Below are 144,179 nucleotides of genomic sequence, written 5' to 3' on the forward strand. Positions count from 1 at the left end.
TCTCTCAAATAAATTTTAAAAAAAGACGTCACATTTAAGCATGATCATCATACCATTACTGCACTCACAGAAAATAACAGTTCCTTCATATGACCTCATACCCAGTGTTCCAATTTCCAATGGTCTCATTAAGTTTTGGTAAGCTTGTTTGTTTGAATCAGGATCCAGAAGAGATGGACACAGTGTGATTGTTTGATACACCTTTAAAGTCTCTTTTAATCCCTAGGTTCTCTCCTCTCTCTCTTTTTCCTTTTCAATGTATTTGTTGAAACAAGACCATTTGTCCTACAGAGTTTCCTTAATTTGGGATTTTGCTGAATGTCCCACCTGTGTATTACCTACAAATCAGTATTTAGATTCTAGGGGTGTTAGTGTGGCCTTCCATCAGGAGGCAGCTAATGTCTGTTTCTCTCTCTTTTAATCATACTCAAAGCAGTTTATGCTCACTGCCTGGGTCCATTACATCATTAGCGTTGTCAAATGGTGACTTTTAAATTCTGTAATTCTTCTTTATTCCTTAGCTGAAATACTTCTGTAAAGACAAATGTCCCCTCATCTACTATTTGGTTACCCCGAGGTATAGTTTGCATAGGAAAGACAGTATAAATGCTTGACTTTTTTTTCCTATATTAACCAGTTTTCAAAATACTGAGTTGGTTCCTTACCATTCTCCAACAGAGACCAATTAAGTGACCAAATTTACTATCACCATAAACTCATGGATTCGAACATCTTTGAGAATGTTTCAATCCATCACAGTCTTATCTCTCTTGGTGCTCACATTATCCCATCTTTAGCATGGGGCTTCGTCCTTCTGACAGGGACAGGGCCCCAGCTGTCTTCGATGGGCCTTTCTATCTGGTATTTTAAGGTGCTCGAGGATCACGTGGTGCATTTCCTGCCCCGGACCTAGGACCAGCAAACCTGGGAAATGGTATTTCAAGACCACAGTCTGGGTGCTGGGGTGATTGTTATTCCTGAGGTGGTTCAGAATAGATCTCTTGATTTTGCTCCTCCAAACCTGCCCCGTCCCAGTTCTCACCCACGTCACTGGAGGACAACTCCATTCTCTGAGTTACTCAAGCCACAAACCTTGGATCTTCTCTTGCCTACACACCCCTAACCATTCTGTTAACAAGTCTATTGACTTTATCTTCGAAACATACCCAGTGTGAGAGCTCTCGCCACCAGCACTGCTACCTGCCTGGTCTGTGATCTCTCACCTGGTTTTACAGCAATCGACTCCTAACTGGCTTTTCCGTGTCTGCCTACTCTCTGCAGGGCGGTTAATGTGCTTTTTCTGAAAACGTAACTCAGGTCTTGGCATCCCTTTGCTCAAAACCATTTCCAGTGACTTCTCATTTCACTTGGAGCAAATTCCAACAGGCTTACAATGGTGTGCAAGGCCTCACAGGACCTGGCTTCCAACTGCCTTCCTAGCTCATCCCCCCCACTCGCCCAGTCACACCGGCCCCTCTGTGGCTCCTCAGCAGCCCTTGCCTTTGCCTCAGTGTGGGCAGCCCTTCCCCCACAGAGGCTTGTGGCTCCCCCTCTATTGGAAACGCCTTCTTCTTTCCTCTGTAGAAAATAGCCACACTGCCCCCACACCATCAATCTCTATCCCCTAACCCTGCTGTATTTTTCTTCATAGCACTAACCGCGTGGGACATCATGGATGTTAGGTACTCACTCTCGCGCTATAAGGATGTAAGGTAGGAGTTGATTTATTTTGTCCACTGCTGTATCCTCAGCATCAAAACAGTGGTCCTAAACATTGTTCAACCAGTATTTGTTGAATGAGTGAATTAAGGCAAGAGAGAGGAGGGAACATCTAGGGGTGAGGTTGGGCCTCTGGGGTAATTTGCTGGTTATGGAGTTCCAGGGGCCTAGGAGAAGGGTTGAAAGCTGGAATGAACGAAGAATTAGACCAGAGAAAGAAACCGCAAACCTGCTGGAGCTACAGGCGAGGGAAGGCCTCCAAGGAGGGAACACTAGCAGCACCAGCGACCGATGAAATCTGGGATGTCACGTGAGGGGCACTTTCCCACTGACCCTAAGCGGAGAAGATGCTGGAGCTAATGGAGGGAAAATTTGGCCTGTTTGGGGGGTCTCTGCCCAGCGACAGTGAGCTTGTGCAGGGAGGGGCCTGGGGACCTCTCCTTTAGGCTTTGGTGGTGGTGGTGTCATCCTGATCTCACTCTACCTGGTGAGGTGTTGCCAGTGAGAAAAAACACACAGCTCTCAACTGTCCCAGACTCTCTGAAACGTCCCTTCATGGTCTTCCACAAAAGTATCCCTCATTCAACCTCCAGACAAGTCAGGATTCAGCCTTGAGCCGTAAGCAAGAAAATTTATTCCAGGGAACTGGAAGAAACAGTGGTAGAAAGACAAAAGAAACAGTGTAAGCCAGAGAAAAATAAGCACTCCTGCGTTTCCATAAACACAAGAGAGCAAGAGAACCCAGAAGTCTCTGTGTTGGCGACATGTCAAATGAAGCTGGCTAAGCCCTGGGAAGCAACCCAGCGAGAGGCCCAGGGCCACGTGGATGCGAAGTTCTCAGAGTGCATTTCTCCACAGCCAGCTTGCTCTCTGCTCCCACCACAGCTTTCAGGTGGGAAATTTAAAGTACTGATTTACAAGAAACCTAACTGACTTTTGATTTATTACATTGTTGATTTACAGTAAAGAACTGACTTTTCTTTTAGGCTGTCCAGGGTTGACCACTTGCCTTGGGAAGTCTGTCTCTTTAAGACAACCAGCTCTCTCTAGTCACAGCCTCGTGCTTCTGAGGCCACCTCTGCAGGGTGAGGACCTGCAAGATGGGGACCTAGGGGGACTGGGGTAATGGTGGAGCAAAGTGGGGATGGACAGTGCCCTGAATGCACACACCAGACAAAACCAGACAGTTCTACCTACACCTCACCACCCTCACCCCTGCCTCCCCGACCATCCTCTGGAGTGTTCAAGCCGTCTTAGCAACTTCTCCCTCCTCTTCCTTTTCCTTCCCCTCCTCCTTTGAAATATTGTCAATAAGGAAACAAAGGAACACGCACTATTTTAAAATAATCTGCTTGTTTGGGGGGAATATAAATGAAAAAAACCCATCCAGTGTCTGAGGCTGGAGCAGCCTCCAGTCTTTAAGGGGAATCGCAGACCCAAAGAGGAGTTTGGGGACCAGGAGAAGCAGGACGCCGACGCTGGGGCGGGCCCTGCTGGGGAGAAGGCTGGCGTCGTTCCCACGCGTGACCACACGAGGGCGCCTCGGAGGCGGAGCTGCTGACAGCGCAGGGACGGGCATTTGCCAAACGGGATGGCGGCCGCCTCCAGAGGCGCCATCTCCTCGGCAGGGTCTGGGCCAGCGTCCGGGGCCAAGTGAGGTGGCTACTTGCTCAGGGGCCCCGGCAGGCTGCCAGGTCACCCGGGCTCGGAAAGCGGGGGTCCCCCATGTGCTCCAAACTGAAGGCCCTTTCTCAGGTGCTTCTGGGACCGTGTTCTCCCCAGGGACTGGGGAGGGGAAGGGCACCCCAATAATACCCGATATTGGCCATATCACCCTCTTGGTGAGGGAGGGCTCAGAGCTCATTTCTGCGCTGTGACATTTCTTGCATCCAAGCGTCGTGAAGCAAATTCATAACTCGCTTCATGTATAATGTATGTAAACTGAATAATACACACGCGCTTCTCCCCCGCACGTTCAGTCTCTGGAGCATGGGGAAATGGCCTTGGGGCAGCACCTGGGGCTTGGAGATGTGCAGAAATTTGCCCAGGAAAGGGTCACTTGGCTTTGCCAAAAGAACGCGCTGGTCCCGTGGGGCGATTCTGGAATCCCAAGGTGAGGACATTCCTGGCATGACTGAGTAAAACAAAAAATAGAAGCTCAGGGGCCTGCTGGTACGCCCTCCCCAGTCCCCAGCATCAGCAGACGGCTGCGGACCGTTCTGGCATCTCCCACTGCTTATTCAGAAGGAAAACATTTAATAAAACAGAGAGCACACGTTTGTCCCTCAGCAGGCCTGAAGCCCTGGGCCTGCCAAGGTACGGATACCTGTTTATTTCAGCGTCCCGAGCGGCGCCCTTCATGTCTGCTTTCCCTGGAAATGGGCTTGCAGCCTGGAAAACGGTGAACATGATGCAGAAAGAAATACGTTTATCGCTAAGTGAAAGAAGGGAAAAGGCCACATCATCTGCTGATATTGCAGTAAGGAAGGCCTCATCCCCCGCACATGGTTGGGAGCATGCGCTCCCTCGAGGGCCGGGTTTCTGAGGCTTCCAGCCAGGCTGGCATCCGAGCCTGGACCGCGGTGCCAGGCTGGTCAGGTAACCACGCCAGCAGCAGATGGAGCTTACAAAGAACAGCACATAAACATTCAAGCGGGGTGGGAGCTTAAATCCCCTCGTTTTACAGAGCAAGATGGTGGGCCAGGAAGGAGGAGTGAGTTACCCACAGGACCTGTGGTGACAAATGTCACCCTCTGTCCAGACCAGTGCCCTCACCCGCCGGGGAAGAGAGGGGCGCATGTGAAACCTTGGCCAATTTCAAGAACATCTGGAAACACAAACAAAAACAACTGTTGTCTAAGAAGAAGAAAATAGAGGTCACCTGGGCTTCCCCTGTCAGGAAGCTCCGAAAGGCTATAGAATATGTCCAGTCACTCTGCCTCTGTGTTTGCCTTTCCCTTTCTCGCTGTCTAATTCTGTGTCCAACGCCAGAGAAGACACTTTTCAGACACATCTAGGAGGGTTACAGCGTTGCCCGTGTCGTATGCCACAAAGGATGAGTTAATAATTCTCAAGATTCAGTATCAAACAGACCATATTTTCAGACCATCATGCCAAAAAATCAGAAACGAATAACAGAGTGATAGAGCCAAAAACATATTACTGGGAACTAAGAGAATATTTAATTTTTGAAAAGGGAATAAAAGAAAACTTTTGCCAAATTACTAATTACTTAGAATTCCAATGCAGTGTATCAAAATGTGTGGGACTTACCACAGTGGACAGAGGGAAACGTAACTTCAAAGACAAGCTACCCAACTCCCTGAAAAAGCTGGAACAGGTGCAATAAAGCAAGCTCAAGAAACAAGAAGGAAGAAGCACATCAGGGCAAACATTAATGAAGGTGGGAAGAAAAAAGAAAAAAAATTAACAGAACTCATAAGCTAATTCTTTAAAAAGATTAGTGAAATAAAATTCTGGCAAGACTGATCAAGAACAGGGGTGAGAAAGAGAGATTGTACATTGAAATATACAAATATACAATGGAGGGGAGGGACAAGCACAAACACAACAAAAATAAAAAATGCAATGACCCCTTTGAAGTCATCTTGCCAAAATATCAAATGTACGGGGCGCCTGGGCGGCTCCGTCAGTTAAGCACCCCACTCTTGATCTTGGCTCAAGTCACTATCTCAGGGTCATCATGGAGTCTGCTCAAGTTCCCTTTCTCTCTCTCCCTCTGCCCTTTCCCCGACTTGCACTCTCTCTCTAAATAAATAAATATAATCTTTTAAAAAAATATCAGATGTACTTCTGATCAAGAGTTGAGATTACACAGGGGTGCCTGGGTGGCTCAGTCAGTTAAGCGTCTGCCTGCGGCTCAGGTCATGATTCCAGGGTCCTGGGATCGAGCCCCACATCAGGCTCCCTGCTCAGCGGGAAGCCTGCTTCTCCCACTGCCTGCTGCTCTCCCTGCTTGTGCTCTCTCTCTCTCAAATAAATAAAAAAAATATTTAAAAAAAAAGAGAGTTGCGATTACACCACCAATTTACAAGGAATACGGAGGACAGGAGAACATGACAGACTAGAGATTCGATCATGGGAAACTAGACAAATAACATGATTCCTTCAGATGAGAGGAAAACAGAGTGGAGGGAGCAGAAGGTTGTGGAGAGATTAGAAAACAGGTCACCTGAGCACAAGGCATAGACTTTGCTTTGATTCTGATTTAAATTTTTTAAATGATATTTATGAGACAACTGGAAGTTTAAACACTGGTGGTTTCTCAATGTTGAGGAATTACTAGTTTCTGGGAGGAGGTGATGGCATTGTGGATAGTTGAAAAAAAGAGTCTTTGTCTTTTGAAGATTTATACGGGAGCATCTGCAGTTGTGACGATACAGTGTCAGAGGTTTGCTTCACGTTAATATGAGGGGCTGAGCAGGGGCAACAGGTGAAACAAGGCTGGCCAGGATTCGATAGCTACTGAAGCACAGGGGAGCCAGTAATCCTGTCTACTTTAGGATATGCTTGAAATTTTCTAAAATAAAAGTTTTAAAGTGTTACGGACAGGGGCACCTGGGTGGCTCAGTCAGTAAAGCGTCTGCCCTACAGCTCAGGTCATGATCCCAGGGTCCCGGGATGGAACCCCGCATTGGGCTCCCTGCTCAGCCGGGAATCTGCTTCTCCCTCTTCCCCTCCATCCACTTGTGCTCACTCTCTCTCCCTCAAATAAATAAAATCTTAAAAAAAAACACAAAGTACTATGGACAAGTGTACATAAGCGATGTAACAATCTAGATATTATTGATGAATTTCTTGGGAAATATGAAGATACAGAATACTTCACTAGACCAATAAGCATCAAAGGAATTGAAGTGGTTATCTCCAAAGCCCCAGCCAGCCCCAGTAGGCTTCCCAGATGTGTTCCACCCAACTTCCCAGAGACAGATAATCTTTATCTCATCACAGATTGTTTCAGTAAATGAAATAAAGAGAGAAAACTGCCCAGCCTTCTTTGTGAAATTAATGTAATCTTGATTCAAAACCAGATCAGGACAATACGAAGGGGAAAAAATGACGGGCCTATTTCACTTATGAAAGAGAATGCAGAAAATAAGATAACTGAGCTAATCCAACAATGATATAAAAAGATAGACTTTATCCCAGCAATAAAAGATTTGCCAGCGAATGCATTGATGTTATTCATCACAGTAGAGACCAAAGGAGAAAAACCATGCATCTTTCTCAACAGATGCAGAAAAAGCATTTAACATAATAGAACAGCTATTTAAGATTTTATAATTAAAAATCTTAGCAAAGTAGGAATAGAAAAAAAAGTTCCTTAAATTGGTACCCAAAACCTACAGCCAACACTTTTCTTAACAGAGAAAATTTAGGCACATTCCTTTTAAGATTGGGAATGAGACAAACATGTACTATGACCACTACTGTGTAATAGTGCTGGAGATCCTAACCCATGTGGCAAGAAAAGGGGAAAAAGGAGGTAGAGCAAATTGAAGGGAAAGATAAAACTTCAATTATTTATAAAATATATGATCTACATAGAAAAACCAACAGAATAAAGCCTATCATAATTAATAATAAAACTGAGCGAGGTTATCAGAAACAAGATCAACTTAGCCAAATTTCCAATGTTTCTCTATACCAGTAGTTCTCAACTAGGAGCAATTATACCTCCCAGGTAGTGTTGATAAATTTAACAAATAAAATTTAAAAGGACCATCCGTTAAATCTGAATTTCAGATAAGCAGTAAATATTTATTTGGTCAAACATGTCCCATGCAATATTGGGGAAAAAATATTAGGTCAGTGTTTTATGTGACAACCCCACCCCCAGAGGACATTTGGCAATGTCTGAAGACATTTTGTCACAACTGGGGAAGGGGATGCTACTGGTGTCTGATGGTGTCCTACAGTGCACAGGACAGCCCTCACAATGAAGGATCATCCAGCCCCAAATGTCAGTCGTGCCCAGGCTGAAACACTGGGATAACCAACCAGAAAATACAGTAAAAATCAAGGACCATGCACAGCAAGTATAAACTGTCTGAGGATTAATTTAACAAAAGAATTCACAAAATTTCTATAGAGAAAACTTTGAAACTCTGAGAAAACGCAGAAAAGGTTACATGAATACACAGAGACATTCTATGCTCTTGTGAACATGTAAAATGTCGATTCTACTCTGAAAATAGCTACATTCATTGTAACTCTAATCAAACTTTAAGCTGATTTTTCTTCAGAGATTTGGTAAACTTTTTCTAAAAATTTACAGAGTAATAAGGGACCATGACTAGCACAGTCAAATCTGAAAAAGAAAAGAGGAGATACTTGCTTTGCTAGATATTAAGGCATCCTAGAAAGTCGTGGTGTTAGAAAGTCAGTTACTGGCTCAAGAACAAACAAGAGATCAACCGGGCAGAAAGGAGCAGAGCCAGACCCTTGGGAACTTTATGTTTCAGAAACGCTGCCACAAATCAGTGGGGAAGGGCAGACTAACTCACTTAAAGACACGAGAAACCAAACCCAAACAAAACTGGACCCTACCTATTATATGGAAGATGCACACCCAGAGGGTTTTACATTAACCCTTTTAAGTGAAAAGTAAAACTATGCATAACATTAACAGAAGACAATGTCAGTGGGCTAAGGATGAGAAAGGTCAGAAGTACAAGCCATAGGGGTGGATTTGCTTACACCAAAAGAAAGGACTCCTAGTCAACAAAGGATGCCATGGGCACAAATAACAGACTGGGAGAAGACAGTCCTACCTAAGGCAACAACAGACTGATATCTACATCAAACAAGGGACTCTGGTAAATCAGCAAGAAAAAAGAACCCTGGTTAAAAAGTCAGCAAAGGAGGGCGCCTGGGTGGCTCAGTTGGTTAAGCGACTGCCTTCGGCTCAGGTCGTGATCCTGGAGTCCCTGGATCGAGTCCTGCATCGGGCTCCCTGCCCGGCAGGGAGTCTGCTTCTCCTTCTGACCCTCCCCCCTCTCATGTGCTTGCTCTCTCTCATTCTCTCTCTCTCAAATAAATAAATAAAATCTTAAAAAAAAAAAAAGTCAGCAAAGAATATCAACAGGCAGTGACCTGAAGACCTTAAAGGCTAAGAAACATATAAAGAGATGCTCACACTTCTTGTAGAGAAATGTAAATTGGAACAACCATACAGTCTCACTTTACACTCAGCACATTAATAAAAATTAGGAAGCTGGATAATGCCAAGAAGTGCCAGAGATTCGCCTTTGGGGGTCTGGGGGCAGCCTTTCTTCAGAAGAAGAGCCTGGCTATACCGGATCAGATTAGGCAAACGCACCGTCTGCGATCCCGCTATCCTGCTCCTCCGTACGTGCCCCGAGAGACCATCCGAAAACGATTAAGGGGACATGTGCAAAGATGCTCGCCCCAGCGACGTTTGCGCAGCCAGAGCGGGCCGAGCCGCAACGCCTGCGCATCACTGGAGGCGCGGGTGGGAACACGGCGCATGCGCACACGGGAGGTTGTGCAGTACCGGGAAGGAATGGATTAGAGGGATGCACGGCGGCATCAATGGGTCTTTAAAAGCGTGATACTTAATAGAAAAAAACCTTTAAATTAAAAACCATGCCCACTAAGCAATATATGCTTAAGACACACAAATAAGTTGCATGTCACAACACAACATGATTGCTGATCGTGAGTGGAGAATGGGAAAGAGACATGAAGACAAAGGGGAATAAGAAGATAAAAGAGCAAGAAAGATCCGTGCAAAGATAGAAAATAGATGCGCTGAACTGAGGAGTATGAGTAATTTAGCCTCTTGCACCTGAGGCCTAAAGAAAAGTTAACAAGGCGGGGGTAAAGGCGCAATGGGCTTGACAGAAGCTGGAAAAGCTATTTCCCAGCTGCAGGTAACTTGGGTGCAGACTGTCCAATTGTTTGAAGGAAATGGTTTTCCTAGTGGTCAGGGGTCCCTCCCACCCCCCACTCCGGAGGAGGCGTCAGGAGCTGGGCTGAGGCCCTGGGAGGGGAACCGGTGAGCGCGGGGGCGGGGGGCTGCTGAAAGTCTCCCAGTGGCGGTGCCCGAATCCCGGGGCAGGGGGTGGGGGCGGCTCAGCTGAGGGGGTGCTGAGGCTGTTACCACAGGTGGAGGCCTCGTTCGTGCTCACGGTCCAGCAAGGCGGAGGGGACATTCAGGGAAACACGGTAATCCTCGTATGTCGTATATAATTTCTTAACCAAAACCAGATGATAGATATGTTGTGTAACATACTTTCAGCATGAAGCAGCAGGCTGTCAACACTTCCAATGATATTAAATGTTCTTCTAGAACACTCTCATGGTTTTATGGGGTCCGTGCAAGTTACTTATTGCTCAGGTCCAGGCCCCACCCTCCTCTGCTCTGTTCAGTCTCCCTCTCCAGCTGGTTCCCTGCCAGGTTCCACCAACGGAGACACTGCAGAAAACTAGATGGGAGGGTTACTTCTAACCACCCTTCCTCCCTGCATATGTGGTTCCAGCTCCTGCACCCCTTCCCCAGCTTTTGGACTCTGGTCCAGCCAGTGGGATAGAAAGGTTGTTTTTTGGCATTGCTAATCTCTGGATTGCATCTCCACACACTGGCTTCTCAGCTCTTTTATCACCTGTAATAACCAAGCCCCTGTCCTAAAATCTGAAATAACTGGCATGGATTGTCTTCCTGACCGGACTCTGGTACAGGACCGGCAGACTCATTGGATGGGGTGCTCCTTTTTTGTTATTATAAATCATGTAATAGTCAATACCCTCAAAGCTGAATCTTGGTCTCCAACCATCTGTGTTTGCTCTGCACAAATTTCTAGAAAATTACACAAAACATGCTTTTGATGCATATTGCCTGTTCCCCACCCCCAAATGGTTGTACCAGCTTGCACTCCCAATAGTGTAGGAGATGCTTCTATAATTTCATTGTCAAACGGGGCTCTGTCCGTGGGGGTCAGTAAGGTCTAGTGAGGAAGGGATTGCCCAGGTTTGTATTTTGTTTATTGGAGAGAGGGGAAAGGCAAGGAGAAAACAGAGGTACATGCTTTTTAGATGTTCACATAAGTAGGGGCTTTCCATCCTAAATGTGAATCACATGCCTACGGAGACCAGCCAGAGCCCCTGAGGCCTCTGCTAACAGCTCAGCCAAACTCCTTAAACTCCTTAGCCAGCCAGGCTTCTTCACTGATGCTTGAAAGCTAGGGGCTCAAAAATGGCCTAGGAAAGGTCATCTATCCTCCAGTTCCATTGGAACTGAGTTTCTGGGAAGAGAAATAACATCTGGGGTCAAGACCAAGTCTTGGCCACATTCCTGACAGGCAAGTAAGTACATACAGTCAAAATCGAGATACTCATTAATTATTCAGACCAGCCAGGAAGTACTAATATGCCCCAAAGACTGCACTCTTAAAAAAAAATCCTCATGAAGCACACATTGGATATTTTGAAAAATGTTAAAATTTATTAATAGTTAACATCACATAGTTAATTCAACTAGCTCTTTATTATACATGACAACATCTTTACTAGACTGAGTGCTCAAAGATTTGAGAATCAACACATCCCAGTCAAAGATTGAGATTCACTGTATTTACATCAGGCAAAGCAGCATCAACAAGGAACTGTCACCTAACTGTGGGAACACAGACATTCAAAATGCATTTTCCTTTTTGGAAACCAACAACATATCTTGAATAGCCGCACACACAGCTCTACCTTTAAAAAAAAAAAAAAGGTGCAATTTCACAGACAGTGCCTAATTTTCAAGTTTAAAAGTGAAAATTCATCTCTACTTCTTGGGCATTCTTTAGTGATCTGTAGATCTAGACGTTGTCCTCAGTACAAGTGTGATCAGTGTGCCAAGTTGGGTGCTATCGAGTCCCGTCTTTCCTTCCTTGTGAGCCTCAATTTCCCACTCAATAGTGTTCTAGGGTCATTAGTTGCAGGGTGTGGGTGTGCATATTTTAGGGAGGAAGTGGTGTTCAGATTCAGAATTAACTGCACTCCTGAAAGGTAGAGCGTGGAAGATTTTATGCCACCCTACTCCCCCCATCCCCACCAACAGTTTGAAATAAATACTGTGTATAAAAACAGCTCAGCCTCAAGAAGCCCTCGGACAACGCTTCTTGGAAAAACATTTACAAAACAGACCAATTTGGCTAGGAGGGCACAAATCTGCCTTTAAAAGTGTTGTCCCTGAGGTTTTCTTCATTTTGATTGTTTCATTGTTTGGTTTTGGTTTGCTGTTAACAGTGAGACAGAATTTTTAAAGAAGTGCTCTTGGTGGCTTCCTTTATCTTCTTAGCTTAAAAATACTACTGACTACCCTAAGAATGATCATTCTTAAGCAATGAATCTGTCTGGAAGGATTCCTGTTTGCTTTGGTTAAGAGCCCGTGTACTGTTGCCCCAGGAAGGTCTAGACAGAGCAGCCTGTTTCTGTGGTTTCTTCGATCCACAGACCCAGCTTCCCTCACTGTGCCCTGCTTTCCATGTTTCCCAGTCTGCAGGTTAAAAAGGGGCCAGGAAGGAGCTACTTAGCCATTCACTCACCCTGAAGAGGCTTCCCTTCTCTTCCCGCAGGCGAATGAGGTATTTCTAGTAACCTGTCAGTATCTTCACCTTCCATCCTGTAACTACACAAATCTACTACAGAGGCCAAGTCTGAAAAGACCCTGTGTATTTATGTACATAACACATTGACATATAAATACATTACATACAACCAATCATTACATACAGTATCAAGGTAAAGGAGCGGATGTACTTCATGAACTAAATAAATTTCAAACATAAATTAAAATGAAAATAGAGTTGTTTCCACTTCTGCAGGAAAAATCTTAAAAACAGACCAAGAAGTCTCCCCTGCCCCAGAGGTCCATTGCTCATGGATGACTCAGGAACCCACTCATGGCCTTGGTTTTGCTTTCTCGGATTCGGGATGCTTTAATTCCAGGACAAGCCTCCGCTGGAACCCACCAGGCTTGTAAAGGAGGTTAAAGAGGGGCTGCCACGTGGCTATCCACGGACTCCTACCCACCCCCCCCAACAATGCTGCCTCTCCTCCCGCCCCTGCCCCTCTGCCTGTGGGAGAATCAGGCTCAAGTTAGTGGAGATCCCTCCAGATTCAGAGGAGACACAGTATCAGCCTCCGTGCTGGGGAATGCTCTTCACCTTAGAAATACCATGTTCAGGGTCCATGGGGAAGCCACTGTATCTTTTCATTAGTGTCCCCATCCTGTAGGATTATGCAGGGACATGGAATTTGGCCAGAGGGGTGACTAAAGGTTAAAATTTGTCTTGAGTTTTAAAAGAACCAGTAGGAATAGTTGGACAAGTATGACCAAGTCCTTACTTCAAAACATATGTATCTCGGGAGGGCCAAGGCTTGGGCACTGGGCTCAACAGTGAGAATCCAGAGACCACACCCAGTCCCACAGGCTCCTCTCTGCCAGGGAAAAGCCCAGGGGCCTGTCTCTGACACAGAGGATGATATCTTATAATTTAAAGCAGGGAAGAAGGGGAATGAGAGGAAGTCCCTTCCGGATTTCAGGGACTCTATCGCTGGCCAGCCTCGCGGATGCGGCAGGCCACAGCAGTGATGAGAGCCGCCCCCTTCCCGCTGCCGTCCTCTGACTCCAGGAAGGACACGTCACATTTCGGAGCCAGGTCCTTCACCGTCTCGTGCATGACTTTGGCAAAGCTGCAAGTGTTGGGAGGAAGACACAGGGGGAGAAAACACCTTAGTCATGATTGATTTGTGTCCCCCGAGGTGAGATCCTAGGAAGTGATGCTGGAAGCCCAGGAATTATTAAGATGAGCAAGAGGATGACAGCTACTGTGTATTAAACACTCACTATGTACTATGTATCAAGGCTTCGAGAGGCTAGCAACATGCCCAAAGTCTATGTCACAGCAGGCAAGTGCGGAGCTGAGAGCCACTGGGAGTCAACTGTCTGAGATTCTGAAGGTTGTGTTCCGAAAACTCATCAGTGGAGGAGAGAGTCAAGGGTCACGGGCACCACAGGTGTGCACTGCGGAAGTGCACAGCCTGTCCACGAACTCTGGAAGGAAGACCAAGCCCCGTGCACGTGACACTTCATTTTCCAGGGGTATGGACTCATGTAGACCCACATCTAATCCAAAATGTCATTAAAGATACAAGGAGCAGGCTCGGGGGGTTACTGTTGGCACATTATGGTGATTGTAGAGCCTTTCAGTATGGGATCAGAGAAACAGATAGGCACCATGTCCCCCAACATAACAGGGTCAGGATGTCCTCCTCATCTATGAAACAAGCCGCAGTGCCAGGGGCTTGACTTCTGTCCCCCTCCCCACTCTCATCTGGGACCAAGATTCCCACTTATGAGGCACTGATCATCAAGAGAGGTAACTGCAAGTTTCTCTCTTTCCAGTAACTGTATAAACTTTGGGCAAGTGTCTCAACTCCTCGAGACGGTCATGGTGAGAGCAGGCAACATTTCAATTGAGGAGTCTCTCTATCCTCACTGTCCCACCTATTGCCCAGACCAGGGTAATAGCTCTATTCTTTTAACTTTGAGCTGAGAAGCTTCCAGGGGAAGGGATTGGGGCACTTCCTGAATTCAAAATGATTTACTCAAAACATATGCAAATGAGTAACGAAGGGAGAGGAACAACGGCTGATGAGAGAAAAGAGATGGAGAGACAGGGAAAAGTGTAGAAAGAATAGGGAATTCAGTGCTTCCACACTGGGGGGGGGCGGGTTCGAGAGACACGCTTTCTATAAAGAGCCAGACAGTAGATAGGCTTTCAGCTCTGTGGGCAACACACTGCCATTGTAGAGTGAAAGCAGCCAGAGACAACACATAACATCAGTGGGCATGGCCGCATTCCAGTAAAACTTTATTTACAAAAACAGTCGTGGCTCTAAGTCCGCCAGCCCCCGCGCCGGACTGCAGAAAATACCCCACTCCGGAGTTCCAGCATACATTCCAAGAATGTTCGCAGGAGCACTGTTTGTAACAGACAAAATCTAGAAATAAGCTAATATCCATTAGCAGTACAATGAACTATAGTATACTCATTCAGAGGTATGCTCCGCAGCCCTGAAAATTCACAAACTACAATCCCATACTCCAGTGTGGATGCATCTCAAAACTGTACGTGCTGTGTGGGAAAAGCCAGTCCCCAAAGGAGAGATGCCAGAGGATTCCCCTGACAGCAGTTTCAAATCTAAGGAAAACCAAACAGTAGCGATACAAACACAGATACACAGGGAGAGACAGCTAGGGACCGAGTCACCAGAGTACCTGTCCCTGGCAGGGGGCAGGGGTGCAACCCTGAGTCCTCCAAGCTGGGTGGTAAACACAGCCCTACTTCTGGTTTTTAACCTCTAAACTAAAGCGTCTACGTTATATACACTCATTCGGAATGCCGGGTGGTTTGCTATAAAATAAAAAGAGAGAAAGAGAAGGCAAGGAAAGAACAGATGGAGAGAGAAAGATGGGCAGGGAGAGTGGAGGTCAGGCACTCACTGAGGGTGTAGCTTGTAGAGGGTCCCATCCACGCCCACGGTCACTTTGAGGGTGTCCAGCCCCCGGTTCTCTCGGATCTTGTCCACCACGGCGGCCATGCCCGCACCACAGAGCTGGGCTGCCCGCCGCGCCACCACGGTGCATACCTCTTTGACAATGATGCTATCGTCACACGTGCTCTCGAGCCCCAGGTGGTGCAGGATGGCGCGGACCTGCAGCAGGGCCAGGCAGTCACTGCGGGGGGGACACACAACAGCGAGGGGTCAGTCACATACACGAGGAGCTGGCAGCAGCCCCCGCCAGGTGGCTCCTGTTCTTGACCTCAGTCCAGGAAGCAGTGCTCATCCCACTGGACCCCGTAGTGCCCTCCTGAGTGTGACAGGCAAAGAAACAGCTCCTGTTTCCACCTGGCCGGGTTGTGGGGGGGTACTGCTACCCCACAAGCGGTATTCAAGAGAACAAGACAGCCACTGTCTAGCTTTCCACTCATTTGGAAAGAACAAAGGCAGTGAGGATGCCTGTAGTTGGCGTTTTCGGCTGCAAAGCTCTTTGCTACCCGTTTCCTCCGTGTTGTTCCCGGGTCAATGGGACAGGCTTCCGCTGCCTCCCAGCATAGACCCTGCTCTATTTCTACCCCCTCCCAGGGTGGTCTGATGGCGGCTGGTGCAGTCTTTATGAAACAAATGTGAATCGAATTGTAAGAAGAATATAAATCTTATCATATCAAGGGAACTGTCTTAGGACTCCGGAATCGGCTTCCTGCACGCAAACGGACACGCAAACTCGAACATCTTCTTGCGTCGCTGGTGCAGATGCCCTAGCGCCCCCGCTCTGGCGCTCAGCCGCCTCCTGTCCTCCCACACACCTGACAGGGACGCACAGAAGCCACTTGTCAAGGGCTCTGGAAGTCCCTGTTCTAATCTGGAGCCGGCTTCGCTGCCATTATTAGATGGGAGGAGGGAGGTTTTGCTTTAACGGATTTCTGACTGCCTGGCATGCCCGCCTTCACTCGATCCTGCTTCTCCTCTCACCGCGGCCGCAGTTCGAAGCGCCCTCCTGCCCGGCGCAAGGGCTTTAATAGGCTACACCCTCCGTGCGTTCCAATTTACATCCTGTGAACAGGTTACCTTCCCACCTTTGATAACTGGCCTAAAACCCAACAATATTACTTTGCATGGGCTCCTGGCAGCTCAGCAGGACTTTTCATGCTTAAAATGCCAACTATCCATGAGTTACTTTTTTTATTTAAACAGTAGAGCTATGTCTCTGTGACCAAACTGACCTGTATATAAGCCATACCCTGATCTTACTTGAGCTCTGGAAATCCTTCAGCTTGTCTGTCCATGAGAGGGAGGACGCGGTCCCACCCGACCCCAGACCCAAATTCTCACCTCTCAATCTGAGACAGGAACTTGGTTTCAAAGATTCCCCTTGTCTTGAGCCGCTCTGAGATGCGGCCACGGAAGAGCAGCCCACGCTTGGTGAAATCGATGAGGATGTTACGGACAATCTCCCCCAAGTACATGCCGCTGATCATTTTCTCGAACCTGCAATGCAGATGACGTTCATGGAGGACGCATGTAGGAAGGGGTGATGCCCAGAGCATTAGCAAGGAGACGGCATGCAGATTCCCCTGGGTGGGAAAGGAAGTGCTACTTGATTCACTTGGGCAGGATGCCTGGTATCTGCACGCACAGACCCACGGCCTTCAGTGAAACTGACCACAGCGCCCGCCTGAGGACCATGGGGTTCCTGGGGTCATCCCCATCTTCCGGGCTCATTACCTTCCAATGCTTACTCCCACCTCCTCAAGGAGGAAAACACACCCAAAGCCCACTTCTAAGAAGAGGGCAGAATGCTGAGTCTTAACCGTGAACTTCACCAGGCATTCAGCAGGCTTTCTCTCTAAACCACGACATCATTATCACACAAGTAACTAGTGCAACTGGAGAACCCGTCTTGTCCACTAGGATTGAATGTGATTACTCAGTGGCGAAAATGCCAGATTACTTCTGGCCCTGCATAGTGCCTTTAAAGAAGTTTGAGACCCCCAAGTTTCAACCAAGACCCCCAGCACCACTCCATCTTGTCTCACCCTTTGTTTCATTAATGACACCTGTCCGGCCCCTAGAAGCATTTTAGTCTGTGACCTCTACTCTCGACAAAAGTGTATTATTCTGCAGAACTATGGTCCCTGACCATATCCAGTTAGGAAACACTACACACATCTTCCCAGTGGCAAGTGTGCTGGATCTTACACTATCGTCGCGCAGCTCAGAGCCCCTCCCCACCATCCTGGGGGCTTTGTGAGGCTGGGGCTGACCCCTGTCCAGGCCGGACAACAGAGGATGCTACATAATGGATGGATGGAGGAAGAGATGCATTCCTGTCTGCTTCCTGTTCCTCTCTCTGCCACACCAGCTTCTTTACCGTACGATCAGCAGATGTCTGCTTTTCCTCACCGTCCCAGACCTAGGTTTGAACACCCTCTCTCCCATTCTCACAGGCAGGGGTGGGCAGGCTGCTTCTTGAATTTTCTAGCTCTGTGCTCCTCAGTGTCCCCTGTTCGTCTAAAACCTATGTGACCGAATCCCTATAGGAAATGCTCCTCAGAACGAATATTGTGACCTGTTTTCCCAAATGAACTTTGAAGGCATCACAGTCCAGCAGGGAGAACTTTCCAAATGTATTTGACAAGAAGCCCTTTCCAAGGACATTTCCTCTCTTCACATCTCAAAAATGAGGGTCCTGGGATTTGTTGTTGTAGAGGATCTGACCGCTCGTCACCATGCAGTTTTGGGGTACCCGTACCAGGACCCACCCGCAATGGGGTACCTACCTCTGTCTGCCAGGGTTGAGGGAAAGCTCATCCACAGCCACATCAAATTCCGTGCGGAAGTCGTCGAGGCATCCGTTGTCCCCGAAGGCCCCCCACTCCATGTTGACACACATCCGGCCCTCCTCCCCCTCTACCAGCTCCACGTTCCGCATCTCCTCCATGTAGCAGGCGTTGCTGCCCGTGCCTGCCAGTCACAAACACGTCAGCGCCTTGCCGCGGACCGTCCTCCCTCCACCCGAGCCTCTGGGGCACGGCGCAGGAATGGCAGCCGGGGCCTTACCAACGATGAGGCCGACTTCACAGTGAGGGTCTTCATAGCCACAGGTCATCATAGTCCCGACTGTGTCATTCACCACAGCGACCACGTCCAGGTCAAACTCCTGAGAGGGCAAAAGCAGATCCCCAGTCCACCAATGAACCCCAACATTTTTCTTTCAGACACTTATAAGGGAGATTTGTATGTTTGTAATTTATGTAAGTGTTTTTTATACAGCATGGCTCATTCTCTCTTTTCATTCAGGTCCCTGCTCAAATGTCACCTCCTCAGGGAGGTTCCCTGGTTGGGCTATTTAAAAGTGCCCTTCTCTAGCCCACTCATCCTGTCCTCACCCGACTTCCTTTTTCTTCCCAGTGTGGCAGCACCTGACACTAGCTCATGAGTTTGTTTATAGCACCAGAGTTTGTTGTGGTCATTCCTGAATCCTCAGTGCCAAGAGCAGAGCTTGACACACAGGGGACACTCAATCATCGCCGAAGGATCACGTTAATTCTCTCCCTGACCCATGCACCTGCACCCAGCATTTCCCCACTTTGTGACCACGGGTCATCCCAGGCCTCGTGGCGCGCCTGTCCCACCTCTCGCCGGTGGATGGCCTCCTTCAGCAGCGTGACCACGTCCTCTCCCTCACAGCCCGATGCCTTGAAGCCTTTAGTCCACTTGAGGAGGATGCTCTAAAAAAAAATCAGAAGAGGATATCAGAGGAGGGCTCCTGTGTCATCCCCGTGGCCCTGCTGTGCCTCCAGTCCCCAACCTCACCACCAAGTCGTACAGCCCCCTTCAATAACCAACCATCTCTCCCACACGTGATGGAGCATCATTTGAGACCTTGAGACCCCCAAGTTCGTTAGGTGTCTGTTCCATCATTTAATCCTCACAGCAAACTGGTGAAATGTCGTTATAATGCCCCTTTTCACTAACTGCAGCTCTGGGATAATCTGCTCAAGGCCTGAAGCTTGGAGGAGAGGAGCAGGACTTCCCCGCCCCCACCCCCACCCCCCAGGCCCGCCGACTCCATGGGCCCCTAAGCACCACACCAGTGCCCCTGCCATGGAGTGAAGTGTGTCATTCACTGGGAAAAGCAGTTTGCTCTGTCCTCTCCTCAATTTACATCAGAAGTCAGAGTGTGTCTCTTAATTGTCAAACTCTAGTCGGGCATGAACAAGTGCGCTGACCATAGGTGGGTGACACTAGGCTTCACACCACCCCAGTGAGGGAAGTGTTCTCGTCTCCTCACAGACCGCCCTAAGCCACTCATCTTTAATGTGGCCGGCTGCCGGGTCACGGGGCCCTCTGGGGAACAGACAGATACGTGGTGGTTTTACATGTGGGAGAACTGATTCATGTACTGTCCCCAGTCCCTCTCTGCTGCTGCGGCCCAGCAGGAAACCAGCACCAAGGGCTCATGGGCCCCTTCCTGCAAGGCCAGAATCCATAAATGGGCTGTATGCTCACTATCCACCCACATCCATGGTCTCTCCAGGCCTTGCCTGGCCTCGCCACGAGCTTGGCATTTTATGGCCCAGGTGAGTTTGGAACCACAAGTCAACCTGGATGTGTCACACTGTGCTCAGATCCCAGGAGATTTGGAAAAACAAGATACAATCCCAGCCGCATCCGGCTTTACATACCTACATCCTAACAATGGCATGCTCATCTCCACCTAACGGTCTTGCCTACAGATTAGCTTCACACCTCTAACGAAATTTTGTATTTGGCACTTTCAAGTTTACAGAATGATCAAATGACATTATTTCAGGTGGTCCTTAATAATGACACATGCAGAGGCCGCCCCTGCTGCTGGGGAGACGTGCCCCAGGCCGCCAGGTGGTCGAGGCAGCTTGGGGTCTCTGGGCCTTGGCACCTGCTGATTTTCCACACAACAGGATGATCTTAGCAAAGCAGAATCCAGCTTACAGACAGATGGAATGACAGAACCCAGCTTCTGCTTCATCTGCTCTTAATTTATTTTTCAAAGATTTTATTTATTTATTTGACAGAGAGACACAGCGAGAGAGGGAACACAAGCAGGGAGAGTGGGAGAGGGAGAAGCAGGCTTTCTGCTGTGCAGGGAGCCCGATGTGGGGTTCGATCCCAGGACCCTGGGATCATGACCTGAGCTGAAGGCAGACACTTAATGACTGAGCCACCCAGGTGCCCTGCATCTGCTCTTAATTTTTACAATGCTAGACTATATGTGTGCTCCCTGCAGAAACTTAGAACATACAGAATGAAATCTAATACAATGAACCTGGAATCTCATCATTCAGGTAGAAATAGTGAAGGTGTTCTTGGGCCACCGGATAAATAATTCACGATATATACGTGTTGGCATGAAAAGTGAGGTGTGTCTATTGAAAAATATTTCAGTAGGAAAAGCCTGGAAGCATGTGTACTGGAGTGCTATGTTCCATCTTCTTATGAACTGTGTTTTTTTCGGGTTTCTATACTGCAGAGACTATCTTTTTCTTAAAAAATGTTTGAGTCTTACCATCGGTTTTTTTCCCCATCATTGAAATTTCTTCCAGGTTGCTCAGGGTGCTCAGAATTTTATCCATATTTTACGAGGCAGCAGGTTGCTCAGAATTTATTAACTATTTCCCAAGTGTTGAACAATGGGTTTGTTCCTGATGTTTTCATTATAATAAGCAATGTCTCATTAAGTATCACATAAATATGGATCTTCATGTTCCCTTTGGTGAACTGATGCAAATGGAGAAGGCTTTGAAAACCCAGTGCATTGAAAATCATGAGAAAAAACATGTGTCGAGACAAAGGAATGAGAAAGGCTGGGGAGAGGGAATCAGAGGAAGGTGGTCAAACGTACCAACTTCCAGTGATAAGGTAAGTTAAGTACTCAGGACGGGATGAACACAGCGAACACTACTGTACAGTGTATTCGAAAATCATGAAAGAGTAAATCCTAAGAGTTCTCATTACAAGGAAAAAAACACTTTTTTATTCTTTTTCTTGTTTTGTCTCTATAGGAGATGACAAATGTTAACTAAACTTTTGGCGATCAGTTCACAATATATGTAAGTCAAACATGGTGCTGGGCTCCTTCAGCTTCTACGGCGTGCATGTTACCATCTCAATAAAATTGGAAAAGAACAGAAAAGCGAGACGCAACACTGCCCTAGTAACAGCGGACACACAGTGACAGGTGTTGGGAAATACTGCATTAGGCAAGGGTTTTCATTGCAGGACACCCCAAAACCTCCGCTGAACTGGTGCGCATGATGGATTCAGCTCCAAGGGGAAGAGGAGGAAACATCTACAAAACTCAGCTGAGCAACATGCAGGCTACTGTTCCGGGACCCTGTGGCAAATGCTGGCCTTTCTTCCCCGCTGGACCGAGCTCCCCGTACCTGGGACGTTTCCCGCCTCCGTGCTCCCCCATACACAGCCAGGCCTGCCTGCCTGCCCTTCTTCCCCGTCCACTCCTTCTTTGGACTTGGAAGCCGATCCAAGTCTCGCTCAGGTTAACATCACTCTGGTACCCCACTGGTGCCCCGTTCCCACCGGCAACTCATGCCTTCCTGCGCTTGCTTCCTTGCCATTGGCACAGTTCGTGTGTGAGACCCCAAAGCAGGAGCCACGACTTGTGTACCCTGGCCACTCTGTCCACCGCACACTGTCCATTTGTAAACGTGCGTGTACGCTTCTAGAGGACCGATGGAGACCGAGAACAACTGCTTAGACAATAGTATCCTAACATCTGGTATGCCGACTGTCAACCCAGAACAAGCCCAAGCACGGTACTCCGCTCTCCTCCGTTCTCAACACACCATGTCCGGAATAGCTGAGCACACCAGCTCTCAGCCCACCTGCTTCACTCACGCAAGGCAAATTGAAAAGGAATGAAAAGCAAAGCTAAGACTAGAGAAGCACTGGGGCACCTAAATAACAGGAGGTGAATGAAAATGTCCTGCAGGAGCTGGTGAGCATCCCTGAGAACATGGGCTCAGGTATCAGGAAACCAGAATTCAGTTCTTGGCTTGCCACTTCCAAGCCTTCTGATCTGACACAAGATACTTGGCATCTCTACAGACTTTGTTTTCCTTTCTGCAAAATGGGCATACAAACACCTACCTACCTTCTATGGTCACTGTGAGGGTTAAATGAGATAACACACATAGGAAGCCTACCACTGTGCCTGGCATAAAGTACTATAAAAATGTTCACTGGGGCGCCTGGGTGGCTCAGTTGGTTAAGCGACTGCCTTCAGCTCAGGTCATGATCCTGGAGTCCCTGGATCAAGTCCCGCATCGGGCTCCCTGCTCGGCAGGGAGTCTGCTTCTCCCTCTGACCCCCCACCCCCATGTGCTCTCTCTCATTCTCTCTCTCTCAAATAAATAAATAAAATCTTTAAAAAAAAAAATGTTCACTGTTAGTATTTTGATAAGCGTCATCATCATCTTCCCAAAGATTGTGATCTTCTTAACCTCTACCAGCTCCAACTGAATCACGCCCATCAACAGGCCCCTTGTCACGACTGCTTACTCATGCCCTTTTCCTTCTCTCAACTCAACTTTCTCCCTTGCTCCAAACCCTGGCTGGGGTAGGGTCAATAAAGCCCAGAGGCAAAGCCCCCCAGGGAGTCTGTTACCTCATCCAGGCTGTTCTGCTGGCAGGGGAAGGAGAAGGTGAAACCCAGAGGCAGGGACACGCCCTTCATGCCCATGTACTCAAGGAAGTCGGCGATGCACTGGACGATGTGGTCAAAGAGCTGCAGGGAGAAGTTAGGCTCTGAGGAAGGGGCCCCGGCCCAGGGCAGGGTGCCCCCCCAGCAGGATCTGGCCACAAGCTCGGGGGCTGCACTCGGGAGAAATGCACGCTCAGGCACAAACCTGGGGGAAGACCAGGCCAGGGCCCCAGCCCACCTGGCCTTCCCTGGGACCTTGGCTGAGCAGAGAAAGCACTGTCCTCCCGGGCGAGACTCGGGTATCTACTGGGGTCCCCTCCCAGAGGCGCCACCCTGCCTTACCTCGTCCCCCGTGCCGTGCATGACCTCCTGCGGGATAGAGTAGATCTTGTTGTGCATCTCTACTCCACGCCGCTTTCCATTCCTCACTCGCACCAGCAGGACCCGGAAGTTGGTACCCCCAAGGTCCAAGGCCAGGAAGTCACCTTTCTCTGAAAAATAAACCCGGGAAGGTGATGGACTGGAGCGTCACCACGTCAGCACCGCAGAGAGTGATGGTCTATAAAGTCCTTTCTCCTAAGGGAGACCTCTTCTGGCAGCCCTCAGCACCCTCAGGGGAGATGGACTGTGTGCTCCACTGAATAGGAAAGAAAATAAGATCCCTGGGACCAGAGCCTTGCTACCTCCCTAGTGGTCCTCAGATGAGTTCACGTGGGCCAGAAGTCACAATGAGCTCTGCGTGACACCGGAAACTGTGATACGTGATACAGTACACTCAAATATCTAGGGGCGCTGGTGGGGGGGCTCAGTCAGTTAAGCGTCTGCCTTCGGCTCAGGTCATGATCCCAGAGTCCTGGGATCGGCTCCCTGCTCAGCAGGGAGTCTGCTTCTGCTTCTCCCTCTCCCTCTGCCCCTCCTTCCTGCTTGTGCTCTCTCACACGTACACGCGCTCTCTCTCTCTCTGTGTCAAATAAATAAATAAAATCTTAAAAAAAAATCTAAATGTATCATTCGTGCTGAATCAAAGGCCACCTTATCTTAGCTTCTAGAATAGAGAAGAAACAGCAGAGTTCAACTCTTTAAAGGAAATCGAAGGGAAACCTTTTTACGTGAGAAAAGCCTCCTCTGTTGGGCAATCGTAATACTGTGCTACGTGCCTCAAACACACTCCTCACGCAGCCACGAGGAGGAGGCACTGCCTTTCCCTCTGATGAGGAAGGGGACCTGGCTGAGCCAGGCGGAGTCACTCCCTCGGGCCCACAGGTCAGGGGCGGGTAGAGCAGGCACCACGGCCCAGGCTCCTGTGCCAACCGGACAGCGCCGGCCTGCTCCATGTTAGTTCTCTCTGCATTGGGGAAAGACCACCATTTCTTAATGTGCAAGACCCAGACCGTGGTCAGCAATCTTCTCCCAGGAAGGGTCGGGCAGGAAACTTTTGAGGTCTTGTGAGCCAGTCCCTGCTATAACCACACCACTCTGTCATGGTAGCACCAAGTGGCCACAAACAAGGCGTAGACAAAGGGGCGTGGCTGCGTATTAGTCAAACTTTATTTAAAAAAAACAGGCAGCGGGCCAGGTCGAGCTCGTGGGCCTTCGTGTGCCAACTCCCTGACCCAGGGCTTATAAGAACTGGCCCTGGAACCAAAATTCCTGGGTTCGAATCCCAGCTCTGCCGTTTTCCAGCCGTGGGAACTTGGGCAGGTTTCTTCATTTCTCTGTGCCTCAATTTTATGACAAACATATTAGTTTGTTAACAAAATTAAGTACTAATCTCTGTTAATAGTTCAAGATTAAATGAATTAAATTTTGTGTAAAATGCTTACAGAAGCGTTTGACCCATTGTAGGCATTCAGTAAGTGTTTATCATTATTATCACTCAATTTACAGCAGAAGGGGGCGCCTGGGTGGCTCAGTTGGTTAGGCAAACTGCCTTTGGCTCAGGTCATGATCCCGGAGTCCCTGGATGAGTCCCGCATCAGGCTCCCTGCCGAGCAGGGAGTCTGCTTCTCCCTCGGACCCTCCCCCCTCTCATGCTCTCTGTCTCTCATTCTCTCTCTCGCAAATAAATACAATCTTAAAAAAAAAAAAAAAAAAATACTGATGTTTAGGGATGCCTGGGTGGCTCAGTCGGTTAAGCGACTGCCTTCGGCTCAGGTCATGGTCCTGGAGTCCCGGGATCGAGTCCCGCATTGGGCTCCCTGCTCAGTGGGGGGTCTGCTTCTCCCTCTGACCCTCCCCTCTCTCCTGCTCTCTGTCTCTCGTTCTCTCTCTCTCAAATAAATAAATAAAATCTTAAAAAAAAATTATAGCAGAGGAATGGCTGGGTTGAACTTTTTTTTTTTTTTTAAGATTTTATTTATTTATTTATTTGAGAGAGACAGAATGAGAGAGAGCACATGAGAGGGAGGAGGGTCAGAGGGAGAAGCAGACTCCCTGCCGAGCAGGTAGCCTGATGCGGGACTCGATCCCGGGACTCCAGGATCATGACCTGAGCCGAAAGCAGTCGCTTAACCGACTGAGCCACCCAGGCGCCCCTGGGTTGAACTTCTTGAACGCTAGCATTTTCTAGTACTGGTCCCAATACCCAATGCTAAGGCGGAGGGAGTCCTGCCGGGGCATCGACAGCAGGACAAAGGCCCACCGCGGTGAGCTGAGTGGCAGCCCTGTCGCCTACCTGTGCCATCAGGCGTGGCACACACGTAGGTGGGCAGCATCTTGACGGGGGCAATGGCGTGAGTCTCCTTGCTCAGACCTCGCTCCATCTCCACGTTCATCCTCCTCTTGACCTCCAGCAGCTGCTCGCGGCTCAGCTTCAGAGACTCCAGGGTGTTCTGGCGGGCTCGGTGTTGGTCAGCTAGCCGGTAGGCCACCGCCGTCACCATGGCTGCCCCCTTGCCGCTGCCATCCTCAGAACGCAGGAAGCGGACGTCACAGTCGGGCACCAGGCGCCGTACCGTCTTGTGAAGACGCTTGGCAAAGCTGCAGCCGCCGTGAGAGGGGAAGAGACGGGGGTCCACGGTGAGGGTCAAGGGTGCGAAGGGCTCGCTGCCTCAGCCGCAAGGCCGGGAGGCACCCCCAGGTTCTCGGTCAACACTGTTCAAGCTCGGAGAGTCATCTGTGACCACCCCAGCAGAGGGAAGGGAAAAGGGCCGCTGTAGGAGGCCCCTACCCTCGCACACAGTCACATTAAGACCTCCCCATCCCACAGCCGAGGCTCCTCCACCCAATACATCAGCCTCGGAATCGGGGGATTCGGACACCAGCAGTGCCCCTTTCATTAGACGCTGCCTGCGGAAAACCCAGAACAGGAAAAGGAGAAATGCTCTTCTGGACTTTGGTCTCTTTGGCCAATTTCTGCCCAAAATGCCAAGGCCGTCTGAACAGCTCAAGACCACAGGTGTGTTCAACAAGAACTCCTCGGGTGGTGGCTGTGCTGAGCCACGGTCTCCGGGGCCTCACTGTCCCTGGTGCGGTCTGTGGGCAACAAGCACCCCTGGGGGCCCAGAGACAAGGTCTCGGCCTGGACCCCCCGAATCAGACTCTGCCTCTTAACAAGATCCCCCGGTGATTCACGTGCACTTTCGTGTTTCTGAAGCCCTGGACTAGAAGACCAAGGCGGAGACCTTGATTCAGTTAATGAAGGCACACGGAACTGGCGCTCGAATCCAGCAAAAATGAAATAGGAAGTGGGCACAAGAGAGAGATCGGCCAGGTGCCAACTGAAATTTGAATATTTTGGCACTTAGGACCCAAAGGACCAACCATGGAGGGAAGTGCAGGATCAGTTCAATGCCCTGGTCAGCCAGAGAGGCTGTGCCAGGGTGTCCTCTGTCAGAACACACACCACCTGAACAGACCATCCACAAACATGAGCGTCAAGGAAACAAGTACAGAGAAACCCGAACTCCTCAACAAGAGGGTGGCAGACAGAGCCCCGTGGCCAGGAGAGCCCTGGCTAGAGCTCCAGGCATCAGGAGCCCTCAGGAATCACCTCCACCCCTGCCAAGGATGCCACCCTCCCGACCCCCACATGCCCAGCTGGGAGCTTATCCTACAAAGTCCCTCAAGCTACGGTCCACCTCCACCGCCCCAGAAGGCAAAACAGAGCTGGCCGTGGAGTCACTAGGGTCTCTCGCAGGCCTGTCAGGGGTCCTTGAGTGCTCTGGGGGCCATGGCGCTGGGGGGTCTGGGCACGCTGACTCACTGTGGGTGCTTCTTGTAGACAGAGCCGTCCACCCCAATGGTGGAGCGCAGCCGCTCCTCGCCCTTGTTCTCCTTGATGCGCCGCAGCACGGCCGCCAGGGTGGCCGCACACAGGCTGGCTGAGCGCGTAGACACGATCTGGCAGATCCGGTGAGTGGCCACGCAGTCCTCCTGTGTCGGGTCTATGCCCAGCCGCACCAGCACCTCACGGGCCTTCCAGGTGCCGTCCTTCTCCCTGGGAAAGAAAAAGACAGCATGTGGGCGCGTGCCCAACCCAGGGGGGCCAGCGCCATCTCCCAGTGAGGACAGACACGCCCTCCATGGCTCTGCCCATTGATGGGAAGGTAGAATAAGGGGAAAACACAACAGAGCCAACAGGAGGCTCCTCGCCCAGACACACACAGGGTTCATGTGCTTCTTTTTCCAATGGGAAAAGCAGTACTTTTTATGCACATACTAAGTAAGGACAAGACACTGTTCTTATGGCTTTACACACCAAGCTGTGTGTGTCAGTGTGTGTGTGTGTGAGAGAGAGAGAGAGAGAGAGAGAATGAGCTATGCTTGCTTATCTGGGGGTAGAGGGAACAGTGTCCCTGCCACCAACCACCCAGCGGCGGAGCCCACCCCATTCCCTCTCTGTGAAGCAGCCAGCTCGCTGCCTTTCACAACGGCACGGGCACTGCTTTAACCCATGCTAGAGGCTGTGCTTAGTGTGTGCTGCCGTGAACTTCACAGTCTTCTCAGCGGAGCTAAGCACCTCACAAGTACGCACTCTTCCATCCCCTGGGGGTTTAACAAGCAGGCACAATTCCCTCAAGAGTTTCCACTTGAGGTCACTGGAACGGTTTCACTGCTCCCTTTAGCACCCAATTCCCCTCCTCTCCACCATCTGGTCCCTGAAACAACAGGGCCTCCTCAAGCGACAAGTGGAACTCTCAAGAACGGGAAACTGGGCCCAACTCTTTGGATACTGTTAACTGAAAAACAAGATTCAGGCCATCCTCACTCCCATCCATGCCACTCTGTGAAATGCAGGCCTCAGCTATACGTACTGGAACTAAATGGGTAAATCTCAGGGCCAGCCGAAGACCTATTCTTCTGTTAGGGAAGCAGGGGTCAGGACAGAGCCCTTTTGGAGAATCACCAACTGAGAAAGAAATGTCAGAGCTTCAGGAAAAGGGAAAGAAAGTAAATGCATGAGTCCCCAAGGGGCCCACTGGAGCCTCGGGCATTAAGCCAAGCTCCACCCCCACCCATGCAGCACCAGGAGCCACTTGGGACAAGGGTGGAGACTCTCTGAAAAGTTCAAGTCAAGACAGAGGCCTGCCATGGCCCACGTTGCACAAGACCATCTTGCTGTCCAAATCTGAAGGGTCAAGGGCTGGTTCCCGTTCCTCATTCCCCAATGGCCTGTCCACCCTTCCGGAGACCCGGTGAACAGAGAGGGACCCGGAAGCTTACCCTTCGATATCTGAAACATCTTTGGTCTCAAACTGGCCAGTGGCAAGGAGCCCTGGGCTGAGCTTCCCCCCGAAAAGCAGCTCTTCCTTGGCCATCTTCACCAGGATAAGCCTCACCAGTTCTCCCATGTACATCCCACTGATCATCTTCTCGAATCTGCAGGGATACAGACCAGACAATAAAGAACAGTCCTGGCTGTCAGTGAACTCACAACTTCCCCGCGGACGTGGAGGCAACATGCACGCAAGGCAAGCTGGTGCACAACAGAGTGCTAACTTGGGTGGCATTGCTGGGAATAAGATGTGCAGAGAGGAGACAGCTCAGGGGAGGCTGTAGGGTGTGGGCGTCTGCTCCATCTCTGCAGGCAGGCTGGGCTTCAACTGTGGAGGGAAAGGGCATATGGAACATTGTGGAACAGCCTGGATTTTAGGGAAAGTAAGTTACATGTAGGGTAGTGACTTTTAAATTTTTTTCTCTAGCAAGGAAATACTTTTTTAAAATGAAACCTTTTGAGGAGCCTCAATATTTATATACAAGAGAAGAAGGCCAATCTGATCCAATTAGTGGCATGGGCCCAGCAACATCTCACACTGCCCTCCCCTTGGAAGGTCATTTGTGGATTTCTAGGAAAGAGGGTGAAAAGAACCCCGGGGCTGGGGGTGGGGTAATGGGCAGGATTAGAAGGGCAGGCTGGGACAGATGCGGAGAAGAAGCTCTAAACGTCAGATTGCCGTGGGAATCTGGGAGTGCGACACCTTGGAAGTTTCTGAGCAGGCAGGTGACGAGATAAAGGCATGTTCTATAAAGGCAGAGGGCTGCCCCCAAGCTGAGAGCAATCAGCTGATTTATTTTTTCAACACTAGGTGATGCTGTTTTCTTTGGAAGCCAGTCTTTCTGGCTCAAATGGTGTGATAGGAGAAACCGAACCTTCACCATTGTTTGCAGTTATTTGCAGCCAGAAGGCCCTTTCTGGGTATCTAAGCATCTGGGGTCTAGAGAGGAGGTCCCCCAGGGCCAGCGGACACTACCTAGGCTGGGCTTCAGCGAAGAAACCCAGAGCGAGGCGGGGGGGGGGGGGGGGGGGGGGGGGGGCGGTTTACGGGATTATGACGTCAACTGGTACAATCTACAAGACAGGAAAGCCAGGCCCTCAGGAAGTGACTCACCCGAGACCCAGGGCCAGGTATGGTGGAACTGGAGCTCAGGGCAGAGCTGGCAAAATTGCCTGAACAGAGGGTGCATGTAAATTGTTCAAGCACCAGCACAGGTACACTGTGTGGGAGGCTGCCTGGCTTTATCTTTAAGCAACTCATGTCGGCCTCTCCACCTTCTCCAAAATAGCTAGTTCGACGGCAGACAGCGGACAGGTCCAGTGGGGCTCTGAAGTGTGGGTGACTTATAAAAGCTTTTATTCCAGTTTTTTTTTTAATTCAAAATTTGTTTCAGTCAACATTTAGGAAAATATTTAGAAATACATCAAGAGTGGGAAAAAGTTCCTCCTGGGGCCTAGTAATGACTTCTGGGCTACCATGGCTGACACTTTGTAGTCGATATCCTCCCAGCCTTTGATTTGTCTCAGGCTGAGCCAGTGGTGTGTTGCCAAGGCCGGGCTGGCAATTCTGTCATCGGACACTTTGAAGGGCATACAGCTCCTCTGAATGGCTTGGGTGTGCCTCATTCTTGGAGGCAGACATTGATTGAGTGACTTTTCAGTCCATAAATTCTCATCAGCCATGGCAGACACAGCCAGTGCGTTCCTATGAAAGTTACAAGTGGACTCATGCTTCAATATGTGGGAGAAGCCTGTGACTTAAATAACCATGCCTTGAGAAAGCAAGGACTCTCCCTGTACAGAAAAAGACAGCCCATTGCTAAGCTGGCTTATAGAGTCGGGTTTTCCTCTCTGAACAGAGATCTATGCCAGAAGCTTTCCTGCAACAGTCATAGCAACAAGAAGACCAGAGGGGGCCTGAATTGCTCAAAACATTTTGTAATTGCCTTCAGAGCTTAGAGCAATCCCTGTTTCAATATCTTTCATAGGGACATTGGGTCAATGTTGGTGTAATAATGACAGTGAAATAATGTTTTGTAACCGTCAAAAGTACCTAAAAACCGAGTTTAGCCAGGCTGGAGAATATAACATTCAAGGTGCAAAACATTGGAGACCCTCGTGGTCCTGGGCCACAGGTCCAGGGAAGTGGCCAAGGAGGCTCCTAAACCAGCTTTTCCAGAGGCCCCGGGTCTGCCTACAGCCGGCTCCAGCTCAGCTCGCAGGCAGCTCTACCAGAGGTCAGAGTCGGGGCCTCAGCCAGTGTGCAGGAGGCAAGTGTCATAAGCCTCATCCCCTGAGCAGTGGCAGGGGTGGGACCTACGAAGACAGCTTTCAGGGACCCTAAGCTTGGCCATGTCAAGATGACTCTTCTGTGTCTCACAAACTGTTTCTATGGACAGCTTACACATTGAAGGTGGAAGAAAGAGCAGGGCCAACACTCAGGAAATGACGTTCTAAAATGATGCCTCTGAAGGACAAAGCCAAATTACCTATAATCTGGTTTGTCCACTTGTTTATTCGTTTTCAGAGCCCTCTCAGCAATTTATAGTCATGATGCATGTGATGAGCACACCACCCCCATAACCAACCTTTCGGGTATATAACACTATAACGCAAAAGTGAGAACCACCCCCCAGCTCTGGTCAACCCCCAGCTCAGCTCCTGAGTCCACCCCCACGAGCCCACCGCACAAAGGCTTGCTGCTCACAGTTGTTTCCCGGGGTTCAGGGAGCCCATGTCGATCTCCTGATCAAACTCAGTGCGGAAGTCATCGAGTATGCCATCGTCCCCGAAGGCCCCCCACTCCATGTTGATACACATCCGCCCCTCGTCGCCCTCCACCATGTCAATGTGGCGCATCTCTTCCATGTAGCAGGCGTTGCTGCCCGTGCCTGGCCAAAACAAGGGACTGCTCAACACCCACCTGCACCAACCAGCCTCTCCCCAGCCCCCATCTCCCTCTTACTCCAGCATCCTGAGACCAGCTAGAGAGGCTGGGATTGCTCAGTGCAGGCTCCTGGAGTATCCCAACATGATCCAATCCACAACCCCCAACCTGTAAGTTCTGGCTCAGCCCTCCAAAGTGACTGTACCATCATCTTCTAATATGAAGTACAAAGAATTATCCAGGCCAGGGAGCCCTCCTCCCTTTCCAGCCCACATACCCCATCCATTAGCCAGCACCAGCCCCCCACACCCAGTGTTCACTCACCTACAATGAGACCAATCTCGCAATTCTGGTCATCATAACCACAGGTCATCATGGTCCCAACTGTGTCGTTCACCACGGCCACGATATCAATATCAAAGTCCTGCAGGGATAAAAGTGGGGCTCTGATCTTCACCATCACACAAAGGTTATGATTGTGAAGGTGGAGAGAAAGAGCAGCAAGACCCACAGCTCAGGTACATTAGGGCTGCCCCCTTACTAATCCTACTTGGAGCCAAAGAAGGTTAGAGCTAGGAATTGGGTCCAGATCCAGTCTGACAGCAGTGACTCACTCCCCACCCTGCCTGTCCTCTCCATGGAGGCCACCAGCCCTGCAATCTAGTTTATAGACATCACTGCATTCACAAGAGCCCATCTTGTCATCGCTGTCCCCTTCTGCTTCTCTTTCTTCTTTTCTTTTTCTCTCCCTCTTTCCCTATAACTCCTATGACCAGACCTTTATCTTGTACTCTCTCTACCCTATTCCATCCTGATGCCAACATCATCCCAACCTTCTTACTTGAAAATGATAATCAAGTCTTCTTCAGGTTAGAGACTGAAGGGTTTTTCTTATACCAAGGCTAAGATTATTTATCCATTATGCTAATCTGAAGACCCAAGAGGCACCTGCTTATTATGTAAGATTATCAGTGTGGCAAACATTTCACAGTAAATGGATGCCAAGTCAGTATGAAGCATGCCTTAAACTTAGCTGTATGTCAATTATATCTCAATAAAACTAGAAAAAAATTTAATATTATTGGGTATACCTAGCAGGGAAGGAAAAGAAAATCTCTCCTTAAGAACTACAAAAAGGTTCTCATGCTGATTTGAAGACAGACTGGGAAAGATTTCAGCGTAGACCCTAAAGAATGTAAAGAGCCTCCAGACCCCACCTCCCTTCTCCCCATCCCTGCCTCCCCTACTCACCCCTCTCCTCTGGATGGCCTTCCGGATCAGAGTAACCACGTCTTTCCCTTCTACACCACTGGACTTGAACCCCTTGGTCCAGGAGACCAGGAAACTCTGAAAAAATGACCAAGGAATGAACACTGATTCCTCACAAAATCCAGACCACACTACTCAAACAACCATTAGTAAGTGGAGACCTCTGCCACGGAGCTAAGCTAAACTCCAACCGTGCTTAAATATTCATACTGCTTCCTGATTAGCCTAGGAAAGAGAAATTGGGACCCATTCGAAGCCCCAGAAAGAAGATTAAATGAATGATTCCTTCATGATCTACTGCCCCCAAGAAGTGGAAAGAACAGGCTTTAGAAATGCCAAAATAAGAGACTCTCATCATTAACTCCCCAGACATCTTTCTTCCAAGGAGCTTTATCATGATAACGCTACATCAAAGGAGTTCCTAATTTCCCATTCCTGGTTCCCTACAAGGGATGAGGATAATGTACAACATATGGGGGGTTGCATATTGTCCTTTGAGGGATGAGTGATAAAGACCCTCCCCCCACTTCTGATACTTCTTCACCATCCCCCCACACCTACGCACACCCATCCACCCACAAGGACAGAACTCTCAATACTCCAGCCTCATTCATATAACCATCAGAGCTGCCTCTAAAACCACAGAAGCAGCTGGCTCAAAGTTCATCCCGGACCTCCCAGCCCTAAGAATGAACAACAAAAGTGTCTATAAAGACCTCATCTTACCTCATCTAGTTTTGTTTGGACGCAGGGGAATGAGAAAGTAAAACCCAAGGGGAGCTTCTTGTCTTTGATTTGTAGCTTATCCATGAAGTTAGCCAGGCATTCTGCAATGTGGTCAAACAGCTAAGAGCACACAACACAAGAAGATGAGTGAGGAGGGAGAAGAGCATGGAAATTAAGAACATACCTAGACTTTAAGCTCAGAAAGGAACTAGCTGAACGTGTACAAGATGTGTATCCCCTCTGAAGTCTTAATTTGCTCATCTATAAAATGGGGGTGAAAACTATACCTGCCCTCAGAGTTACCAAAAGGATTAAATGAGTCAATACATAGAAGGGCTTAACACCAACTAGTTAGTGCTTATTAAATACTATCTTCCACCAAACCACTTATCCAAACCACTGTCAAAACCCTGTGAGAGGCAGGGGAAATCATAGGTAAAGCTGATCAGAAAGTCATCACATATCCTGGGAACAGAACATCCCTTGGTGGCTCTGTCAGAACCCCCCTTGACATGGGTGCACAGCTGACTGTCTTGCCGGGGCGGGGCAGCCCATCTCACTGCCAAGAAGTATTCTAGCATCCCTGTCTCTTGTGATTAGGGAGGGAATGGGACATTCTCTGTTAGCATTCTATGAATGAACTTAACAAAAATAAGTAACTCTTATATTTTTCTTCCATTCTGGAAAAGTCATTTCCCAGGAACATTTCAAAGAAGTTACCTTTGTTTTCTAACTTCAAAATGAAACACCAAGTGAATCCATGAAGAGCACTGAAGAATAAATAGGGTTTTGTGGATGGGCAGCCTTACAACTATGACCATGCCAAGCAGGACCCACAGCTCCTAAGAAAAAGCTGTATTTACAATTATCCAGGTTTTCAATCAGTCCCAAGGCCCACAGGCCCATGGCTTCCTTCTTTCCCACTCAGCATTCCCAAAGAGAGGCAGTGACCCCCTCCAGATGTTTACAAGCTGAGGCCAGGGGCATTCTGGTACAAAAAGTAAGCAGAGGCCAAAGAGACCAAGTAGATGCCAAGAGCCAGGTTGACCAGATGGCAAAATTTAAAAGCCAAGGGGGGTAGATGAGAATATACCTTTTCCTCTCCGGACAGAAGCAAGGAAGATTCCACTAAACCAGGGGTTCCCAGGGGTTGCTGGTCCTGGACCAGCAACATCACCACCATCATGTTATAAATGTAAATTCTAGGGTCCAAACCCAAACCTGCTGAATCAGAAACTGTAGGGGTGGGGCCCTCCAGGTGATCCTGAAGCACTGCTTTGAGAACCACTGCACTAACAAAAAGTATTTGCATTTACAAAGGAACTGAAAGGCTGGGGGTGGCAGAGTAGGCTGACAGGCCCACTGGCTCCCCAGACGTCTGCTGTATGCTTCCTGGGAGCAATCCAGGAAGACAAGGCCACCCCCATCTAGAAGGGGGCCAGCTCTAACAACTTCCTGCATTGATCCTGTCCCAGTCTGGTCACATGCAAAATTAACCTCAGCTGATGCTGAAACCCTCAATCTCCAAAACAAAACATTCTCAAGAGCAAAGACTAGGCAACGACAAGGCTCTGTTGCAAAGAGGATCACCAACACATAAGTGCCAACTACCATGAGAAGAAGCCAAGTATTTTAATATGTACATAAGGTTTCTAGATAGATACTCAACAAGTTCTGTTCTTCGGTTGGGAAGCTGACCAGAGACAAAATTTACAGTATGACCAAATTCCCAGCAACTTCTTCCTGGTAGTCTAGTCAAAATGATGTTCAGTAAAAATAGTCTTTATCCAAAAAAGGGAAGTTGCAGAAGCTGTGTAAAGAGAGAAGGCCAATCATCAGAGATGAAGGAAGGGGGAGCTTAGGAAGGGGGAAAAGCAAAACGGTTTCCCTCATCCAGCCCCGATCCACCGCTCCCTTTCCAATTGTGCCGCCAACAAGAAGAGGCAGTGAAGGGGTACTCACTTATACAGTAGCCACTGGCCATCTGTGGTTATCTTAATCACTTGGAATCTTAAAAAATGTAACAGTCACTTCCTCAATCACACGAGCCATATTTCAAGTGTTCAATGCCACTGGTAGGTAGCTAGCAGCTAACATATTTGGAAGGGGCAGATACATTGGGAAAAGTTCTACTGGACAGTGCTCAGGAGAACCTACGCCTCTTTAAAAGCAGGGAAGAGGTGACCATCTGCTCCCTTAATTGGAAGACTATCTCCTCTTCTATTAGCTGATGATCTAAGGATAAGATACTGGGAGAAAGAGCTAACACCTTCCTGCCATAAAAAGGCTCAAAGGGCACCATTTCATGAGGTTAGAAAAGGATTCCTTTTCCTTATTGGTCTGAGACTGCTCACTCCCCTTCCCACAAGATACACTTTAAACATCTAAATAGGCTGCTATTACAATCTGTAATTCACTGCTCAAGTGGAAGTTCGTGTGCTAGAAGACAGATTTTATCCAGGGATCCATACTGCCCAAGTTCACAGATCTTCAGAAATCTTTGCAAGCTTAGGGCTTGGTGATTTGGTCTTGATCTTAACTAAATTTTATGTTTAAAATCCATTTTTTTTCCTCCAATTAAAAGATTGACACCTATGATCCAAAAGAAAAGGAAAATATAGGGAAAAAGTAATTCCACCACTAAAAGAGCCACTATAGGGGCACCTGGGTGGTTCGGTCGGTTGAGCATCTGCCTTCAGCTCAGGTCAGGATCTCCGGGTCCTGGGATCAAGCCCCATGTCAGGCTCCCTGCTCAGCACAGAGTCTGCTTCTCCCTCTCCCTCTGCCCCTCCACCCCACTCATGCTCACTCTCTCTCTCAATAAGTAAATAAAATCTTTAAAAAAAAAAAAAATCTTTAAAAGGGCTACTGTGAATTTCCTTCCAGTCTTTTGACCAATTGCTTTCTGCTTTTAAGCACAGTATTCTTTCCCTTCCTTAGGGTGAAATAAACACCTATACTTTCTTCTAGTTTTCTTTATGTTTCATTTCTATATAGCAATTTTCCATTTATTCAAAACTTGTAAAATATCACAATAGCTTTATAGTTTCTTCCAAGTGGGTCTCACTTTTTTTTTTTTAATTTGGACTAACACATTGTTTATGTATACTGGAGCTATGTGACCACCCCCATAGAGCTAAAATCCCACAGTCTCAGGGACTTCACCTCCCTTGTTCAACCCCAGCATGAAAACAAGGAAAGCAGGCTTACCCTCAGAGCTGTCCCCAGGGACAAATAAAGACTCTAATGGCAGTCTCTCCCCCACATGTTCTCCTCTTGGTCTGAAATTCCCTTTTGAAGAGGGGGCCCAGTATGGTGAGAAGAACAGTGCACCAGGAGTAAGAAGGCTCCACCCTTCTAAACCCTAAGGCCTAAAAGGTGACCACTTTGGCACGGCATCTTACTGGATTTCATGTCCTCTATTCGCTCTTTTATTGAGTACATGCTGGAGAGAAAATCAGCAAGGCTAGCCAGCACACAAGCTGGGAATCATCCCTACAGAAGTGCCATCATCCAGGAAAGTCTTCAGTGATTCCAACCCATGGACGGATAAGCAGCTGAAGAAGGAACCGGAAGAACATCCCAAGGAAGGTTTTTGCAGAGCAGCCGAAAGGGGAGACCAGTCTCCCTGGACACCCAAGAGCAGAGAATCATGCCAGACCGGTGGCTGTCACCCACCAACTGGCCAGATACTTCTGGAGTGGTGGCAGGAAGAGTCCCCTCTGTAGGAGGGCTCTGCTGGGGGAACTCTTGAGAGAGCGAGAGCCCCCGAAGGGCCTGCGCCACAGGACTTCATGTGTGTAGGGGCACAGTGCCTTCGGGGAGGGCCTACTACTCTGGAAGCAGGGGCAGGGAGTTGGGATCCGGGACCACCGTGTTGCCTAATTCCAGGACGTACCACTCACATGGACCACATCACACAGCCTACCTAGTGGACGGAGACCCAGGGAATTGTGCAAACACATCAATCTGGCTTCGTGTTGTGACTCTGACCCTTCCCACCCCTATGATCTAAGGCCAAGTCACTCAGTCTTTGAAAACCCAATTCGACATCTATAAAGTGAGATAACAGAGGCACTCAGCCTCATAGGGCCAGTGTGACGATAAAAAGAAGAAATGCAGGCAAAAAGCCTTTGCTCAGCCTTTCACACAACAGGTCATCGTGTGTCAGCACCTCCTGAGGGTCACTCATCCACTTCAACACGTTATTACTTTCTGCGTGTTCTGGTGGTCCAGCTGTGCGGTAAGCCCGGGAGGGGACAGGCCGGGAATCTTTGATTCCCAGCAAGAGTCACTGCCCCACGCACAGGAGAAGCTCAATACATGTTTGGAGATTACCACAGTGCAATTCCCTCCTTTCTCCTTTTTTCCTGGCTATTACAGACAGGATTCTTACTTGGATTTCATATTTCTTCTCTATCCACTCCTTTTATTGTCTAGATGCTCTATTGGCCACAGACATATGGGGATGACTAAGCAGGATTCAGGGCAATGTGGAAGCACACGGTGCCAGATCCCCAAAGCTGGATTTTGATGTTTTCTCAATAAGCTTCCACCCCTGTGAGCAATGCCTCTTCTGTTTTAGATAGGCAAGAAGAGAAAGAGCAAATAACCACAAAGCTAAAGGGCCAAGTTCCATCTTCCTACGATGCTATGGTAACAAGTGTGAGACAGAGGGCTGCAGAACGACCACAGCCCCAGGCGGAAATATCAGACCACAACCGTGTGTTCTGACCTGCCGTTTGATGGCACCACTAAATTGCTATATAGAAATGAAACATAAAGAAAGGTGTCCAGCAGGGTGGGTCCGCCCTCCCGACAGCAGGCTTTCGTCACTAATCAGCCTGTGCAAGCAGACCTCCAAAGACACGGCAAACCAAAACACCACCCGCTGCGGCCCATCCAGACCCTGGGGTCTCACACACATGCTCCCCGCTCTCTGGTCCGTGTGCACCTCTCCTGATGGAGGTGCCTCACTCAACCTCCAGGCATAGAAAGGGATCACCAGGCAGGGAGAGGACAGAAAATCTGAGCCTCAGTCAGGGTCTCCCCGCTCCAGACCAGAGAAAGGGCCGCATCTGCGCCTGTGGGGCCCAGAGCCCCAGTGGCCACTCTGAGGAGGGTCCTACCTGGGTGCCACTGCCTCTCATGAGGTCCTCGGGGATGGCATAGATCTGGTTCTCCATCTCGACCTTCTGGAGCCCATTGTCTGTTACTCTTACTCGAAGCACACGGAAGTTTGTCCCTCCGAGGTCCAGAGCCAGGAACTCTCCATGTTCTGCAGAGACAAGGGACTGCTATGAGTTCAGGAAAGAGAAGATCCTCCCAGAGGCCAAGACTTAAAACCCATGAGTCCCTCCATAAACACCAGTCACCTCCCAGTGATGGGGTGGCCGGTGTTTCTTACTTTTTACCACAGACATTTATGTATGGTCTGATTCTGTTTCTTCATGCTGAGCACTTTTATATTACTTTTAGAATTCACACAAACAATGACACAGTCCTACACCCAATTATGAAGTGCCCGCCCCCTCACAAGAGCTAAGAATTTCAGGGCTTTCAGCCAAGTCCCCATCAAGCTCAAGGGGCCCTTCAGGCCCTATCCCAGGAGTCCACACCTCAATTTTGTTCTTCATGCCCCCAGGGACACCCAGCGCATGGCTATAGGCCTGTGGGCCCCTGGGCTTTCAGCCAAATAGTGGTCCCCATACAGAATTTACTTTTTAATAATGTCTGCATACAATGATGGCAATGTCTTGTGGCAGGATAAGAGGGTCATGTGATGAAGTGAACGAGGTCCAAATAGCTATAAATTAAGAGGCCTAGCAAACCAGCCAATCAGGTGCCCCCCAAAAAGATCCCAGGCTTATTATAATGTGAGAGAATGCTGACCCAAAGGTATCCACTCAGCTGTTCCACTCAGACAGGCCCCAGAGCTGGGGTAGAGGGGGGACAGGGAGAGTCCACAAACACAAGGGGGTGAAGATCTTCAGGTGTCACCAGGAAGGCACTGTCCCTTCTCCCCAGGAAACAAGCAGTGTAGACAAGAAACATCCAGCTTCTAGACAATACAGCTGGCTGCAGGGACATGCTCCATTGTATGGCATGGAATAGAAGTGCTGAAGAGGCACAGGGGCCAGGCCAGGGCTGGGGGCTGGCGGGGCTGGCAAGAGCTCGGGGAGGTGGACTCACCCTCTCAGCAGTCTTCCCCTACCAGCAAAGCTCCACCAGTTTTCCACGGCCCTGCCCACAATGTCTCGGAAGGATACGGTGTTATTTCCTGGGGAATTCACTTACTGGCACGTTCGTCAGCACTCAGCCCGTTTCCCACTGGGTGACCGGCCACTGAAGCTAAGGTGGCATGGACCAGCGGGGCAGGGAAACGCTCTGACCGAATGAGCCAACAAGGGTCCATTCTGCGCCCAGGCCCTCTGAGCAGCAGTAGCTGTTTGGCCCTGAGAAAAGCTACTTGCGCCCAGCTCCCTGAGGGCACTACCCACAGCCTCTACAGTCCGAAGGGGCAACTTGGGGGAGAGGGCTGTCGTCCAGCCAAGATTCTGTGGGACTTGCCTCCACACACCGTGGTCTGGTGGTGGTGACATACACAGCCTGGCTCTGGAGCCCACGTGACCTTTGTCAGATATCTGGCCACATTTTGGCCGTGGCCAGTTCCTGAGGCTCAGCCGCCTCACCTCTGAAATGGGAACATCATTAACTCAGGTGGTTGTTGTGAGGTGAAAAACTAGATAATGTGCCTCAACTACCCAACACAGTGCCAAGAACTTAGGACACACTCCGTAAGTACTAGAAACGATCCATCCAGGCACCCACTCATGGCCCAGTCCCCACACTGGAGTCCTCTGGGCTCAGAGTTAGGGCCGCCTCTCAGACTGAAAAGCAAAATCACCCTCACCAGCGGGGACTGAAGGAACCTGTCCAAGAAAAGTCATTGGCATCTGCCCCCGTGACTTCAGTGTTCTTTCTCAAGGGCGCTAATTCCCTGTCCCCTCCCTGACATCTGGAGAGCCTCCCAACCCCACTAGCTACAGGTGCTCGATAGTTGGAGTAACCTCAACCCCACGGGGCATGCCTCGGCCCTTCTCGTGGCCATGGGCAACTTTTCCAGGCACTCCAGTTCTGAGCCTCTCCTGGTAGTGGGAACCCAGCCAGACCGCAGGAAAAGCTATGTGGTGGTTGTCATGGGGGATGAAAAGGAAAATCAAAGACGAACTGCCTGCCTCAGCACTCTGCAGCCTAGGACACACGCAATGCGCTGAATCGGCGACCACAGGGGTCATGATTCAAGGCCAGCCCGGTCTCCGTTCCCGGGAAGGAATATCATCCCTTGCTTTCTTTTCAGACTCCACCGGAACAGACATTTCTCTCGGCATCCCTCCTGCCCGGCACCCCCATCTGCAAACACACAAGATCACAATTACCACAGCCTAGGACTGGATGCTTTCCAGGGTCTAGTATCTCTGGGGCAGGCCCAGCACCATGACTCCTAGAGCTAAATCCTAAGGTGACCCTCCATGGGACAGTGGACAGACCCTTCTCCTGGTGCCCAGCTCCACATCGTGCATGAGAGGCCCCTGTAGAGCAGGGGTGAAGAGCTGGGCCTTCAGTGATGGGCAAACAGGCTTTGATTTGAATTCCAGCTCAGCTGCTTCACTACCTATGTGGCCTCTGAACATGTCACCTCCCCTGTAGAACAGGGCCCATAATACTGACTTCTCCCAGGGGTCATGAAGCTGACACGAAATACAGAACATATTATGTGTGAATATGTAGGCTCATAGTAAGCCGTCAATAAACGCCTACTGTCCACTCTTTCCCCTTTGGTTGTTATGTAGTTCTTCTCAGACCCTCCAATCCCCACCTACACCTACTCGTTGTGCAAGTCCCACCTCTACTGTGAACCTTCCAGGACATTCCAGAAGCCCAGGGCAGACAGCGTGGGAGTGTGTGATGGGGCGTGAAGGAGCATCACATCTATGGGCCTGGGACTATCAAACTGGACTGGTGGGAGAAAGGCTCTGGGGCAGGAAAACGTGCTTACGGTAGGTTCCCTAAGGAAGTCCACAGCCATGTGACAGAGGACCCAGTAAGGTCCAGAGAGATCATTCTGCTGAATTATGGCTGCTATCTGAGGCAACATTTTAAGAAAACACCTCCTATTGCATTTGCTCATTGATGGTTCATTTGTTACAATGTTTGAGTACCAACCAATTTATAATATGAGACCATCAGATCAGAGGTAAGGTCTCTTTCATTGTTGAGTATGCTGTTATGTCTGGAACACAATTTAACTTTCTAAAAGTAGTAAAATATAAACATCAGATTCCTTAAAATGCTCAAACAATACAAAAGTGGGAAAAATTAAAAGCAAATCTCTCTTTTCTTCTCCACACACCAAAAGTAATCATTATTAATGTTTCTTGTGTGTCCTTAGGCACATTTATTTTATAAAGACAGCAGAGGCTCTTAACAGACACATCCAGAGAAAGGAGTTGGAATTGCTGGTTCCTAGGATGTATGCTTTTAATTTGGAAGACATTGCCTAAAAGTTCATGCCTAAAAGTTCTCAACGATTTCCCCACAAACCAACAGCTGAGTTTTGTTCTCACCAAGGTCTCATGTTATGTGGCAATTAATCTTTGCCAACCCCCTTGCTCAAAGTGGTATCTCATTTTTTAAACTGGGTTTCCTTCTATTGTGTAAGGTTACACATTTTGAATTGTTGACTGGCCTTTTGAATTCCTTGTTCTGTGAACTTCCTATTCACATCTTTTGCCTTTTTAAATAATACATTTAGGGACACCTGGGTGGTTCAGTCGGTTAAGCTTCTGCCTTCAGCTCAGCAGGGAGCCTGCTTCTCCCTCTGCCTCTGCCGCTCCCCCTGCTTGTGCTCTGACAGATAAATAAAATCTTTTTTAAAAAAACACACATTCATTACTTTAATTACCTAAAAGAGCTCTTTGCATATTAGAGAAAATAGTCTTATTGGTTATATATTTACTATCATTTTTTCCAGTTGAATGTCTGTCTTTTTACTTCGTGGTACTTTTGCCATGCAGAAACATTTAATTTTTATGTTGTCAAAATATTTATGGTTTCTGGATTTTATGTTGTATCTGTACAAATTCTAAAGATTACATGAGTTTGCCACCTTTCCTAACTCTCCCCAATTCCTCCTGAATGTGGCCACCACCACTGCTAAAATGAAGGAAGCAAAGTTTCAAAGTGTAATGGAAAGACCAAATTCATCTATTTTCTTTTTTGTTGTTGTTGTTTAAGGCCCCACCCCCACCCGCCTCTCCCTTGGGGAAGGCACCCCACTAAGGGCACCCAGCTACTCACTGCACGGCCGCCATTTCGGGGTAAACTGGCCCAGATGGGCGGGCCCCTCCCTGCATAAAATTCAGCTGTGGAGAATGCAGGCATCGATCCCACTAGCTCTCACATGCTAAGCAAGAGCTCTACCATTTGAGCTAATTCCCCAGCTCCCATTTTCTAGATTTTTTAATGGGACTTTTTTTGGAAAACGAAGCCCAAAACCCTGTCTTCATCTCTCTCGTCCCTGGGACAGAGTTCCGACTTCATCACTGGCATCTGGATTACTGTGGTAATAAAACAATGGAAAGAGGCAGGTGTGGGGAGGTTTAGTTTTTGAGGGCCCAACACGTAGGTGTTTTTATTGGAAGAAAAGCATTTGTTAAGTGATGGTCACTTTGTTCATAAGCATTATCTCATCAATCTTCAGCAACCGTATGGGGCATCATAATACCAATTTTCCAGATGAAAAAATCCAAGACTCAGGTCAAGTAATTGAAACCAAGATTCAAATTCAGGTCTGGTTCTCCAGCAAAGTTTTCTACTGTGATGAGCAAGGAGGCTCCTCATGGGAAAGTTATAAATCCTCAAATAAGGAATTCTTCATTAACAATGCCAAGAGCATAAAGCGCAGAGGTCACCAGCAGGCTCCAAGCTGGCCTGGGTGGCAGAGGAAGTGACACTGTGGTTTAGAAGTTCAGTCATCTGGTTTAAGGTCACACAGGGGTAAATGACTGCTGGGTTTGAACCAAGTACATCTGACCCCAAAGCCCATGCCTATCCCACAGCACCACGCCCATGTCTCTTGTTCCTGGAAGCTAAGGAGGGCCTGGCACAGAATCTAGAATGAGGCAAATAAGGCATAAAGTGGTGAAAAAGAAAGCAAAGACGCCCTAATCTTTATCAGTAACTGCAGTCCGTCCCTCCCTCCCCCAGGCCTACTGGATGGCCAAGCGCTCTGAGACATGAGTGGGTGGTGGCAGACACACATCCACTGGATGGAGGTGACATGCCCTCCTCCCCCAGGAGCCCAGGACCTTTAAAGCTTGTTGATAGTCTTTTTTGGTAGCCACGAATCGCTGCCATCTCCCACAATCACATGGAACCTCTGTTCCCACCAAGCCCTCTCTGCCAAAGGTCCTCCTCATTAAAAGCATCCCCCCCCAAAACCAGACAAGAGAAGGGGTACCAACCCTCTTCTACAAGAAAGCAATGACTCAACCCAGCACTGCTGGCCCACAGTTAAGAGGAACAGGCAAGAGGTGCATTAGGTCATGCTACCTTCCATCAAATTGCCCAACAGTTAAGATCCAAGTTGTTCTGTCTGGTGGAGTGTGTTTGCTGACTCATTTCCCATCCTGGACTACCATTCTGCCCACTTTTGGTGAGGCTCTTATCAAATACATAAGGTCAGCAAGATAAAAGGGTTTCAATTGCTTCTGGGAATTCACCTGTCTCAGGGAAAGGCTGAGGAGGACTAGAATGGCATTAGACGGGCCGCCTGAACATGACAGTCACCATCAGTAATGGGTCTGAGCAGGCCGTAACTTCAGCATTGTTAATAACGCAGAAGTAAGTGGCCTGCACCTGGCAAGGTCCACGCAATTTTTGAGGAAGGAGAGGCAAGGGCCAGTTGGATTTTCTAGCAGGATCTATTTTCAATCATTAGGTACTTGCCACTAATTAAAATAGCTCACCACCTGTTCCTTCCATCCGGTACTTGGAGCTCAAAGAGTGACTTACAAACAGGTTGGGTCTGGTTTTGTGTGTTGAGGCAGCAGTGCCCTTCGTCAAAGGCAACTACTTTCAAAAGGGGCAGCGCCCTGCCTGTTCAAGGTTGGAGCCAGGGCCCGGCCCCCCCGCCCCAGAACTTTTTCAGAACAGGCTCTAGGAGCCTCTTTTTGAACAAGAGGCTTTTATTCAGCGTTCCCGGAGTTCTGGGGATCCTTGCAGGTGGCAAGGTCTGCTATTCTTGAGTTAAGGAAGGCCAGTTAAGGCACAACCTCACCTCCCACCTCCTCACTTCCAATTTTATATCTTTCCCTTACCGTTACTGTCTTAGATAATGGGGTTCTACATAAGATTTCATTCTGTTTAAAGTTGGGAATGGGGTCCACTACTAAAGAAAATGTTTTTTAAAAAAATCACTATTTTAAAGAGTCAAACACAGAATCTATTCTAGGACCTGCCAACAAAATATTTCGCATTCTGCAATCAGCTATTTCAACACTGAGCACCGAACATAGTACTAAGAGCTTCTCGGCTAACTGCTGCTGTATGCAAACCCAGTCCCTGACCAGACGGTGAGAAAGGGAGCACTTAGATGCACAGTGGCGAGCCCATGATAGAAGGAATGACTGGTTTTGCTCGGACAAGGAAGAGTTCTAGCCAGGTCTGAATGCTGGTATGAAGTTGCCAGACAGGGAGAAGGGGACATATATACGGGTATGGAGGTTCATGGCGTGTTCAGGAGTGGCTGCAACGTAGGGCTCCTACAACACGCTACCTGCATGTAGCAAATGTCCATGCCAAGGACTCTGGATTTTAAGCACAGGGTCAGCTTTGTTTTCAAGAGGGCTTTAGTAGCACTGTGGATGATGAGTCTAGTGCCAGGGGCGCTGGTGAGGAGAACGCTGCGAGATAGTCGGGCCAAGCAGTGACGAAGCCCTGGGCTCTAGGGCCATGTATGGTGGTCAGCCACCCCAGTTTGCCCAAGACCAACATGGGACTCTCAGTGCTTTAAAGTTAGAGAGTTCCAGGCACACCAGGATGGCTGGTCACCCCAGGGCCATGTTAGATCCAACCATAAGGACATCACCGCTCATCACCTAATGCCAGAGGCATGGAGCCTCGAACTTTGAGGTAGGTCAAAGACACATACCCTACTATCCCATCCAGTTCCTAAGTGGCCCTTTAATAATTCAGTGCCCCCAAAGGGACTAGCTCCTGCCTGCCCTGCCACAACAGGGACATTTCCAGGGGCCCCAGATGACTGCACCGAACATTCCAGTCTTCCTCCCCAGAGTAGCTCTGGGTTGGAGACCTTGTTTATCCTTTAGTTTTCCAATGCGTGCTAGCTAGCACACTGCAAGAGACTGCTCTAAGATTGTATGGCATGGACTCCAAATAAGAGGACTCAAAAGAGAAATCTGCAGGTCCTGGATAGGTAATCCAGCAAAACTACCTTTGGCAGACACAGGCTTTGAGGCACGTATTTCCCGTGTACTTGGGATCGCTCGCCACCGCCACGTCTGGTGGCCTCTTTTTAAGCTCCAAGATCCCAGCTACTCCATTAGAATACAATGCTGGTCTCCACTCAGTAGCTCAGAAATAAAGTAACTCCATGTCATTAAAGGTATCAAATCACAGTTAATGCTAGTATCTAATACAGTCAAGGAACGGGGTAATCGGATCTTCTACGACGTTGGCCTTCTAATCATTTTAAGCAATAGGATGCCAAATGCCAAAATATAAAACTAGAGAAAAACAGAGCTGCTCCCACTGAAAGAAGGGGGCTGGAGCACAATTAACACATTGTTAAGTGCCCCCAAAGCTCCCAGAACACCATCGGAAAGCACCATCCCAGTGTTTTGATACTCAAGAAGTGTTTAAGCTCAAAATATGTGCCAATCACAGAAGTGTTTACATTCGCTCCACAGATGTGAAACCACTCTTCAGAGGATTAAAACATGTTTCAATCCATTGGGTGTGTTCAGATTTTCAGGCAGGCCTACCGGGAGTTCAAATCCTGTTTCAGTATGAATTGGCCGTACCATTTCAGGTAAGTTACTAGAAATGTCCAGTTTCATCATCTGTTAAAAGGGAATAGTAATGACCTCTCTAGCCAGCACCTCCCCTCCACTCCCCACGGCTCGGGGACACAAACACGAGTGTTCACGCGCACGCACACACACACACACACACACACACAGTGTCCCGCCAAGATTCAATGCAATGAATGTGTAAGGTGTTTGGCACAATGCCGGGTACATGTAAATGTTTAATAAACTCTAGCTACTACTATAAGGAAGCCACTTATCAATACAATCTTTGGTTTATACTGTCGGTGTCATATAAATCCACTAACTTGCTTGTGTGCTGGTTATTGATCTATCTCCACTGCACGCCTGTTAACAGATAGAATGCTGAGCAACCAAAATAAGGGCTCCTTTTGGGTTTTACTAGCCTCTGCGCAACCCTAGCAGCCCAGTCTCTCTTTACATTGTGTGCTTACATGATATGACTGGGTACCATTCTGTAATCATTTGATCTGTGTAAAGCCTTATCTCCCCCAGGACAATTTTCATTCTTCCAAGGTGGGGCACAAGGCATTTTTAAGCATACTGCTTCCCCACAGAGGACCAGCCTTGGTGGGGACTCTGTGGAACCAAACCGAAGAGACAGGCCTGAGTTACTAGCCAAAGAATGAATGCACTGTGCTAACAGGGGGCAGAGGGGCTGAGCGGGTGGCAGAGAAACCCAAAATGCACCTTTCGTGGTATGGCTAAGCACCCAGGCATTGACAGCCAGCAGGTGGGCTTAAAATCAAGCACTTCCATTGGCTCACCATGTGACTTCGGGCAAGATGCCTAATCAAACAAATCTAGTTTTTCTATAAAATGGGGTTCAGAGTGCCTACCACTGGGTCACTGTCAGAATTAATGACATTGCTCAAAGACAGTGCTCAGCACGGCAGTTGGCATTTAATAAACCTACAGTTTGTCATTATCACCATCATCATCATCATCATCATCATCATCATCATCATCCCCTGCTCTCTTGGGAGTTCAGCCTGCCTAGATGGTAGAGATATACTCACCTGTGAAAATAATCCACAATTCAAGAGAAGTGGGGAAGTATCAAATGATCAATACAGCAAAGCCTTCAACTCACTGGGCCTTACAATAGGCATCTTTATATCTAAACAATCTTGTTGAGATAAAGACACCACAAAGATACTTTATTTGTAAAGTGGAAATTGCAACTGGAATATTAGTAGATTCTCAGTTGGGTTGTACTTGAGCTTCTTATTTTAATGGTACCAGGCAAACCCCTATCTGTGATATATTTAAAAGGTGATAATCCAATTTGCTCTAGAAACTTTCGTTCAGCAACACGAGTGGATGTAAATTACGAATGTTATAGCCATGGAGTTAGGACTCCCTCTGCTTAAATCCTTAAACTTTTCAACTCTTCACCTCTGCCATTCACTGGCCTTGTGTGACCTTGGCAATCACCCACTTCCTTTGGCCTCAGCTGCCTTACTTTTACACTGGAAGGTCTCAAAGAGTTTGGGGGGGGGGGCGCGCCTAGGTGGCTCAGTCATTAAGCGTCTGCCTTCGGCTCAGGTCATAACCCCTGGGTCCTGGGATCGAGCCCCGCATCGGGCTCCCTGCTCAGCAGGAAGCCTGCTTCTCCCTCTCCCACTCTCCCTGCTTGTGTTCCTGCTCTCACTATCTCTCTCTCTGTCAAATAAATAAATAAAATCTTTAAAAAAAAAAAAAGTTTGCGTGGGGAAAAAGCAGATTATTTATGTAAATCGCCTAGCATAGACATCGTGGGTGCTCATTAAATAGTGCCAATTATTCCTGCGTTTACTCTTCGGATAGAACTGTTCTGTCCTCTGAGAGCCGGATGGGTCCCTGTGACATATGTGGTAGGCCCGCTGATGGGGCTGCGGCTGGAGCGGGCACCACGATCAGACACACAGCCATGCCTTAGGGCAGGGCTGCCTACGGAGAGGTCAGAGAAGGAGGGGTTCCTGGCAGATAGAAACAAATGCTTTCTTTATTCAACTCTGCACCGCAAAAACCCAGACGAAGGTAGAGGAAGGGTACAGACAAAAATATCGGTGAGGATAAGGGGCAAGCGGCACTCTCACACTGTTGGTGGGAGTGTAAAATATAAAACGGAATGGTTCAATCACTTTGGAAAAAAGTCTGGCAGTTTCTTATAATAAAATACACACCAAACTTTATGACCTAGAAATTCCACTCCTAGTTTTTACCCAAGAAAATGAATGCATGAGTCCATGAAGAGGCTTGTGCAAAAATGTCTAAAGCAGCTTTAGTCCTAATGGGTGAAAACTGGAAACAGCCCAGGTGTCCATCAATATGCACCTCATATAGGCTTCCAAACATACCATGAAATCAGCAACCAAAAGGAGCGAACTACCGATATACACAACCTGGATAAAGCTCACAGTATAATGGATAGATGAAGCCTTGCATAAAGAGTAAATACCCTATGACTAGATTTGCGGAACGTTGTTCAACAGGCAAAACTCATACACATGGAAAATTTAAAAGTGATTGCTTCTGGCGGTCAGGGATTGCCTGGGAAGGGGCACAAGGGAACTTTCTGGGCTGGAGGTAATGCGTTCTCTCTTGATGGGGGTTGTATTAAATATATACACTGTATTAAAACTGTATGTTATTTGTCAACTCATCGGATGATACTTATAATTTGTCATCTCACTGTATGTCAATTTTATATTAAAAAGAAAACAAATATTGAAATCTAGTTAGTAATGTGCATACTGAAATTTTGGGGTTGAAATAAACTGATTTCTGTAATTTACTTTGCAAATGCATCAAATAAAACAAGATGCACTGATGGGTAGAAGGATGGAGGAGTGTGGTAAAGCAAATTTAGTAACATATCAATGTAGAAGAATCTGGATAGTCTGTATGTGGATGTCCGTTATACAATTCTTTCAACTTTTTGAAACTGAGGGGGTGGGGGAGGCAGAGAAAGGGAGAAGATTTTTTTTATATACCCCGAATGACAGCCATCTGATATGCTTAATGGTATATTTTTTAAGATGTTATTTATTTGAGGGGGGGAGAGCAACAGAGCACCAGCAGGTGGGGGAGAGGGAGAAGCAGACTCCCCGCCGAGCAAGGAGCCCGACGCAGGGCTCGATCCCAGGACCCTGAGATCACCACCCGAGCCAAAGGCAGACGCTCAACTGACGGAGCCAGGCAGGCACCCCAGCCGTCTGAAATTCTTGGCCCATCTACATATATTTCATTTTTATCTGTGCCGACTACATTTCTGTGCACAGATGGTCCACACAATCTATGAAGTGTGGCTATTTTAGAATCAGCGGCCATGGGCTCTGTGTCCACTGACATTCCCTTCCTGCTCACAGACTGCAAACCAAGATTTGAAGGTTCATTTTCCTTGAGTGTAATGGAGGCCTCCGTCATAAATGGACGGCCTGAAGCTTCCTGAAGTCCCTCCCACACTTTCTACCAGGATTTTCATTACCATTAGACAGCTGGAACCCATCGAAACAAGAGTTGGAACCTGGTCCTCGCTCCAAAACGCAGGGCCTCTGGGGATGGGGATGAACCCTCACAGCCACTCCCTCCAAAAGGAAGGACCTGGAAGGCTTACTCGTCCTCTCTCAGTGAACTTGGTGCTGGCCGTGGCTCTTGCCGAGGTGACTTGTGGTTATCACAGGACTGTGTTTACAGAACACATGAGAAGGGCACATATTTGCTCTTCCCTTAATTCTTGGGCCTCCAGCCCCTTAATGGTTCCTCTTTTTACAAATGAGGAAACTGAGGATCAGGGTGTACATGAACTGCTCCTAAGCACACAGTTTGAATTCAACCCCATTTAACCTAGCATTCTGATCCTCACCCCTCCCGACACTGCCCTGAAACCACCTCCCATCCCCACCAAGAAGAAGCCGATTTTACAAATGCCCATCTAGGACAAAACTGGGTGAGGAGCTTTTAAGGCAGCAGCGTTCACAGGGCAAGCTGGAAAAAAACTCAGTGGCTCTTGACCAGCAGCTTCTGAAAATGAACAGACAGCAATATATCTGACTGAACCACATGCAAGAATAGACATTGGTCCCTGAAACTTGTTTCAGCTGTATATAAATATTTATACATGGGTGTTTCTTGGTGTAAGCATGCAGTCCAGAAAAGTTAGAAAGCCACTGATTTAAAGATTAAGTCACTCTATATCAGAGATTTAGATCCGAGATTTAATTTCCCAGATTCAAGAAGAAATGCTGGAAAGGAATGGGCTGAGGAAGGTACTCGTGGAAAAGGCATCACTTGAGCAAAGACCCCTAGCCTTCTGTGGGAGAGACACATAACCCCCAGTAGCAGCAAAGAACCCAGGCTAACAACTAACAAAATATAAAATTGAAAGCCTTGATATTGACCATTTTAAATTACATCCCCTCATACTCCCCTCCCCAAGTTCAGTTTCCTTTCTTAATTTTCCAAGAGCAATTCCTATCATTCATCTTGGATATATATTCCAGTTTAGATCCTAATAAATTTTACGATGTGTGTATGCCCATAAGCAATGCACAGCATTGTTTGAGTGATTTTAAGTTACATCCAGCTACTAGGAGGTACCAGTCCTTCCCCAATGTTTCACACATTGTTTTTAAGATGTATCCATATTAATATACACACATTCATGTAACACGCTGCATAGTATCCCTCCACAGGGATAGTCCATAAACGGTTTCCAATATTCTGTCATTATAAGCAACAATGTTATGAACATTCTTGAACAGGCCTCCTTGGTTCATAAGGGAATCTGCTCTAGTTACAATATAGCCCGAGGTAGTATTACTGAGTTGCCATATACGTATACCTTCCACTTTACTAGTCATTGCCAACCTCATGTACCAGGAAAACCACTACTAATAGTTCAGTGTGTGTCCTTGAGACTTTATATACCTGTAGCTACATATATATACATGAGTTTACAGCGTATGAATGTAGGTAAATCTATCTCGTGCTTTATAATGGGTTGCAGAGGACCGTTTTCTGCATGAATTGACCGGTGCCCAACTGATGGACATTAAGGACTATGCCTCCATCACAGTATTTCAAAGAATTTTTTTTGTGCATAAATAAGCAGCACACTGGTTCTAGTACACATGCAGAACAGATTGGGACTCCCAGACCCACCTCTTCATTGTACAAAGGAGAACACACTGCATCCCAGAGAGCTAGGGTGAGTTGCTGGCCCAAGGACCCCAGCAACGGAGAAATGAAGGGGCTGAGGGCTGGGGTTCCTACACTTGGGGCACTTGCTCTGCTTAAGGGAATAAAGCATTCCAGTACACATTATTCCTTTCACATACCATCCCCAGTTACCCTCTAGGATTTGACATTATAAAGAGGTACTCTGTGTATCACCAACGTCATGCAAAATCTCCCTGTGTCTGTGTGCAAAGGAGATCAAGCAAAAAGTCTTGCCCCAGACCCCTCTGCCCCAGAAGGCTGCAGGAGTGGGCCTCCGGCTCCCACCTCAGTCCAGGCAACTCACATTCACAGAGGCTAAGTGCTCCTTGTGGTTCCACCCTGGGACGCAGACAGGATCCCAGGACCCCAGCCTGAGGTCACAGAAGAAAATTCAATGACCACACAGCACAGTAATCAGTGCAAACTCTAAGAGGCAAAGGGGGGCGTCCAGGGCTCCAATCTCAGGAAGGCAGTGAGAATGTGAAAAGCTGGCCCCATGCCTAGTTCTCAACAAATGTATTCACCTACTGAAGCCAGACACCCAGCCCCACATTTCAAACGCTTGCAGCTGCGCTCAGACCATGTGCTCTGATGCTGAGGGCACAGGCTCACGCGTGCACGCACACACATAATGGGTCGGGTGCGGTCTTGATGCCTGACCTTTGGCATACATGAGTTTGAATCCTGACTCAGCCTCTCATTAGCCGTGTGACCTTAGGCAAGAATTTGACCATCCAAGCTTCAAATTCCTCCCCTTAAAAAAAAATTCTTTTTTTTAAATGTAGATAAAATTGGTACTTCCCTTATCAGGTTTTATGAAAAGTAAATGAGTTACTGCACATAGGTGCTCAGAAAAGCTCTTAGACCATAAAAATGTAGTAGACACTTGGGGTACTTGCCTGGTGCTGATGCCTGAAATAAAACAATGTCCCTGGCCTTAAGGAGCTAGTAAATTTATGAGAATGTCAAATAAAAACAGTAGAAGCGGGTGTGGCCGCCAGTCAGAGGGAGTGGTAGGTACAGTAAACAGTGCCAATGTGGAGGGCATATGAGGGATACCCAGCGATCGGAGGCGGCCGCTCGCCTCAGGGAACTCACTGCAGGGCTGAGACACACACTCAGAGCAATCCTGAACCAGGCCACACGCTCGGTGCTGGGTCCAGGCTGAGTCCCAGGGCAAACATACTTATGTTCCAAATTGTAGGAAGGTCCAAAGTCTCATTAGACAAAGCAGGTCCCCGGAGGCTCTCAGGCGGGTTAGCCTCAAGGAGCCAGATGTGATGGGACCTCTGAAGGCACAGGGCGCATGAAAAAGCCCTCGCCCTGTGCCCTCCCCAGCGGTATCTTGGTGCTCTCTCCTCCCTCGGGTCGGGAAGTCTGTGTTTGCTGGCTCCTCCCCTGCCTGGGCGGCTGCCCCTGGGGCTCTTGCCCCACCATCCACATGCGGGTGGCTGACCCACACTGCTCGCCCCTCCCGGCCCCAACAGGTACCTCACGTCTACCAGTGAACAGTAACTGCAAGGGTTAAATGACACAAGGATGACCAAGGATGTGAATGTGCTGACACAATTGTGTTCCGTCCCTTCTTGGAGGATGCCGCCACCCCTCGGCATCAGGGCTCAACATCCTAGCATCCCCTCTGACTCCTGTCACTGCCCAGCACATCCCACTGGGCCTCACCCTGTCTCTACCAGCCGCCCCATCACTCTGTCCCACAGGGCAGACACTGCTGCTGATGTGCGTTACCCAGACAGTTCTGCCCACACCCCTTGAAAACTCTGTTACTCCCCTGCGCTTACTGAAGACAGACCCACTGTTCTGGGTGTGCGTGCAAGGCCCTCCAGCCCAACCTACCTTCCCACTTCCATCTCCACCACCACCCTTTACTCTGGTTTGATTAAATCACCTGCTGGGTGGTGCATCGTGAAATACAGGGTCTGTATCCAAGTAAGGGGATGAAACAAAGCGTGACAGGTTCTTGTGTGCACCCTCAGAGCCTTTAATCCCTAGACATGCACTGCGGCTCTTCACGTTCTCCCAAGCGTATGTGGACTTCAAGTGCTCTTTTTTTCACGGAGTTCCAGAAACACACAGGACAATCTGTACCATGCTGTTTCCAGCAAGGCTGTGGAATGTGCCACGTAGAGTGACTGCCCGGCCTCCGCCTGTGACCATCTCAAACACAGTTGTTCTTCATCACCATGTCTGTGTGCAATCTCGGTGGGACTGGGAGCTCCCAAACTCAGCCGATCAGCCTGCCTCAGCACACACATAATGGGTCGGATAACAAATAGCCGGCAGCAATGCCTTGGTAGGGCTGGCAAACACTTGCTTCAACCTTGATTGCCACGGCTGCCTGCCTCCCAGTTTTCCTGTGTACCCCTCCCTGTCGACTTTGTTAAATTTCCCGTGTGCTTCACCTAGCCAGGGCTGGTTTCTGAGGCGTGAAACCAGAGAACCTTTGCTGATACATTGTTCTTACAGTCCCTGAACAAAAAGCCACCCAAATCTCCCCCCGGCAATGGGGCACCCTGAGCCGCACCACCCCCCCAGCCCAGGGCAGCACCTGTCCCATCCGGAGTAGACCTCACGAAGGTGGGCAGCATTTTCACTGAAGCAGTGGGGTGGGTGGTGACTCCAAGCCCCTTCTCCATCTCCTTGCGGAACCGCTTAGAGATCTCCAGAAGGTTCTCATCAGAAAGACGCATGTGGTAGAGATACTGGTCAACCTGCAAAAGGGTAAAAGGGTGGGGGGGAAACAAGAGTTAGAGACCGGCAGTAAATCAGTGTGGTACACATCTATGTCATGGAACATCCCTGAGCCCTTCAAAAGAATAAAACCTGTTATGTACAGAAGGTTGTTATTAAGGGCCATGTAACTGGAATCTATTTGACAAGATATTAAAAAAAAAAAAAAAAAAAAGAACTAAACTGCCAGATAAAACGAGGAAAATAGGTTTAACTATTTCTGAAGAGTGGTAAAGATGAGGGGAAAGGCACATTAGGGAAGAGGAAGAGTTCTTTCCAGAAAGGTTGAGTTTAAGGGTCTCTGACAACATTCTGGGAACTGGCATTCATTACTGACCCTCCTTGTTCCCCACACACCTTGAGGCCAGTCATGGCAATCCTATTATCCCCCACCCTGGGCCAAGCAGCCAGCACCTCTTGCCTCACTTACACAATCCCCAATTCTGCCTTTATCTGTTCCATCCATTTTCTACCCCCAGCCAGACTCTAACCATTCCCCTGCTTAAAGAAACCTTTCAGTGGCTTCCCATTAGAACCAAACCTAAAATACATCCAAGGCCCCACAAAATCTGGCCTCTCCCCACCTCCTAGGCTCACTGGACGCCTCTGGACTCCCTCGCGCAAACCCTAACCTTGGTTCGGTCCTTCCCTGCCCTGGAACCCATACATGGGTCCTACAGCCTTTATCCCATCTGCCCATCTCTTCAGCCCTCTCCAGACCTCTCAGCCTTCTATTGAAACAGTCCGGCCTCCCATTATTCCAAGAACTCAAACTTTTCCCTTCCCAACACCACCCACAATATGTATCTCTTAGTGTCCAAATTATAATAAGCACCGAGGGCAAGAAGAACCGTGTGTATCTGTTCACCCCTGCATCCCTGGCACGTGCTGCCACAGAAGAGGGCCTCCACGTAAACCGCATGCAAGCTCGCCTCTCCTCAGAGGCAGAGCCAGCTCTCCCTAGTTAGTTCACTGACCTTGTTTCCAACATAAATTTACACGAACTTTCCCCAGATTCACCACCAAAGAAGCACCAGGAGTCCCTCTCACACAGTTTCCTTCTTGGAAGCCCCCGTCTGCCGTGGCTGTGGATATTCCCAGTTTTCTCCTCTCAGGAGGAGGCCTGACAGAAATCCCTCCCAGGAGGCACACGAGTTTCCACAACATCCCCGTTCTCGGCAGCGCTGTCCAGGACAGGTGACGCTGCTGGCCACGGAAGGGCAGGGGTGGAGACAGAATCAGGAATGTCGGGCCAGGCCCCAGCTATCCCCTCAAGGGGTGAGAGTCACGGTCCTCGCAGCTGCGGGACTTCAAGCAGCCCTGCTCTTCCCAGCGCTGCAATGGCCGGGTCCCCAGGGCCAAAGCCTGGCTGATGACCACCGCCCCTCCTATTCCTGTGGGAAACAAGGAAGTTCCTGCCTGCCCCCTGCCCTTGCTCAACTTTGACAAAGAAGCACATGTTTTTTAATAATTAGAGTTCCCAGACAAATGTGCTCGTTAGTAGTATAGCCTGTTATATTTTCCAGCCTTTTTTGACAGGGCTTCTTGAATTTTTTTTTTTTTTTTAACCAGAGGAAGGGCACAAGGTGCTTAATTCTTTAAGAAAAGAACAAACCCAGTTTGGTCAACAGAGACGGTCCCCTCACTCACGTTTTCCTCTATTCCAGGCTGTAGCCTACCTCCCTTTGGGATCTAGGGCACATCCTCCTCTTTGGGTCTCTTTCTGCCCCTGTAGAATAAGGAGATTGGCCTTCCTTGGGTCATTTCAAATATCCTGCTCAGGACTCATCTTTGATCATTCTTCTAGATTCCCCAAAGGTCAAAGATCGGAGTCTGGAGTAAAATGCTGAAAACAGCTGCAAAGGAGGCAAAGGAGAGTCCCTGGTGAGTCAGCCCACCCGACTCCACAACTGCCATGTGGTTCAAACACAACACTGAGACGCGACCCTCGCACGCACAGCGTGGGAAAGAACAGGGTGGGCGTGGAGAATGGTAAAGGCCTTTGGCCACTTCTCCTGTCCGGACCCAGCCAACAAAGGGACCCGGTTTGTCATGCAGGCTTTCAAATTTGCGTAAGTGACGGTTTCCCAGAACTCATCTGTGGCCAGCGTTTACTAAAAACAAATCAGGAAGAACCCAGTCCATTCTGTTTCCTGACCTCGGGCCGCGGGCAGCTCACCTGCCTTGAGCGCATCATCTGCCCCAGCCTCTCAGGGCTGTGTGGACACCAGCCCCCACCACAAGCTGGGTCTCCTAGAATACTGGAGAGCCGGAGTGCTCCTGAGGAGGCCTGGCCTCCCTCACAATGAGGTTTGAGGCTCCCCGGGGGTAAAAGGGTACAGCTTCAGCCCAACACCAGACAAGGCTCCTCCCTATTGGTGGGAGGCCAATCTCTGGCAACCCTGAGCCCAGGGCAACTTTAATCACCCCAGAAGCCTCTTGGCTCCCGATCCAGTGACACCTGGGTTGGCCCAGGAACACTGCCTCATGGCTTATGATGCTAATGTACAAAATCCAGGGCCCCCAGAACAGAGACCAAGGCCAGGCCATGTCCGAGAACAGCCTGAGATGCCCTGGTGGGCAACGGTAATAACAGTAAGCCCTTACGTGGCACGGACACTGTTCTCAAGGTCTTACATCCATTAATTCATTGAATCCTCACAACAATCCTATGAGGCAGGTAGTGTTATCCCCATTCTACTGAGAGGGGGAAGGCAACATGCCAGTCAGAGATGTAACGGGCCAAGCTGGGACTGGACTGGATTGGGCAGCAGTCCCGGCTCGTCCACTCTGCTAGATGAATGCCCCTCTTCTGCTCGACAACAGGCCAAATGGCCCCGCAGTGCACTCAGGCTGCCTATGCCCACTAAAAAGCCATCTTCTATTCCAGTCATCCCCCGATGTCGACACGAAGGGCCAAGAACAGAGCGTGTGGCCCTTGGGGCTTGTCTGGCAGATCAGAGGGCGGCAGGGGCAGCAGACACGTCTCTGAACGTTGTCATGAGTTCGACACATGAGCAAGTTGGAGCTCCCATATTACTACTTTCCCAAAGAGAGAAGTCGAGTGCCAGAAGCCTCCTGGCCACCCACTCCCGGCCCCCCCCCACCACCACCACCACCACGGATGGCTCTGGGTGTTGTTACAAAGAAGGCCAGGAGAACAGCGCCTGCACTGCGTTATTAACAGGACGCCTGGCCACTTCTTGGACTGTGAGGTCATGTACACCAAGGAGCAAAGGCGCACTGGCCACAATTCCACGGCGGCCATTCCTAGTTCAACTCTGATGCTTAAGCTTCAACAGGCTGGTTAGAATTCCAGTCGATACTTCTCATCCTTAACCCGCAGAGACTCTGACAAGTACACAGCCTTATTTCAAGTCATGTCGCCTTTTCCCCAATAGAGTACAATCATCTTTTAGTGTTCAGTGACAGATGAAAACAATCATGGTGATTGTTACAGTAGCTAAATATTTCTTACCTGCCAGACGCCATCCTATGACTTTATTGACTTCATCTCCATTGTCCTTTTGTAAAACTTCTAGATCCCTGCTTTACAAGCCACTTGATGGGGAGGGGCAGAGCTGGGATTCCAACTGGGCGCTTGGGACCACAACCTTCCCTCCACCTGTCCCGTGGGCCCTCCTGGTGTGGGTGGGCACTCTCTGCCCTATGGTTTCTTGGATGAATACTCAGCGCCTTGATTTCCTCTCTAACACATGAGACTAAGAGAAAGGATATGGGACAGCTTTGAAAAATGCAACCAGAGCACCTTGGCCCAAACTTCCCTTCTTTCACAGTATGATGTGGCCACCCTGAGTTTATTAGGGAAGGACTGTTTTTTTTTTTCTTATGTTAATCCCCATATATTACATCATTAGTTTTAGATGTAGTGTTCCATGATTCATTGTTTGTGCATAACACCCAGTGCTCCATGCAGAATGTGCCCTCCTCAATACCCACCACCAGGCTAACCCATCCTCCCACCCCCCTCCCCTCTAGAACCCTCAGTTTGTTTTTCAGAGTCCATCGTCTCTCATGGTTCGTCTACCCCTCCGATTTCCCCTGCTTCATTCTTCCCCTCCCGCTACCTTCTTCTTCTTCTTCTTCTTTTTTTTTTTCTTAACATATATTGCATTATTTGTTTCAGAGGTACAGATCTGAGGGAAGGACTGTTTAATCGCCTAATGTCACGGCTTCCTAAACACACCGCAGGGCCCACCCAGCCTTGGCTGGCACTGCTGTGTTGGGTGAAGGGTGGCCAAGGGAAGCAGAAGCCAGAAACAAGAAGCAGCCTCTGTACAAAGACGATTTTCCTAGACTGGGAAGGAAGTGAATGCACTTCGCATAATCCTGCCAACTTTCACCCATGGTGCAGCCAGAGGGAGGGAGCGCCAGACCCAAAGTCATGGGACAAAGTCATTTAAGAGATAAATGTAGGCAAGGGAGTACGACTGCAACTAATAAATACCCTTAAAAATGCCCTTGGAATATCACGTTCAAAATCCCACTGCAGATAGCATTCGAGTATGTCCAGTTTGCCTCTCTCACCCCAATGGTCCATCAGCCCTAGGTCTGAATGCTTCTAACCATGACATGCTCAGTACTCTTTTTTTTTTTTTAAGATTTTATTTATTTGAGAGAGAGAGAGAGCATGAGAGGGGAGAGGGTCGGAGGGAGAAGCAGACTCCCCACTGAGCGGGGAGTCCGATGTGGGACTCGATCCTGGGACTCCAGGATCATGACCTGAGCTGAAGGCAGTCGCTTAACCTACTGAGCCACCCAGGCACCCACGCTCAGTACTCTGAAGTTGCTTAGTTAGCTATCACCATTGGTCAGCTCTAGTTGTTAGAAAATTTGTCCTCAATCTGAGATAAATCTACTTTCTGGTAACTTCCGTCTAGTCTCCATTCTGCCACTTGGGATAAGAGTTCCCAAACTTGGCTGCACATCAGCATGACTGACATGAGGAGCTTTTTAAAAAAAACACGAAGAATCCCAAAGAGCCATTCCAGACTGACCAACTTGATACCTTTAGCCCTGGGTGCTCAAACATCTTCCCCTCTCCTGGACCTAGTATCCCCCATGCCAGTAAATGGGATAATGGTGGGCTAGGCTCTGGTCAACATTGCCTAAGGTCACTTTTACCACTTTTCTACCTGGAGTCTCTGAAAGTCAGCAGTTAGGACATTAGGCTAAGTGTGAAATAATCCTGTGTTGATCCAGGGGGCTGGGAATTAAAAAGATTAAACCCTGTCCTTGTTGGGAACATTTAGGTCATTGGAAACTATCAAAGCAGGTTCAGACCAACCCTCGTTTTACAGCTAGTGACAGTCCGGCGCAGACTGTGGCGTCAGGAAATCGGTATCGGAATCCTGGCTGTAACACCTACACAGGTGTGTGACCACCACACTGAGTGACTCTGACTGAGATCCAGTCTCCTCGCTGTAAAACGGGACAGATAGCCCCACACAGCAGTCACCGGCATAACTGGGGAACATAAAGCTCTCTCGACCCCTTCTCTTTGTCTCCTAGCGGCACCCTCAGAGGGTCAAGGACATTTCTTAATCCTATTCTAGTCACATCCAGGGTTAACAAAACAGAGGCGGTTTCCCCAAATTGCTCCTTCTCTTTCTGTGGTGGGTGTGTGGCCTATCATACTGGGATGTTTCTCTTTAAAACCCCATCAGGGAGAAAGGGGGGGCACTTTCCAAGCTGGGAAACAGGCAGGCTGGAAGCAAAGCCGGGCTGAGGTATTAGAAGTCCACTTGCCTGCCTGGAGGCAAGCATGTGTATGAAAGAGAAAGAGATAGCAGTTTTAAATGACATCTCTTTAGCAATCTCGAGATTAGAACTTCCTCATTGGGCAATTTTGGTCAGTTTCTTTCTTCCCCTAACACACCAGCCCAACAAGCCTGTTTCCTCTACAGAACTGTGAGTACAAGCAGGAGAAGTTTGAAAGAGAAATCAACCCCATCCTCTTTGTGGAATAAAATGAGAAGTCCATGCCCACATCTAAATGTCCACATTTTCCCCCAGACTAGCATTAGAAGGAGGGAAGTTATGCAAAGAATGGAGACAGCAGGTCACCCTCAGAGGATCCACCTCAAAGTGTGCAGTGGCCTGGGGTGGGGCAGACACAGCCCCAGCCAGGTATGGATGGGGAAGCCCTGAAAACAAAGGCCTGGAAGTAACCAGAAAGGGACCTCAGAAAAACCGAGGCCAGGGTACAGCCTAAACCAAGGTCACACAGTTGAGGCTACAATCTGGATCCCCCAGACACCTTCCCATACTGTCAAAAACAAGAAAGGACAGTCCTCCTGCTGGTCCACAAGGACCCATGTCATCTTACAGGCCAATCCCAACTGAATGGCTCGTGGCCACTGCCTAGATCCTAAGGCCACCCTGTCCGGTCCGAGAGGGAAAATGGTCCTGATCAAACTATTCAGATCCAGAAGAGAACAATGTTCCAGTTTTGACAGTTGGTTATATAAAGTACTACAAATCCTACCTTGAATATTTTAAGGGGTTTCAAAGAAAAGTGTGGAGGAAACTTCAAATTTCAACACCTGTAAGATTTGTAGCATTCAACCCTAGAATCTCGGCCATTGCTGCAACCCCAGCTTCTCCCATTGTAGAGCCTTCATTGAAAACCAATTATATGCAAAGCACTACAGTGAACAGGAACATGATTTTAAAAGAAATCAATTCTGGGGGCTCCTGGGTGGCTCAATCAGTTAAGCACCTGACTCTTCATTTCAGCTCACGTCATGGTCTCAGGGTCGTGAGATTGAGCCCCTTGTCAGGCTCCGCACTGTGCATGGAGCCTGCTTAAGAGTCTCTCTCTCTCTCTGCTCCTCTCCCACTCCCCGTTCGTGCTTTGCGTTTGCTCTTGCTCTCTTGCTCTCAAATAAATAATAAATAAATCACTTCTAGAAATGGATAGTAATGATGGTTGTACAACAATGTAAACGTACTTAACACCACTGAATTGTACATTATACACACACACACAGAAATAATTTTTTTAAGAACAAGATTCTTGTTCTCTAGGACTTTACAAGATAGCACATAACTCAACTCATATTATAGACCCAATGAATGTCTCTAAATTGAATGGAGGGATGGATCTCAGTAGATAACAAAGGCAAACACAATGCGAGGTGGTCCATGGAAGAGTTACAGGGGTACATGGCCCATGAGACTGGCAGGCAGGGGAGACTGTGTTCTGGGCTAAGAACATATACATCCAACATACATGTCAGTGGATACATGGTGACCTAAAGAGTAGGGGTATTGTGTGAAAGGGCTCAGAAGATGTGGGCCGAGATCTTGGAAAGACATTATGAATTCCAGGACCAGAATTCAGAAGACTGTAATGTCTTCAGATTCGTCTGATTTCAACTGACCACTTATCATCACGGGATCATGGGAAGGAAGGATCATCAAGATCACCTCACTATGTAAAGTTGCTGTGTTGTTTACTGACCCGTTAATTCCCTGTAGGGTTTGGCGCCAGGAGAGAGTCTGGCTGCCCAGAGTCACTGTTTCCTGCTACAGGCCAATCAAAGTCAAACCCCTGACTCTAGGACAGCTGTCCTTTTTGCCTGGACTGTCAGGGAGCTCAGAGCTTGGCTCTCAGCTCCAGTGAACTATCCTTAGTCTAAGTGTGTTCGTGCCTGTCCCTTTCACTGAAAGGGGAGCTCTATCACCTAATCCTTTTAGTAAGGTGACAAAAGAACTAATACAGGATCAAGCAAATGCTCATCAGTCATCCCTACAGGACACATCATCCTGAACAGAAGATGGAATTCAAGCGAACAAATCGGGTAAGAAAGCAACTCCACAAGCATGTAAGTGTCAGGGCCAAGGACACAGGGACACCCTGAAGCGCTGCTGGACTCTTTCCCCAGGCTTTGTGTATTTCTTATCAAAGACCCAGAACCTTCTCTCCAGAAGTAGCTAATTCCTACCTTTTAGCTTCTTCCCGGCCCTGAGCAGACCAACTGACTGAATTTCAGCTTTCCTAGAGCTTGGGTCCTTGTCCCAAAGATATAATCAGGTCATGTATACAGACATTAGGCAAAGGCTCCAGGGCTCCAACCTAACTTCCTCAAAAGAAATTTTAGGAAAGACCATACCCTCTTGAAGGGCTTTGACTGGTCTCGTGTGCTTTAATCCGACCAGTCAAAACAGGGTTGGGGTACAGGGGCAGGGATACTCTCCACAGCAATTAAGAAGGCACCACCTAGGGATGCCTGGGTGGCTCAGTCGGTTAAGTGTCTGCTTTCCACTCAGGTCATGATCCCAGGGTCCTGGGATGGAGCCCGACATCGGTCTCCTTGCTCAGCGGGGAGCTGCTTCTCCCTCTACCACTCCCCCTGCTGCTCCCCCTGCTTGTGTCTCTCACTCTCTCTCTCACAAATAAATAAAATCTTTAAAAAAAGAAGGAAGGAGGAAGGCACCACCTACCACCACATACAGCCATTCATACATAGATGAATCTCACAAAATAAAGTTGGGCAAAAGAAGCCAGACACAAAAGGGGACATACCTTATGAGTCCATTCATATGAAGCACAGAAACAGATCTCTACTGACAGAAGGTGGGATAGGGATTACACTTTGTGTTGCTAATGATCTGTTACTGGATCTGGGTGCTGGTTACCGGGTGTTTTCCGTTTCCTGTGTATATTATACTTCCATTTGAAAACATAGGAAGAAAAAAGGGCAAGGCCCTAACTAGGCCCTGGTCTACCCACTACACATGATCAGAGGGCCCAAGAAGCTCAAAGAAGTCTGTAAGAGGTCAAACCAGAGGGAAGAGCCATCATCTAAATGTAGCCACACGCACAACCTTCCAGTGGCCCTAGATGCTGACACAGGCTTACAACTTCGTCTCAAAAGAATTTATTTTTGCATTATTCCTTTGCCAGTGTCACCTCAAGTCTTCGATGAGGAAATCAAGCCTTGGAGAAGCTTCCCCAAACCACAGGCTGAGTCCCTGGCAGGACCCACTATATATGGTGGTCAGCTGAGTGCCCTAACCTGGGGCACAGGTGTGCCCGTCCTGGGAAAGCCAGGTAACTACCATCAGTGACCTCATTAATAATAATGCCTTCACAGACTTCTCCTGGGAGGACCACGGCTGTGCAAAGAGCAGCAAGTTTATCCTGTAATGGTGCCAAGCCAAGGCCAGATGTTTCTGATGAAAGAAAGGAAAGAAGAAAGAAAGAAAGGAAAGAAAAAGAAAGAAAGAAAGAAAGAAAGAAAGAAAGAAAGAAAGAAAGAAAGAAAGAAAGAAAGAAAGAAAGAAAGAAAGAAAGAAAAAAGGATAAACTGAGGAGGGAAAGACGCAGCAGATCCTCGATGCTTTTAAGGCTCCTTCCTCTAAAAGGCAGCTACCCAAAAGTAACAGATCTGCCACAACACTTTCTTCAGATGGGACCAGGCAGAACCTTGCTGGGGCCACCAGGGGCACTCACAAGTCTGGGGCACCTGAGTAAGTGTGAAGCTGACCTAGCAGGCTTATAGGCCACTCCCCCAGGATCCTGTTGCACCTTGTGAGTCACAGGCTTTCCAGTTCTTCCAGTTCTTGCCTCAGCTGCCTGGAGTTATAGCCAGACTGACCTCAGGCAGTGGCACCCATCTGGGGTCCAGGAGATGGGCACTTGGGACACGGGTGTTGGGAGCCTCCTGTCCTCAGACATTCTGGGCCAGCTGCGGGGGCAGCTGTGCAATAATATGTCCCAGATATACATGACCCCAGCACAGTTCATTTACACAAAACTGACTGAGTCCTAAATGGAGTGGGCCCGGGCCAGGGGCTGAGGGCACCAGGGGAAAGGAGAGCCCAGGCTCCACCTGCAAGGGGCTCAGTCTATTGGTGGGAGGCAAATATGTCAAAAGTAATTACAAACTGAGAGGAAGGGCAGAGAGTAGGCAGTTTCTCTCCCTGTAATAAAATACAGATTTAGAATCACTGAAATCATGCACGCATCAATACAATTCTAAGGAGTGTCTCAGGAAGGTGAGAAATGTGTATATGTTGACCCCACACCTAGAATGTTCTCCTCCTCTGGCCTAACAAAAAACTCCCACTTTGCCTTTCAGGGCCCAGCACAAATGGCCTCTCCCCAAATTCCCAGCCGCCAATACACTTTTGATACCTTGTGTCTCCTGCCCTCACTGGTCCCAGAGGACTAAAGGCACCAACTACATGCTCCCAACTTCACATCTGTGATGTCAGCAGCTACCTCAGTACTGAGACAGAGCGGGTACTCACGTCATAGGCCATGGTCATGCACAAGGGGCTATGCGGGTGCCGAAGGGGTGGGTGGGAGAATAACCTGGGTGAAGGGGAGAGCTGGTCATTCCAGAATGCCCAGGAGCTCAGAGCCTGACCCTGTTCTTCAGGCCTGAGCCCTCACTGCACGTGACCCTGGTTCTTTCTCCAGCTACCTGGCTGCCCTGTTCAGTCGCCCAGGTCCCCTAAGGGCCAGACTCTGCCTCCCCTGGACAGCCCCATACCAGGGGACCGGAGTCTACCCCTGAGCCTCTTGCCTCACAGGGACATCTGAACTCCCCACTCCAAGTGTTCCCCTGCTGCACAAACGCCTGTGGATCTGGCCCTCTGTACCACATCCAGCCCCAGACCTTCCCAGTCGGCCCCACCCACCCCACAATCACCCCCACCAAAGGCAGGGCAACCCATACATCCCAGTTTGCCCAGGACAATCTCAGTTTACACTGAGGTAGCAGCCTAAGTATTAACAGTGTCCCCTTTTATTCTCAAAAGTGGCCCGGTTACTCTAGGTACAGGCCACAAAGCAAATCCTGCCTTTGTTCTTGGGGAGCCCACACCTGACTGATGAGAAGAGCTCATGCTGCACATTGGTGCCAAAAAGGAAATAGGGACCTAGGAACTGGGTTCCTGCTCTGGGGCTTGTCCTATATAAACTTGGGCTGGTCACTTAGTACACCGCACCTGGTTTCCTCATCGATAAAATGAAGGACCGGAACTAGATGATCCAAAGGTCCCTCCCCAACTGACACCTGACTCATAGCCCCATGAAAATGAAACACAAGTGGCCTATCTCCAGTTGTCCCAGGCAGCCCCATGCCGGGGTTAGGGGCCTAGGTTCTGGGGTCAGACTGAATTCAGGCTTTCCCTTGAGCAAGGTACTGTCCCTTTCTGTGCCTTGGTGTCTTCATCTGAATAATAGCTAATAATGTCTACCAAGGAGGGCTGCTTAAGGATGACCTGAGTTAGAGTGCATAGACAGAGCCTAGCACTTACAGTAGTATTTGTTATTTTAAGAGCTTTAGAAATTGGGGGTGCGGGGGGAGGGAACTGATGAGACATGGCTAAAAGGCTCATTGCAAGGGGTTGAGACAGAAAAATGTGGAAGGAAGCAGGAAGCAGGAGAAGGAAGTCTCTCAAATGGGAAAAAGGAGAAGCGGCAGCTTCGCATGCCCTCATTTAACCCTGATGGCTTATCTGGCTTCATTCCTTTATCAGACAATATGGAGATACCAGAAGGAAGAGGGTAGGAATAAGGCCTTTCAAGAACATGGACCACACCTCCAGGGTAGAACCACTGAGCTAAGGGTGAGGAGAGTCAGGAAGGCTGGCTGGGTGAGCACCAGGGGCCAGGTTCTCAGCCCTGACTCACTCTCTTAGTTAACTCCAAGGTAAGTTTTAACCAAGGTCCCTCCAAGTGAGGAACATCAGGGAAATGCTCAGAGACCCACAGACAAAAGCGCAAAAAGCATGGCCACCCCTAAAAGAGGGCAGCATTTCAGGGAAACAAGGCCTCCCAACTGGATTTGGACAAGACATAGCCTGTACAGGGATGGGGGGAGGAGAATGTGCGTTCCACACAGAGGGTTGCCTTGGGCTTTGTCAAGAGCCCTGGGCACCTAAGTGTCAGGAGGGGCCACACTGGACAGCCCAGAGTCTGTATGAGGGGCAAAGAGCTCTCTGCTGACACCCAAGACAGCCAGGGATCCTCCTCCTGATCTGCCAAAAGACTGTGGGAATGATGGTTCCCTTCAGTGAAACTCCAGGGGTCAGTGGGACCAAAACCTACACCTGGTCCTATGACTCAACAGCCCAGGGCACCCCCCGCCCCAAGCAGCTTTCCGAATGGAAAGCCAGAATCTGGGGCAGATGTGAGGAAGGCTAAGAAAGCATCTCACTGGCCAACTGCAGCATAAGCGGGCTCAGCAACTGCCCTTTGGGGGAGGGACCGAGGGCGGGGGTACTAGGTTTCTACAGTCACAAGGGTGGAATGAACGCTGTGATCAGTCATGCCTTCCACTGAGGATGCTTCAACCTGCGGTACAATGATCACGGCATCCCAGAGACACCAACCCCCCTCCCCCCGCCCCTCGCCCCCAGTGGGGAGGCTACTTCCCAGGGGACCCAAAGGAAAGCAAGTTAGAGGAAGAACTCAAGGATGGTTCTCCTATGCCTATGAAAGAGAGTGTTTTAGAAGGCAGAGAGGGCAGTGAGGATGCTTCCTTATTCCTCAGCTTCAGGAACTTCCCATCCTTCTGCCCTCCCTGTCTTCTACTCTAATCCGATATCAGGCAGACAGCAACAATGTTCCAGAACCCATATGTCCCACAAGCCCTTGGGAAAAGAGAAGCAGGGCCTCTTTTGCTCCTGCCAGATGGATAGCACAGTAGGTATCTAAGGGCGTAGTACTATACATATGTAGTTCTCTATGTACCATATTTAACACAAAGAGTTGACTATGTGTCAGGCACAGCTCTAAGAGCTTCACGTATATTAACTCTCTTTAATCCCTACAGTAACCCTATTAAGGTGTTATCCAAAAACTCTCCAAGGGCTAGAAAGGTTAAATGAACTGACCCACGTTCACAGAGCTGGTTACATAAACCAGGATTCAATCCTGGGAGACTGGCTCTATCACTCACCGTACAGCCTCTCCCAGTAGGACTGTGGGACTGGCCCTCAGTGGGTTATCACTAGCCCCTCTCCTCTGGTCCCAGCTACAGAAGCTCCTGGGCTCATGATCTGCCAGCTCACCCTCCTGCTTTGTTCAGAAGTCTGACGGATGCCTGGCCTCCCTGGAAATCCCAGCAACAACCAGGGGAAGATTCTCCTGCGGACAACTGAGCAGACTTCTGTCCCACTTGCTTCCCGCCGTGCTGACACCGCAGGCATTTTTCTGACTGAGACAGAAGAACAGTAACCCAGGTAACCCACCCTTCAGCCAGGAAGGCACGGACATCTGCTGACTGCTGTGGCCTGCAGACTTCACCTCAAATTCATCTTTTGTAAAAGACCACTTGCCACCATGACCGTCCCAGGACCTGGCACACTGCAAGCTGGGAACCAAGGTCCTATTAATTAACAAGCTGTGTGATCGTGAACAATGCGCTATAAAACTGAAGGAGGGGACGAACTATGCTCTTCCTTCCAACACGGTTTCTCAACAAAGGTCTTTGTTGCGAGGGGGCTGTCCTGGGCACTGTAAGATGGCGTATCTCCTTAGCCTCCACCTTCTAGATGCAGCACATCCTCACCCGCTAGCTGGCGACAGACAAAAATGTCTCCAGACATTACCGAAGCCTACTGGAGGGCAAAATTGCTAGCAGCTGAAAACTACGGCTCAAAAGAAGTGGTAACAAAAACAAAACAAAACAAACAGAATACAGGCTTTGCCCCTACAAACTTCGGGTAGGGTGGGAATTCCTGCTCTTTATTATACGTTGGGATACAGACAGCCCCTCACAAAAGATTGCGTGGCCCAAAATGCCAACGGCGCTGAGGTTGAAAGACCTGCTTTAGGAGTAAGCAGAAACAGCCCCTCCAGTGCAAGGAAGCATGGCCTATGATCCATGGCGTGCAATAGTAAGACTCAGGCAATGAACTCTGGGATCTGATCTGCTCAACCCCTCCCCACTCACCCCCAGCCCCCCACTGCTTTGGAAAGGGAAAGACAGACAACACAGTGTTGGAAAACAAACCAAACTTGCTGACTTCAAAATTCAACAATGATAATGAGAAACCCATTATCAAGAGGTGTCTTTTAAAGAAATATCTGAACAAAGGAAGTCAGTTTTCTGGGGTTCCTGAGGTCTTTCAGTACATCAGATCTCCTTACTCCAGCTGCCAGGCTTTGAGAAAACTGTTGTGGTTTGCGTTGTTTTGATTTCCCCTGAAAAAGGGCCCCTAGCTGCCCTCAAATTCCTCAGGGTGCTGGAAACATTCATCTTTGAAAAGTGATGTTTAAAAAAAAAAAAATAGTTGGCTTTGTCTGAGGAGCCTCAGAGGGAATTTTAATTAATTCAGTGGTAAAGAAAAGTGCTTCCTAGCACACTCTGAAATAGAAATTTGGTGATACAAAAAATGGATGATTAGCAAAAGCTACTACCATCAACTCCTTCTGAGCAGGGAAGGGACAGTATTAGGATGCTAAGTATCATGTACACATTGAACAAATGAGAAACTGTACCTGCCAATGTCAGTTAAGTCAATCAAAAATAATCTTAGTAAGGTTGTCATCAGTAGTTGACTCCTGGTACTTTAACCCCTTGTCAGAAGATATAATGGCACATAGTAGGTACTCAAGGCATACCAATCAAGGCTCCCTTGAGGTCTCCAACTCCTCACCCCGTGGTAAGGCACCCTCTCTTGACTGCTGCCTTATCTCACCAGACGACTGAAAGGTATCTTAGTTTCAGTTTCCCACATCATAGCCAGAGGAACTGGTACCCACAATAAGTTCTCAAAAAACATTAAAACTCTTGTCTTTCTTGACTCTTGGGGGCTCTGCTGAATTTTCTGCTTCCAAAGATACTCCCTCCTCTCATAAGTCCAGAGTTGAAAGCCACTCCTCACTCACACAGAAAAGAGCCCAAGCGAGCTATCTATATTCCATAATAGGAGTGAAAATACGTCACCAGTCAACGCATGTTAAAAAAAAATTCGGCCAGTGGCTAAAGGAAGGCATGCATACTCATTTCACTTCTATGGTTAAAACTGATTCTCCTTAAGCAGCAAAAATCCTCTATCTTGAATGTTAATTTTACCTCAATCAATAAAAAGACTCTACTATCTCTCCACCCAGAGGACATAGAGCCTTGATTGCTGGAAGACAGGAAACTCCCTCACCCTCCCTATCTCCCTCCCTGTGTCCCTGACCCCCTCCCTTTCTCCTCAGAATCAGCCTCAGGATCAGGATCAGCCTCAGGCCTTGATGAAAGAAGAGTCCACCGCCTTTCTCAATGTCCCCCTTTCCACCCATCCCCTTCAGCCCCATCCTAGCCATCCCCCAATCTGCCTTTCACCCTCCTCCCCTTCCTGCAGCCCTTGCTCAGCTTCTGTCTCCAGGAAGGGCTCCTCTCTCATCCTCACACTCACTGAGTACCTCATCAGTGGCCAGAAACCGTGGCTACAAAGGTGAGCAGCCAGGATTCTCCCTGCCCCAAGGAAGGAACCGGAACTGAAAACTACAAAGTCCGACACATGGTGGAATGATAAAAATGCCATGATAGGGTGCCTGGGTGGCTCAGTCGGTTAAGCACTTGCCTTCGGCTTAGGTCATGATCCCAGGGTCCTGGGATCCAGCCCAGCATGGGGCTCCCTGTTCAGCGGGGAATCTGCTTCTCCCTCTCTCTGCCCTTCCCCCACTCGTGCTCTCTGCTTCTCTCTCTCTCAAATAAATAAAATCTTAAAAACAAAACAAAACAAAACAAAAAACCATTGGTCATGAGAACTCCCATTAAAAAAAAAAGTGCCATGATAGGGCAAAGGTGCCTAGTGTGAAGAGCATGGCATTCAAAGAAATGGTGATGCAAGTCCTTGGGGAGTGAAGGTAGAGAACATGCAGGGGCCAAGGGGCATTCAGAATGCAGTGTTAAAAGGCTTCTGAAATGTGCCAGTCTCACTCCAGAAACAGATTGGAAACAGAGAAAACCTAGGAGCCCTCTGAAATAAGCCAGAGACAGGTTGACAAATGCGTAGCGATCGGAAAGGAAAGTCAATGAAAGGAGTCCAGAGCTCCCAGCCAGAATGGCCAGAGGGTACCGGTGCCATTAATGTAACCAAGAGAAGAGCTAGTTGCATTTCTGGGCATGCTGGGTGATGGTGCTGCCAGCATCCCAGAGTGGATGCAGACGGGGGCCAGGATGGAGTCCACTATTGTTCCCAGAATCAGGTGAGTGTGGTCAAGAGCATGCAGCTCTGGAGCCCAACTGCATGGCTTTAATTCCCAGCTCTTACAAAAATGCTAGTGACCTTGGACAAGTTACTGTGCCTTTGTTCCTTGCCAGTAAAAGGGGGATGCTGATAATAACTGCATCTGCTTTGTGAGACTGTTGCGAACGTTAATGAGCTAACATACGTAAAGAGCTTAAACCAGTTTCTGGTACACAGTAAATGCCACATTTGTTTGCTCTCCAGTTTCAAAGTGTCAGTCTCCTCCTAATGGTACAAAACACTGGACTTGTCCATCAGGAGATGGCGGAGGGTGGAGGGCTAGTTCTGGGTAGGTGAATCCAAGTTTTCCATGCCTCAGACTACAACCCAGAATATATAAGATAATGGGGATTTCAGAAGAGTCCAAATCAAGACCTTTTCAAAAGACTCTCTAAAATTAAACTCAAACTTCATCCTTCTCCCCGAATTCATCCTTGTAGCAGCAACTGGAAAACAGGCTTCTAGGGACACCTGGGTGGCTCACTAGGTTAAGTGTCTTCATCTCAGGGTCATGAGTTCAAGCCCCACATTGGGCTCCACACTGGGTGTGCAGTGGAGTCTACTTAAAAAGAAAAGCTGCTTCCAGGGCGCCTGGGTGGCTCAGATGGTTAAGCGTCTGCCTTTGGCTCAGGTCATGATCTCAGGGTCCTGGGATCGAGTCCCGCATCGGGCTCCCTGCTCCTTGGGAGCCTGCTTCTCCCTCTGCCTCTCTCTCTCTGTCATGAATAAATAAATTAAAAAAAAAAATAAAGAAAAGCTGCTTCCAAAAATTCTGAGTCTCCTCCTACTTCCTATCGAATGGCAGCTGGAATCAAACAGCTTTGTTCACCTAAGCCTGGAGGCCAAGTCCCAGGTTCCGGCACCTGGTAAATTAAAGGCCTGACTCTATTCTGCCCCCATTGGTAATTTCGAGGAAATACACCCAGTGTCCACCCAGACACTTCACAGGCTAAAAGGAAGCTGCGTGTGTAGGAAGAGTCACCTACAAAAAAGACATGTCTACATTACTGTGTTGAATCATCACAACTCCCTAAAGTGGGCAAGGCGGCTGCTATGACTCCTGTTTTACAAGAAGAAACCAACAGTCCAAAGAGGCAAAGTGACTTGCTCAGGGTCCTGTGGTTAATAAATCACAAAACAAAGATTAGAACTGGCTTAGTCTCTCTCCGCTCTGGGACCAAAGAGAGGACTCGGAATCCATACCAAGACAGTTTGAGTCTTAGCCTCCTCCCTCTGGATTAAGGGAGAGTAAACTGGTAAAGGAATTACAATGCTCTGGAGTGACATTCACACAACTGAGACCTCCCCTGGATTAAGGATCCTCCAGTTTCCTACTTTAGGATTTGCCAAGGGATGAGTCTTCCCCAAGGGTTAACTCACTTCTTGGGCAGAGAAGCCCATAGAAGTTGCCAAGATCCTGCCGGCTCACAGACACATTCTTAAACTGAATTCAGGGCAGAGAGAGCCACATCCCAGGAAGGAGAGGGCAACAGTCGTCCATTCAGCCAGCCGCACTCTCCTCCCTACTCCAGTCTGAGGCTAAGTATTGCCATGTTTTATTTGGGGGTTCATCTGCCCCGGCTCTGAAAACACCACGAGGGTAACCCACCATCCTCTCCTTTGCTCTCAGAATCCCCAGAATGGGAGTACAATACGAGCAGGTCGCGGCACCGAACAATTATGTCAAGACACTATCCCAAATGTGTTCCCTCTGAGACACAGAAATTTCAAGTATGTAATTAAGCAACGCTGTCACTGCCTCACAGCTCTGGACACCCCCCACCACCCATCCCTTCTTCTCAAGACCGCTAGTGAGGTCCAGGGTCAGGTGCCAATCCTGAAATCCCGAGTATTTCAGAAACTCAATGCTACCGAGAGTGAGAGCGCCTCGGGCCCAGCCCCACCCCCAACCCCATACCCGGAGGCACCTAGAGCTTGGCTCCCGGCGGGGCCAGAAGCTCTTTCTTATGTAAATGACCTAGCCCGAGAGCTCGGAGGGCTGCCGACCCCGAAGTGGGCAGACCTGTCGGAGTCTCGGGCAGGAAAAAGCTCGTTTACCTAACGAAAACTTTTCAAAGAAGACAGGAAAGCTGGGGGGGGGGGGGGGGGGACACACAGTTCGTGCAACTTTTAGTAGCACTAGAAATATCAACCAAAGTTCGCCCCCTACTTGGAGGCGGGGGCCGCGGACTCAAGGCCCGGCCGTCCCGAGGCACATCTGTGGGGGAATGTACGCCCCTCGCGGGGCCTCAGTTCCGGGCGCCTCAGTTCCGGGGAGGGGGCGCGGCGGGCGGAGTTTCTCGGCTCCTTCCCGGATCGGCCTCTCCCCAAGCGCACCTCCGCGAGGCCCTGAGGAACGCCGAGGGGAACCGCATGTCCCCAGAACGCGATCCTTTGGCACCGGAGTCCCCCAGCAGTCCCACGTGGCAGCGGAGCCTCCCCGGACCAGCCACGATTCTCCCCCCACGTGCTCTCGCCGGAACTCCGGCTGCGAGCGGGGGGCTCCTCCCACGTGGGCCCCACAGTCTCAGACTACGTGCCGGGTGACCCGCCCCTCCAGCGGGAAGGAAAAAAAAAAGCGCGAGCGCGCGCCGGGTGGCAGGAAGGCAGAGAGCCGCGCGGTGCGCGAGCCCAGGCGCCTCGCACGCGCGCACACGCCTGCCCGTGCCTAGCGGACGTGGCTCCTCGCGCCCAGGAGTTTCCCGGCAGCCCTGACTTTTTCCGCGTCCTCGACCCCGAATGAGGAGGAAGTGGTTCCCCGCAGGGTCAAGGAGGAGAGTCCCGGCCCGCCGGGACTCCAAAGTGAGGGCCGGGACCACACAACTTTGTCAAAGGCGAGCCAGCCGCCCCTGCACGCGCTTACTTACCTTCTGCACTTGGTCATGGTTGAGCTCCGTGAAGAAATAGGCGAGCAGATGCGAGGCGATCATCCTGCCGCGGCCCGACGGCGCCGAGTTGGGAAACCGAGGTTGGAGCGCGTGCGGGGGAGGAGGACAGCGCGGTCCGACCGCTTTGTATCGGGGCTTGGCGGCCCGGCCGGGAGCAGTGAATCCGGACGGCACAAAAAGAAGGTGATGGCACGCTCAGCTTGAGAGTGTAGGGTCTCTGGAAACAGGTCTTGGGAGTCCCGATTGCTAGAAGGCGCCCAAAAATCACTGCTGGCGACGTGTCGGGTTGCCCCACCGCCAACGTGCTAACTTCACCACAGGATCACTAAAGGCTCAACTTGGGAAGAATCTCGGTCCGGTCTCACTTGGGCGAGCGGACCTCTGCGGCTCACACGCGCGCTGCCTTGCCCACGGATCTCCTCCGCTTGATGACACGGCGGCCCTAGCGGCGGCTCGGGACTCCTGCTCTGGAGTTTCGTGCAACAATGTGGCTTATTGAGGGGCTGCCGGCTCGCGGGCCTCCCGGTCAGTGACGCGCGCACGCCCATTGGCTGCACGGGGAGGGTGTGTGCGCCCACGGGCCGCCCGCCGCCGCGGCGCAGCCAATCCGTGCGCACGGCCCGCGGGCGCGGCCCCTCCGACACCCGAGCCGGGAAACTGGAGGGGCGCGCCCGGGGCAGGGGGCGGGGCCGGGCGGCAGGGATGGGACGTGTGGTCCGTGGCTAGAGGCTGGGGCGGAAAGGCGCATGAGCCACCGCCGCGTCAGGCTCAGCTATGGGTGGGGGGCGCGTGATCACAGACCCAGCGTGTGGGACGACTGGAAAGACGGGTCACCCGACCAGCATGTGCCTTGTGCGGGGAGAGGGACACCGTCTGGTATCTCGGGGTCATGTGAGGGGCCCCCACTGCTGGGTCACATTTCTGAAACATCTTAGTCCTCACCTGTTGTGGCTCAACAGGGCGCTACGCTGAAGCAAAACTGAGGCGCCGCCTTAGCTGCTGCTTACTTTATGCCAGGCATCACAAAACGGATAGGGTGTGGGTTTTGCTAACCTCGTTTTACAGATGAGGAACCTGAGGCACGGGCCGTTAAGAGACTTGTCCAGAGTCACACAGCTATGTGGCAGATGGAGGAAAGAACCCACGCCCGTCTGACTTGGAGGCCCAATTCTTTTCCCTATTTTCCTATCCTATTGGTCTACGAGCCCAGGGGAGTAAAGGGCAGGAAAGGAGCTATATCTGCAGCTGCGGGACGGACGCACGCGTGGGTGAAACTGGTGGGTGCTTAGTGTGTACCCGAATGATCCTGGACGTGTGTGGGGTGGGGTGGCTTGGGGATGCTGAGAGGAGTGGGAGGCCCAGCCACAGCTAATGCCTGGCGCCAGACTCTGAGTTTACATATGCGGTGGCAGCCGGCAAGAATGAAATGCAGACTGATGCAGACAGGGGACGGATGCTTGTGGAGAAGAGCGAGCCTGGGGTTGGAGAGGTCGCTGAAGGGCTGCTGTGTTCTACTGAGGAGTTTCTCCTCTCATAAACAGTTGGGTGCTATCTGCAATGTGTACATTATTATAGCATTATGTAAGTAACAAATGTTCATGGTTGGAATATACAGACAGAAATAAAAACATCCATGATCCATCCTCTCTGCAAAACTTCTTGCCAATTATACATTCACACCTCTCCTTCCCCATACTCCAGTCAGGCCTGGGTCCCAAACTGCTTTTGTCACAGTCACCATAATGACTAACCTGTTGTCAAATCCTGTGTTCTTATCCCTTTTCCACCCTTGTCTTCTTGTGATACCCGCACACAGTTGACCGCATCGTGCATCTGGACACACCTTCCTCTGTGGGAGCTGGGGCAGCTCCACCCTTCTGCTGTCCCTCAGGCTCCTCAGACCCTGTTTTCTCTACCAGTGAATGCTGGAGTATTCCAGAGGCTGTCTTCCACCCTCTGATCTGGTTATGCTCTCTCCCTGGGTGATCCCTCCCAACCTCATGACTGTGGTATCATCTACGTGCTGGTAACTCGCAGATGTAAATCTACACCAAGGACCTCTCTAGGAGCTCCAGACTTACTTCTCCAAGCAACCATTTGTCATCTCCAGTGAATGACTATCATCTCACACTCAACATGTCCAAAGCCAAATGTAACTTTTCTTCCCTAATCTATTCCTTTCCCAGTTGTCTCAGCAAATGACATCACCATCCACCCTAAGTCATCCATAATTCCTTCCTGCCACTCACCCTCATATCCAGTAAATCCATCAGCAAGCAGTCTATTTGACCCATAAAATAAATCCTGTAACCGACCACTTCTCTTCATGTCCTTGGACACCTTGGACACAAGCCGCCAACAACTCGGCCAGAGCCAATACCACCTCAACATACCCTGTCCCTGCTTCCATTCATGCTTGCCTCCCTCCTGACCCCTGCACGGTCTTCTCCCTCAGGGACCACAGTGACCTGTTGAAAAGAAAAACCATTCTATGTCTCTCCCTCCTTCATTCCAAGCCATCTGTCTAATGATTTCTAATCCTAGAATAAAATTCAAAATCCTTCTGTCTGGAATATCCTTCTCCAGCTCTTTGTCCAGCTGACTCTTGTTCGTCATTGAGGCTCAGCTTAAATATCAACTCTTCTTCAGAGGACTTTCTTCTGATCAGTTTATCTCAAGTGGTTCCCCCAGTCACTCTCATCTGGCCCTGATTGATTCCCTACTGATTTTCCCATTGTTCTTTCTCTCCTTGCTAGACTGTGAGCTCTAAGAAGGCAGGATCTGCATCTGTTTTGTTCCCTCATATCTGCGGTGCTTAGAATGGTGCCCAGCACACGGTAGGCACACAATAAATATCTGTTGAATATCTAAATGAGTAGAAGAAATTTTAGAAATAACTATTGTTCAGGATGCCTGGGTGACTCAGTTGGTTAAGTGTCTGCCTTTGGCTCAGGTCATGATCCCAGGGTCCTGGGATCGAGCCCCACATCGGGCTCCCTGCTCAGCGGGGAGTCTGCTTCTCCCTCTACCTGCCACTCCCCCCTGTTTGTGCTCTCTCTCTCTGACAAATAAATACATAAAATCTAAAAAAAAAAAAAAAAGAAAGAACTATTGTTCATGTTTTGTATAACAATACACACACATACAGAGCTTATAGTTTTATATATTATTTCTCTAATCTTTTCCACCTCTAGATCTTTCCTAGTTCACACACCCAACATCTCTCACATGACTGAAACAGCCTCATAACTGGGCTTCCCTCTTTAGATAAGATACATAGGTTTAGATATCCAACAGAGCTTCTTAGAGAAGGGATGTGATCAGATTTGTTTTTTTAGGTCAATAGCTGCCCTGGGGTTGGAGAGTGGGGGGAGGGGGATTAGAGACCAGAGGCAGAAAGAGGCCTAAGCTGTAAGGTAGGACCAAAGCCTGAACCAAGGTTGGGGAGAGACAAGGTGTCAGGCTACAGGTTTAGAGGTTTTTAAAGTCTGAGGTAGAATTGACGCCTTGGGCTAGGAGTGGGGGATAAAGAGGAGGATGCCTGCTACCTGGAAATACTTGGAAGTCCAGTGCTATAAAACCTGTTGGCCCCACAGCTCAGTCGGCTCAGGTCACGATCCCGAGGTCCTGGGATCGAGTCCCACATCGGGCTCCTTGCTCGGCGGGGAGCCTGCTTCTCCCTCTGCCTGCCACTCCCCCTGCTTGTGTGCTTGCTCTCTCTCTCTCCCCCTGCCCCCGACAAATAAATAAATGAAATCTTAAAAAAAAAAAAAACCAAAAACCTGTTGGCCCCAGGCAGGTGGGACCAAACCCCATAGGTCCTGTCGGCTATGATCCCTTCTCTGTACACTGACTTTAGAGCCTCTTCTCCACTCCTCTCTCTGGTCCCATTTCATATGGACTGGATAATAATCACAAGGCACCTTAAGTACACATAATCTCTTCTGAAGGCCCCAGTCCCAGGAAGTAGTTAGAGTAGGTATTGTTATAAGCCCCAATTTATACATAAAAAACTAAGGGTAGTCTCACAAGGCTGAGACTTGTGTCTTGTGTCTTTGACTTTTCTAGCTCTAAATTCCATGCCTGGAGTATATGATTTATTGACTCTCCGATCTCTCTCTCACACACACACACGTTGAAGAATAATGAGACACCCGCGTAATTTATACTTAACAGCCCCAAGAGAAAAATTAATCAGCAAATATTTATTAAACAGACCCTTACAATGTTCATGACAGTCTGTTCAGTGCTGTAAAAATTATAAAAGAAACAAGATGTGGTTCTTGCCCCCTGAGGGATTAATTGTTTAATCAGAGCTACAAAGCCAACACATAAAACAATTATGGCAGAATGGAAAAGTCTATCACTGAGAGCCAAACGTGTGTGTGTTTCTATGTGATGGAGTTTCAGAGGAGGAAGAGACAGAGCCGCAGGCCAGAGTCAGCCAAGGGTGGTCTGATGAATACAATTGTCAGCTTTTACACCAGGCTGGCTCTGGCCTTACATAGGACTGACCTGAACCTGGCCATCAGCTTTTAGGGAGTTGTCCTGGGAAGAGACCACTTGACCAAAAGACATATTCCTTTTTCTAAATAAGATTTATCAAGTTTGAAGCGAGTTATAAGTGATGGGATTATGTAGATGTTAAGACGGAGGGTGGGCCTTCCCTGAATATAATAAATACTTAAGACTCCTTGCACTGTGTTATCTTTAACACTGAGCCCTAATGATCTCCGTGATCTCTTGTGTTTCACAGTTCAATTATAATGTATGAATTTGGGAAATTGGGAGGGGGAGGTATTGAAAGTAGTTAAAATAGAAAAATGGAAGCCACAAGATACACAACAACCTCATTTTATTTGTCAGATTTGCAAAAAGAACCTATTCAAGCTAGTTTAAGCAGAAAAAGAGTTAATGGAGGAATATTTAGTCTCTTTCAAGATCTTCAGGAGGGCCAGAGAATCAGGCTGACAGGCTTGCCCTGTGTGATGCCCAAGTTATCCTATCAGACTCCGCCAGTGGAGATGCTATTGCTCTGGCCACTGGGCTCAGGTATCTCTGCCCACACTCCTGATGCTGGACACAAGATTAGCCAGGACAGGCCACAGCCACCTTTGACAACTGGATATCTGTCTCTCAGGATCCTTCCTAGAAGGAATCCTGCACAGCACCTCCTTTATGGTGCTTGCATCCAAACTGACATCTTGCACCTGGTTGCCGGAGCTTAAGCCACATGCCCATGCCCTAGCTGCAAGGGAAGCTGGGAAAGCAGCCCCAGGAGTCAGGAGTTGTAACTTGGAGAAAGGGGCTAGATGAGCCCAAAGCTTGATAAACACCCACCACACCCAGCAGTCACTGAATATGCTACCTTGTAAAGTTTAAAGGGCCCTTAGACAAATTGGCTTCCTAAAAATCCAAAATATATCAAAAGCATTAAAAAGAGCATGGTGGCACGCTGAGGCTCACATAAGAACACCATGTGGTTTGGGCCTCCGTGAGCTCCAGTTTCCTCATCTGCAAAGTGGAAATCATGAGATGGAGTATTCAAAGACTCTAGTTCAGAACCTGGTACATAGTAGATCCCCAATACCAGTTTCCTAAACACATCACTCATAATATCAAGTCTTCTATGCAATAGGAACTCAGTGATTTTTAAAAATTCCAGATGTCAGGAATAGTGAATGCAGAGTCTCAGGGACGTGGGAGGGATTAGTTTGTTCCACATGACATGCAGTTCTCTGGTCTAGAGAGCCAATGTCAGTGGGGAATGGCAGGAGGAAGGTTGGACAGGTAGGCAAGAGGGTTCAACAAAAAGGGAAGTATTAGCATCCCGTCAGCACCCGGGCTAGAAGAAGCAGTGTGGAGGACAGATTGGGGGGCGGGGGGGAGGGGAGGTTGAGACCAGAGTCCTGGGGAAAGATTCTACGGGGCAAAAGGTCAGAGAAGTGAAAGAAGTGAGAAAAGTAAGAGGTAGCTCAAACAGAACATGATAGATGATTAAATGTGGGGACGCCGGGGTGGCTCAGTTGGTTAAGCAGCTCCCTTCGGCTCAGGTCATGATCTCAGGGTCCTGGATCAAGTCTCGCATCGGGCTCCCTGCTCAGCGGGGAGTCTGCTTCTCCCTCTGCCTTTGCCACTCCCCCTGCTTGTGCGCGCTCACTCTCTCTCTTTCTCTGACAAATAAATAAATAAAATCTTAAAAAAAAAAAAAAGATGATTAAATGTGAGGGGTGGGGACAGGAAAGACTCTAAGACGATGATTCTCACCCTTGGCAGCTCTTTGGAAGAGTGGTATGCTGAGGCGTGGAGGCTATTGGCCCTGGGTACAGACAACAAGGGGTACCTTGCCATAGAGAATGTATAAATAATAGTAAAACCTTTAGTCAGTCTGGGTTTTTATTATCATCATGGGCTGGCAATTCTAAATAATGCTGGTGACAAAGTATGCTTTCCTGGATTACAGCTAAGGGCCCTCCCTGCATCCCCACTTCCTGCCCTGCTATAGCCACCCCATTCGAATCATCTGGAGAAGGTGCCTGGGTGGCTCAGCTAGTTAAGCATCTGCCTTCGGCTCAGGTCATGACCCCAGGGTCCTGGGATTGGCTCAGGTCATGACCCCAGGGTCCTGGGATTGAGTCCCACAATCAGGCTCCCTGCTCCGCAGGGAGTCTGCCTCTCCCTTCCCCTCTGCTGTTCCCCCTGCTTGTGCTCTCTCTCTGTGTCAAATAAATAAATAAAATCTTAAAAAAAAAATCATCTGGAGAGCTTTTACAAATCCTGATGCCATATAAACAATCAACAGATGTTAATGGCATCTTTTCTTCCATTGTAATAGTGAACAAAAAGACAAAATGTCTAGGAATTTAAATAAACGTACAAGGAACTCAGGATGCCAACTAGAACAAGTAGGGAGGCTTACCATTGCTTCACTGAACTTCATTTCCTCTTATTTAAACTTGTTAACTTTAAATGTGATCCAACTGAAAATAAGGTTTTTTTTTTAAAAATAAACAGGCTGATTGTAACATTCATATGGAAATGTAAACAAGACTTTCCTCCCAAATTCTGGAAACCACAGGAAGAAGCTTGTTCATTTGCTTTTTTTAATGTCAGAGTGGTGAAGTCTTTTCTGAGAGAGACTAAAAATCTAAATGTCATAAAAGACCCATACATCCCTGCTCAGCGGGGAGTCTGCTTCTCCCTCTGCCCCTCCTCCCCCATGCGTGCATGCGTGCTCTCTTGCGTGCTCTCTCTCTCTCTCTCTAATAAATAAAATCTTTTAGAGAGAGAGAGAGAGAAAGACCCTTAAAACAGCATCTATTATGTAAAATCAAAAGACAAGCTAGACAAAAATACAGATCAGATACAAAAGGCTCATTTTCCTACTATTTATATAGTAGAAGCTCTTTATAGAGCTTCTTCAAATTAATAAGAAAAGGAAATAAAAAACCCTTGGGTAAAGAACACAGAGTTCACAGGAAGGGAACAAATGGCTATCTGATATATGAAAAAAATTATTAATGTCACTCAGAATGGTGAAAATGCACCTTTAAAATACACTAATAGACCATTTCTCATACATCAGGTTGGTACAAATCAAATAGTGATAATACACCTTACCATGACGAAGGAGGTGCTCTTTCTCCCAGCACATTGTTTTTTTAAAACATTTTATTTATTTACTTGAGAGAGAGCGAGAGAGCAAGCACAGAGGGAGAGGGAGAAGCAGACTCCCCGCTGAGCAGGGAGCCCCAACGCAAACCTCGATCCCAGGACCCCAGGATCATGACCTGAGCCGAAGGCAGACGCTTAACCAACTGAGCCATCCAGGCGCCCCTCCTAGTGTGTTATTGATGGGAAAACACAGCCTCCATAAGGTCTGCATGACACTGTCCATCAATTACAAGTACACCTGCCCATTGGCCCTGAGAGCCCATTTTTCTTATAGGTATACCTACACATGCTGTGTGAGGTTATTCACTGGGGCATCGTTTGTCAAAGCAAGGCTGGGACCAACTTAAATCCTATCATTTGGGGACAGGTTAGGCAGAGTAAAGCATATTCATACAATGGAATAACTTGGCTGCATATAAAAAAAAAAGAAGAAGCTCTCAAAGTATTAACATGGAATAATCTGTAAGGTACAGTTAAGTCAAAAATGTAAGATGTAGAAAAGTATACATACAAAGTCTTGTCAAATAAAAAGGAACTGAAAATAAAATAAACATATACCCACGTAGAGTTATAAACTATCCTCTAGGTAGAGGAACTGAGCTACTGGAAGACAGGCATGAGAGAAGGCTTTATTGTGTGTCTTCTGTACCAGGTACGAGTATTATCTATTCACAAAAAAATGGGATGAAATTAAAAGAATCTCCTGGTGTAAAGGTAGGGGAGGCAGGGAAACTAAAGGGACCTCGTGAAAAACTGCTTTTCTGCTCCTTTTCCTGATTCTGTTCTTGCTAGGACCTACACCCCCCGACCCCCAGCTTTACACACGCCTTACGAAACAGGTAATGTAGGTCCTCCTTGTAAAGGTTAAGGAGTTAATGGTCTCTTTGGAGTCTTCCAGCACAAGCCATAACATCTAAGGGGTGACCAGGCAGGGTCGTCAGGAACATTTTCCAAGACCACTGATTCACCGAGACCCCTGGTTCCAGGGCATAAGTGACTTATGGAGTATACCTCAACACTCCTCTGTGTTCCTGGATGCCTGAGAAGGCACGTGCACCAGACTACAATCCTCAATAAAAACCCCAGAGCCCAAGCAAAGACCAGACACACTCTTCTTCCCTTTCTGAGTGTCCCAGATGCTCTGTCTGTATCTGCTCTGTGTCTTCAGTAAACTCCGCTCTCACTTCCTCTTGGCTCAGTTTGATTTTTATCCTGCATGAAGCCAAGGACCAATCCTCTTGGCTGGTGCTGCGGGAGGGGTAGGGGGGAGGGGGGCGCCGATCTGGGTCCTCGGACCCAGGCAGCCCGCATCAAAGGCAACCTAATAGAGTAAAAAGGACATGGGGTGAGACACCTGAATCCACCAAAAAATTTAAAATTTTAAGTTACAAGAAAAAAAAGGATGCCCAAGCCACACCCCAGTCCAATTATAGCAGGATGTGCGGGGGTGGGACCCAGGCACCCCTACTTTTGAAGCTCCGCAGGTGATTCCAATGTGCAGCCAATGGTAAAAAAAAAAAAAAAACACGGTTGTAGAATGACTCCGGGCGCTTTAGTCTCCATGCGTGGGGTAGCTCCTTAGCCCGTGTCGGTTTTGCATCTAAATGTGGCTCCTCCACCCACTAAGCCCTGTTTGCACTTACGTTGATATTTGTATCCATTCCTGGCCAGGGTATCTAGTCCTTATCTTTGTAGCTGCCTCATTCTTCCCCTCTAGACAGTAGGTGCTCAGTTTTCTTCTGATCAACTTGCCAAAAACCCAAGTAAATTCCTAACCTCCTGTCACCTCGGTGATAGGAAATGTATTACCTTTAATTAAGAGGGTCCTTGTCCTGGTTAGAATGGGGGAGGGCACTGCCTCTCTCTGCCATTTTAATGGTTTCAGGTGCAAGGAACGGAACACTCTGGCTCCAACAAAAAGATATTTGTTGTTTCAGGGTGCCTGGGTGGCTCAGTTGGTTAAGCGACTGCCTTCGGCTCAGGTCATGATCCTGGAGTCCCGGGATCGGGTCCCACGTCGGGCTCCCTGCTCAGCGGGGAGTCTGCTTCTCTCTCTGACCCTCACCCCTCTCATGCTCTCTCTCTATCTCATTCTCTCTCTCAAATAAATAAATAAAATCTTTATTAAAAAAAAAAAAGATATTTGTTGTTTCAAATAAAAAGCCACCCGATGGTGGGCTGAGCTTCTGGCTGGGTGTGTCAGGGCTCTGGCCTTCCTTCTCTGAGGATCTCTTGGCTCTGCGGTGCGTCCTGAGTTGGCTTCATCTTCATGCTGGTAGTGAGATGGATGCAACATGTCCAGGTTTCAGCCACAAACTACAAGATCCAGAGACAGGGAAAGGAACTGCCTCCTCCTGGGTCTCTCTCCTTTTTTTTTTAAGATTTATTTTATTTATTCAAGAGAGAGTACTAGTAGGGGGAGGGGCAGAGGGAGAGGGAGAAGCAGGTTTTCCACTGAGCGGGGAGCCCGAAAGGGGGGTTAGGGCTCCATCCCAGGACCCTGGGATCATGACCCAAGCAGAAGGCAGATGCTTAACTGACTGAGCCACCCAGGCTCTCCCTGGGTCTCTTTTTTATAAGGAAGAAAACATTTCCTCAACCCCCTCAGCAGCTTTCCTTCCCCCTAATCTCATTAGCCAAATTGTCACTTACCCATTCTTATGCTAGCTATCTAGAAAGAAGAATAGGATTATCATGGCTGGCTCACACCAGCGGTTCTCAGCTGGGGGAGGTTTTTCCTCCCAGGAGACATTTGACAATATCTGGAGACACTTTTGTTTCAACCGTAGTTGGGGTGCTACTGACAGAAATGCTGCTCAATATCCTATCAAACACACAATAGCACTGACAACAAAGAATTATCCAGGCTCAACATCAATAGTGTCAGGACTGAGACACCCTGGCTGAAACTAATCAGGGCCCACCCTAGAGCTGAGGACAAGATCACCTTCCCTTAGTCATGTGATGGCTCACAAACAACATCAGGGTTTTTACACAGGGAAGAAATGATGTGGTAGGCAGCCACCAATCTTCCCTACATCACTGCTTCATAGGTGTTGGGCTCCTGTATCAATTTCCTGCAGAGTTGGGGCGCCTGGGTGGCTTGGGCATTAGGCGTCTGCCTTCGGCTCAGGTCATGGTCCCAGGGTCCTGGGATTGAGCCCCTCATCGGGCTCCCCGCTCAGCGGGGAGCCTGCTTCTCCCTCTCCCACTCCCCCTGCTTGTGTTTCCTCTCTCGCTGTGTCTCTGTCAAATAAATAAATAAAATCTTAAAAGAAAAAAATTTCCTGCAGAGTAATCCAAATGGAGAACTTAGAAATCAGTGTTCTAATCACAATGGATTATATGGATATACAGTTCTAGAAACCAATGAGGCTAATATTCTTTTTTTAATTTTTTTTATTGAGATATAGTTGACATAAAACATTATATTAGCTTCAGGTATACAACATAATGATTCAATACTTGTGTACATTGCAAAAAAAAAAAATCACCCCAATAAGTCTAGTTAACATCCATCACCATATACAACTTTTTCCCTTGTGATGAGAACTTTTAGTATCTATTCTCTTAGCAACCTTCAAATATCCAATATTATTAACTATACTTACCATGCTATATATTACATCCCATGATATTTATTTTATTACTGGAAGTTTGTACCTTTTGAATTCTTCACCCATTTCATCCACCTCCACACTCCCTCACATTCTTGATTTAATATGCATATTTCTACAGAACTAGAAGGCTAGACACTGAAGATGACCACAGGACATTTGCTCATTGGTCAACCGAAGAACATTACAAATGTGCTTCTCTAAATCTTTTCAGAGAGGGAGGTATGACTTTACTATTGGTAGAATTTTAGCAGTGAGGAAAATGTGAGGTTGGCTGCTCCCGCTTGCAACATTGTTTGGTATCTCAAGGAGACACGGGAGTTCAGGGAGTCAAGATTAAAGTATCAGCTAAAATACCCAGAAGAACAATATATCCCTGTTCTTAGTTTTTGCTGAGACAGTTATTTATCCAATATCTCTTTGGCCTAAAAACAAAACCATTAATTACAAAGACTAACTTTTTAGAGCAAAGAGCAGGGTTAACATGCCATCCCAACAGCTGTGTATGTCTGTGTAGATTTCTGATTCCTATGCCTCTGGAAATATCTTGAGAACTAACTCATGCCCATAGTATCATATGATCTCACTGATATGAAGAATTCTTAATCTCAGGAAACAAACTGAGCGTTGCTGGAGTGGTGGGGGGTGGGAGGGATGGGGTGGCTGGGTGATAGACATTGGGGAGGGTATATGCTATAGTGAGCGCTGTGAATTGTGTAAGATTGATGAATCACAGACCTGTACCTCTGAAACAAATAATATATGTTTAAAAAAGAGAGAGAGAGAAGATAGTAGGAAGGGAAAAATGAAGCGGGGGGGGGAGATGAACCCTGAGAGACCATGGACTCTGAGAAACAACTGAGGGTTCTAGAGGGAAGGGGGTGGGGGGATGGGTTAGCCTTGGGGATGGGTATTAAAGAGGGCACGTTCTGCATGGAGCACTGGGTGTTATACGAAAACAATGAATCATGGAACACTACATCAAAAACTAATGATGTAATGTATGGTGATTGACATAATAATAAAAGAAAAGAATAGGCACGGATTTCTGGTGTATCGGGACTCAGCCACCCTCCAGTGGATGGCAGGAGGCTTGCATGCCAACAGAACTGTCCCAGAGTTCTCTTCTGAAACTTAAAGTCAGGTTCATTCACTTACACCCCTATAAGTTCATCACTACCTGTGGTAATCATTAGATCTAGTCACCAAATATTTCTAGTTCTTCCTCAAGTTCATGGTAGGATTGCACATCCTGTCACTTTAAATTTAGATGTGGTCATGTGAATGGCTTTGGTTAATGAAAACTCCAGCAAGTGCACACAAAAAAATTGAGCTTTAGGGGCGCCTGGGTGGCTCGGTCAGTTAAGTGTCTGCCTTCGGCTCAGGTCATGATCCCAGGGTCCTGGGATGGAGTCCCACATCGGGCTCCCTGTTCAGCAGGGAGTCTGCTTCTCCCTCTGCCTCTGCCCTTCCCCCAGCTTGTGCTCGCTTGCTCTCTTTCTCTCAAATAAATAAATAAAATCTTTAAAAAATTTTGAGCTTTGGGTCATGGAAGCATAGAGACACAGTCTCCATCACCCTACATTCCTAAGTGAGGATGACATGGAGCAGGGTCCCCAACAACCTGTAATGAACAAGTAGCATAAGCAAGAAACCACCTTTTAAGCCACTTAGATTTGGGGTCACCTGTTGCAGTAGTAGAGCCCGTTGTCTCCTGACGGATACAGTTCCCAAAATGCTAACTCCCCTCCGGTCATTCGTGCCCTCCATCCCCTCCCTGTATTTCTCCAGTCTCATTTTCTACTTCTCTTTTCACATCCCAACACAGTGTGTCTTCTGGAGCCCCAATTTTGCACCAAACAAGTTCCCTTGCATTCTTGGCTTCTCCATAGAATGTGTCCTTCACCTCTGGGCCTTTCCCCGAACCCTGGCTCTCCTCTAGAGGCTTCTCCTCTCACGCATCTCAGACCCGCGGGTTGGGAGGTGACATTGGCAGTTCCGATGCCAATGCTGCTTTTCTCCTGGAGTAAAAGTTCCACTTCTTTCGGACTCATGGTCTCTAGCTGGGTCACCCCTGGCCTTTTCACATTTGAGAGACATCCTGGTCACTCCTCCTCTTCCACTGCCCTCTTGGGCACCCGGATCATAGTTGTCCTCTCTTCTCCAAGTCCTGCAGAATCCTGGGAGGCTTCGGTGACCCTATGGACAACTACCAAACACCCTAGCCTCATAGCTTCCTGACTTTTCCAAGTGCAATAGTCTCCATCCTCTTTGTGCTCTGGCCACACTCTCTGAGGTTACACCCTAAACCTAGTCACCACTCAGAATGGCTTCCCTTCTGCAGTGGAAGCTATGATGACCCACCGTGCAGGGACAATGAGATGGCTCAGTAGGTTAAGCTGCACTGGATCCTAAGCAAACTTTCACTTTCCAAACCGTGTTCTAGAGCAGTGGTTCTCAAATTTTAATGGTTTATTCTAATCACCTGGGAATCTTGTTAAAAGTCAGACTCTGATGAAGCAGATCTGATGTGAGCCCTGAGTGTCTGCATTTCTAACCAGCTTCCAGGTCACGGCCATGCCTCCGGATCTCACTTAGAGTCACAGGGAGTCAAGTATCCATGAGATGGGGCTGCCCAATGCTTCCAAGTCTTCCTTGAGAAGAGCCCGCCACTGCCTCTTTGAGCTGTCATCAGTTGCCATGGGACCCACCCAACACCCAGAGACCTGTCTCAAGGAGTCCATGGGATGGTGAGTTCTTGCCCACGGTCTTCTATTTTGACTTTTACTTTTTTAAAGGATCTCAGATGCAAATGGTTCACTCATCTTCACTGCATAGCATACTTTCATCAGCCCATAAAATGCCCCTCTACTCGTGGTTTCTTTGCATTTTCATTTTTTGCAACCCTTCAACCTTGATACCTGTACCTCTTTCCTCCCCAGCCCTTGTCATACATCAGCACTCTAGTATGTTTGATATAGGTCCTTAAATATGCCTGCCTTCAACCTTGTAAAATGGGTTTTGTATGTTTCTGCTTTTAGATTACATAAATGATGAGCAATTTAAAAAGAAAAAAAAACATGAGAGACCTTCCTATGCCGTCTTGTTGTATGGCTCCTCCCGACGAGGTGGCTGACATTTATGTCCCCCTTACTTATAGAGGAAAACAATGCACCCCTTATTATTTGAACCAGCCCTGGTGAGTCTGTGTTTCTTGCAACCAAAATAACCTAAGGAACACCCTACTTCATAGGGGTGGTTGTGAGGCTTAACTGAGAGCAGAATGTGGTGTCTGGACTTCCCATGGCCCATTGCTCCTTAATGTCAGAACCTCTTTTCTTGTAGTTAGCAACAGGCTGAATGAAGAGTGATTTAGGCCTGGATTAAGGATTCAGTCTCCATATGGCCCAGTTAGCTTTGCCAGCTACCAAGAGCACCCCTAACACTAGCCTAAAATGTTGTTGCAGCCCCTTTGACATAAAGATAGAAGTAAAAAGGTTTAAAACATGCAGCCAGACTTGATTAGACAGACTAGTGGGCAAAGTAAAAAGTCCAGAAACAGACCCAAAGACATATAAGAATTTAGTATACGCTAAAGGTGGTTTTTCAAATTAGCAAGGAAAAGATGGATTAACTAGTAAATGTTGGAACATCAGGGCGACCATCTGGGAAGACAAATTAACTTGGATTCTTATTGTACTGCTTATAGCAAAATAAATTCCAGATGAAGCAGAGATTTAGATGTTAAAAAAATTAAATTATTAGAAAAAATCTTTAGGAGAGTTTTTGAAATAATCTCCAATTAAAGCTTTTCTAAGCATCACACAAAAACCCAGATATCTCAAAAGAAAGATGAATTTAGGTACATTAAAAAAAATTTTAATTCCTCAAGACAAATCCACCATAAACAAACTTCCTTAAAACATAAATAACCTATTCAAATCAATAAGAAAAAGACCATTGTCCCATTTGGAAAAAAAAAAAAAAACGGGCAAGAATATAAAGAGTTCATAGAAAAAAAATTTAATGCTCTAAATATGTGAAAAAAATACCTGAGATCACTTATAAAATGAAAAAAGCTAATTAAAATTATAATGAAAATGCATTTTTCAGCTCACAGATTGACAACATTGAAAGATTTAGAAACCAAGCTGACAAAGATGTATGAAAATAGCCACTCTCATAAATTTCTCCAGAGGATCATTTGACAATCTCTATCAAAGTAAAAATGAGGGGTGCCTGGGTGGCCGTGTCTGTTAAGTTCCCCACTCTTGGCTTCAGCTCAGATTGTGATCTCAGGGTTGTGACATCGAGGTCCACCTCCAGCTGTACGCTCAGCAGGGAATCTGCTTGGGATTCTCTCTCTCTCCCTCTCCCTCTGCCCCGCCCTTCCCCACCCCCCCACCACGGGTGCGTGCTCTCTCTCTCTCTCTCTGCCAAATAAATAAATAAATCTTTTTTAAAAATTAAAAATGAACATAGCCTTTGACTTTTAGGAATGCATTCACAAACATACTTAAATATGTGTGAAACTACATGTCATTTTATTACTGTAAATTATGATTTGTCCAAGTAATGGAATACCATACAGCTATAAAAAGTTGCAAAGCCTTTGGATTACTGACGCAGAACATGTCATATAGAGCAAAAAGCAAGATGCAGAACAATGTCGAGTAGGGGGAGGAAGAGAGTGAGAACACATCCCTGCTTGTAAGTGCATAGGAAATCTTCAGAAGGTTATGAAAGCAACTTTGAGGGGAAATCGGAGCAGCCAGCATGGGAGCGAAACTTCACGTTTCATGTTGACCTTTCGTACGAACTGAACTTTATAGCCCAGGCATCATTATGAAATGTAATAAAAATTTAAAGAATAATAAATATATCAAATGCTACCGGTTTTTCCAGCAGAAACCTTGGTGCCCACTGAGTTTTGGTTCTCAGTTCTGTTGACTATATATACAAACAAATAAAAAAGGAAGCTTAAAAAAGAAGTAGAAAGACACAGTAGAGAGAGGATCTGTTTTTACTCTGAAGTTTGGTTTTTCTAGGTATTTGGTGATGAAGTAATGCCTGCTTTCTCAAACCACGTGAGCATGAGACGTGACTCTCCCTCTCTCCCGAGAGGTGGCTGTGTGCAGCCCCAGGGAGTGGGCGCCCGGTTGCAAACATGACGGACTGATCAGGGAGAGCCGGGGCTGATCAGTGGGGGAGGCAGGCACTAGGGGCTCTCTGGACCAAAGGGAAAGACGGGAGCCTACAGGCTGTTGATTCAGCAACACGTCAAGGGCCAGAATGCCTGCCTGGGTCCCCTTTGGAACGCAGTTGACCGAAAAGAAAGTGCAGCCTTCTGGGCATGGAGAAGGGAGCACAGAAGAAATAAAGAGATAGATAAATAGCAGAGGCAGAACCCAGGGGCTTGAAAGGGCAAAGAATATCAGGTTTTGGAGTAGGGACATAAAGACTGGGGGAGAGACAGGGGCTCAATGTGGCTGAGGCAGGAACTCCCGATCTCTCTTCATTTTCTGTGTCTGGTGATCATGTCGGGAGATGAGGCCTTCCCCTAGCACTGCATGGCTTGAGCTCACACTCAGGGTAATGATCATGGGTTAATATTTAGCCCCACTTCGAACCCGATCAGCACACAGCTCGAAGAGCTTTCACAGATGGGACTCTAAGAGCAGCACCCAGCGTACCATACCCTCAAGCTTCAAGCTTCTCTCAGTACTGGTTCCATGTTGCTGCCTGGGTCATCTTTACCCAGCCCTCTATCACCCTGCTTCCCTTGCCCTATAGGCTTGCATTCATTCATTCGTTCATTCATTCAACAGGACCTACTACACCAAGCATTGTGTCAAGCCCAGAAACACAGTGGTTAACATGACAAACACGATCCCTACCTTCATGGAGCTTACAGTTTAGGGAGGAAACAGCTGAAAAGCAAAACCCAAATCAGCATGTAATATAAATTATGACACATGCTACGAGGGAAAAAAAATGTGCTCTGAGAGTGGGAAGCTGGCAGCCCAGTTTAGACTGTGTGGTCAGGAAAGGGGGCTGCCTCAGTGTACAGCCCTAGGGGACATTGCCCACAGAAAACACAGTGTGCATGGCATGCCCAGAGGTCAGCCTGGCCGAGTGGGGCCAACAAGCCTTCCAGGAGAGGGAAAGGCATGCTCACAGGCACCAGAATAGCAAACATTGTGGCAAGGACAAGCCACTGCAAGAAGTACAAAGGAAGGGCAGCGCAGAGGAAGGGAGGCATGAGATGAGGCTCCAATTCATGGAGAATATGGGAGACCATGAGAGGAAAGTGGGATTTTATTCTAAATTGAGTGGGAAGACTCTAAATCATCTAAGGTGATCATCTAAGGTGAACCCCATCTATGGGGTTCAATGTATAAATATTTATAAGCCACTCTGGCTCCCATTTGACGCATGGGTTGGAAAAGAGCAGAAGTGGGTAACCAGTTTGGAGGCCATTGAGTCAACCAGGCCAGAAATGAAGGTGGCTCAGCAAAAGATGACAGCTGCAGAAAGAGAGACCAGTAGACGGAGTCGAGACAAGCTTTGGAGCTAGAAGTCAGAACACTTGCTGGTAGGTTGAATGACTCCAGGCTTCTGGCTTAAGTAAATGGGTAGTCCCACTTATTGAGACAGGGGAACCTGCGGAAGAATGGATTAGTGGGTAGATCCAGAGTTCCATAAGCTGAAATGCTTACGATAATTAAGTAGAGATGGCAAGGAGACAGCTGGTTTTATGAGTTTGTGTTCGTATCAGAGATCTGGTTGGAGACACAATATGGGCAGCATAAGGTTGTACTGAAAGCCTTGTGAAAGAGTGAATCCTCTAGTGAGGGAGTGTGCGCAAAGAAGCTTTATTTTCTAATGTGCTGGAAGGTTTTTCGGGGTCTCTCATACATCACGGACCACACCCCGTAAAGTTTTTCGGGAGCGGCTGGGAACAAATCTTTACCTTTGCCTTTAACAGTGCAGACAGCTCGAGCATAATGCCTCACTTCCCAGCATCTCTGCTCACTCACAAGTGGGAATCCTTCATTTATTCTCTACCTTGGATTCTCAGTCTAGTCACACACTGATTAAAAGGCCTCTTAATTGTCTTAGGACACAGTCATGTTACAGTGCAAAGTTTCAAGGGTGGATCAGAAACAACGATGAGGGTACAAGGGAATGTGAGGGCATGCAGGATCTGTTCATCCTTAACTCTTTATTTTTCCCAGGTTCCAATGTATCCTGGATTGGGATGACCAGCAGGCCTCAGGGAGAACTGAAACACCCCTAGCTTTGCTTACTAAGCGTATGCCAGCATCTCTCTGTGGATCTGATGTTCATACTCTTCAATAGAGAGGATTTGTTTGGGCTTGTTTGTCCCAACCAACATGGGTCCCTGTACTGAGTTAAGTTTTTCACCGGGCCACCTCCCATGGGTTGAGCTCCATGATATCCAATCTAAACCTGGTTGCCTTTAGTATGGATGATGATCCCCATTTCAGTCAGTCACTGTGATGGAAATGAGGTTCGTTTCCCTCACGGTACAGGCCTGGACCACTACAACAAATGCAGCCTCCATCTGAGCCCTCTGGTCTCTGAAGGGGCTGAGGATTCAGACCCTTTTCGAGCATTGGCTTAAAGTAACTACAGTTCCTGGTCCCATATTCATGGCTGTTGCTACAATTCATCCTCATCTGAACGTGCCGAAGTGTGAATCTTCAGTCTGTCAAGGTTATAAAGTGACAATGATGAAGGATCACTGGAAGGCAGGCAGACAGGGACAAGCCCCCTGCCCCCAAGAGGAAAACTGCCCTTAAAAGGATTTTACACCGCCTTGGAAGGAGCCCTCCACCCTTTCCCATTTGATAGATAGGTGACAAAAATCTGACTGGATGATGGGCGCAGGGAGGGTTCATCCTTATAAGCCCATAAAAACCCCTAGCCATAGACGCTCCAGTGGCAACCCCTTCGGGTCCCCTCCTTCCTTGGGAGCTTTGTACTATCACTTTGCTATCGCTCAATAAACCTTGTGTTGCTGCCCACCACTCAGTCCAGTCTGCCTCTACATTCTTCGAAGTGGCATGACCAAGAACCATGGCAACTGACAGAGAAAAAAATCCTGCAACAACAAGACTGGTGGTTTAGAAGGACCTTCAACGGCCTCATAAAATCTTTCCCTGGGGTATGTAGTTGCTCTATTTTACAACTCCTATCTGCCAAGTTCTATATGTATTTTGTTTCTCTCAAATTTGAGAAAACTCTTTAGGAAAGTTTCTGAACATTCCTCATACACCTCTTAATTATGGGCTCAGCCTCTGGGTCCAAGTAAATAAGACTGATCCAGTTTCACAAAATTTCAAGCTAGTCAGGAACCAGAGAGCTTTGAGGTTAAAACAAAGTAGCTTGAAGACCTGATTGGTGAAGGATCGTTAGACTAACCACATACAGACAAGCGGAACTTCCCTTTAGGGTCGAACTTCAGATACAAAACTCAGATCTTTTGAGACATTTTAAAGAATGCCAGTGTAATAGAAGATTCCACCTTTGAGGTCAACCAGAAAAGTCACCTATGTTTTGTGGGCCCAATAGAGGAAAGAGATAGGGAGTGAAGGGTTTTTGTCAACCCTCCAGGGCATCATTATCAGAGCCTTGTCATTTTAGGAGACAGCTCTCCACAGTTTTCTGGCATTTCTGAATATCTTGGGGATCACAAGACTACTTGATTTTGAGACTATCTTCTCAAGGATGTTGGCAAACAGCCTTGGAAGACAGATAACATCTCCCTCCAGAGCACTGGCAAGTTTACTGTTTGGTTTAATAACAAAGATAGTGTCTCCCTCCAGGGCAAATTTCAGGTAGGCTTACTGCCCATTATAAAAGATTCAAGTTCCCCAAACTTGGGGTTCCTCTCTTCTAATGTAGCCCCCTCCTTGTGCAAGCATTACCTGGCCCTTTCATGTATTATCCTGTGGAAATTGAGGTTTGAGGAAGAAACGCCAACATGATGTTACTTGAGTTACGGCTATTGCTGTAAGTAATAAACTGTGCTTTATCTCTGACCCAGGAGTCTTATATCTTCTGCCAGCATCCATGAAGTAGGCTTAGTAGCTTTCAGGTAAGGTAAATCCTCAAACGCTTCATAATTCTTGACAGTCAAGCACCTGTCTGTGTAATCTTGGCCCAGGACTCAAGGCCAGTGTTGGATCTTCCAAACAAAACTCCCTTGACAGCCCAGGTGGAGGGATTCTCTTACTCCTGCAGATTGTCAGACTGCATGAACAAGTGCATACTATTGCAATTTCCATAAGACTCTACATTCGAAAGCTTATTCCAGAAGTTCTTCCAAAAAGTCCCAGCACTGAACAAAGTGGGGCAGGCAGGAATGACCATCTGTGTCAGTGGCCACACAGCTGGACCAGATGTTTTCTAAGTTTTCCTCCCCGGTGGCGGTGGCAGCCAAGAGCCTCACCCACGACCACACCTAAAGCTCTCCTTCCTGCCCCCTGCCTGACGTTCTTCCCTCCCCTGCCTGTTGCTTCTCGCCTCTAAGTTCTTCAAGGTCACTTTGTTCCTTTCATCTCTGCTGCTTCCTCCATAAGCTACACTCTCATCATCTCTTTCTAACCCTGACCCCAGCTTCCACCTTCTTCCACTCCAGGCTGGGTCCCACACTGCCATCAGAGTTTCAACTTCCTTAGATCCCCATCACCTTCAGACAGGGGCTTCCAAGCCAGCCAAACCTGGTGGCTGCTTGTGTCTGCTTCATACATTGGACTTCTGCTAAGATTATTTTGAAAAAAGTTTCCACTGCTTTACAACTTTTTGAAAAAAAAAAAAATGCTAGCCTGAAAGATAACACTTCACACCTTTAGCTTGTCACTCAAAGCCCTTCATGATAGTGCCCCAGCCCAATCCTCCCCCCACCCTCAGAAGACCTCACTTGAGCCACTGTTCCCATACCCATATCACCTATAGTTTTGTGTTTTGTTTTGTTTTCACCATACCACTGTTTTGATCAAGCCTCCCTGTCCACAAGATCAGGCCCAAGCTACTTAAGTTTGTATTCATCGATCTCCCTGTTCTGCCATGTGTCCTTCCTGACACAAAATCTCCCCACCAGCAAATTTGGTCTCTTCCTAGTACAGTGGAAACCGGGTTCCTATGAGCCTTCCTTGAACGTCTGTCTGTTTACATTATGACTGCACCTTTTCTTTCTGCTGTCCTTCCCCTCCACTCTGGGCTCCCCATCCTCCAGCACTGCAAACACAAGACACATGTAACTACAATGGACAAAGCCATCTCTGATCACTCCATGGAAAACCCCAGTGTGTGTGTGAGTGAGTATATGTGTGTCCCCAACCTATTAACTCTGACATCAGGAACACCTCACTCCACCCCAGTATCTTCTCTCCCCCGACACTCATATATATGCTTAGTACCTTGCAAAAGCAGACTCCCAGTAAATACATGTTGCTTCACTGAACTCAAGAATCTTTCCTTCTGCTTTCCCCATCTTTCCACTCGAGTAACACAAATTCCTGTTGCACAACATTACCTCTGATTCCTAACTTGTGCTATATGTCCTGCTATCACCCCACAATCCAACCTGAAATGCCCTGTTCTTTTCTTCCTTCCTCACCTACTCAATTCCTACTTACTCTTTACGATACAGTTCCATTGTCACCTCTTTGTCCAACCCAAGTCCTGTGTCAACCTGTACAACTTCAACCAGGAGGTTGATTTATTCTATGGATTCAAAGTTCCTTGATCTTATGATTTATTTAATAGAACCAGGTCAAATTTTCTATCCCACAAGCAGGTAACACACTGCATACCACATCACCTTGTATTATAAATATCTGCTTCTGTGTCCACCTCACTCCAAGAGATGATGAGCTCCTTGAGGGGAAAAAGATTGGGTCTTATCCATCTTTATGTTCTCAACACATAGCACATTCTATGTGCTCAATAAATATACGCTAAATGAAAACGTGAGTTTTTCCAGTGACTCAGCTGTGATAGTTAATTTTATGTGTCAGCTTGATTAGGTTCTGATCTCCAGATGTTTGGTCCGATTCTTTTTTAGATATAATTACAGGGAAATCAGTAGATTTTTAGTAAAGTGAATTACTCTCCATAATGCAGAGTAAACTTCGAGTAAAGCAGATTATGTTCCATAATCATCCAATTAATTGAAGTCCTTAAGAGAAAAATAGTGCCATCCCACAGAGGAAGAAGGAATCCTGCCTCCCTGAAGAACCCTGACTAATATGTCAGTCATGTGGGTCCAGAAGTGAAGGCAGCAGCTGGTGAGGCTGATCCCGAGTTGGAAACTGGCAGGCCAGCTGGAGCAGAAGGACAGAGAAGGGAGTAGAAAGTTTGGGCAGGAGAGTGACTGAGCTAATGGGATGGGGAAGCTTAAGCTGAGTAAGGACAGAGGAGTCATCCAGAAGAGGGCTGGTGGATGATGAGGAAATGGAAGGATGACAGGACCAAATGAGACAGCAGAAACAGATCTACACACAGGGGTAACAGTAGCATCTGAGGTTCCGAGTCGGGGTAAGACTTCAGAGGTGGTGCAGGTTCTGATCATGACACAGTCCAGATATGGTTATAGAAATGGACAAGGGAAGAAAAATATAGGAAGGACCTTGTGTTAAACTCCAGAGAAGGAGAACCAATAGGACATGTATGTATATAGAGGGGGATTTATTTGAAGAAATGGGCTCACACAATTGTGGGGGCTGGCAAGTCCACAATCTGCAGGGGAAGCCAGCAGGCTGGAGGCCCGGGGAAGAGTTGATAATTGCATTCTGTTATATTCCACATTTATTGTTTCAAATTTTACTGTTGTAAGAAGTATTGGAATAAACATCCTTGTCTAAAGTAGCATCAATTTTTCTAAGTATTTCATGTGTATACAACTTTGTATCTTAAGACAGTACACCGCTTTTCTTTTTTTTTTTTAATTTAATTTATTTATTTGAGAGAGAGCAAGAGCAAGAGAGAGAACACGAGGGGGTGGGAGGGTCCGAGGGAGAAGCAGACCCCCAGCTGAGCAGGGAGCCCGATGTGGGACTCGATCCCGGGACTCCAGGATCATGACCTGAGCTGAAAGCAGTCGCTCAACCAACTGAGCCACCCAGGTGCCCAGTACACCGCTTTTTCTAAAACATGTATTTCTGGACTGCAGATCAACCAAGTGAATGTGGAAATTGCAGAGCATGATGCCAGGTTTTAGGGTGGAGAGGAAGCCTGTGGCCATGAACATGAGTCGGTAAAACATTTTTTTCTTTCTTCCACATTCTTTCTCTTGTTGTCGTGTTTTTCACTTGTTGCTTAATGTTTTTCTCAGTAGAGAAAAATTAAAATTTTAAATTATTAGCCTGAATTTTACTGTTCATCTTTACATCGTGCAATGCCAGTTTTAAATGCAAATGCAAGAACACTTGACTCATATGCAGAATCACTGCAATGTCAGAATTTGTATTTTATAGCTGGCACATGCATGTGTGTTTCATTCTTACCAGAATTAAATTAACTCACCTGTTTTTATTTTACTTCTTGATGTACATACCAATCTACCAACACTCTCTACCATAGGCTTACCGATGAGTAAGGAAGGAAATGTGGGTCCCCCAGTCTTTCCCTTTCCTTCTGCATCATCATTTACAGAGTAAGTGGCGGGCTTATGATACAATAGGAAAGGATATGATAGGGTTCCTTGATTGTTTTTGTTTCTTGAAGTGCCTTCTTCCTACATTTGAAGCAAGTTCTAGTTGAAACAGGAAGTGTGGCCTCTAGGGCTATAAAAATCCCACTTATTCAGTCATAGAAATAACACACTTATCTAGTATTCATTTTATGTCTCACTGAACTCCCACACATCATGTGTCCACCAGGATTCCTTTCTTGTGGGGCATCATGAATACAATACACAGGGGCAGCAAGGAATGGCAGACCCACATGTTGCACATATCTCCTCTGTTCACAAGCCTGCTCCATTGTCCTATTGGATTTCACTTGCAAAACACAAGTTCAAAGACAAAATTATTAAGAACTTCAAGATGGGGCACCTTGCTAGCTCAGTCAGTGAATTCAAGCCCCACATTGGGTGTAGAGCCTACTTAAAACAACAACAACAAAAGAAACCCCCCCAGATGGTAACAGGGGAGCATTAAACCAAGTGTGGGACCCTTCTGAGTGTGGAACCCTGGGACCACCCTGTCCATGATGAGATAAAGTGGCAGAGTCAGATGGCACGGTCCTCAAAAGAGTTGGTTTCTGGAGCACCCGGCTGGCTCAGTCAGTAGAGCATGTGACTCTTGATCTTGGGGTCATGAGTTCGAGCCCCACATTAGGTGCAGAGATTCATTAAAAACATTCTTTTAAATAAAAATAAATAAATAAATAAATAGGTAAGTAGTTGGTTTCTGAAAAACAAAGGAGACAGTGGAGGAGTGATATGTTAGGAGAGTGTGGAGAACAGTGACAACTTCTGCTTCCTGGTAAATATACCAGGAATGCCAGAAAATACAGTATATTCTCTGTAAGATAGAAAATTTAACATAGATCAGTTAAATAAATCATAAGATCAGGGAACTTAGAGTCCAGATACAGGGGGATCAACCGCATGGTTAAAGTTTTCCAGGATGACACAGAACTTGAGCTGGGTAAAAACACTGTGACCTGGGTCCCTAGGACCTCAAGGACTAGGAACATCTACAAAGCACACTAACAAAATAAGCTGGTACTGCTTCCAAGGGCAGAGAGTTTTAGAAAGGTGGAGGAAAATGTCTGGGGAGAAGCAACAAAATGCTAGAAGAATTCTGATAACCTGCCTCCACCCCCTAAATGGGAGTTAGTCAATGAAGAGCCCAAGGCTCTCCAGAAAGAATCAAATATCAGGGAAGCAAGGGAAGGTTTTGTTTGTTTGTTTGTTTGTTTGTCTTTAAAGAGATTCAAGCTATAAGGAGGTTTGTTTACCATAACCAAGGGTTCCAGAGACATGTTGGAATGGGACTTGAATTCTGAGTGTAAGAGACATTTGAGGTTTGGTTGGACTAGCTGGGCTCGAGTCCAGAAGGAAATCTTGCTGTTGGACTTGCCTTGACCAGTGCAAGCAGAGACTAGGTGATGCTCTGTTGACTCTCATGGCTGTCCCTTCTCCTCTTATAGGTGCCTCCTAACCACCAGTCCCACTGCACACTCATCCACCAACTACTTTGCTACCAATTATTGTCTTCCTAAAATACAGTCCCTAGTACTTTGCATGGTTCACAAGGCCCATCCCAATGCAGCCGCCCATCCTCTATCCAGCCTCTGCCTACCACTGCCCAGTCAGCCCCTTCTGGGACAGTCACCCCCTTCTGGTTGGCGTTCCCAAACACACCAGTGCCTCCATACCTGCCTGCCTTGTCTCTTATAATTCCTGCCTAGAATGTTCTTCTCTCTCCTCTGCCAGGTAAGAATCCACTGATGTGCTAGTAAGTAGGATCTCCTAAAAATAAGCCCAGATTTGTAGCCTTCGCTGATTTACTGTGGTGTAAGTACTCCCACCATGGCTGAGTGCAAGCTACTGGCTTGAGGTTACTGAACAGGAAATTGAGATGAGATGGGCATAGTCTTTTCTTGGGAGCCAGGATGAACCGCTCCAACACACCACTGTCCCTGAGCAGATCACCTTCCTTGCTTAAAAATTCCTTTCAGCAAACTCTACATACTGGATCAGCATTAAATAAAACATTATACAAGCTAAATCTATACATAGAATGCCCTGGAAGGATATACCCTAAAGTATTCACCATTGGCAGCTCTAGGTAGCAGAAGCACTGGTGATTTTATTCCTTTTTGATTTGAATAATGCCCCGCCCCTCCTCATTCATGTCCATCCAGAACCTCAGAATGTGCCCTTATTTGGAAAAAGAGTCTTTGCAGGTGTATAGTTAAGGATCTTGAGATTAAATCACCCTGGATTTAGCGTAGGTCCGAAATCCAGTGACTGGTATTCTTACAAGAAGAGGTGGAGACAGAGACAAACTTGAAGGTCGTGTTAAGATGGAGGCAGAGATTGTGGAGTGATGAGTCTACAAGCCAAGGAACGCCAAGGCTTGTGGGCAACTAGGAGACTGGGAGAAGCTAGGAGAGAGACATCAGTCAATTTCTTCCTCAGAGACTCCAGAAAAAGCCAAACCTGCCAACACCTTTATTTTGCATTTCTGGCTTCCTGAACTATGAGAATAAATTTCTATTGCTTTAGGCGACCCAGTTTGTGGTAATTTGTAACAGCACTCCTGGGAAACTAATATAGGCCTACCTTTCAAATGTTTTTGTATCGATTCTCTATTACTATATTTTTTCATCTGAAAATATAAGTTTTATGGCTCTCCCTTTGTCTACCTATTAAATATTATGTTCTAATCTGCCTTTCTAGCCTCACCTCCTACCCCTTCTCACCTCAGAATTAACTCTTACTCTTTTCTTAGAGAGAGGGAAGCTAACCCTAGGAGATTCTTAACAACAGAGAACAAACTGAGAGTTGATGGAGGGAGGTTGGGGGGGTGGGTTAAATGGGTGCTGGGCCTTAAGGAGGACACTGGTCGTGATAAGCACTGGGTGTTGTATGTAAGTGATGAATCACTAAATTCTACTCCTGAAACCAACATTACACTCTATTTAACTAACTAGAATTTAAATAAAATTTTGGAAAGAGAAAAAAACTTTTTTCTTACAATGTGTCACTTTGCAGTTCCCCTAACATGCCATGTCTTCACATATTCTGGCCCACAGGACTGTCTTCACGAGCACACGGCTGGTGCAGTCACCCAAGTCTCCACACTCAGAGGGCTCTGTGCTTGGAGTATAATGCTCTGTAAGGGCTGTCTGGAAATTCTTAATTGTCTCTCTGAATTTTTTTTTAATTTTATTTTATTATGTTATGTTAGTCACCATACAACACATCATTAGTTTTTGATGTAGTGATCCACGATTCACTGTTTTCGTGTAACACCCAGTGCTCCATGCAATACGTGCCCTCCTTTGAATTTCTAGGTGAAGTCCAATGGGGCAATAAAAGGTATGCCAGGCACTTAGAGCCTCTGCTTATATGTGGTCCCACCTCTTGGCCCCCTGCTTCCTGCCCCTGGAGTCCGATATCCCCCTTCCCACTCCATGAGAGCTGCTGCCTCTGCCTGGATGGTGACTGAGTCAGTCCTCCATTGCCCTCCAGCGCCAACCAGGGCCCAGGTGCATGAGTGGGGAGGGTCAGGTTTGGGCATAATCTCGGCAGGACATGGTCGCAGCCATCCCTGCCCTGGGCTGGCAGTGCTCTGGTGGTGGGTTTTGGCAGGTAACTCAGTGGGGACCTCTCCCCCAACCTTGATCCGGGATCTGAACGTGTCCCTGTGTAGAGATTGCAATCTCTTGGGGGTCATCATCACACATGGGTTGGGGCAGTGGGACAATGGGAAGGGGAGACTGATTTCCCAGCTCCCTCGCCAGACCTCACATTCTCACTTTGCTCCAGGACCCGAAAATTATGTTGCTGACCCCACCGTTCTCTCTACCTGGGGTGCCCTTCCCCTCTTCTCCTGTTTAATACAAAATAATAATAATAATAATAATAATAATAATAATAATAATAATAATAAAAGTTACCATTATTTACTGAGTTCTTTGCTATTTGCTAAGCACTTCAGACTATGAGGAAGACAAGACATACAGAGATGGTTCTAATACCAGGTAGTTTGGGAGTAGAGTAGGTAGAGATGAAGCAGAGATGGCTTCCAGGTGAGGCAACTGGGAGTCCGAAGTTTGGGGCTGTCTCTGAGGGATTCATGGCAATTCGGTGTACCCCTGACCCCCGTGTTCTGTGGGAGGCCAGGTGGGAGACTCCGTCCTCGGATAATGGGAACAAGCAAGGAACAGCCACAGGGTCTGGAGAACTGTCAGGGAACACATTGTAACACCTCAGAACTAGATGACCCAGTGCCTTCTGAGGACCTCTTTTGGGTTACTTCTAGATCTTTATACCTCAAAGAGAAAAGCAACTCATTTGAGAAAGCACTGTGAAATCTGTCCATCCCAGATGCTTCTCTGCCAATAAATAAAATCCCAACTAATCATTCAGAGGTAAGTCCTCACCTCACTGATGTTATGGCAAGGAAAAGGACTTCTCTGCAGCTTGGAGAACCAACCCAGGGGACCCGCACAAGAGGCTAATAGATAATCGAGGCAACTGGCTCTTTTTTGCTAGCTCACTGGGGGCAGAGAATCTTGTCCCAACTTGGGAATACTTTACACCTGTGGTTTTCAGGCTTCGACATGTACCAAAATCACCTGGTGCCTTATTAAAACAGAGTTGGGCTTTATCCCCAGAGTTTGATGCAATATGTCTGGGATGGGTCCTGAGAATTTGCATTTCTTTTCTTTTAAGATTTTATTTAATTGTCAGAGAGAGAGAGCACAAGTAGGGGGAGCGGCAGGTAGAGGGACAAGCAGACTCCACGCTGAGTAAGGAACCTGATGCGGGGCTCGATCCCAGGGGATCATGGGATCATGGGATCATGACCTGAGCCAAAGGCAGACGCTTAACTGACTGAGCCACCCAGGCATCCCAGAATTCGCGTTTCTAACAAGTTCCCAAGTGAGGCCAATGCTGCTGGTCTGGGAGCCCACTTTGAGACTGACAGCTTTAAGCTGGGAGCAGAGCAGTAGAGGGCCTTTGAAAAAATGACTCCACGAACAGAATCTCTCCCGCCCCACCCAAGACCTCCCCACATAGCCCACCTTCCAGCCACACCTGGCCTCTCGTGGTTACCCAAACCCTCCTCACTCTTTCAAATGTCCGTGCCTTTGTTTTTTTTTAAATGCAGAACCATATAAAAATAAAGTAAGAATCAACTCTAATTCTGCTATCCAGAGGTAACTGCCACGGATGTTTGGGTATGCCTGGTAAGAAAAAATTGAGTTGCCATCAAGTTACTTTGGAGCAAACTTTGCAAATAAATCTCTCAAGTGCCTGCTTGTAAGTGCTCAAGGATAAAGAGGCAAAGTTAAACCATTGCCTCAGGAAAAGTGGCGCACGACATTCTCTCATGTCAGGGTTGACCTTCTAATGAAGGTTCGCCAATTTTTGCAATAATATCTTGTTCTCGAGTGACATTTTATTTTACCATTTATTTTTTGTCAGAGAGAGAGCACAAGCAGGGAGAGCGGCAGGCAGAAGGAGAAGTAAACTCCCCACAAAGCAAGGAGCCCGATGCGGGGCTCGATCCCAAGACCCCGAGATCATGACCTGAGCTGAAGGCAGACACTTAACTGACCGAGCCAACCAGGCGCCCCTTGCTCAAGGTTTAATAAACAGAAGTTAAGATGGAAATTCTGATCTTCTGGCTCCAGCACCTACTTTTCCCACATGGTGACATGGCCTCACAGTTGTGACCACTTGTCAATAACAGTCACACTGTCTGCCATTTCTAGCAGCTTTTTCTCTAGTAGAGGTGTACCCTGCCCCACTCTGTCTCCACTGTCCCCTGCCAAATACCCTGGGACAGAAACTGCAGGGAGCTCAAAATCCTCACCTTCAAGACATTCTCTCCTTGTCACCTCTGCGCCCTGTTGCCAGTCCCCCTCTCCTTCCTACCATTTTCCTCCTCACCCTGAGAGGTGGTCACAATTCGACTACCAGATGGTGAGGGTTAGTGGGCAAATATGGGCGCCATCCAGCCCCGGGGGACCCTGGAGCTAGAGGCCCGGAAGCCGTCCCCCCACTCACTGGGTGATCTGGGACAAGAAACCTGTTTCTTTATCTGTCAAATGTGGATGATAGTAAGGGTGTGGCATTGAGGAAGTGTGCAATAGATTTAAGCAACTCTCATTAATATTTTAACAGCCCAAGGAGAAGGGATGAGCTTGTGACGGGGGAGAGGCTTTGGAGTCACAGGGGAAAAAATGGTGGCGAAGGTAGTCAGAGCCAAAGATAACTGATTATCAATAAGCCCTGGGCGCTCCCAAGGCCGTTTGGGCCCAGGTGACCTGAGGGTGTCACAATCTCATAGGTTCTTCTCCCTGTTCTATTTATATGATGGCTTTGCCCCCTTCCCACAGCCTCCTCCCCGCACACAGTCACCACCTAGCAGCTCCTGCGTGTGCCCAAAGTACCTGCTGTTTGCCCGAAATGATCTTCCCCCAGGTGTGCACAGGGCTCCTCGCTCACTTCCTGCAGGACTTTATTCCACTGCTCCCTTGGGCTTCGGCCTTCTCTGACCACTTTGTCTAAAACGGTAAATGTGGGGCGCCTGGATGGCTCAGTCATTAAGCGTCTGCCTTCGGCTCAGGTCGTGATCCCAGGGTCCTGGGATCGAGCCCCACATCAGGCTCCCTGCTCAGTGGGAAGCCTGTTTCTCCCTCTCCCACTCCCCCTGCTTGTGTTCCTGCTCTCCATATCTCTCTCTTTGTCAAATAAATATATAAAATCTTAAATAAATAAATAAAACTGCAAATGCTCTTGCTGCTCCCCTCCCCCATACACTGCCCATTTCTCTCCCCTGCTCTCTATTTCTCCTTAGCAGTACTACATAATTTATATCTCATCCTAATTACTAAGTTCCCTTCCAAGAATGGAAGCTCTATCAGGGCAAGAATTCTTGTCTTTTTGGTTCACAGTTCTTCCACCCGGCTAAAACAATGCCCAAACCAATAACCATCTGATAAATAGAGGAATAAATAACACAGGGATTTTTGTTCAGCCGCTCATTCATTCCCCGACTGGTCTTTCTGTATTTGGCTATCAGCAAGCATCAGCTAAGAATTAGGAGGTTGAGGGATGGCCCCACATCTCCCTACAGCTCACTTGCTTTTTAAGAAGCACTCAGACGGGGCGCCTGGGTGTCTCAGTCGTTAAGCATCTGCCTTCGGCTCAAGTCATTATCTCTGGGGTCCTGGGATCAAACCCCACATCGGGCTCCCTGCTCAGCGGAAAGCCCGCTTCTCCCTCTCCCACTCCCCCTGCTTGTGTTCCCTCTCTCGCTGTGTCTCTCTCTGTCAAATAAACAAATAAAATCTTAAAAAAAAAAAAAAAAAGAAACACTCAGACATGGGCAGCCTCAGAATCACTGGAGGGTGTGTTAGAACAGGTTCCTGAGCCCCACCCCAGAGTTTCTGATTCCACAGGTCTGAGCAGGGCCTGAGCTTCGGCTCTGCTGAGCCTCCCAGGTGCCAATCCCAAGACCACACTGTGGTACAAGGGTCCAGATCAGGAGCAAGCCAGGCTCAAGTCCCACTGGGCAGCAGTGACTAGTGGTCTGGTCTATTTCCAGCTCAGGGCACCTTTCATCATTCTTGCTGAAGAACGGGTTTCCCCCCCACCCCACCTTAGACTCCCACTTGAGCTTTCCTTGACATGCCCAAGAAGGCCCCAGAGGCCTTGGGGTGGCAACCACCTGCTTTAGCTCTGGTCGAGCTGGCTCTCAGACCCTCTGCCACTGTCACCAGCCTCTTCCACAGCCTCAGCGACACTCCTAATTCATCCCTTCCTCCTTTCTGCTTTCCTTCCTTCCCTTTCCTCCCCTCCCCATGGCTTTTCAGTCACTCAAGTTGTGCTTTCATCACTACCATGGGTTTGCCCATTCCTCTCCAAGTGCATGGCTAGCTCAAGTCCAGAAGCAAGTGCAAGATTCCCTGATCTCAGCAGCGGGTTCCACGTCAGCTCCACTAAAGCAGTGGGAGGCTGGAGGGAGGCCGATGGGACAGCACCTTCCCAGCGCCCAGTGCCAGCGAAGGCTCAAGGTTCTGGGGTAGGAGAAGCAGGGAGGGATGGAAGCAACCCACAAAGAGAACTGGAAGAGAGTCTGTGATGGGGACCAGTGGCACCAGGAGGTTATTATAGAAGGAACGAGGGGGTCAAACGGGGTAAAGGATTTTAATCCAAAAGACACACATAAAGAGGTGACTATGTGTCAGGCAGAGTTCTAAGAGCCTGGCATTTATTAACTCTCTCTTTAATCCCTGCAACAACCTTATCGGGGTGTTTTGACAACAGGAAGGTTTTACCTTAAGTGCTGATAGCACCACTCCCCGCCATGAGACTCCACTCCTCCCTTGGACTGTCTGGTTCTGAGCTGGTGCCTGGAGCTCACAATTAGGAGAAGGATGACCTGAGCGGAAACTGCATTTTTCACTTTGCCCACTAGGCTCTGCCTTTCCGGGGCTTGTCCCCTCTGCCCCTCACTCAGCAAGTCCAGTCTTAGCCCAGGTGGCTACTAAATGCCAGCCTCCCCATCCTGGCCTCAAAGAGCACCTTCTTTTTACCTCTTCTGGCAACTGCTGGGCTTTGGAACCAGGTGAGGTGTGAGCCAAGTGCAACTCATGGTACCAACTTGCAAATCTGTTGGCCCCATCAGAACCAAGGCTGGGCAGGGAGGGGAGACCTAAAAAAGTACCTGTTCCTGGACCCACCTCAGACCTCCTGAAGCCAGATCAGCAGAGATGGGAGAACTTTAAAAAGCCCAGGGGGTGGAGTTCTGTGAGGCAGGGGAAGAGCGGGACAAGATGCGGGAGATATTCTACACGTTCGGCTTGCATAGCTTTCGGCAAAGCCACTCTGCCATTGCCCATTGTTATCATAATAATGATAGTAATAATAACAACAAAGATAACTAACCATTTTTATTTGTTTGTTTCAGCTGTGAGGCTAAGTGCATTCTCCATCCTTCTGTAGAGCATGCACTCAGAAATGGATTCAGCTTTCAGCCTTTAGTAATCATATCTTGGCCTTTGAGATGGCAGCCAGAAAACAGTAAAGGTCGGGGGCTCTGGGCAGTATTCGTATATTTGGAACCTGTGACCACCTTCCAGGGTCAGAGTTGGTAGGGAAAAATTGACAGATTGGAACATAGTTTCAAGCAAGTTAATTATGGCATGTTTTAGCCTCAATCCCTTACCCTATATTTTATTTACTTTAAATTATTGACCTGAAACCACTTTGGAATGTGTAGCTGAGTGCCCTCCTCCTACTGGGAATTGAAGGCAACATATTGGAGGCAGCTATTCTATGCTAATCTATGCTGCTGATCAAGGGTCATCTTTTACCAAGAGGTCTTCACAGATCAGCCCTGTTCCTAATTGTTGTCAGAAAGCATGACCCAAGACCTACCCTTCTAGGATCAACATTGTCATTTATGTTTGCTCCTACAACATTTAGTTGGCTCATTTTCAGTAGTCATATTCAGTAAGTTCTTTCATTCAGTTCCTCAGTGATTCTCATCCCAGGGCAGTTTGGCCCTGGGAGACTCTTGGCAATGTCCAGAGACATTTTTCATTGTCACAGGTGGGGAGAGGGGCAGAGGATGCTACTGGCATCTAGTATGGAGAGACCAGGAAAGCTACTAACATGTACAATGCCCAGGATAGCCCCCACAACAGAGAATTATTTGGCCCCAAATGTAAAGAGTGACTGACAAAGGTGAAAATCCTTGAGTTACCTGGAAATACATTTTAAGATGATTGTATTTTGGAAGGTTCAACAGGAGATTATATTACTTAATATTATAAGTTCCCTGAGTTCTTCGTTAATGGTTTTTTAATGCTATTGGTAGAAATTCTTTGAAGCTTTTCCAGATAAACTATGTTACAGTCATGTATTTGTGTGAAGAACCTTGAAGCCTTCACCATCTACATGCGGAGCTTCTATTTGACATCCACAGGGTACTTTTCGGAGGGAAATCTTGGCCCTCCCCATATGCCCGGCATATGGCCTGATTAGTAGCTTTAGTTTTCATAGAAGAATGTCCTCTCTGTTCTCAGCTTGGTTCACAGAGTCACCCTTAATCAGCATCCCTATCCACACCCAAGTTCTTGCTCAAGAACATGTATGTGGCAGGGGCTGTTGAGAACCCAACACAGACTGGCACTCTCTTCCACAACAGAGCCACACACCCCTTGATGTCTAAATGTGGTCCAGCTGTGTGCACCACTTCTGGGCTGATGTGGTTGAGAAGCAAGCACATCATCACCTCGTCTTCCCCCATCTGCTGACTGGGAGTGGAGCCACCAGGTGGACTAGAGCTCAGGTCCCTGAGTCACCCTGTGGAGGAGAGCCACCCACTCATTAAGATCACCTGCTTGGACTGCTAGTAGCAGAAATACCCTTGTGGTAAGCCACTGAGACTTCGAGGTTTCCCTGCAAGTTTCAACTCATCTACCAGCACTAGGGCTGGTTAGTGACTGTTCTGTGAGCTTTCAAATCTCCTTTTCAGGCTGGTGCTCTCCCAGTCTCTCCCGCAATTGTGAACCCGTCTACTTCCTCCAAGCTCCTTGCTCCACAATCTTCCTTGCGTTCAACTTCCCTGATTGAGCTCAGACCAGTACAAATGATGGAACACGTTTCACTGCAAGTAGGGTTAGTAGTAAAGAACACTTCTCAACTGGACCTCCTAACTTCTGATATTGGCTGCCTGCAATATTCTTATTAAGTAAAATTGTCCTCATTTCTAGATTCTGACCTGCGGAAGAAACATTTCTAATTATGCAAGTTTCTGGGGCTGTGAAAAGTTCTCAAGCCTTGGGCCAACAGGAAGATGCAGGCTGTGTTAAGGGTGGGTGGGCTCTATGCCACTTTGAGCCACCTCCTTCCTTCCTCCCCAGAGAGGTGGTGTGGCCAGCCCCCAAGGTTCTCCTCTCAGGAGACAGAAGTTAGTGATTCCGATTGCTGCTTGGGACCAAAAACCACCCTGCTGATGCAATATTCCTAAATCTCCTCTCTGTCCCAGCAAAATAGAACCTGAATAGGGTCTTGGATAACATTGCCTTTCTTGTGTATTTTGAGAGATGTTGGAATTCAATCATTAATGATTCATTCTTTGGGGCTATAGGCAATCATTAATACATCTGCTTTTAGAGTCCGTTAAAAATACAAATGCTTCTCAAGCACCTGGGTGGCTCAGTCGGTTAAGCATCTGCCTTCAGCTCAGGTCGTGATCTCAGGGTCTTGGGATCAAGCCCCGTTTTGGGTTCCCTGCTCAGCGGGGAGCCTGTATCTCCCTCTCCCTCTGCCGCTCCCCCTGCTGATACGCTCTCTCTCTCTCTCTCTCAAGTAAATAAATACAATCTTAAAAATAAAATACAAATGCTTCTCCAAGAGATAATAGCAAACCACCATCTAGTTCTCCCTATGTGCCAGAGGATGTTCTGGACACTTTCCAGAGACTAGCTCATCTAAGCCTCACCACAACTATCTGAAGGAGTTAGTTTTATAATCATCCCCTTTTTTTCAGATAAGGAAACCGAGGCATGGAATAGTTAAGTAGCTTGCCCAACCTCTCCCAGCCAGTCAGGACCAGGACAAGAACCCCAGCAGTCTGGCTCTGGAGTCTGTGTATTTAACCAGCATGTTGATTTTATATTTGAGGAGAGAAGTGGATTTGGCTTGATTTTATTTATTCATTGATTTAGCCAATAAATATTTATTGAGCACTTACTATGTGCTAGGTAGTTTGCCAGGCCCTGTGGAAATGGTGGTAAAAGTACCCTCCCCTCCCCTTCCCCACCCTGACACCATGGATGTGGTCCCTACTATCCTAGACCCATTTGCATTCTCATATTCATTAGCATTTGCATTGTCTGGGATTTCTAGCCTGCAGAATACTTTGAAAATAATAATGCATAAATAGTAATAATAACTACCATTTATTAAGTGCATACTATGTGCTGGATTTGTTTCTGCAAGGACCTGCCTAGTTCCCCACGCAGGAACACCAACTACCCCACCCTGTCATGCTTGAGCCAGCCCTCCACAGTCCACCACTGGGGCATTTAACCACCTTCCTGCCCAGGACCAGCTCAGACCCACCCTAACTTCTGTGCTGTCTTATGCTTGGCTAGGAGGGAGGAGAGGGATTAGGGCAGGACCCCTATTGGTCCTAGAAGTTGGAAGCTGTCATTATACTGGAATTAAGTTGAGTGATCCTTTCCTTTAACTGAAAAAAGCTGGAATTTTTTTAAGAAGGATTTTTTTTTTAAAGATTTTATTTATTTGACAGAGACAGACACAGTGAGAGAGGGAACACAAGCAAGGGGAGTGGGAGAGGGAGAAGCAGGCTTCCCACAGAGCAGGGAGCCCGATGCGGGGCTCAATCCCAGGACCCCAGGATCATGACCTGAGCCTAAGGCAGACGCTTAACAACTGAGCCACCCAGGTGCCCCAAGAAGGATTTTTAAGTATCTACTGAGCACATCTTTGAGAAGACTTTTTAAAAATCTTGTTTCTGTTATCACTAGTTACCTGCACAACATCAAAACATGCTTACAAAACTCAGAGTAAAAGAGAAGTTTTTACCTCAAATTCCCCCTTCGCCCCACTACCCCTCTTAGCCTTGTACTCACTCACACCTGTTGTTAGCAGGCATCCGTACAGAATTAGGGAGCCCTGGATTTGAGTTCTGATTCCTTCACTCTGTAAGGCATAAGAGCTCGGGGAAGTGTCTCACCTCTCAAGGCTTCAGCTTCTCATCTGAAAATGGGAATGGGAGTGCTGTGAGGACCAAGCAACCTGAGTGAAGCAGAGTGCTTTCCTCTGTGCCTGGTGAATTGGTAAAAATGATTATTCCCTTCCATGGCTGTCAAGGAGGCCATCCAAGTTTCTTTCTAGAACTCTGAGGCCTGACTGTATCTTGTCAAGGTGTTCCCATTCCTCCTAACATACCTCATCTGGAGGACCACTTAAGACACTGCTATGGAAACATAGGTGCCAGTGGAGGAAGACAGCAAGAGCTAATCCCCTCAGTTCACACTGAGAAAACTGAGTCCCAGAAACAGCAAGCTCTTTGCCTCAGGTTGTCCAGAGAATTACTGTGGAACTGGAATTGGAAGCAAGGTATTGTGATTCTATGCTGCAAAGTTTTGCTCTGAGTAGTTCTCCACCTAGTCTCTTTAGGGCATACCTTAATCTGTGGGAAGAACTTTGGAAAAACGAGAGCAAATCCACCAAGCATCCAGGGGTGCCGTGCCCAAAGGCCTATACCCCGGTTGCTCTTCACTCTTTACTCCCACCCTTGAACTCTCTTCTGAACCCTAGACTTATAGAGCTCGATGACTATTGGACAGCACCTGATATCTCACAGGACTCTCGAAACAAACAGTTCAGAACTGAGGTCAAAATCTTCTTCCCCAAACACGTTATTTCTCCTATATTCTGCATCTTGCTTAATGGACTCTCCATTCATCAAACCAGACCCCAAGGAGCATCCTCAACTCCTCCTCACCCTTGTCTACCCATCTTCTTTCCACAGTTAACCCATGTTTTAGCCTATCCATTTGAGAGGGGTACACTAATCAGTGCCCAGAGTCTGCTGTGTCCACATCTAGCTCTAGGCTAACTCCACCTGAGACCAGGTCCAAAAGCTGGTGCCGAGATTGTAAAAGGGAAAATGGGGCTTAAGGAACAAAGGCTCCCTTCTGCCTTATCTCCAGCCAATCTGGATCCCAGGAGAACCTTGTTCAAACTCTTTGAGGAAGACAGGTGTACAATTAGGTGTTATCCAACATCTTAGCTAAATGTTTGGAAAGCCCAAATTAAAATTCTGGGATGAGATACATTTATCTACCAAACAGGAGAAAGCTAGGCTGCTCACCTAGTGTGCTCATCCCTCTCTCCTCAGAGTCAAGTCCCCTTCTGGATGGTCAATCCCCAGAGGACTGAAACTGCCCACTAAAAGCCACTTGGGAATAGCGGCAACCACCTCTGGGAAGACCAGAGGCAACTAAGGGCCTGACCTGGGATTGGAAGAGTGGAAGATGAGGAATAAGATTGTATTAAAGGCAGAGAACTTTTTCATTGTAAAGTAGTTAAGTTCACTTCTCTTTAACCTCCCATGATGTCTTCTGTTCTCACTACTCTCCAGAAACTATCCTTACCAAGTCATCATTGACCACCAGCTCATTTATGATGCTCTTTCCTTACCTCACCTCCTGAGCTTTTACCACTTTCTAAGCCCTCTTCTTCTTTTTTTTAAGCCCCCTTATTCTTCAACTTCCCTTCTTAACAGGTTCTCTTGGAGATCCCTTTCCACTTCTCTGATCCCTCCTCTGGATTTGTTGAAGACTCCACTCTTTCTTCCCATCCTTTAAATGGAGTGTTTGCCAAGGACCAGTCCCTGAATCTCCATTTTTTTTTAAAGATTTTATTTATTTATTTGAGACAGAGAGAATGAGAGAGAGAGAGCACATGAGAGGGGGGAGGGTCAGAGGGAGAAGCAGACCCCCCGCCGAGCAGGGAGCCCGATGCGGGACTCGATCCCGGGACTCCAGGATCATGACCTGAGCCGAAGGCAGTTGCCCAACCAACTGAGCCACCCAGGCGCCCCTGAATCTCCATTTGTCTCTCTCTACAACTTCTCCCTCAAAGAACCACCACTCTACCCTAATTAACCCCAATAATGTCTCTTGCCAGTGAACTATTCACAGGTATTGTCATCTGTAACAACCTATCCCAATTTTCTTGCCTTTCTTAAGAGCAGTGCCATTCTTTTATCTTCCAAGTTCAACACTGAGGGGTTGTCTCTGCCTTCTCCCTCTCCTTTGCCTCTGCCTTCTTCCCACTTGCCCAGCTAAGTCTTCCAACTCCACTCTTGTTTCCATTGCCACCCCTGTAAAATGAACCTTCAATGCATGCCTACATAAAAATCTCAGCCTCCTAACTGGTCTCCGTCAGCATAATTCTGAGTGCTGACTCTAGGTTCTATGAAAAGTTCATATTTGGCTCTTAAACTCCCCTTAGATCCAAATAAGTCATCTGAGTCATTCTTATCATTTCTCCTTTGGATTCACAACTTTTTAAGTCAGATGCAGAGAATGAACTCACCTTCCACCAATCCCTATCCCAGTGATATGTTGGGATATTGGATTAATCCTCCTGTTGATAATTAAAGAGCCTAGAAAAAAAAATTTTTTTAAAAAAACAAATGTTTGAAGGCACTGGAGATCAGTTTTGGACAGGCAGAAACTGGAGTGGATTTGACTTTTAAAAGAAGGAAAACACACTGGATTAGATTGGTATTTACCCAATCTTCTCCTTAAGGATGGTGTGGTGTGGTGAATGGAAATAGAGCTCAAACAGAAAGCATCAGTCCTACTTAGCTAAGTCAGAGGTCAGAGTTTGGGGCTACCAAAGCAGCTGGACATTTAAGAGGGGAAATCTTGGAAAGGAGGGAGTCACAGAGGAGTCCCAAAATCTGTGTAAAAATTCCCTTCAAACCCTTGGACAACTCTGAACTGGACATGTTCAGGGAAAGAATCCAAGAAATCCAGCTGAAAGCAACAACTTAAAGACTGAAAGTCCATGCAGAGTTTTCAACAGCTGTCTGATACTGAGGAGACAGAGTCTGAAGTTTAATACACCAATTTAGAGAACTCTAGTTTTCCAATGAAACACCTGAAGGGCCATATCTTAGTAGTAAGAATTGTATCCTGAGACTAAGAGCCATCACTTCTCAGCCTTCTGGCTAAGATCAAGTGTAGTATCTGTTCTTATCAGTTTAATATCTCTATATCCTCTGTCCAAGACTTAAAGCTAAATCCTAGGATTAAGAGAAAAATAGCCTTGCTATAACAGAGACTGAATGAAGTCTCCATGGGAACAAAGTCATCCACCAGCAATTTAACTGTCATCTAGAACAAAACTCAACCTTCTTTGGAGTAAAATAACTAAACTCAAAGTCTCCACAATGTAACATCCACAATACTGAATGTACAATAAAAAAATTATTAGACTTATGAAAAAGCAGGAAATTATAGCCCATAATCAAGAGAAAATGAGAAAACAATCAGTAGAAAGAGTCATATTAGCAATCCATATGTTGTAATTAGCAGACAAGATTTTTAAATCACTATGATAAATATGTTAAAGCATCTCTGGATGGATACAATGGATGAAAGGATAGGAAGTTTCAGGAGAGGTATAAAAATCCTAAAAAATAACCAAGTGGGGATTATAAAACTAAAAATTCTAATATTTACAATCTTTTAAAAATGTATTGAATAAGATTAACAGTAGATTAGACAATGTAGAAGAAAAAATTGGTGAATCTAATAATAGATCAATAACAATTATCCAAACTGAATCACAAAGAGAAAAAAGATTAAAAGAAATGAAAATAACCTAATGATTTGTGAAATAGTAAGAAGTCTAACACACAGGCTGGCATCCCAGAAAGAGACAAGAGAGAGAATTGAGCAGAAAGAATGGACTTTAAAGAAATATGGACCAAAATTGTTTCCAAATATTATTGAAAATATCACATTATAGACCTAAGAAGTTCAGCAATACTTGCGTAGGACAAATAAAAGAAAACCACATTATCATTTAAATTTGGAAAATCAAAGAAAGAGAAAATCTTAAAAGCCACAAGACGGGGAGAATCATTACATATAGATGACCAGTGATAAGAATGACAACTAATTTCTCACCAGAGACTATAGAAACCAGAAGACAATAGGGTGATATCTATAAAGTGTTGAAAGAATAACCCCATTAGGGGTTCCTGGGTGGCTCAGTTGTTAGGCATCTGCCTTCAGCTCTCTGTCAAATAAATGAATAAAATCTTAAAAAAAAAAAAAAAAGAATAACCCCGTTAAACTGGAAATCTGTACCCAGTGAAAATATTCTTTAAAATTGAAAGCGAAATAAGGATATTTCAGGTAAATGAAAACTGCATTTATCATCAGTAAATCCACATATGAGGAATATTCAAGGAAGCCCTTCAGGCTGAAGGGATATGATACCATATGAAAATTCAAAACTACAGAAAGTTATAAAGAACATAAAAAATGGTAAATAAGTGGGGAAATATTTTTAATCTACTTTTTCTATCATCCCTTAAACTTTTAAAAGACAACTGATTGTTCAAAGCAAAAATAATAATTCGTTATTAGATGTGTACCTTTGTGGAAGTAAAATATCTAATTACATCCAAGCACCTCCTGTCTCCTTTCTCACCAGCTAGCAGTCCGTAAGGGGTGAAGAACTTCCCTTCAAACTGGCCACCTCAAGACCCTCAGATCAACTACATGGTCATCATTAATATTCTCTGTAGTTAGGAAGGAGCTTCCTTCTCAGATTCTGTCCCCTTTGCAGGCATCCTCCAGTCTTCCAGGGCCTGGTCAATCTCTGCAGGTATGTAAGGCTCTTGAGCTTTCATTCATTCTCCACAGAAGGTGAAGCTGTTGATTCTATTCAGGTAGCAGGCATTGATAGCCTCTTTTCTGCAGGGCCCTTGCATTCTGCTTCCTCTTCTTAAAATAATTTCCTCCTCTCTTTGTGTGCTTAATTCTTACTCATTCTTCAGATCTCAACACAAATATAATTTCTTCGACAATTTCTCATTGCTGTTCCCCCTTCTCCTCCCACCTGCCATCATGCCCCATGTCTTTGTCCATGCCTGGGTGCCCTGCCCAGTCTCCCACTTCCTCAGGACAAGGCACCTCCCTAGTTATGCCACAGAATCCTAAGGGTGAGTCCACACAACCATTGCCAAATTCATGGAATACATACCTATGTGTTTAATTTTCACCTACCTACCAGGATATTCATCTTGTCTGAGCTATTCACATCTTCTTGATGCTGATTGATTGCTAGTCTAAACATCTCATCACTAACTGTGAGATTATTCCTGCCAAGGAAACCTTCTTTTCCTCAATCCATCCGGTCTGCTGGTCATGGCCAACCTTGTTTTGCTCCAGTCTTTTGCCAATAAATGCCATTCTGTCTGTGTATAAGTGAGATTTGGAAATGCCCATACATAGAAGCAGGAGAAGGGCAAGAAGATATATGGAGCCAGCCTCGGTTGAGTACCCCCCAGGTCCTCCTATAGCACCTGCTATGAGGACTCATGACTCCATACTGTAACTGGCCTATAACCCTGTCCTCTCTTGTAGCCCCAATGCGGATCAGAGTCTGGCTGCATATATGCATTCGATCGGTATTTGTGTTGAATAAATAAATGAAAAACCAAAGAGTCAGAAAAGACCAAGGGAATGGATTTACTAAAGTGAAGGAAGGAAAGTTTCAGAAAAGCATGAGGAATCCTATTTTTTGCTTCCCCCCACACCTCTTGCAGCATTGGTGTAGCAATTGGTAGGTGACAGTCACCCAAGAGAGGCTGCATGAATGCCTGTCCATTCCTGATTCTAAAGTACACCCTTCAAGTTATGCTTACATAAGAGGGTTTCAGTGACGGTCACTTTCTTTTTTGTACTAAAAGGCACTACATATGAGGTAAGTGGCATCATCGCCATAAGGCCTGGGGCTAATCAAATAACATACTCTTAGGATATTCTCTGCAATATCTGAGTGTACTTGACATCCTACATCTAATTCAGTGATGCACCGTCTGGTGTGACTGCTCTCAAGGTGCCTGTAACTATCCCGAGTACATCAACAGACTCTCTAAATGAAATGAATTTACATTCACCTTAATACAGATTCCTGGGGCCCACCCCAGACATATTGAACAGGGATCTATGGATTGGGCTTGGAAATCTGCACTTTTATTATTTTTTTAAAAGATTTTACCCATTTATTTGAGAGAGCGAGCGAGCAAGAGAGAGAGCACGAGCAAGGGAAGAGAGAGGGAGAAACAGACTCCCCTGCTGAGCAGGGGGCCTGACTCAGGGCCCAATCCCAGGACCCTGGGGTCATGACCTGAGCCGAAGGCAGATGCTTAGCCGACTGAACCACCCAGCCGCCCCAAAATCTGCATTTTTAAATAAAGATCTCAGATAATTCTGATGCAGCCCTTGGGAATCATTGCTCTATTCCAGTCCTCTCGTTTTCCAGATGAGCAAACATGAGCCCAAAGGGTAAACATGACTTGCCTACAGTCATACCATGCCAGAATTAGGGCCAGAATCCAGGCCGGCTGACTCCAATCCCAGCGCTCTCTCCGCTGTAGTGCACGGTCTCAGAGACCCACACCATTGCTCCTGACTTCAGGGAAACCGAGCAAGGCTGAATTACAGCAATCCGGCTATCCCTGGCCCTGTCCTGAAACGTCTTGCAGCCTGTGGGGGCAGGGAGAGGGGCGGCGGTGGGTGTGGTGTAATGCCTTCAGAGGTAAGGGGGCTTCACCAGCCACCAGTCTCGGTGTAGAGCTGCGAACATGCCCTGCCCCACAGGCCTGCTGGGAGCCCCATCACCCAGCAGCTCTTTTCCTACCCAGGCTCTGCTCAACCTCTCCCCACCCTGCTTGCCAACAACCCCCCTCAACTCTGTAGCTTCCTAGAGATAAGAAAAAAGAGGAGAGACAGCTCTGCGTGTGTCCCTTGGAAGGAATGGCACTAAAAAGGGAACCTAGAGGTTTTGAGTGGAAAGGCTGCCTGGGCAGTTTCCATAGCAACGCCTCCATCCCTGCCCTGACAGCTACGTGCTGTCTGGCATGTGCACTCTGCCGGGTCCCTGGAGGGCACGGCTGTCCCTTGCTCGCGCAGGGTTCAAAAGTGAGTTTTTAATTCTGGTATTCAGATAATAATATACAAGACATTTATGGGACCTGGAACCAGCGGGAGCTGAAGACACTTGTCTGCAGACCATTCAGGGAGAGATCCAGAACGTGGACACCTTTACATTCCTCCTCCGGCTACAGGTCTTGGCACGCAGCAGGTGCTTAAACACTGTTGGCTAAATGGCCGAACCAGTGAGTTTCTTCGAGGCTTCGGGAAGCTCTTCTGCTCATTGTGATTAGAAAAAACCAGAGCAGGGCGCCTGGGTGGCTCAGTCGGTTAAGCGTCTGCCTTCGGCTCAGGTCATGATCCCAGAGTCCTGGGATCAAGTCCTGCATCGGGCTCCCTGTTCTGCAGGGAGTCTGCTTCTCCCTCTGCCTCTCTCTCTGTCTTTCATGAATAAATAAATAAAATCTTGAAAGAAAGAAAGAAAGAAAGAAAGAAAGAAAGAAAGAAAGAAAGAAAGAAAGAAAGAAAGAAAGAAAGAAAGAAAGAAAGAAAGAAAGAAAGAAAGAAAGAAAGAAAGAAAGAAAGAAAGAAAGAAAGAAAGAAAGAAAGAAAGAAAGAAAGAAAGAAAGAAAGAAAGAAAGAAAGAAAGAAAGAAAGAAAGAAAGAAAGAAAGAAAGAAAGAAAGAAAGAAAGAAAGAAAGAAAGAAAGAAAGAAAGAAAGAAAGAAAGAAAGAAAGAGAAGAAAGAAAGAAAGAAAGAAAGAAAGAAAGAAGAAAACCAGAGCAGGGCATGAAGCAGAGCACAGAGGGGAGAAAGGGTCGGCCTTCCAGGTATGGAGGGCACACGCTGGTCTCCAAATGGCTTCTTTTTTTTTTTTTAAGATTTTATTTATTTATTCATGACAGACAGAGAGAGAGAGAGAGGCAGAGGGAGAAGCAGGCTCCCAAGGAGCAGGGAGCCCGATGCGGGACTCGATCCCAAGACCCTGAGATCATGACCTGAGCCGAAGGCAGATGCTTAACCATCTGAGCCACCCAGGCGCCCTCTCCAAATGGCTTCTAAGAGTCTCCACACACTGAGTGTCAGCTGCGCCCCACACCCCGAGCTGCCAGCCACCAGTTCTAAGGAGATAGTAACCAAGTGTTACCCCTCCCAGGGGCCTGTGGCCCCCTCCTTCTGTAGAACCTTATTCCCATACCACCTCCCCCACCCCCAAAACACACACACACGCACTTTGGGAGAGAGGTGTGTGGCAGTGGATCACGGAGAGTGGAGTTTCGAGCACTAGTGACGAAAATGTTTTTAGGAAAGGGGAGGAAAGACTTGAAGTCATGCAAATAAGTGATTTGCCATCATAATCACAGCCTGGAGTGTATTTAAAAACACATATCTTAAATATCTTCCTTTGAGGAAATCCAAATCAAAACCTCAATGAGATACCACCTCACACCAGTCAGAATGGCTAAAATTAACAAGTCAGGAAATGACAGATATTGGCGGGGATGCAGAGAAAGGGGAACCCTCCTACGCTGTTGGTGGGAATGCAAGCTGGTGCAGCCACTCTGGAAAACAGTATGGAGGTTCCTCAAAAAGTTGAAAATAGAGCTATCGTATGACCCAGCAATTGCACTACCGGGTATTTACCCCAAAGATACAAATGTAGGGATCCGAAGGGGTACGTGCACCCCGATGTTTATAGCAGCAATGTCCACAATAGCCAAACTGTGGAAAGAGCCAAGATGTCCATCGACAGATGAATGGATAAAGAAGATGTGGTATATATATACAATGGAATATTATGCAGCCATCAAAAGGAATGAGATCTTGCCATTTGCAACGATGTGGATGGAACTGGAGGGTATTATGTTGAGCGAAATAAGTCAAACAGAAAAAGACATGTATCATATGACCTCACTGATATGAGGAATTCTTTATCGCAGGAAACAAACTGAGGGTTGTTGGAGTGGGGTGGGAGGGATGGGGTGACTGGGTGATAGACACTAGGGAGGGTATGTGCTCGGGTAAGCACTGTGAATTGTGCAAGACTGTTGAATCTCAGATCCGTACCTCTGAAACAAATAATGCAATATATGTTAAGAAAAAAAAAAGAAGAAGAAGGTAGTGGGAGGGGAAGAATGAAGCGGGGGAAATCGGAGGGGTGGACGAACCATGGGAGACGATGGACTCTGAAAAACAAACTGAGGGTTCTAGAGGGGAGGGGGCTGGGAGGATGGGTTAGCCTGGTGGTGGGTATTGAGGAGGGCACATTCTGCATGGAGCACTGGGTGTTATGCACAAACAATGAATCATGGAACACTACATCAAAAACTAACGATGTAATGTATGGGGATTAACATAAGAATAAAAAAATAAATATAAATACAAAAAAAAATATCTTCCTTTGAGAGTAGTTTTCATATTTGACAACAGCAAACAAGTCTGGTAAACCAGGTAGGTAAATAAGCTGGTTAAGACCTTTTTGGGATAAAAGACGCCTTTTGGCCGTAAGAAAGTGATAAAGACTTGGGTTTGTTTGTTTGTTTTGGTTTCTGCAGAGTCAATGAATAATTGAGGAAATATTCCGGGGTGTGTCCCCTGATTAGCCCCCCCAACCCCTTCTCTCAGGCCCAGGAGCCGCAGGCCTGAGCTGGGCTGGGACTCCTGCCCGTGGGCTCAAGGGGGTCCCAGTGACGACGGAGACGCAAGGCAGCCTGGGGCTACAACTGCTCACCCTCTCCCCATGTGGCCTCAGGCCTCATCCTCCTTCACTTGCGGCAGGCCCTGTGCTCAGGGGCCCGGGTTGCTGAAAACTGCTGAAGACTCAGCCGTGCAGACCGCCCCGAGGGCGTATGGGACCCTCAGAGCCTCCCCGATGTTCGATGTTCGCCTGCTTTCCCACAAGAGCTACTTTAAGTTTTAAGCACCGTCCTCCTGCCCCTGGGCCACCGTCTGCTCCCTTAGAAGCAGCAGATAACTTATCTCCTATTTTCCAGAGAATATAGAGGCCCTGAGGCTGGAGCTCTCTCACCCAACCCCATGTTCCTGGTTTCGTCTCTCCAGGGACCAATCCTCCCCTTATCGTGTCCATCCGGGCAAGGAGGTGTGTTTGCTCCTGCCCAAAACTGGGGTCTCCCTCTTGATCCCGAGTTCACTCCTTTGATAACTGGCCCCAGCAGCCTTTCCTTTCTGCCACTTATCCTGGTCACAGGGACTCGCCAAGCCCTTGCTCAGCTATGTGAAAACACAGGGCAGACAACAACAAATCCTTGACCCTCTGACCCTTCCTGATGCCATTTTACATCGCTCTTTCCCTCCCCACGAAAAAGAAACTTTAAAAGAAGAAGGAATTCTTCTGGAGAGGTTAAATATTCACAGGGTTTGTTTTTTTTTTTCTAAATCAATATTTAAAAAGCACATGGTGAAAAATGTCTTCTTTCTATGCCCGTCCTCTTCCCAGGGGCCACCTTTCCTACCAGCCTCTTCTCTGCCCAGAACGAGGTCTGTTTTATACCCCTTCTCTTGTTTTACACTTGCTGTTTCCACATGGGGACAGTCATTCCATATTAGCATATATAGATTGGCCTTATTTTTTTTGAACACGCCATAGAGTACTCCAATGTACACATAATGGACATGTCAAAATGTGACAAGTTTTCTACTGACAGATGTTTGGATCTATCTTTTGCTATTTCAAATAATATTACAGTTAATAATCTTGTACATACATCATTTTCCATATGAATATTTCTTTTTTTTAAGATTTAATTTAATTTTATTTATTTGAGAGAGACAGAGCACGAGCAGGGTGAAGAGGCAGAGGGAGAGGAAGAAGCAGACTCCCCACTGAGCAGGGAGTGGAGTCTGATACCAGAATCCTGGGATCATGACCTGAGCTAAAGGCAGACACTTAACCGACTGAGCCATCCAGATGCCCCTACATATCAATATTTCTATAGAATGAATTCCTAGGTGTGGAATTACTGGATCAAATTGTGTGAACATTGGAAATTTCAACTGATCAAGCAAAAAACAGGCCCACCACAGTAAAATACCACTTTATATTTTATCTTATTCCCCCCAGCAAGGATGACTTTTTCCTATGGCCCTGACCAACAAATAAGTTATCCAATCTTTTTTTTTTCACAGCCTAAGTGATAATTATATTTTATTGTAGCTTTAATTTTATTTTCTCTTACAATTAGTGAGAATGGTCTTTTTTCATGTGTTTAAGAACCATTTATATTTTCTTTCTTGTAAACTATTCATATCTTTTACCCATTTTTACAGTGGACTTCTCTTTTTGTTATTGATTTGCAGAAGCTCTTTATATATATAAATCCCTTTTTATGGTAGGTTACCTTATTTTTTTCAACCTATGGTTTATATTTTGATTGTGCCTATGTTTTTTGTAATGCATTTTTTTTATTGTGGTAAAATATATATATCATAACATTTATTATTTTAATCCAAGTATACAGCTCAATGGCATTAAACTCATTCACACTGTTGTGCAACCATCTATCTCCAGAACTTTGCATCTTCCCAAACTGAAATGCCATACCCATTAAACAATAACTAACTCCCCTCTATTGAATTATCATCGTTTTGTTTTAGAACTTTGGGGTTTCTCTTTTCCCAGATTTTTTTTTTTTTAAATCTCTACATTTTTATTTTGGTCAGTGCTTCTCAGCCATGGCTACATTCTAACCACCAGGGGAGATTTTAAAAATACAGGTCTAGGGGCGCCTGGGTGGCTCAGTTGGTTAAGGGTCTGCCTTCAGCTCAGGTCATGATCCCGGGGGTCCTGGGATCCAGCCCCGCCATGGGCTCCCTGCTCAGCAGGGAGTCTGCTTCTCCCTCTCCCACTCCCCTGCTTGTGTTCTCTCTCTCTCTCTGTCAAATAAATAAAATCTTTAAAAAAAATAAATAAAAATAAAATAAATTTTAAAAAATACAGGTGTCTAGGTCTTACCTGCAGAGATTCTGATTTAAATTTGGAGTGAAGCCCAAACATTGGTAATTCTAAATAAATACCCCCAGTGATTCTAAAGCTCAAGGGGCATGGAGAACCATTGTTTTTGCATATTTACAATTTTATCAAAAGATAAATTATAAAATATTTTATATAAGATAAAATATAAAAATATTTAAGTCTTTGACTCAACTGGAATTTATACTAAGGTAAAGTTTTTTTTTTCTAGATTGGCTATTTAATTATTCCAATACCATTTAGTGAATGTAATCTACCAAAACATACTTCAGAAGAAAAATTCCTGCCCCTACCACTTAGTATTTGGGTGATTTCAGGCAATTATTCAAACTCTCTATACCTCAGTTTCTTCATCTGTACAATAGGAGTAATAATAACACCTCACAGAATTGTTTTGAGGATTAAAAAGGCTTATAAAGTCCTTAGAACAGTTACCTGGACCTTAGTAAAATAGTGTATTAATATTTGCTGCTATTATTTGTTTCCATTCAACAAATACACACATGCAGAGCCAAGAGAGATGATGGGGAAAAAAAAAAAAATATATATATATATATATATGTTTAGGCTAAATAAAAAGAGGATATAAAAATTAACTCATCTAGATTAAATCTCTGTATGCATTGAACAAGCACTGCAAAGAAATGCACTAACGTGTTAGCAGTGGTTATATTTAGGGAGCTCGGGAGATCACGAATCCTTTTTCATTCTTCCTTAGCCTTTCTTATATTTTTCAAATCGCCTACAGTGAGCAGTGAGCAGGTATTGCTTATATTCAGGGATGGGGCGGTGGCAAAGGAGGTTGTTGTTTTTTGTTTTTTTTTTAAGATTTTATTTATTTATTTGACAGAGAGATAGAGAGCACAAGTAGGCAGAGAGAGAGGGAGAAGCAGACTCTCCACTGAGCAGGGAGCAGGGAGCCTGACGCGGGGCTCGATCCCAGGACCCCGGGATCACGACCCGAGCTGAAGGCAGCCGCTTAACTGACTGAGCCACCCAGGCGCCCCGAGGAGGTTTTAAAAAATTGCTAAGTACGGTTGGTTGCTCCGGATTCCATCCCCCAGCACATATGTTGCCCTGCCCAGCGTGGGTCAAAGAGCCTGTTCTCTATGTGGCATCCATGTCATGGAGAGCTTTCTGGGGGGGGATGGCCCAGATTAGAACTCTGCCTCCAGGCTGGTATGAAGAGCATTTTCTGGGTTATTCTAATTCAGCCCTCGCCTCCAGTCTGCATTGTGCTAGCACTTTATCAACCAGGTCAGAAAGACCTTATCAAAAGCCTTGCAAAAGCTTGCATTTGTTCAGTCAACAGATATGGATTAAGTCCCTATTATGATTAGGACTGTGTCTGTCTATTTCCTTAATAGATATCTTATTATAGATATAATATTAAGGAACAAAAAATGTCAAGCTGACATACTTTGTTTTTAAAAATCTCAGGCTGTATGCCAGTAATTGTTGCTTTTCCAAAGTCTTCTAAACTTTACTACTACTACTACTTATTTTAAATAATCTAGTCTAGAACCCTGTGTAGGACTGAAGCCAAGTTCGGCCAGCAGTATTTGAGCAAGCAGCATTCTTCCCCCTTGAACATCCAAATGACTTATTTAACCCTCTTCCTCCACGACTTCTCTCATTGCCCTAAAATAACTCAAAGAGCATCACTGGGGCCATCCCTCTATCCTGCAAACCTCCTAGAAACTGGGGTATAATGCCTTTGCACCCAGAGTCTAAAACACAAAAAGAGCAGGAAAATCCTAGAAACTTTTCCCTTGTCTTTGGCACTAGTATGGGAGAAAGGGCCAAGGGGACTCCAGACACTTTTAAAGTGCTAGAGAAAATTTCTCCCACCTCACTCAAATTCTTTACAAGTATCAAATTCCGAATGTCATCGAAAATACTTACTCTTAAAAAAAAAAAAATCGGGGGGGGGGCACCTGGGTGGCTCAGTCGTTAAGCGTCTGCCTTCGGCTCAGGTCATGATCCCAGGGTCCTGGGATCAAGCCCCACATTGGGCTCCCTACTTGGCGGGAAGCCTGCTTCTCCCTCTCCCACTCCCCCTGCTTGTGTTCCCTCTCTCACCGTGTCTCTCTCTGTCAAATAAATAAATAAAATCTTTAAAAAAAAAAAAATCTGGGGGCGCCTGGGTGGCTCAGTCAGTTAAGCGTCTGCCTTCAGTTCAGGTCATGATCCCAGGGTCCTGGGATGGAACCCCCTCATCGGGCTCTCTGTTCAGCGGGGAGTCTGCTTCTCCTTCTCCCTCTGTGCACTCACTCTCTCTCTCAAATAAATAAATCTTTTTTTAAAATCTGAAAACAAAATCAGATCCATTCTTTCCTAATGCACAAAGGACCGCTATAAGCTGACAGATGACAAATCAATACTTAAGAGAGCTGAATGGTGAGCAGCAGGCTGCCCAAACTGGATATGGTAAGTGGCAACTATAGGAAAGTACTTTCTGTTTTAGAATTTAGAAGGGAAGTAGGTTATATGACCCAAAGTTCTTTTTACAAGCAGTCCAGAGACATTTAAAATAATGCTATCTTTAATGTGGCGTCTCATTGCCAGCCCCCTTCCCAGGCTCTCTGCTTCAGTAGGTCTGGGGTGCAAAACATCTGACGGCTAAGAAACAGAAAGGAAAGGGTGAGGGGCACTCTTGTGGGAGGGCCTGATGCTTCCATCACTCACTGCAGAAAAAGCAAAAGGGAAAAGCGTAACAACACCATCTAACATTTGTGGATGGTTCCACGGCGCTCTCTTTCTATGCTCATCGCTTCATTTATTCTTCCATGAAGCCGAGGAGGTGGGTATCAGCACAGTCGTCACCGTAAACACCAGCTCCACCACCATTAGCATCATCTGCTAGCAGACGAGGACACTGATGCGCACAGATAGTCATTGAAAAAGCCAAGATTTGGACCCAAGAGTTTTGACTCCTCCGTTAGCATGCTTCACCCCACACTACAGACCTCGGTTGGCCATCCCTCACTAGAGCAGATGTTGGGTCATCTTTCCCCCACGACCGCTCAGAAATGCCTTCTGGACAGTCATTCACACTGGACCACTGATCAACGGGACCCCTCCGGCACCCACCGCCTGCCCTGCGGCTAGAGACCCCAACCCCATGAGCACACGGCAATCCGGAGGAAAAACCCTCCCAGGCTGAGTGCGCTGTTTTGGCAGACTGGGGACAAAGCCACACAATCAACCCCACAAGCATTTTACATGTGTTATCTCTAATCCCCAACATCCTGCGAGGTAGATTTTTATCATTTCCCTTACTTTATAGATGAAGAGAGTATCGCTCAGAAAGTGTTAAGTGCATGGAAAGCATTATCATGCCTTGGGTGTCCCCCTCGTAGGCATTCAGCACCACCTGCCACCCAGGGAGCCACGCTGGCCCTCGGGGGAGGGGAGGCCCTCCCCCTCCCGCATTTGTCCCACGGGGTGATGGGACGGCTCTAAAGGAGCATCCACTTCAGCCCAGCCACACCGAATTACCTCAGCCTCGCCGTGTGGTGCAAATGAGTGTTTTTGAGGTTTGAGTCCTGGTTTTGCCATTTGCAGGCTGCAGGACCCTGGTACGTCCCATAACCTCTCTGAGGTCAGTTTCCTCATCTCTAGAATGGGGATTAGAAGTAGCACTCATTTCTAGAGCTGTTGTGAGAACTAAACAAAGGAATGCACCTGAAGTGAGCACTGAAGAAATGGGAACTCCATTTCATTGCCCCCACTCCCACAGACCCTTTTTGCCGCCCCTGGCCATGTTCCCACCCCCCAGGCAGGGTAGGACTTCAGAGGCACTTCTCCCTCCAACAAGCTTGGGGCAGTTTACAGTGGCTGCAGCCCTTTATTTTGGGTGCTCACTGCCCTTCCTAGGGTGGACTAGGGCCCAACACTCATCCATGCTTCAAATCTGAGCTTCTAGGAGTCCCCTGGGGATCTGCTGGGGGCAGGGTAGGGGAAATGGGTGTGGTGAGCAAGGGTGGCAATGAGGAACAATTTCTTTTGAAGAGAGCTTCATGACTTTTTTGCTTGTTTTATTTTTAACTTGAAAACCACTGACTTGCAACATCATTTCTGTGAAAGAGAATGTGCTTTAAGTTCCAGACCACATACTTAGGACACAACCTGTTCCTTCCGCAAGTAACATACCATAATCAATGAGCCAGGGTCCAAATGCTGCAAGGGGCACTGACACAGGACCTGGTCTCTCAATCCAGACATCAAAAGCATTCCAAGTTCAAGAGTAGCTAATATTATGGCTTCTTTTCCCCTCTCTTAACTAAATGCATCTATTCATTGGACAAGGATTCAACCAGCCCCTGCTACGAGCTGGCAGCAGAGGTCAGTGCTGGGGATGCTGAGATAAACAAGCCCTGGGCCCAGCCTTCCAGGACCAATTAGCCACATGAGAGAAATGGATAGGGAAGCTAGGAGTTCTCTCAAACGGGACAGGAACTCAAAGACACAGACGGGGCCTCCAAGGAGAATGGCCAAACTTCGTGGGGAAAGGAACGCTGGGCTGAGACTCAAAAGATGAGTAGAAGGTCCTGGGAGTGGGGTGATTCTAAAGCATGGAGCACAGTATAGCAAGATAGGAAGGCCCAGATGCCACACAGGTCCACGGACACCTGCCACTCTAACTTCCTCTCCAGACTGAAAGTGCCATGCCCACAAGCCCCTCAACTGGCCAACTGTGATAGCTGGTCTTCAACAAGATCAGATAGGTATGCACCTGACCCAAAGGCTCAGGCTGGCCGGAGTGTCCTGTGAGGTATTCACTATAGGTGACATTAGTTAAATCAGCCAGTCGCCCTGGCTCCCTCTGCAATTTCAAAAGGAAGAATAGCAAGTATTTGGCCAGTAAGCCAACAGAGTCAAGTTCAGAAAAGCAAAACACCACACTAGATTAGGCACGGCAAGTGAGCGCTGCCCCTGCTCCTGCCCAAACTTTGAGTTCCATTTCAAGTCTGTTCTGCATAATAAATCATCCCCCCCAACCTAGTGGCTTATTGTAATCATCATCATTTTATCTCACAATTTTCATGAGGCAGGAATCTGGGAAGGGCTCAACTGAGTGGTTCTGGCTCAAAGTGTCTCCAGCAGTTGTAGTCAGGTCAAGAAGAGGTAGAACAGCAAGGAGCTGGATGACCCAGGGACTGGCTGGGCACCTGGCTCTCTTTATATCACCTCAGAACATCTCTATGGTGTCTCTCCGCATGAGCTAGTTTGGGCTTCCCCACATCATGGCAGCTCCAGGGCAGTCAGCTGTTTACACGGCCACTGAAGGAGTCAAGAGGGAGATTTCCGGAAGCTGAATCACCTTTTATGACCTAGCCTCAGAAGTCCCCTAGTGTTACTGTCACATTCTCTCTTGATTGAACGTGTCACAAAAGCCCAACCCATTTTCAAGCCCCCTACCTAATGGAAGGAATATAGAAAAAGGTTGTCAACATATGTTGGAATTTCCACACAGGCTCAGCTCAGCATTACAGTGAAACTCCATTTTCTTTTTTTTTTTTTAAGGTTTTGTTTATTTATTTGACCGAGAGAGAGAGAGCACAAGTAGGCAGAGAGGTAGGCAGAGGGAGAGGGAGAAGCAGGCTTTCCGCTGAGCAGGGAGCCTGGTGTGGGATTCAATCCCAGGACTCTGGGATTATGACCTGAGCTGAAGGCAGTCACTTAACCGACTGAGCCACCCAGGCACCCCTGAAACTCCATTTTCCTCAAGGATTTAGGTTAAGGTTAACATTGGCTCTCTGTTCCTTGCACATTAGACAGTTACAATTAGCTGAGCAGGGCTGAAGCATAAAGTATGAGGGGAGCCCAGGGAAGGATAAGTCTGGAGAAACAGGCAAGGGTCTTTCATGTCAGACTAGGGACTGGACTTTTTCCTACAGGTGTCTACTCTTCCTTGAGGACGAACGAGGACAGGTATGAATGACTTTTGTAAGTAGGTGGCCTCTAGAGCAGAGGTTGAAAACTGGCAGTCCACGGCAGAAGACACCCCATGCAATATTCCTTAGATAGGGATATTTCTTACAAAAAGTCAGCATTTCCACCTTCTCTTGAGGAATTAGAAAATCTAACCACAGCCAAAGAGCAGGAAAGAAAATAGCATCTGTCCTCCAAATGGGGTGTGTGCTCTCCGGTTAACCATACTGCCCCCATTTCCGATTGCATCACACTTGTCCTGTTTCATTCTTTATGTTATCTTCCTTGAGGCTGTGACCTCTGATTTCAGGTTTCCCATAGGCAATAGCTTTTATGGCTCCAGACTAATAAATCCCCCTCTTATTTAGCACTTGGCCATGGAATGCAGACATAATCCCTCTTCATTTAAAGTATAATGTACTTAGACTTTGCAAACACTATATGTACCCATGTGCCTTCAACCATTTTTAAAGAGAAACTTTGTGCCTGGGATCATCTCCCTTGCTGAATTGGATTTGGTCGATTTGTTTAGAACAAATAGGAACGATTACAGCCCCCGTAAAGTGTAAATCAGGTACAAGGTGACATCCCTGCAGGAGAAGTTGCCTCAGCTGCCCTGGTGAGTCAGCATCCTGGCCTGGTGGCGGGCCCATTAGCCCATTGATGAGTACAGCCAATCAGAGCATGGAAATGCCCTGCTTAGGTGTAAATCACCCAGTGATGTGTGACCTCACCTCACACATCACAGGAAGTGGCTCGTCATACTCCTTCTCCACTCTAGAAATCCTACCCTTTCCTCAAGCCCCAAATCCAGTCCCAACTCCTTCTGAAAGCCTTCCCAGATTACTCTAGTTGGGATAGCCTCTGTGGCTGGCTTTGTGTCTGTGTTTCCAAGTTCCTTCATCTCAGCCCCGCCATCACAATGTCTCACCTTCCATCAGACTCCCTTTTGGCACTGAGCCTGCCTGGATTACCTAGCCTGCAAGTTTAGTTTGTCTGGCAGCCTGCTGCTCTGTTCTAGCCTCTCTGGCTGAATCCATCCTCCTGAAGCCTGTTCCTCCCCACAGGCTAGTTCTAAAGCTAGCACTGCACACTTTTCCCACCTGTTCCTCCAGAAATGCCTATTCCTGTGTCTGCCAGAGACATCAAAACCAGTGAGAGGGTGAGAAAATGAAAAGACCAGGACAGAATCTTGGGAGACAAAGAATTGGCCAGAAGAAACTCCAGCCACAGGCTGGTTGATGTCGTCATTCAAAATTAAAAATGAACCACTGGCAACACATGGGCACATGAGTGGCCACTATTAATCCATACCTGTGTTTCTGTTCAGGTTGTGTCCTTAGATTTGAGAAGAAGAGCTTTCCTGAAGGAAGAGTTCAACGTGAGAAGGGGGACTATCTGAGGAAGCAAGTAGGGGAAACACCACTATTAGGAATAAAGAGAAGAGCAAGAGGACAATGGGGTTCTCAGAACTGTTCATGAAAGGGGGTCATGAGGGTGAGAGAGACTGGATGCTTTTTGCTGATTGGCAACTGTCAATAGGCAGGACTGAATAAAATAGCCAGACCCAAACATTTAAAAGTCAGACACTATTGTAATTTAGAGTGTAAGGATGGGCAGCAACAAGAGCTCACGCAATAGAAAACTTCATGCTTGGAGTGAAAGTCAGATAGGTGCACCTGGGTGGCTCACTAGGTTGGGCGTCTGGCTTCAGCTCAGGTCACGATCCCGGGGTCCTGGGATTGAGTCCTGCATCAGGCTCCCTGCTCACCAGGGAATCTGCTTCTCCCTCTCTCTCTGCCTCCCCCAACCCCGCTCATGCTCTTTCCCTCTCTCTCTCAAATAAATAAATAAAATCTTTAAAATAAAATAGATAACTTAAATGCTGCAAGAAATGACAAAGCGTTTACTCATGTGTCTAATACATAATAAACATTGAATACTGTCACAGGCATGATTGAGATTATGTAGACAATATGCCCAGTGAGATCAGATTAGATAACATCCTACATGATGGTTAAATGCTGCCCATCTATTGTCATACATTTGTGCATTAGATGACCCTGACACCTAAGGGCCTGCTATGAGCCAGATGCTGGGGATGCAGGGATGAGCAAGAAAGACACAGTCCCTGATTTCATGATAATTATGCTTTAGGATTAGTTATCTTCAGCTGGAGGCAGTAACAACTATATCCTCAAGGGACATGTGGACATAGGGGGACACTCTGGGTTGCACATTGACCAAGGACCTCACTGGCATTTACCTGGAGGGGACCAGAGATGCTAACCTGCTACACTGTGCATACTCCGACTGAAGGCCAACAGCACCCCCATCGGGAAATACTGGTTGTACAAGAGATGACACATCATTTTTAGAGGCAGATTTTTTTCAAAATAACAAGACCAAGAACATAATGTTTATTTTCAAAGTATACATTTTTCAAATTCCTTCACAGTGTTCCTATTTAAATCTCACTGAATGCTTGTCTTCTAAGTGACACACTTTGGAAAGCACTACTAGATTTGAATCCCAACTCTAACCAGTTACTAGTTTAGACTATGATAAAGCTACTTAATGTCTCTGAGCTTCCTAACATGAAGTAAATAATAGCTAACTCATTGAGGTATTGTTGGGTTTTTGAGAGGATGAAAGGCAGTGATGTCTATAAATTGCCTGGAAATCTAGATGTTAAAAAGAGGTGGCTAGTATAGACAATGTAGCCGAAGCAGTTTGGGTGTGGAAAAGGATGATGTGATGTGTGGAGAAGGAATTGGGGACAGTGGATGGCTCCTTGAAGAATAAGGACACCTGAAGTATGAAAGGGCACAGAGGAATGAGAAGGGGAGAGGAAGACCCAGCAGGTGAGGCTGGAGGACAAGGGGGGGAAATGATCCAGGCCAGAAGACACACCTGGAAGATGTTCTCCCCAGTCCCTTGCACATCCAAGGAGTGATTCATCTCCCACACAGAATCTCCTGAGCAAATAGGTCCCTCCTGATACTCACTCTCCTTCTACCCTTCATCTCCTTTGTGTATCCAGTGCCACTCCCAGAGGAGACATACAAACCATTCTCTTGGTCTCATGTGGTCCTGCCTCAGATGATTCACCCACAGAACGGCCCACTGGCGGATAAGGCAGTGTCTAGACAAGATCTAACTAAGCCCTTTGGCCTAGCCTCTCTTGGCAAGTCATCTCAGGACCCCATCAGTGTTTTGTGAGGTCAGGAGTAGGGACAACAGCAGGAAGTCTAAGCAAAGAATAGAAGGAGTTTGCTTCTACTCTCTATGGTTTTGCTTATTCGTTTGTTTGCTTGACATGTTAACTATCTTGACAAGATTTCTGCAAAGTTCCTTTGGCACTTCTATTGGGCAGAAGTCTGTCTCTTAGCCAAATATTTCCCCCAATGACCATGAACACTGTTCTCATGTTCTGGAGGTAACTCATGTGACAGTTGCAAAATACAGAGTAGCGCTTTAGGTGTGTGGTAGAGAGAGGAGGTAGAACCATGGGAAAGACTCTCTGCTTCTTGGCATTTATCCCCAGTAGGCCACTGTAGACTTCATAAATACTTGTTGGCTCTTCTTGCTTGTTGTAGGAAGTCCTAGTTCTACAGTTCAAGGGTTGATTTCATGGATACTTTAATAAAAGGAAACATCCCAGCTGCTGTCCCCTCCCCCCTTTGTCTCCTTCCCTAAATAAAAATATTCAGAAACTGGGTAAGAGTTGTCCCATTCTTAGTCTCACTCATGCTTTCCTTTCATTCTCTCTACTCTATCCAGGTATTTTTCTGGAGCCAGCTTCTTGCCAAGAAGATGAGTTACAGCTGCCAGTCATGACCAGTGGCGAATACCTCTGTCCTGTGCTTTTGGATGTCACCAGGCAGGTTTTCCTGGTTTGGTTTTGGCATCTGTCCTTAGCCAAATCCTGAGCTCTCCAATTGGTCCCCTTGATCAGGGTATGTGGGGTAATTAGATTGTGGTGCTGTTTGGTTTGTTTAGGAAGGAAAAAAGTTAAGACATGCAACTATTCTTTTTTTTCTTTATTCACACTCTAGAGTTGATGGTGAGGCAACATTACTTATAGAAGGACCTTGGCCTTTCATATTGATGAGGTCTTGCCCCAAACCTATCTTTCTATGCAAAATCTCACCTTCCATTTGTACTATGAATTCAATCATCCAAGAGGCAGTAAACACTCTATGGTAAAAGAGTTGTGACAGATTAGTAATGTCTGTCTTAAAAGCAGAATGAGAAGTAGCAACAGGTATGCCCTGTGTTCGTCATCCTTGATCTGTAACCAACTATATTATGGAATTGCTTTTCCTATTATTTTTAGAGTCACAGTTCAGTCCATTGTTTCTCTTCCTGGAACCTAATAATCACCTTTGAAAGAAATCTGTTTTTACCTGGTAATTATATCCCATATCTTCATGCCACTCAACTTCTTATATTCAGTCAAGAGATATTTATTGAGCCCCAGCTATGTGCCAAATACTATTCTAGGACCCTGACAATGTAGCAGTGAACAAGAAAGACAAGATCCCTGTCCTCATAGACATTATTTCCTAAAACAGGGAAGCAAATGTTATATAAACAATTACATACATAAGAACATTTCAAGTAGCAAGTGCTTGGAGAAATGGAATATACCAATGTCATAAAGAGTGACTGGAAGAGGATTTTGCTATTGTTTGTTTTTAAGATGAGAGATACACTATGGCATGCTCATATGACATTGGGAGAATTGCTGCATGGAAAGAGAAACTGATTATTCAGGAGAGAGAAGGAATAATTATAGGAACTCCTTGGATGTCCCTTTCTTTTCTACACAACCCTCATTCACCAGAGCAGATTAGTTTTTCTCTCTCCAATTGATCTCCTTGTAGTCTGTGGTCATCAGCTTCTCTCTGCTTTCAGGGCTGTTTTCCATCATATACACTATGTCCACCAGCTTCCCAAAGAAAGTTATGCATGAGAGCATTATTTGCCCATGTATCAATTATTTTCATATAGGTTTTGGTATTTTTCTACTATCTAGACTCACTTGTGTGTTCTCAAAGTCAATTTAACTGTCAAGTGTGTTGTCAATAAGGATTGACTTCCTTCTCTTATATTTCTTCAAGAGGATCCATTTTCTTGATCCTCTCTCTCAAATAATTCTCTCCATCTGTTTTTGGCAACAACAAAGACAACAGTCAGCAAACTATTATGGTCATATAGTGTAATTCTTTCCCAGCAGAAAGTGAGAGAGAGATTCCTATAATACCAAATCTCCAAATTTATGGTCAGCTGTTCATCTCTCTTCCATAAATTCCTGACAAAATAAGCAAACATATAGTTCACAAGAGAACTTTGGCCCTAAATCCCCACTTGAATTTCCTAAATTTTGTGAGCTCAGCCAGGCCATACATGAATCTTTAGACACCTTACCCCAAAGCTCGGACTAACTCCAGACCCAAACTTAATTCCTGGCCTGAACTTAATCTTGACCCAAGTAAGAGTGTTTTTCTCTAAAATTCTAGAGCAGAGCCAACCAGGGCTCATCCCAAGGCAGAGAGTTTTTCATTAATCCAGCTACTGTAGAGGAAAAGGGCCAAGAGCTAGGAGGTCTCAAAAGAAAGAACCTAAAGAAATATCAACAGGAAAAAGGAACTAATGTGGAAAAGCTTTTAATCCCTTATTGATTTTACCACTGTGGCCCAAATGTTTCCTTGGCTTTGACCCATATCAAAGTTTCTCTTTTCTTCTTCTTCTTTCTCTTCCTCCTGGTCTTCCTTTTCCTCCTCCAGTATGTATGTGAAAAGGTTTGGCAGAAAGGTTCACTGGCTCTTCCTAGAGATTAGAGCACGCTATTAACATAGAGCTGACAGATTGTAATTAAGGACAATCAGATTTCCAACTGTTACTTCTTCAGCAGCTTCTCTCAAAAGCAATTTTCATATATTCTTACTCTTACATTCTAGATCAGAGATTGTGACCTGGATCCCTGAGACCTGCACCTCACCACAAGGCACTTGTTTGTTGTTTGTTTGTTTGTTTAAGATTTTATTTATTTATTTGACAGAGAGAGACACAGCGAGAGAGGGAACTCAAGCAGGGGGCGTGGGAGAGGGAGAAGCAGGCTTCCCGCAGAGCAGGGAGCCCGATGTGGGACTCGATCCCAGGACCCTGGGATCATGACCTGAGCCGAAGGCAGACGCTTAACGACTGAGCCACCCAGGCGCCCCCAAGGCACTTGTTTGCGATCGTTCAGGGAGGGAACAGCTCTTCAGGCAGCCAGAGACAAGAATGAGCTTTCAGAAAATTTCCATTTGCTATGGGTTAGAATCCTAATTGAAAATGTCTCTTTAGGGCGCCTGGGTGGCTCAGTCGGTTAAGCGCCTGCCTTCGGCTCAGGTCATGATCCCAGGGTCCTGGGATCGAGCCCCGCATCAGGGTCCCTGCTCGGCGGGAAGCCTGCTTCTCCCTCTCCCTCTGCCTGCCGCCCTGCCTCCTTGTGCTCTCTCTCTATCTCTCTGTCAAATAAATAATCTTTAAAAAAAATAAAGAAAAAAAAGAAAATGTCTCTTTATACAGTGTTTAAATTCTCAGCCAAAGCACAATTTCTGTTTCTTTGCTTCACAATTTAACCCTGACCCCAACCCTAACCCATGTTAAATAATCGGGTAAAATCTGTTTTTGGTGATCTCTCTTGGTCAATTTAATTCTACTATCAGGTGTCAGTTGAATAAAAGCAAGCGGCCATATTTGTTAGTGTATTAATTTCAAATTTCATGCAATTCTCTGTGTTCTATTGTTTCCAAGGTGTTAGAATGAATTTGAAGTCAATTATATTTTTTCTTTTATGAAATGCTTATGTTCAGTTTTCTACTCAATTAGTGGACATTTTTCTTATTGATTTATAAAAGCTCTTTCTATATACAAATGTTTCTCCAGTTTTTCATTTGCTATTTATGTTTGTTAACGATTTTTTAATGTGGGAAAGTTTGTTTTTCTTAAATGATTAGATTATCAATATTTTTCTTTGTTTTGGGGGGGGGTTGCCTTATGATAGTCTTCTTCATCCCAAGATAATGAAGTTATCCATTTAATTTTCTCCTAGTGTGTTTGTGGTTTTATTTACATTTGTATATGACATAGGTCAACAAATTATAGCCCTCAGGCTAAATCCAGCCTGCCGCCTATTTTTGTAAATAAAGTTTTATCAGGACACAGCCACACTCATTTGTTTATGTATTGTCCTTTTGCCTGCTTTCACACTACAGTGGCAGTTAAATAGTTATGACAGAGATGATATAGCTCAAAAAGGCTAAAATATTTATTATCTGGCCCTTTACAGGGAAAGTTTTGTCAGCTTCGGGTATATGGCATTAATACTTATTCTAGTCTACATATTAAATAGCCAGTGCTTTTTCCCACTGATTTGTCACACTTACTAGATACAAAACATACACACACCATGTAAAGGCTGTCTACTTTGTTCTATTAATCTGCTGCCTGTTTCTACAATGGTATCATACATTTTAAATATGTTTAAAGTGCTGAGAGTGAAAGTTCTTCCACTATCACTGTGAAAATCTTATTGACCATCTTTTTTTTTTTTTTAAGATTTTATTTATTTATTTGACAGGGAGAGAGACAGCGAGAGAGGGAACACAAGCAGGGGGAGTGGGAGAGGGAGAAGCTGGCCTCCCGCCAAGCAGGGAGCCCAATGCAGGGCTAGATTCCAAGACCCTGGGGTCATGACCTGAGCTGAAGGCAGAGGCTTAATAACTGAGCCACCCAGGCGCCCCTAGGGAGATTATTCTTGATATATTGTTGAAATAATCTCAGAATGACTTTTCTGTGTTGTATTATTATGTAACTGTTTATTATATGTATCTATAACATTTTTATGTCCCTAGTTTAGCAGTTGTACTACTATATATGTAAAACTAAAATGGGAATGCTACTCTACTCCATCCTTTAATAAAGTAAATCTTCGGGGTGCCTGGGTGGCTCAGTCGTTAAGCGTCTGCCTTCAGCTCAGGTCATGGTCACAGGGTCCTGGGATCGAGCCCTACATCGGGCTCCCTGCTCTGCGGGAAGCCTGCTTCTCCCTCTCCCACTCCCCCTGCTTGTGTTCCCTCTCTCGCTGTCTCTCTCTGCCAAATAAATAAATAAAATCTTTAAAAAATAATAATAATAAAGTAAATCTTTGGGGCACCTGGTTGGATCAGTCGGTTGAGCTTCCAACTCTTGATTTTCACTGAAGTCATGATCTCAGAGTTGTGAGATGGGACCCAGCATCAGGCTCTGTAGGGGCCTAGAGCCTGCTTAAGATTCTCTCCCTCTCCACCCTGCATTCTCTTTCTCAATTCGGGCACATCAACATGCAGTAAATGCTGTCCCAGTGTTGTAGAGTGCCACACTCCTATCCTGATGTCACATAGGGCTGTCAGACATCTGAGGTCCTGATGGAGGCAGATTTCCCACTCGGGTAAAGGCATCTGAGAATGCCATACAGACTGTTCACCAGCCACTAATTTTCTCTCTTTAGGAGGACCCAGGATGCCCCACTTTCAAGTCATCCTGGGGCTGCGTTGGTGGTATAGTGGTGAGCATAGCTGCCTTCCAAGTCATCCTGGGGCTGCCTCTGTCCAAAGCCCACAGCTGTTCCCTCCACACGTGTCTGGAGCTCCACCAGGGCACTCCCGCCGGAGCAGAGGCCACAGGGGAAAAGGTTATTGACCATCTTAAATCTATTCTTTTGAATTAAGTATAGAATCATTTTGTAAAATTCCTATATCTGCATTCATATCCTATATGAGCATTCATATACAAGTCCTTATGTGGACATATGTTTTTATTTATCTTTTTTAATTTAAATTCAATTAATTAACATATAATGTATCATTGGTTTCAGAGGTAGAGGTCAGTGATTCATCAGTCTTATGTAATACCCAGTGCTCATTACATCACGTGCTCTCCTTAATGTCCATCACCCAGTTACCCCATTCCCCCACCCCCCCTTCCCTCCAGCAACCCTCAGTTTGTTTCCTATGATTAAGAGTCTCTTATGGTTTGTCTCCCTCTCTGGTTTCATTTTGTTTTATTTTTTCCTCTCTTCCCCTATGATCCTCCTTTTTGTTTCTTAAATTCCTCATGTCAGTGAAATCATATGATAATTGTCTTTCTCTAATTGACTTATTTCGCTTAGCATAATACCCTCTAGTTCCATCCACATCGTTGCAAATGGCAAGATTTCATTTTTTGATGGCTGAGTAATATTCATATATATATATATATACACATCTTCTTTATCCATTCATCTGTCCATGGACATCTAGGCTCTTTCCATAGTTTAGCTATTGTGGACATTACTGCTATAAACATTGGGGTGCAGTTGTTTTTATTTATCTTGATTATTATCTAAGAGTGGATGGGATTGCTGGGTCATATAGTAAGTGTACTTTTAACCTTATAAGAAACCACCTATTTTTCTTCTATTATATTTAAAGTTTTTTTTTCTTTCACACTGTTTTGATTTCCTTTTTCAGGGAAATCAATTATGCTTCTGCTGGATCTGTTTTGACTGTTTCTTACATTTACTATTTTCTCTTTAATCCTTTTTAACTTTTATTTCCATTTCACTGCATTAATTTCCTCCTTCCTATCTTACGCTCTGCCACGCTCATCTTTCTGGTGTTTTCCAGGTCTTCTCTAGTTGCTCTCCTCTGATCTCAGAATTTCTAACTAAGCTCAGCCTTTTAATGTATTTCAGTTAATAGCAACTTTTGCTCCAGCTATTGCACTTTAGGGTTCCATTTGGTACTCATTTTGGAAAACCCATTTGGAAATGTTTATCTACTAAACTGAAGATATACATGCCCTAAGATCCTGTGAACCCTGGATTTTTATAGATGATCTTTATATATATATATATATAGAGAGAGAGAGAGAGAGAGATACACATATATATATAAAGATATACATATCTATATAGAGAGATATACATATCTATAATGATCTTTATATATATAAAGATCATCTATAATATATGTATATAGATACATCTATATATATGTGTATATATACATATATATATATAAAGATCATCTATAAAGATTCATATATAAAGATCCAGGGTTCATATATAAAAGCCCTTTGTTAGTCATATGTATTGTATATATTCCCCTTCTTTGGCTTTCTTTTTTATTTTCTTAATGTTATTTTTGATTAACCAGAACTTTTTATTTTAATGTTTTAGTAGATAGATGATAGATAGATAGATTCCTTATAGTTAGTGCTTTTTTATGTTCTGTTTAAGATGTCTTTCCTTATCCTAAGGTCATTAAGATATTCTTTTATACTGTTTTCTAGGAACTTTATTATTTTGCTTTTCTTTTAAAAGAATAGTTTACCTGAATTTTATTTTTATTTATGTGTGAGGCAGAATTTAATATTTATCTTTTTTCAAGTGAGTATTCAAATATCCCAGCACATTCATTAAAAAGAATCCTTTTCTCCACTGTTCTATTGTGTCACCTTTGACATAATCAAGAGTCCATATATCTGTTTTACCATTCTGATCCATTGATAAATTTGTCCATCCTGGATTCAACACCACAAAGTCTTAATTGCTATAGTTTTGTAACAAATCTTGATACTGCTAGCTAATTTCTTCCATATTATTCTTATTTATATAGACATATGTTAACATATTATTTTATATATTAAGTTAATTTCCTATTAATATGTATATATTATTTAACAGATAATATATTTATGGAAATATATTTATATATTATATTATTTAGTATCTGTTATTTTTATGTATTTATATATACGTTTCCCTCTAGGCACAGCTTTATCTACATCCCACAACTGTGAATATATAGTATTTTTATTAATGCTCAGCTCAAGATACTTTATAATACTATTAGGTTCATAGATATTTAGTATTGTTATATCTTCCTAGTGAACTAAACCTTTAATTTTATCTTTTTCCAGAGTGAATTTATGTTACTTCTGCCATGTGCCTGGAAGCACTAGTAACCTGGGATCATGTCAATCCAATTTTGGAGGCTGAATCATTAAAGCTGAGTTGCTATCCCTCTAAAGGCCTATTTACTTCTGGTTCAACTGACTCCTAGTGTGCAAGCATCCCTTGAGGTTTCAGTCTAAAGGGAGGAGGGTTCATCAAGCTTCTCTCTTGTTTTGTTCCTATATTATCAGTTCTGTTCTTCATTGGCTCACTGTGCATTTTTAAATTTTGTTATCTCATTCGTTTATCTCTTTGTGGATTTCTGTCCCGTTTCGTAAAGACCATCTCTTCTACTCTACTGAAGATACCAAGGGGCTTCCTGAAGTTTTCTTTTGGAGCCTGTAGTACATTATTTCTGAAGATGTATTTGGTCTCTGACTCTTCAGCCTATTTCCTTTCCCTTGTTTCTGTAATTTATTTACAGGTTCTATTTTAAATTATTTTTCTCTTTAATCATAATTCTCATCACCATAATATATCTCACATTTATGGAGTGCTTACTGTGTACTGTCCTAAAGCATTTCTCATGTATTGACTCATATAACCCTCACAACAACAATGAAGAAAGAATTATTAACTTCATTTTATAGATGTGAATGCTGAGACACCGAAGTTAGGTAACTTGCCCAAGGTCATGGAGCTATAAATGGTGGAGCCAGGATTTGAACCCAGACAGTCTGGCTCCATAGTATTGATGCTATGCTGTCTCTCAGTCATATTTAAGTCATTTTTAAAAGGTAAAAGCTACTTAAACTCAGTGCTTTGACAACAGATAATGTGTGTAGATTTCCTCTGGCTCCATTTCTATTTGTGTGAAGGTCAAACTCCATTCTCAGTTCCACAGTTGAAGGGCAGGTTGGAGTACATAACAGTCAACCCAGTTTTGATTCCAGTGGGTGTTCATCCATTTAAACCCTGCACCTGATACTCTGAACCGATGTAATTCTTTTTTTTTTTTTTAAGATTTTATTTATTTGACAGAGACACAGTGAGAGAGGGAACACATGCAGAGGTGGTGGGAGAGGGAGAAGCAGGCTCCCCGTGGAGCAGGGAGCCCGTTGCGGGACTCGATCCCAGGACCCTGGGATCATGACCTGAGCCGAAGGCAGACGCTTAACGACTGAGCCACCCGGGCTCCCTGAACCAATGTGATTCTTGAAAAGCTACAGTTCTCACTAGTTCCGACAGAGCTCTTTCTCTCAGTGCCAACTTAAATAGCTCTTTACTTCTAGGGATTTTATCTCCCAGGATGTAGGTACTACTGCCAGCTCCCACCCCAGGGATTCCCAACATATACGCACATGCATGTGCATATGTGCACACATGCGTGCGCGCGCACACACACACACACACACACATCCCACTACTTACTGCCTGATTAACTCCTGGCGACTTGTGGTCTTTAAGTAGATGCACAGAGATAACAAGGAAAGAGGAGGAGAAGCAACCTTGATTATCTTACAGGACCCCACAGAAGAACGGCAGTTGGGTCTTTGAGTCAAGAGGTAAATAGTGGGGAGGTCTGAAGAGTCTTATGTTTTACATGTATGTTCTCTTTCATGATCTGAATAAGGGAAAGGTATGTCTTTTTTTTTTTTAAGATTTTATTTATTTGCGAGAGAGAGAATGAGAGACAGAGAGCATGAGAGGGAGGAGGGTCAGAGGGAGAAGCAGACTCCCTGCTGAGCAGGGAGCCTGATGTGGGACTCGATCCTGGGACTCCAGGATCATGACCTGAGCCGAAGGCAGTCGCCTAACCAACTGAGCCACCCAGGCACCCAAGGGAAAGGTATGTCTTAACCTTCATTTGCCTATGGTGAAGATTCCTCTAAAATTCTGGGTTTATACTGCCCATTAGACTTAATTTTTTGGAGTGGTTTTAAGTTTCCACCCCACTCCCTCCCTGACTTCATAGATATTTTATTGAAAAAGTGAGAGATGCTGTATTAATGGCTATTAATCAAGAATTCTCCTCAGCTATTATTTTTAAAGCTTACCAAACACATTAGATCAGATCAGTGATCAAAGAAATCCATAAAGGTATTCATATTCATAAAGTGCCATATTAAATTCTAAACCTGATTACAGCTTCATCAGTGGCCTTCATGTATCTACAGATACCTTTCACCTCACTTGCCATCTTCCAAATGCTCATCACATAAAAGTAACAAATCAAGCCTGTCTATAAGCACAACCTCCTTTCTTGGATATAATTAGGAAGCAACCACTGTTTTCCTGCCCAGCCAGTACCACTCTCCTCTTCTTCCTGAGTAAGACAACTCTAATTTTATTTGGAGTAACTACATTTTTTAGCATTCTTTCAAACCCTATGGCCACGTGACATTATTTTAGCTAAGGAAATGTGAATAGAAGTTGTTGGGGGTGGGGACAGTGCACAGAAAAACTCTTTCTGGGGGGACAGGCAGCTGGGGATTGTTGCTCCTCACTTCTTGTGTCTTCCCATTTCCTCCTGCTCCCTGCCTGAACACACACATGATGTCTGGATCTTCAGCAGCTGTGTTAGACCATGAGCCACCTAGAGATGGAAGCCATGCCGATGCAGAGCAGATGGACAGAGTAACCAGTACAGGTCCCTCATGCCAGTTTTTGGGCTTCATACTTCTGGACTTCTCTTACAGAACAGAAAAATAATAATATAATAAAACTCATATTTTGTTTAAACCACAGTTATTTACAGTCTTTTGCTGGCAGTCCAGTGCAATTTCTAGCTGAGATTTTTCTCTAAATAATAAAATTAATAAAAAGTGAATGCTTGTTAAGTGCCTACTATGTGCTGACTGATGAGTGATATTTTATGTGATTTTAAGTGATGTGAATGCCTGGAAGTCTCACAGCATCAGTATTACCTCACCATATGGGTAAGGAAATCTCCATAAGAACACTTGAACAACTTGCCCAAGTAGCAAGCAGCAGATCTAGAATCTGGTTCCAAGCGAGGCTCCAGATATGCACTCTTAGCCACATGCTAACTGCGTCTAACGTCCCAGCCCAAACATCAAAAATGGCCCCAGAAAATACACGGGGCACAGCGATTGGGCAACGGCAGTCCCAGCAGCTTAAGCTGGGTAGTCTCCAGGCTCCTGGGCGTCTTTCACGGCATTCTCTGACTTTTCTAAGCCTCAGATCATAAATGTCACCCAAACCCCAAACTGACAGTCTGCTGCACAGGCCAAGCTGCAGTCCTGGGTGGGGATTGGCCAGTTCCTGTCGCATCCAGGTGCTAGGCCTCCCACGGCCGCAGGTCCTGCCCCCTGGAGCTCCACATTCACATACCACTCGGGAATCTCGCCCTGTAAGTCATCTTTGGGCAAAATCCCAGTTTTCTCCTGAGTAAAACAGAAGCAGAGCGGTTGTCAAAATTACTGATTAGCGGTCCCTCAGCGTTTCTATCGCTATGTGGTTAGGCGCATTAACGTACGTATCAACCGTCCCGGTTTTTCTGTTTTGCAGCTGTGTTAGCATTCACAAGTCACCCCAGAGTAATAATCAAATTCATTTCTAAGAATTTGTCCCGATTCTCTGGGACCTTTATGTATGCATTCATATAAGGTGTTTTCTAGTCCCTTCTTACTCAACTTCAAACCTTTGCCTATGTTGAAGATTCCTCTAAAGTTCTCACTCAACTTCAAGTTAAAATGTTACTATTATGCTCACTCAACTTCAAGTTAAAATGTTACTATTATGCTTACTATCTGCTTTTCCCCTTCTTTTCTCTTTCTCACCCAAAATCTGTTCAGACTGAGAGCATCTGACTGAAAAGGTAGAGTCAGTGATACACCGATTTCAACAAACGGGAAAAAACACTGAAAATTTTACCAGACCTCAAACACAGGGAGCCAAAATATTGCACTAGGACCCCATTTGAATGCATGTATTGCTGGGCTCTGAGTTTGAGAAGCTCTGAGATTGAGAAGCCTTAGCCTTCCTAAGGCAATCTGGGTAATTCCCTCCCTGCAAAGCATGATTTGATAGTGAATAGGAAGACTCCTCTAACAGCAAATCCCCCTGTGCCCCCACCCCCACTGACCTATGGCTAATGTCTGAAATCCTACCATAGAGTTTTTTCAGTTCTTACACTTAGGGGATGCAGATGCTACTGGGAAAGACAGTAACATACAAGGATTTTCTTCACTAGGTAGAATGACCCAGTTTATCGGTCGCTAACAGCTACCAGAGAGTAAATAAATCAGGACACCGAAAAAGGAGTGTGGTTGGGGGGGCGGGGGGCCTGGGGAGTGAGGGCATGAGGGGTGCCAAGAGACACGCTGAGCGGTGGGGGAGCACAGAAGCTTAGGGGCAGCGGAGGAGGGGCACCAGGAGAGGTAAGATCCTCGGAGGGGTGGGGGCTCACAGAGAGGTAGGGTACAGAGCAGAGGGGTCTAGTGAGGGAGCTTCAGAGATGACAACTGGACATAGCGTCTTCAGCACCCAACACTGCCCCTGGTGTGGACACCTGGTAGATCTGATCTAGGAGTGAGGGGCAGCAGCATGTGGGCCCTGGGTTCCAGAGGGTGGGAGAGGGGGCTGAATGAGGGAAGAAGAGGAAGAAGACAGCCTAGTCCATTGTCTCCCACTTCACACAATCACCCTCCTCAGTGAGACTAGCACGGACACGTGGTGGATGATTTCCCAGTCAGCCCC

At 46.7% G+C, this 144,179-nt stretch overlaps 1 protein-coding gene, 1 long non-coding RNA gene and 1 pseudogene across 5 annotated transcripts; 2 read left to right on the forward strand and 1 right to left on the reverse strand.

Annotated features, from left to right (window-relative positions):
* Positions 1 to 11,186: 11,186 nt before the first annotated feature.
* Positions 11,187 to 74,302, reverse strand: HK2 (hexokinase 2). 4 transcript variants are annotated; one of them, XM_064572272.1, is made up of 19 exons: positions 73,802 to 74,302; positions 56,384 to 56,560; positions 54,523 to 54,685; positions 38,748 to 38,896; positions 33,619 to 33,738; positions 32,875 to 32,970; positions 31,948 to 32,047; positions 31,444 to 31,627; positions 28,685 to 28,840; positions 27,225 to 27,458; positions 25,695 to 25,999; positions 23,363 to 23,511; positions 22,985 to 23,104; positions 18,954 to 19,049; positions 18,379 to 18,478; positions 18,099 to 18,282; positions 16,651 to 16,806; positions 15,260 to 15,493; positions 11,187 to 13,446 (listed from the first exon to the last, which is right to left on the reverse strand). In XM_064572272.1, exons 2-19 carry the CDS (start codon positions 56,405 to 56,407, stop codon positions 13,302 to 13,304), a joined length of 2,715 nt encoding a protein of 904 aa, XP_064428342.1. In that variant the 5' UTR covers positions 56,408 to 56,560; positions 73,802 to 74,302; the 3' UTR covers positions 11,187 to 13,301. The 4 variants fall into 4 exon arrangements, with proteins under 4 accessions (XP_064428342.1, XP_045740646.1, XP_064428343.1 ...); XM_045884690.3 differs by lacking the exon at positions 56,384 to 56,560; XM_064572273.1 differs by lacking the exons at positions 56,384 to 56,560; positions 73,802 to 74,302 and adding an exon at positions 56,355 to 56,376.
* LOC135361749 (uncharacterized) lies at positions 74,224 to 93,744 on the forward strand. The gene is made up of 3 exons (XR_010405584.1): positions 74,224 to 74,347; positions 87,675 to 87,863; positions 92,352 to 93,744. It is a non-coding gene; the product is annotated as an uncharacterized LOC135361749 (long non-coding RNA).
* A 19,854-nt stretch (positions 93,745 to 113,598) lies between these two features.
* Positions 113,599 to 113,696, forward strand: LOC123852243 (U2 spliceosomal RNA; annotated as a pseudogene).
* The last annotated feature ends 30,483 nt before the right edge of the window (positions 113,697 to 144,179 follow it).

Source organism: Mirounga angustirostris, unplaced genomic scaffold (genome assembly GCF_029215605.1).
Source record: "Mirounga angustirostris isolate CCGP_5_RB_7025 unplaced genomic scaffold, mMirAng1.0.hap1 SCAF_10, whole genome shotgun sequence".
In the NCBI taxonomy this organism is placed as follows: domain Eukaryota; kingdom Metazoa; phylum Chordata; class Mammalia; order Carnivora; family Phocidae; genus Mirounga; species Mirounga angustirostris.

Bases quoted from the DNA above. Each gene is read 5' to 3' on its own strand.
- HK2 (XM_045884690.3), bottom strand. From the start codon at position 73,864: ATGATCGCCTCGCATCTGCTCGCCTATTTCTTCACGGAGCTCAACCAT. The intron at 54,686-73,801 runs GTAAGTAAGCGC...ACCCTTTTGCAG, and splicing joins ACCATGACCAAGTGCAGAAG to GTTGACCAGTATCTCTACCA. The intron at 18,283-18,378 runs GTAAGGCCCCGG...TGTGACTGGCAG, and splicing joins TGAAGTCGGCCTCATCGTTG to GCACGGGCAGCAACGCCTGC.